Source organism: Zingiber officinale, chromosome 7B (genome assembly GCF_018446385.1).
Source record: "Zingiber officinale cultivar Zhangliang chromosome 7B, Zo_v1.1, whole genome shotgun sequence".
NCBI classification, from domain to species: domain Eukaryota; kingdom Viridiplantae; phylum Streptophyta; class Magnoliopsida; order Zingiberales; family Zingiberaceae; genus Zingiber; species Zingiber officinale.
Genome location: NC_055999.1, coordinates 83,495,002 through 83,639,180, shown reverse-complemented (window position 1 = coordinate 83,639,180; position 144,179 = coordinate 83,495,002). Strand labels below are relative to the sequence as shown.

Here is a 144,179-nt window from a genome sequence, read left to right as displayed (position 1 = left end):
GCCTATTTTCCGGTATTTTACAAAATTTATCTTATTATTATTGTTTCTAGCCAGTATTATAGTTCACATGTTTGATTCATTTTAATATATTATGATTCAAGTTGTAACTACTACAGACAGTAGCAACTACTCGACAGTAACTGTTACACGTTGTAGCAAATACTCGACAATAGCTACTATTATATGTAAATGAAAGTATATTATGTAATGACTCTTTTCCCTTATGGTTCCCAACGTGATGGCAAGTGATAATCCCTAAACCAAGTGAACAAACACTTCGAACCATCCTCCTTGGAAGTAGCTCACCATGACGCCTCGTTTTCTTCACGACATCTATCCTCATCTATCAACCTCTCCGCGATGGTTGGTTTTCTCCTCCGAAGCTTCACCTTTATTGTAAGTATTTTATTAGGGTTTAGTGTTTTGATTCTTCTTCCATTGTTTAGGGTTTTGATTTATTAGGATTTTTTAGAGTTTTGATTCTTCTCCTAGCTTCTATAATGGTGTTAATTGATTATAAGTCTTCACTTTGAAGTTATACTTTCAGGGAATAGAGTTTTAAAAAAAGGTTATAACATTGTAGTAGTACTTGACAATAACTTCTACAACGTGGTTAAATCCTATTGACTACTATAATGTGGTTAAACCCTATTTGTTGTCACGTTGTAGGAGCTACTTGACCGTAACTGCTACAACGCGATCAATAGCCATTTTGTAGTAGCTACTAGACATTTAATGCATCATATTATGGTTGAAAACTAACATTGTAATGTATCATCAAGATTATCACTAAGATCTGATGTATTTGTTTGACAGTATTAAATGGTGAGCCAGAGGACTTTCGCTTCCCGTACACATCATAAGAAAATGTAATGGAAAAGTAATTACCCTTAGTTCAAGCCTTTTATATCATTAGTAGAAATAAACTGTTGGTTGCTACTCGGAATATCGTATCGGTTCCCTTGTACAAAAATTTTGTACAAGTCCCGAACCTTTCCTAACAACCTATTGTGTTATTTAGAAATTAAATTTGCAATCACAAATAGAACATTATTGATTCCAAATTCAACTTATCTGTTCTTAGAGGTTTAAACTTGGATCGCAAACGATGTTTAACATTATTAATCTAAATTCACTCATGTTACAAATTTGATTAAATATTTATTTCATAGATCGGCTTCCAGGTTAAACATGGCGAGGCACTAGGCCTCTTGGGTATGAGATCATCCACCACTTCCTAGACAAAACCTTTCAACGAAATTCAATATTTAATCTCCTTACAATAACCCTAGGTTTAACCATTAATCGAATCACAAGATCGAAAAACAAAAGAAACATAAAATCGAATCATAAATCTGAAACCTAGAATCGTTAGCCTCTTGTGTTTGGTATTTCAAAATTCATACAAAAGATGAACTAGTTATGATGCGGAAATAAAACTAGTTATACCTTTTGTAGCTTATAGACCTTACGATCTTTTATCGTATTCCTCTTCTTATCTCGAACATCGTGTGGGCGACGATCTACCAAGAAGAGAATCCACCCAAGCCTCCTTCGTCTCCTTGCAAGTTTCGGCCACCAACAATCTCCTAGAGATAAAGAACTTTGGCCATCAACCAAGTTCCAAGGGATGCTAAGAAACAATGTCTCCTATCTCTCCTTCTTCCTCTAACAAGATCCGACCACAAACAACTCCTAGAGATGAGATGTCGCCGGCCACCAAGGAAGAAAGGAGAGGAATAATAGATGTGTTTTTTCATGGGGCAACCCCTCCTTCTCTTTTATAATCCTTGGTCATGGTAAATAAGGAAAGTTTTAAACATAATTAAAACTTCCTTATTTTCCTTGCTAATGACTAAAAAGGAAAATTTAATTAAAACTTCATTTTAATCTTTCAATGGCCGACCACATCATGTGCACTAAACAAGGCAAGTTTTAAACATAAAATTAAAACTTCCTTATTTGTTTCCGGAAATTTTTACTGCAGGTTGGTTATAAAATTAAAAAATTTTATTCCGGAAATTTGATTCCGGCATAGAATTATAAATTTAACCATTGTTATTATATTGCAGGTGTGGATGTGTGAACATGTCAAAATAATGGAGCCTTACAGATAACATGTCATCCAAGAATATGCAGATGGAAGTGGTCAACCTCCTGTGTGGAGATAATAAAGTCTAGGTTTGTAGAACTACTTGCAGGCCAAATAATTGTTCATTTAAGTCCATCATATCTAGAGACACATCCACTCTCATATGATTCCTTAGAAGATGTTGTAGAGCATATAAATCAATAAATCATTGAAGGATTTAAAGAACTAGTTTCTGAGGAAATTCTTGAACAAGTTCCTGAGCAATTTTCTAAACAGCAAGCGGAAACTCAGGAATATGTTGCAAAAGGTGTTTAGGAGAAAGAGTCTTGTATATTTTGCCAAGAAAGGGAGTCCAAAAATGTTCATTTGAAGTCTCTAGTTATTAAGGTCCAGTTCCATGCTGTGATGGAGATCCAAATTAGCGACCTAACTGATGTAATTAAAAATAGTGTCATTGATTCGAAAATTACAATTGCTATGAAATACAAAATAATTGAAGAAAAGGACAGAATTTTATCTATAAAAGATAAAATTATAGCAGAACAAGAGAGAAAAATTAAAGATTTTCAAAGTTAGTTGTTTGCCAAGGATAAAGAGACAACAACTACTAATCATAATCAGCCAATGACAAGGGTAAAGAGGACTCTACAAAGAGAATCACACCCTTACCTATTAAAGAAATTGAGGGAGTGCATGTGCCCCAGAGAAAAAAAAAAGTAAATTTCCAAGATAAGAATAAGTCAAAGATGCCCAAAGGAGAGAAAATTATTGAGCAGTCTGTTAAAGTTCAAGAAGCCCCTATCTCATCTATAGAAGTACCTGTCACATCTTCATTATCTAAACTCTTGTATGCGCTTGTCTAATAGAAATATAAAATTATGAAGGTATGGTTTAGGTTGGTTAATTGTTTTGTCTTTTATTCCTATATGACATTTAATTACTTATAGAGAAAACTTTTGTCCATGTATTTATTCAGCAAGCGAAGTCATATTTTAAGAAAAATAAAGATGATGTAATAGCAGAGGCATTATTAAAACGGAGTCAGCTAAATTGAATTAAGTGGTACTTTAGTTACATATTTATTGTAATGCAAAGATATGATTGATAATTTCAATAATTGTATTATGAACATAAGGATAAATTACTTTGAAATTAGATTTTTATTGTATTGTCAAACATACATTTCATAATATTGTATAAATTCAACCATGCATAATTAGAAGTTGTTATAACACACAATTTCCGTAGTTGCTACAATTGTAGCAGTTATAACAATAGTTGCTAATGTCGTAAAATATATTTTATGGATATGTTTTATTTTTTGTTTATGTAGGGTTACAATAAAGCCAATATGGTCCAATGGAATGTTTATATTGAATATGCAATTTTTCATGACTATTTTTTATTGGACTATATTCACAGATGGTGATTGCATAAATGTATATTTTGCAATCATTGTAGAGGAAGGCAAAACATTTAGCATACCATATTGACCATCTATATTTTGTGTTGCTAGTTTTGTTATAAGTATAACACCAACTGCTACTATCGAGTTTTTTTCTCTCCATATATTCCTCTTACAATATTTGTCTCCTTGCATAGGATTTGTTTGGAATAATGTTGTATGAGATATTCAGTCTATCATCAAACACTGACAATGACCCAATCAGATATATATTTTGTCCATTAAATAACTCAGATGATCACCGACACCTACTGATTATAGATATATGTAAAAAGCTCAATATATGCATTATAATTCCCTTGGAGCCTTAGAACAGTATACTTCTAAGTTTCATAATTCTGTAAGTACCTATCATGTTGAAGAATTCTATACATATCGGCTTTTAGTGTGTATTGCTAACAAACTTCATTCATATACAGGTGAACTTTTTTAGGAACATGCATGAATCTTACTACAATATCTGGTATCCAAGGCTACAATTGTTAATGTTGAGAGAATTTGACATATCTATAATCCTGGGTCCAACACAAGTAAAATTGTAAGTATATGTTGCATTATCATTTTCCTGTTTGCAATTAAATTAACAGTCCAAAAAAACTATAAATTTTAGGTTAGATTGTGTATTTTTTGTTATGTAGTATGCCAAGAGTTTAATGTACCAAAAACCTAAATTTTTGAACAAACTAGGATGAGAGAATTTAGTTTTCATATTGGGTTACTGAAAAGCTAGTGTAAATTTATTATAAAACTAATGTCAATTTTGACCAATAAATTTTTATCAAGCTAGTGTAAATGTATTGTAAAACTGTTGTAAATTATCAAGCTGATGTAAATCTATTGTACAACTGATGTAAATGTATTGCATACACCAAAAATTTAGATCAATTGTATAACTATTGTAAATGTATTGTCAAGTTGGTGCACGTTGTAGCAGCTACTCGATAGTAGTTGTTACACAATGTAGCAGCTACTCTTGAGTAGCTGCCATAACATGTAGCATTTAGTGCTGCACGTAGTAGCTACTTCCGAGTAGTTGCTACACATTGTAGCAGTTACTACTAATTATCTGCTACAACTACAACGTGTAGCAGCTAGTGCGCAGTAGCTGCTATACATTGTATCAGTTAATGCCAATGCAGTTAACAAGTCCTAAACTCTAATAATTGAATGACCAATTGATTTTAAATAATGAATTTATGATGACTCATCATTTAATTAATGGTAACCTACCTACTCCTACATTGATCTGTCATGTTCATACAATGACCACTCATACCTATCATAAACTATGACCCATCAACATAGGTAAAATCTGACATTGTCAAATGGACAACTGTGAATGCATGATACACCTTCTATTCCCAGATTAAATAGCACTATGTTTTCCTATAAAATTGATGGTGTCGCAGAGGGAGCCTCCTTATTGTCTTCGTCAATACTTTCATAATATCTAAAGGTAAATGAGTAGCATAACTATGACGCTATCTTCCCGACACCACCTTATCATTCCTTTCATGACATCCACTGTCTTTATCCAAAATTTGGTAGTGTGTCTTCCTTGAAAAGTGAGAATACAATGCGATCATGTTGCCTTTCACGGTGTATTATAAGCTTTCATATGGTTGTACATAGCCAATTTGGGTTCAGAAAGAAATATCTTTACTGCGAACACCATTCTATACAACCAACCTCCAACCAACACCGGAGCTACATAGCCAAGGAAGAAGCCTCCCCTGCTCTACTGGTCACGTGCACAATCTCGTCTTCTAGTAGTGGGAGCTCACATGGAGAGGGAGGGCACAGGCGGCTAGTTGGTAGACGATCCGACATGGCAGACATTGCGAGAAGGGGGGAGGGAGGCTACCGAAAATTGGAGGAAGGAGGGAAATGGGTGTTGCCGCAATATGGGGTTCATGGAGGACACTTCTCCTCACATACCTTTGGAGATTAACCTTTTCTACTTCTTACCATCAAGCCACCCGTCACTAAAGGGCCAGCGGGGTGGCCGGAGCATGGGGCCTTGCTATTGCTTCACTGTGATATATGAACAGAGTAGGAATGGCGGATTTCTGATGGTGCAGTGATATCTCTACCATGCTAGTGGATGACGCGAATGGTTGTTGTTTTGGCGGGCAGCTGATGTTTGGAAGATGCACAACCTCGACTATGACAGGTTCTAGACTAAATCGTTTGTTTTGAGCTTCTCATGGAATCACCCCCAATCAAGATCATCGGCTGTTCTGTTGGAGGAAGGAAGAGCCAGAAGGGAGAAGGCCATGAAGATGTTGCGGTGCTCTCTTGGGCTGTGGAATCACTACCGGTTGTCAACTGGAGCTTTGGAGTGGAGGCTGGAGCTTCCTGTTTTCATGGTCGATGTTGTTTGGACCTGCTCTGGGCTGAGGAAAGCTAGCTTCATTACTGTTGACAGGATGCTATGGGATGTTGGTTTCGGTTGTACCTCCAGCATGGAGTTTAGTCGGGCATAACTTGCAGAGGCAGAGAGCCAAGGAGCACTCATTCGTGGTGACGATGATGACATTTGTTAGTGATAGTGACACATGTTAGTTTGGTTGTGCAATTGAGTGAGTACCCAAGATCATGTGAGATTGTGATGAAAGTTGGTGTTCGCATACACCAACCTAGTGCTTTAAATGTACAAGTGTCAATCCTTGTGTGCAGCACTATATCATTAGGTGGCCCTATGGAGATTCTGCTCCGATCTGGCATTTGTCCGGACATGACAGGTGGTAGCCATGTGCCATAGGTACCTTTGGACAAATTTCTTCCAACTCTCACCAAAGGAGGTCCAAACATCCTTTGGCAAGAACAAAGAGCCTGAGGAATGCTCATGGAGTAGCTAGAGGATGATCACTTCTATGAACTTCTTCTAGCCAAGACCAAAGTACGCAAGGGAGATAAAAATCAACCCAATGTTGTTTGGGGTTTAAAATACTATGTACGTTGATCAAGGCTGATTGCTCATGGAGAACATTGTGGACATTGATTGCCCAAACTTCTCCCAGCCCCGACCAACGTACGCGAGAGAGATAGAAAATAACAAGAGATAAAGACTCTACAGATGATGTAATTATTATGTATTTGTTATGAGGGAGATTAACCTATATGCTACATAGTCCGAGTATGTAAAGATGGTGTGATTATTATCTATTTGTGTTAAACATGATGCTTGCATTATTTTCTCACAGTAGTTGCTACAACATAAAACTAACATTATAGCAGCTACTATCAAGTAACTACTACAACATAAATCAAGTGATATTACAAAAATTATTAGCTTAATAATACATTTACATCAGCTACTATAAGAATATAATTCAAGCACAATGTGTAACATAAATACATGATAATCACACCATTTGTTAAATACAAGCTATAGTAGCCAGAGCCATCGCCTGGAAACCCCTGATTGATTATTGTAATCAACTGATGGATGACAGATTTGTGTGGTCACCTTTGTTATAGCATCTACCCAACAGTAGCTTCTACAATGTGTAAATCATTCTTTTAACATAACGTTGAAATTTCAATAGTCACAAACAACATAACGTTCTATTAACATATCAACATGCTAGCACGACAAAAGAGCAATGTCATAATTTTTATTACATCCTACACAGTTGGGAGGGTATATGATAGTCACTACGATCATGAAATGGAAAAGTAGAATGTGCACATTGTAGCAGCTATTGTAGTAACTATTGGACAATAACTACTACAATGTCAGGTCCATGTTGTAACATGTATTCTTACTTTCTTAATCTTCCTCTTTTATTGCAGTTGTCCCATGGTACAATATTTTCCCCACGTTTTCGAAAAGACATTTCAGCTTTTCCCTATGATCGTCTTTATTTCTTATACTATTCCCCATCAAGAGTGGACAAGACCAAAACATTTTCATTATAAATATGTCATCACCATAATCTCTTCGTCTTCTTCCCTTAACTCTTGCCTCTCATACACTTGTTTCTTCCCTGTTTACTAGAATGACACAAACACCCCCTAAGCCTTGGGTAAAATCTTTGGAAGTCATGGCCCATTGGCGTAATAAAAAATTAAAACCCTCTAAGGGTGGTGTCAAAAGGCTCTCTCCTTCGGAAGAATCATCTAAGAATTTATTGTCTCTGCAAAATCTTCTATCTCTAAAGTTCATTCTATTTCTAGGGAATTTCATTGCCCCCTTTTTTATCACCTAATTAAATTATTTTTGCATATATTATTCCTATTTTATTTCTTAAATTTGTTCTCCAATCTTGATGTGATAAATTAAATAGGGCTCTTGATCAAGCTCACAAACAAAGTGTGACCTCATCCTGTATCAGGATTCTGACAGAATAGCGAGATCAAGCAAGAAATGCCTTAAACGCTACTCTTCAAAGGGAGAGAATAACTAAAGCCAAGCCTACTCTATTAAATCAACAACTATCTGAGATTAATGCAGCATTAAAAGATGTCGTCAACCGCAGGACCCCAACCGAGTACTGAGAGAATGGTAGTGCTAGAAGATGCTATTAACTATGGGATCTGGGATGAGCACTAAGAGAGAAACTTACTGTAGGATCGGTGCGCACATGGGGAGGGGGGTGAATCATGTGTATTTTAAAAATGATTATCTTTTTAAAATACTAGTGTGCACCAGAAAGATAAAAACAATTAAGTAAAGAAAAATAGAATTTGAACACAATGAATTACTTGGTTCGGAGCTTTTGGCGACTTCTACTCCAAGACCCACGATCCCTTGAATCATATCGATGGGTAATCTACTATAAACCTCTTCTGGAATCGTCAGAAGAGGGAATCGAATATAATTATGAAAAATGAAAAAGTGTAACAACCTACACTTTCCTTTTGCAAGTATGAAAGATGTACAAGAATATTAAATCGTTACCAAAACTTTAGAAATGTATAATCTGAATGAGCTCATATGTCGGTGTTAGTCTATTGGTAGTGGTCAAATGTCTCGGAGTAGTAGCGTAGCAATAGAAGAGTCGTTGAAGCTCGTAATTAAGTTATGTTTAAGTTTTGGTCAAATAGCTCTTTTAAAGAGTGTTGGAGGAGCTGCCAAGCTCATCTGAGGAGCTTGGAGGCACCTCCAGTCTCAAAAATGATCCCCCAAAGTCTCAGACTCGATCATTTCTATCAACTTCAATTTCTATCCGCGCCTGGGCACCTCCAAGCTCTTTGAGGTGCTTCGAATGTGCTTTTGAGGTGCCTCCAATGCCTCCAGGGTCCCTCCGTGCCATGAAGTTTTATCCGCCACTCTTATCTCCTTGAGGGTGCCACTAACTAGTCTAGGGAGCCTCCAAGCGTTGATCTAAGGCACCTCAAGCACCTTGGATATTGTTCATCTGAGGCTGATTTTTGCTACTTCAACCCTACAGAATGCATTAATCCAAAAAATAAAGTGTAACATGCAAAATAACGTTGGCACAATATAGAAAAGTATTATTAATTAGATCTTATCTTTCCAAGACCAGAATATAGTCATGGTCTTAGTTTAAGATTCTAAAATGGATGTAAACTAGACTAGCACCTAAAGTTCTAAATTGGGGCTCGCCCTCACTAATCACTCTCCTTTAGTGACTTACCTTACTTACCATGCAGAATCGCTTGACTCACCTTTGACCCACTAGGTCTTCCTGCTAATTGTCATGTCAGCAGACCCAACTAAACTTTGGTTAATTTTCAAGTCTCATGGACCCAACCAAATTTCTCACCAAATATCGGATCACTCCTTGACCAATTTAAACTTTCCACCAACTATTAGGTCCAACAGACCTAGCTAGATTTCAGCCTTATGTCATGTCATCCAAACCCATTAAGTCTTGCATGTTGGAGCAATCTTGAGGTTCGGTGTGACCATAGATTTTGATGTTTAGCCAAAAGGTTTAAGTTAGGTTTACCCTTATATTTGATATATGTATTTGAGTTATGCAGGTTTGCAGAATACACATATGACTCCGCTTAATGGCTTCAGATCTGGTGAAGGATGGAGCATCCGAGGGGTCATGGACAAGGTAGCAAAGATAAGAGCTAAGGGAAGCGTACTTTGAGGCATACACGAAGGATGATATTGAGACAAGTCACGGGCTTGAATGCATCCAAGGGACGAGAGCCAAATAAAGTATCCTTGAAGGCAAGAGGTCAAGGCTGCAAGGAAGAGTCAAGTGAGTCATGAGGGTCTAATTACTGAGAGATTACACTCTGGGTAAAATTCTAAGTTTAGAGTTTACCAGTCGACTAGGCAATCAACTGGGAGAGAACAAAATATCTCTGTTTGCTCAACTAATATGGAGCAGTCAACTGGTAAAGTCACCAGTCGATTGGTATCGAGCCATTGGATTGTAATGGTCTAATTTTCACAGAGAATAGTCAACTGGTAGGTGGGGGTTTTTCAACCCATGACCTATATAACCAAGGCTTTAGAGCTTGGTTGAAGTTGACGAAATAGATGTGGTTAACCCGTATTAGTAGTTTTCCAAGTATCCTAGTATCTCAAGTGTTCTTGTGAGAGTTGTGGTGAAGTTTATCTACCCACAAGGAGCTGTATGAGCTAGCTGGAGGTTTTTTGGAGAGTCATCCACCAGCTGATCGAAATTATCCACCTTATGGACAGCCATGGAGTAGGAGCAAGTTATCTCCAAACTACATAAACGAGCATGTCGAGTTTGGTTTGTTTTCTTGTCTTGTATTTAGTATAGCTTTCATATTTGTATTTGTTTGTATTTTTGTTGCATTAACAAATATGTAGGAAAGCGATAGATTTGGGGCCAACATATATTCAACCCCCTTCTAGTCAACCACCAATCTTTAACAAGTGGTATTAGAGCGAGGTCGCACTTCACTGAACTAACTGCCGAGAAGAGCAACTTTCAAGGATGACCGGCTTGATGAACCTCCAAAGTATGAATGAGAAAGTTTATGGGACATCACATTTTGAATGATGAAGATAAAGAACTTCTTTAAAATAGATTGAGACATCATGGTGGTTGTTGAGGAGTCATTCGAAGTCCCAAGAGACAAGAAAGGAAAGAGACTTTGACCACGTTATTGGATGGAAGAGCAAGCCTCACAATCAAAGATAAATTCAAAGGTAATATCAATTTTAATCTATATTTTGCCTAATGATGTGATGAGTTGTGTAGGTGAATATAAGAATGTTCATGATTTTTAGAGAAAAGTGAAGATGGTTCTAGGCGAAGAGCCTAAGCCTCACAAGAAAAAGAAAAATCTGAAGAAAGGATGAAGTGGCTCAAGTTAAGGAGGATCAACTGGAAGGTGACGCGTTTTCAACTTCCGAGGAGAAGAAAGATGAGGAAGTGTCAACCACATCATCAAAGGTTAAAGAAGAAGTCAAGATGGATAAAGAAGAGGACTTAGAAGTAATCAACCTAGCTAGCACCTCCTGTAACACCCCACCCTCCTCACTACTAGTCTATGAGGACAGAGCGCTACTGGACTACTAACTTATCTTAACTAACATTGCACACATGTGAATATTAATACATAAAACTCTCTAAACATGCAATTAATGACAGCGGAAACATGAATAACTTATCCCTACATTCTACTCCAGCACGTATACATAACTAAAACTATACATCAGTCTAAACATGCTGAAATATATGTATTAATCTGAACATGCATGCAACCATTGTACAACTCAGATAATAGGTCTAATGTGCATGACAATTTCAATAGTCTGAATACAAAATATCTTAATAAAATCTTTAACTAAATCCCAAGGCTTCTATAGTCCAGGCATCACACATCTATCCGCACCTCCTTGTCGCCTTCCTTTACTATAGCTTTTCCTTTCCTTTATCTGCAGTAAGAGGAAAATGCAACTATAAGCAAAATTACTTAGTAAGCACTATCTAACTCACAAAACTCGAATATGCATGTGACTGGAAGAAATTTAGGAACTGAATGCTCAAAAGAAGATACTACTCATGCTCGTCTAACAGCAAAAGAAACATAGCATACTGAAATACTAAACATGTAAGCAAATCTAAACAACATGTCAGCATACAAGAAAACTAAACTTGCTGAATTTTAAACTTATGTGAAGCTTATTTCTTTTGTTTAAAAACTTATACTTTAATACTTCAAAATAATAAGTTTAATTGAACTGATACATAAACTGAGCTAAACTGATGCTAGGCTAATGCTGAATCTGAAATGTATTCACGTAACTGATTTGTGAAGTTTTGAAAACTATTTTCATAATAGATAAAAATAATAATCATGCTGCTGATTGGCCCGACAACTGTATTTGCTATGCGTGCATCCCTAACTAGACCCGAGGTAGCTAGTCCCGAATCTAGTAGGATTTACTAGGTTATCTAAACCTAGGGACGACTATGGGAGCCCAACCCAAGGACAACTAAGAGTCCAGCACAGTGTCACTGATAAAAGGAAAATACTGATTCATAAGCTGATTTATCTTATCTCGCTCTTACTAGGTTATCTGAACCTAGAGCTAGGTTATCTGAACCTAGAGCTAGGTTATCTTTTATTACTTCTAATATATAATGTCTCGGCATTTTAACAAACACCTTGTGTGCCAAAATCCCTAAAGTCTTGACTTTGGGATCTACTTAAGGTCTTGGCCTTTTTCTTTCTTTTCTTTATCTTTCTTATACTTGTTAATACCTCTAATAAAAGAATGCTTCTTTAAAAACTGAAATGTTTAAACAAATTCTAACATTGAAATGCATAAACAAAAATCGATATACTATGCTAATCAAAATTCTATATACTATACTAACAAAATTCTGCACTTGTAAGCTTAATAAAATTCTGCACTTGTAAACTTAATAAAATATGCATTATAAACTTAATAAAATTTGCACTTGTAAGCTTAACAAAATCTGCACTTGTAAACTTAATAAAATCTGCACTTGTAAGCTTAATAAAATCTGCAAATCTAATTAAGCTACTAGAGATCTAATTGGATCTTCCAATGCTAAACCATCAAAACTGCAATGCTAAACAAATCAAAATCTGTAATGCTACACATAGCTATTCCATACTAAAAATCTGTTAAAGCTTGATACCTATGTAAAGCTTATACTTTTATAGAGTAATAGAGATCTTTAAGCATGTTACAACATGATCTAAACTGGAATACTAAGCCAAAATCGCAAACTGAAAACTAAATCTGCATACTATACTAATCAAGATTCTGCATTCTATGCTACACAATTTCTGCATACTATGCAAACATAAATTCTGCACTATAATACTTAACCAAACTGCACTATAATCTTTTTTTAAAAACTGCACTATAAGTTCCACCAAAAATCTGTACTACAAGTTCCACCAAAAATCTGCACTATAAATTTCACCAAAAATCTGCACTATAAGTTCTACCAAAAATCTGCAATATAAACTTAATTAAAATCTGCACTATAAGCTTAATTAAAATCTGCACTATAAGCTTACATAAAAATCTGCACTATAAGCTTAATTAAAATCTGCACTATAGGCTTAATTAAAATCTGCACTATAAGCTTAAATAAAAATCTGCACTATAAGTTTAATTAAAATCTGCATAAAAATCTGAATTTCTAATTACAAGGGAAAAACAAATCTTGGATCTACTCTAAATTCCCAAGCAACCACAATCCTTTACAGCATATTCCGAAAACTAAAAGAAACACTAAATCAAAGCTCGAAACTACCCTTACCGCAGGTGAGTAGCACTTACCTTGGCGTTCTTGGACTCACTACCGAAGAAGAAGGCTCCTAGGGCTTCGGCAAAACTCAAGCTCTCGGCAACTTCTTCGCATCTACTTGTTCTCCTCGCCAAGGTGATCACGATGGTGGAGGAAGCCCTCGGATTTGGTACTTGGCCGGCCGCCAGAAACGATGCCCTAGCTCCGGCTTTGTTTCCCGCCCGAGCACCGCCATCGCGAGCGAGAGGAGAGGAGAGGATGGTTTAGGTCACAGGAAAAACAGAACATCAACTTATCCCTCTTTATAACTTAGTATTTCTGTTATGGCTTAAGACTAGTTTGTTATTAATTTATTCACGAAATACCTGGTGAACGCTTGGTTATCGCGCTTCGCCTAAATCTCTGACCGGGTCAGAGGTCGCGGGTTCGAATCTCGGCTGCATCTCTTTTATACTTAATTATTTTCTGTTATTAACTACTAATTAAATAAATTTCGTTCTTTCTTTAATCAGCACCGCCCGCGCTGGGCACTTGGCTATTGCGCTCCGCTTAAATTGTGGACTGGGTTGGAGGTTGCGGGTTCGAACCTCAGCCGAAACCTTTTTATTCCTAATTATTTTCTGTTTACTACTACTACTTAAAATATTTCCACTCCTTTAATCAGCACCGCCCGCTTGGGCACTTGGTCAGCTGAGACAACTAAAGGCTTTGCTTAATTAGAGGTCTCCGGTTCGAACCTCGGCTCAACTTCTTTATTTTTTTGCAACGTGTTTCTTTTGGTAAAAATACCAAATGAACTCCAAAAATTACATAAAAATACTCTAAAAATCTCTAGAATACTTCTAAAGCATTTCTAATTATTTTTAAGCACTATTAGGACTCGTAATGAGAAAATTTGGGTCGTTACACCTCCACTGAAGTGAAGTCAAAGGACCATATTATTTACTTTGGGTGCAATGAGAAAGGACACTACAAGAGTAAGTGTCCTATGGGTAAGAAGAAGGTAACTCCTAAACTCATTTTAATTCTTTTAGAATCTAATTTGAATTATAGGAAAGGAACCAAGGAGAAGAAGTATATTAGATGCTTCACGTGTGGTGAAATGGGACACTACCACACAAAATGCCCAAGGAAGGAAGAGCTCAAGAAGTTGGAGCATTTGAAGAAATGGGAGAAGAAGAGAAGCTCAAGTCGAGGGGAAGCTTCAAAGCTAAGGGAGGTATATCCTAATTTGAAATGTAATTCAAATTGTTATTTTCCCATGCATGCTAGAATAAATGATTTTGTTAATCATAGTATGCACATGCATAATTTTAGCTTCAAGTATCATGATAGAAGTAGGGTAAATTTTAAAATTAACCCTAAGATACTTATGCATAATAAACCTAAACATGTTAAATTCTCATTACCTAAGGAAAAGAAGGTAATGGAAAACCTAGGCAAAAATCCCAAGAAGGGGAGACATATGCCTAGAAAGGTAGGTAGGTGTAGGAATCTCCATGGTGGATAAGTCAATTCTAGGGTTAGGAATCTAGAAAAGGAGAATCAAGCCTTGAAGGCAAAACTTGATAATTTAGAGACAGCCCTAGAAAGATTCAATGTTGGATCTAAGGAGTTAGGTATGGTATTGGGTAGCCAAAAACCTAACAATGATAGATCGGGTTTAGGATACCAATCAGGTCCCTCCAAGGCCAAAAGGAGATCATATGTTAGGGTGACATATGATAATGACAAGGGAGGAATAACCAAGGGTAAGGGAGAGTTATCCAAGGCCAATGAGAAGAAATATGCTAGGGTTACATATAATTATGGCAAGGATGAGATGTCCAAGGTACACCATTGTGGTTTAGCCATAGTGGAGAAAGCATCTAAGAAGAGTGCTAAGGTTAAGAGCTCTAGAGGGAGCTTAAAGAGTCAATTTGGGACTCATGGCTAATGGATCTCAAGTGGATATTACTTGAGAATTTAGATGAGTCATGAAATGTGCCATAGTGGTTTGGAGATGTACTTGAGTCTCAAATCCAAGAAATTAGCACAATTAGATTATATTTCATGCATGAAAATATGGCATTGGGTTCATATTGCATGAAAATTAGTTTTAAATATTTGGATGTCATATAAACCAATGCTAGGGGTGTGTTGTGGTTTAGTATGAACAAATACATCAAGAGGAAGTCAAAATTAGAACTTTAGGTCAAGATTCAATTAAACCATATAGTTTTAAATTTATGTTAATCTTGTGATCCGAGATATGTACATTTTTAAATATATTTTTTTTCAAGTAGACACGAGTAAAATAGACCTCTCCATAAAATTTGAAGATTTTTGGATATTTGTGAAATTTTTAATATATTTCTGAAATTGAGTCATAAATGTTATTTGGGCTAAAAAAGGGTGTCAGTCAACTGGTAACACTGTTCATCGAATACAGAATGATTCTGTGGGGTTATTTCGATGAGAGCAGTCAACTGCTGTCTATGGCAGTCGACTGATACAGCCTGAAAACTATTTTTCAGCATTAAGTGTGACCGGGACAACTCGTATAGGTGTATGAGATCCTTGGGAGATAAATACACGAGTTTAGGGTTAGTTTGGATGATCAAGTTTCAATAATTGAGATATTATTGGAAGCTTTTTGATATTAGTCAAAGGGGGAGAAGTAAGTTTTAAGTGGAAAACCTTAAATACCTTTGGGATGAGAAATTCCTTACTTAATGGGGAGCTTAGGTGTACGGGGAGCCTTGTGATAGGTTCTTAAATATCCTTATGTTGAAATTCCTAGCTCAATAGGGAGCTTAGGTGTAGGGGAGCCTTGTGATATATTCTTAAATATCCTTGTGTTGCCCCCAGGGCGTAGCACAGATGGTGGGCACATGGCATCTCTGGCATAATGGCCAAGGGTCGATTCTCAGGAACTGATGACCTGCAATTTACCCCACCATGTGTCTGGCACCTGTGTACCTGCATGTACCTCCCTTCATATCCATAGGGCCAACCCTAGGGGGGTTGTTAATATAGCGGATCTATATTTTTTTTAAAATATCCTTGTGTTGAAATTCCTAGCTCAATGGGGAGCTTAGGTGTAGGGGAGCCTTGTGATAGATTCCAATGCATGTTGCATGTTTGATTAGCCTTGTTATTTGCTATTATGTTTTTCCTAACTTAAACATGTTGTCAAACATAAAAAAAGTAGGAGATTGTTGGAGCAATCTTGAGGTATAATGTGATCATGAGTTTTGATATTTGAGCAAAGGGTTTAAGTTAGGTTTATCCTTATATTTGATAAATGTATTTGAGTTATGCAAGTTTACAGGATACACATATGACTCATCTTGATGGCTTCGAGTCTGGTGAAGGATGGAGCATCCGAGGGATTGTGGAAAAGGTTGCAAGGACAAGAGCCGAGGAAAGTGTACTTCTAGGCATATGCAAAGGATGACATTGGCACAAGCCACGAGCTTGAATGCATCCAAGGGACGAGAGCCAAAGGAAGTAAGCTTGAAGGCAAGAGGTCAAGGTTGCGAGGAAGATTCAAGTGAGTCGTAAGGGTCCAAGTGCTGAGAGATTATACACGGGGTAAAATCCTAAGTTTAAGGTTTACCAGTCGACTAGTGACTTTGTCAATCAACTAGTGCAGTTGACTAGCCCAGTTGACTAGTCCAGTCGACTGATCTAGTCGACTGGGCAGTCGACTAAGATAGAACAGAATACATCTATTCGCTCAGCCAATGCGGAGCAGTTGACTGGTAAAGTCATCAGTTGACTGATATCGAGCCGTTGGATTGTAATAGTCAAATTTTCACAAAGGGCAGATGACTGGTATACTTATCAGTCGACTAGTAGGTTTTTAAACCCGTGGTCTATATAATCAAGGCTTTGGAGCTTGGTTAAGGTTGACAAAATAGAGGTAGTTAACCCCTATTAGTAGTCTTCCAAGTGTCCTAGCATCTCAAGTGTTATTGTGAGAGTTATGGTGAGGTTTCTCCACCCACAAGGAGCTACGTGAGCTAACCGGAGGTTTTCAGGAGAGTATCCACCAATGTATCAAGATCTTCCACCTTATAAATAGTCGTAGAGTAGGAGTAAGTTATCTTTGACTCAGATAAATGAGCATGTCGAGTTTGGTTTGCATTCTTGTCTTGTATTTAGTATAGTTTTCGTATTTGTATTTGTTTATATTTCTGCTGTACTAATGAATACATAGAAAAGCGATAGATTTGGGCCCAATGTCTATTCAAACCTCCTTCTAGCCAACCACCGATCTTCAACACTGCCCACTTGGCAAAAACATTAAATCACATCATACCTAACTTTAATCTATTTGTCATTCATCAAAATTTAGATTTAACCATTGGTGCTAACTGCACTAACACTTACTTCCCGTGTAAATCTCTTTAGAGCTTCTCTTAATAATGGTCTAGTGAATCATCAATTTATGGATCTTTATTTTTCTGAGATTGATAATTACCTGGTAATCAAAAGTTTGTATTATTCATTTAATAATAAAACTAGAACTTTTCCTTCCGTTCTTTCTAAAGAATTAATAAAGGAATGTCCGATTTATGGTCTAGTGAATCAATCTTGTTGTCATTATTTTTATCCAGTATTATAGTGTTGGGTGTAACTTTGTTTTAAGTTTTACGATTCAAGTTGTAGCTTCTACACACAGTAGCTGCCGCAATATGAGATCCATGTTGTAGCAACTATTATCGAGTAGTTGCTACAACATGTAGCAGTTATTATCGAATAGTTACTATAACATGAAAACAAAAGTATATTTTGCAATTACCCTTCTACATTCATGGTTCCTAATGTGATGGTAAGTGATAACTCCAAACCTAACCCATAAACATGGACCACAACATTACATATATTAGATCTACAATAATATCTCAGAACTCAACCAATACAAAAACAACTGCAACAAGTTTGTCAACTAATAACTACTCATCGAGAGTTTGGTAAACCTAGCTTCATCACTCAAAGGGCATGTTGTTAGTATCTGAAACAATAAAGACAATTATAAACTAAAATTTATCAATGAACCACTAAATAAAATAAAATGAAACTTTGATAGTACCAGCTATAGTTGTCAAATCTTCTTCATATATGTCATCATCATTGTTATGATGATTCTCTATAGCAGTTGATATGGAAATCAATACATCATTAGATTTACTAGTATTTAATAAAAACAATTAATTTAGAAACAAAATTATAATACAAATACAGAATTAATAGATACATACCCTTGCTACAAAATTGGACAGTTGTGCTTTTCGTGTGAGACACCTCAATGACCACATCCATGACATAGCCTAGACTTTGAGATTAATGTCTCCTTTGATGATTTCAATCTCTTTCCACATCCCTTTGCCCTTACTAAAGAAGGATCAACAATAGAGGGGGGGGGGGGGGGGGCCTATCCATGAATTTCTTTTTTGACTTTCATTATCACATGTTCTATTAATGTCTATCTCATGAATTTTACTATATATACAATTGAATTATTTATCTAAGTAGTTTATCCCCTCATCAGTTAAAAATGCATCATCAATTATTACTAAAGCTTTATAGGATAACCTCGAGTGTCTTAACATCAAAATCTCATTAGGATTATTGATGAAATTTTTGCTCACCTAAAGTATATATTTCTCCAACCTTTGTATTTCTTGTCCATCGTTTGAATATATACTTATTAGGCAGTAGAAACACTTGGTTAATGCGGAAAAAACTAACATATACCTTCATGGAATGTCCTTGAACTCAAATTTCCTAAATCTACCGGATATATACTCAATCTATTTGTCATGCGTAAGCACCATTGGTTTTGAGGAAGAATAATTTTGAAAATTTATGACATGATAAACCACTATTTCAACTCCTATAGATGTTTGGTGCACATAATAATCATGACTCACACTCATTTACTTGAAAATCTAATTATTTTTTTGTGTGTACAACTTAACCATTTGAGTTTTCATTGACCAGTTTGTCTTAATCTTGGGATGCTTATTCATATCAATATGGTTAGCAATTAACTCATTATGTCTTTAGTGTCACAATGCCCTATTGAAACGGATGATAAAATCTATCAATGAGTTCTTATTTGAGATATACTTCTTGAAAAATGAATGTGAGCTTTCAGATCTTTGACTACTTGATATTCTATTACAAAATGCATAACTAAAATATAATGAAACCCACCTTTGTCGTTATTCATATATCAATGACAACCAATCATTTTTCTCCAAACTAAAACGCTTGATAACATCTTCCAATGATTCTCAAATTCATCAGGTGTTGAGGACTTCATAATGATAATTTTTATGCTTTGATAGTAGTTGTAAAAAGTCAAAGGGAGTAATTTATCTAGAAATTTATTGAGTATGTGCCACAAACAATATTGATGCACTATTCGAGGGAAAACTTATGCAATGACCATTGTCAATACTAGATCTTGATCAGTGATGATCATGGTCAGTGGACCTTTAGGCATGACTTCTATGGACTTCTAAAGCAACCAAACAAAAGACTCAGGTTTCTCATTACTTAGAAAGCCACAACCAAACACAATTGTCTGATGATGATTATTAACTCCTATAAAGGGTGTAAAAATTAGCCTATATTTGTTGGTGTTATATGTTGTATCAAATACAACTATATTACCAAAGACACTATATGCACTCCTTGATATATGATCCACCCAAAAATATCTAGCGAATCTGTTAGTTGAATTAGTCTCATAATCAAATAAAAAAACTGAATTCTTATCTTTCTTAGATGTAAATAACTCGACCAATGTTTCGACATCGATACTCTTTTGTTCATCCCTTAGATGTTTCTCAAAGTTTCCAATATCTTTTTCTGTGTAACCTACATGCTTAGATCATCCATATTCTATCTCCAATAATCGAATTTGTTGACAAGTTAACACATAAGCATTTGAAAACTATTGAGTTAATACTTTCTTGACTGCAGAAATATTACAATGTGAGCATAACAAATGCACCTTTGAAGAAGTCGAGAGTGGATGATTATGATTTTTCATAAAGTTTGTAATAACCCAATTTGGTCCGGTTTGTTTTTTAACAAGTGAAATCTTTATCTTACATCTAGTCCTAACTTCACCACATGCTCTTTCCTTTTTTACTTTGATCACCTTGTGCTTCTTTATTTCATTTATCATTTCTATGTCCTTTAAAGTATACAAATTATTTCCATTTACTTCATTTGCCCTTTTATTTTTCTTATAATTACCTATTTTGACTCTAAATCCGGCTTCTTGTACATATTAGTTATAGAATAAAAATGTCTCCTCCACTGATGCAATTTCTATCTCAATTCTTGGTTTTTGATCTTTAGCAACTTGGGGAATGTATAGCTGGTTATTAAAGCATGTTTCTTCCCTTGCTAAAAATGGAAGATCTAGTTCAATTTCAATTAAAAATTTTAATGGTACAAGAAGATAATATGGAGAAAATATAATATAGAAAAAAATAATTAAAATGATCTAAAATATTTTTTTTACCAACTTGGTAAAAATTTTAAAAATATTTTTAGAACTACTAGCTACTACAAAGTGTAGTTATTATAAAAAAAATCATATAACCAAAAAAATTAAAATTTATCAAAAAATATTATTCACATTGTAAGAAAAGATTATTTGTCTGGTATGTTGTAACTATTACACATTATAGCAGGTACCACACATTAGCTGTTACAACGTGTAGCAGTTACTTAGACAGTTAGTTGCTACACATTGCAGCTGCTACAACATGTAGCAGCTACTTAGACAGCTAGCTATTATATGAGCAGCTAGGGCTTGTATGTTGTATCATAAACCCTAATCAAAAATATTATACAGAGAGATAAATAGATACTAGAGTGGAAGGGCTTACAATCCAGAATGGAGAGGTGGAAGCGGCAGTGTCAACTTTGTTTGTGGCGACAGTTGAGGGAGATTCCGGCCCGTTCGAGAAGAAGCTTGTGGAACCTTTGATTAGCTTGCGACAGACGAGCAGAAGGGGAGTTGGCGGCGATGGAAAAGGGTTTAGAGCAAGTGCTTCTGAGAGAGGGAGCGACTGAGAGGGAAAATAGATTTGGAAAAGTGTTTGAGAGGAGGGCAAGCGGAGAGAGAGATTAACTAAAAAAGCTTGTGACTGAGAAGGAAAATAAATGTGGGAAAGTGTTTTAAAGGTTTCCAGCCCATTCAAGAAGAAGCTTGCGGTTGTATTTTGTGCTTAGCTTGCAACATCTTTGCTTCGATTGTGATGAATGAGTCGGAAGGGACGTTGTCGATAGGAACGAGAGTGACAGAAGATGACGGTGAAGGAAGGAGTGAGAGCAAGGGAAATTTAGATTTGGAAAAGTCAAAAGAATAAAAATTGAGTGAAGGTTTTGAATGGAGAGTAGAAGGGGAGAGAGAATAAAAGAAATTTAATAATATAAAAAAATTGAGTTGGCAATGCCATGTGAGTGCATTGCTCATGGTTGCACAGGATACGAATATATATATATATATAATTTTTTACTATAATTTTTATTTTATGATATGCTCTTTTTTTAGCTAACATCAGGTATCCAACCCTTTGAGATGATAAATCTTGGAGATGGTTTCACAGCGGATGGTCCAGTAGTCCAACATCCCAGGTTTATGATCTCACTAGAAGAAAATCCTTGTAGTACAACTCAGTTGGAAATCGAACCGTGGATACTTTGGAGACTACATAGGCCCCCAACCACTACACCATCAGTTGACTGATAAATGCTATAGTCAATTGGTCACAAAAGTTGAATCTCACAATCGAGTCAATTTTCTTCAACTTGCTTCTATTTGATTCAGATTGATATCAATCTACTGATATCAACCATTAGTTGATTGGTGCCATCAGTCGAGTCAAATAATCTAATCAACTTGTATTTGTTCAATTATGATAGAAATCAGTTAACTGGTAATCATAATTAATTGGCTACTATTGAGTAATAAATATAGATCTCTGAACTAACTCTATTTTTCATCGTAGATCGCCTCATTCTGATATCCAAGTTAAAAATTATGGCCTTCGGAAGTTTGCTATGTTATTTCTGCATCACTATCAATCGACTAATATTCCTATTGTTGGTGCAAGTTGCACCAAAATCAAACCTAAGTTTTGATGTTGTCAAAGGTTCAAGTTAAGTCTTGTTGTGATCTAACAAGTTGACTGAGTGTGCAGGATGTTTACTCAATCGGGAAAGACCTAGTTGGAGGCTAGGAAGGAGAAATCTTAGCAGATCGTGGAACCCAGGTGCAAGTCCAAGTGAGTCGAGGGGACCAGATACTTGGCGGTGTGATCGAGAGGTCTGGAGGACCAACGATCAAAGGAAAAGTCCTGGGGAGCCGATCAAGGCTAAGCGAAAAGTCCAAACTAGATCTGGAGGATCTAAGTTTGGCAGGTAGGTTGAGGTAAACAAACTGGAGGAGCGACAGTGAGGTCGGGTTCCCAAAGGGAACAACCTTAGGTCGCTGATCCAACTAAAGAAACCGGGAAGGTTTCCAAGTTGAGATCAAGACAGTTCTACTGTCTCTTATTATTATTCTTGCATTATACTATTACTGCACTAATTTCTGTTTTGCAGGATGTTTTGACTAATACTATTTTGCAGATCTGAGCTGATCGGTCGACCGAATAGTAGGATCGGTCGACCAAACCAAGCAGAATCAGCACAGAAATTAAACCTGATCAAAACTGAGTCCAAGTCAGATCAAAGCATGATCGGTCGACCGAACCATAGTGACTCAGCACAGTACAGATCATCAGCATCGATCAGCAACGAAGGAAATAAGCTGATCGGTCGATCGAACTAGGGGATCGGTCGACCGATTCAATCAGCATTTATTAGCATTAATTGATGATCTCGGCAGAATCACGACGAACAGGGAAGGAGGTTGTTCGGTCGACCGAAAGGCATGATCGGTCGACCGAACCATTAAAGACCAGTAAATGCAAAAGATCGAGTCAGCTTCGAACTTTAGCTAGGAAGGAAGGGAGCGGGTTCGGTCGACCAAAAAATAGGATCGGTCGACCGAACCTCCAGTACATCTATAAAAACAGGCTCGAATACAGAGGTCGGATAGAACTTTCTGATCATCTTCAAGTCTTCTCTGTGCGTACGGATTGTGCTACAAGTCTTCGACTCCACAAAACTACTCCGTCCGAAAGTGTCGACCGAGCTTCAACCTATACATATTTGTCGGTTTATTTTTTATATTGCACTTAATTTCAATAAGATAGTAGGATTGTTACTATCTTATTCTATTTGTACTTGTACGATCTGCTTCTCTCCGAGGATTTCGGAGAGAAGAGTTATAGTGATTTGCCCATCGGTGCGGTCAAGGACTACGGGCCTTCGAGTAGGAGTCAAGCTAGGCTCCGAACGAAGTAAAAAAATGTGTCTCTTTGTTTAATTTCCGCTACTTAACTTTGATTTTTAATATACGAAAAGAAGAGTTTTAAAAAGCGATATGCACCCCCCCCCCCCTCTATCGCAACTACTCGATCTATCAATTGGTATCAGAGCAAGGTTAGCTTTGAAATTTCTTAACCGATTTTCAAAGTATTTTTTTTAAAACTTTTCTCTTTTCTTTTAGAATTTTTTTTATTTTTCTTCTCAAGCACTACTAATCCCAATACGAAAGTCTTGGAAATATTTTTCTCTTAATTCTTATCTTACTAGGATGTCGAATTCTTATCAAGAAGGTTACAGCACCGTAAGGCCTCCACTGTTCAAAGGAGAAAACTTTAGTTATTAGAAAAATAGAATGGAGTGCTACTTAAAGTCCGACATCGAGCTCTGGTTCACAATCCTAAAAGGTTACACTCTACCAACGAAAGACGGAACAACCCTAGAACCAGAAGAATGGACTCCTCAAATGATCAAGAAGACTCAACTGAATTACAAGGCAATCAACACCATTCAGTGCGGGCTCACAATGGAGGAGTTGAACCGAGTCGGTCCCTACGACAACGCCAAGGAATTGTGGGACTCACTAGTCAAACTACACGAAGGAACCGACGACTCGAAGGTAAACAAAAGAGATTTACTTTTAAACAATTTATTTAATATAAAAATGTTTCCTGGAGAGACGGTCTCGCAACTATATGCTCGTCTGAAGGACATACTCAACGGACTCCACCTAATCGGACAAACCTGGAAAACCGCGACACTATAAGTTACGCTCTGAACGCCTTTCCGAGGAATGCTTTGTGGGCATCGATTGTAGATGCCTACAAAGTTTCCAAAGATCTTTCAATTCTTAAGTTAGACGAGTTATTTTGTGAATTGGAATTACACGAACAGTCTAACACAAGCCATGTCGAGAAAGGTGTAGCGTTGTATACAGGTTCAAGCAAGGAAACAAAATCAAAAACGAAGATCGAGTCAGAAAGCGAACCAGACTCGGACTCAACGAACGAAGAAGAATTAGTCAACATGGTCCGAAAACTGTTGACTAAGAAGAAATTTAGAAGAAGCACCAAGAAGATCCCACCGAACCTGATCCAGAACAAATCAGAAGTGACCTGTTATGGATGCAACAAGAAGGGGCATTTCAAAAATGAATACCCAAATCGGAAAGAAGAAAGACCTAAATCAACAAGACGAAAGAAGACTCTTCAAGCAACATGGGACAAAACTTCTTCCGATGAATCCGACGTGGAACAAACAAAGCACTCAAGCTATCTTGCATTTATGGCAAGAAATGAAGATTCCGGGTCCAAGTCCGACGAAGAGTACGAATCCGAGATCGACATCGAGTCCGACGAAAGCAACGGATCAGAAGATCCAAATATGGTAACAATTTATTCCAAGTCTAATTTACTTAAAGTAGTTAAATGTTTATTTAAAAAATTATCGAAATCTGAAAAACAAAATAACTTGTTACTTAAGGAAATAGACTATCTTAAGCAACAAGTTAACTTGAGTGACTCGACTAACCGAGTTCAAGTCGGAACTTCAACTCAAGTTGAAAAACTTGAGGAAGAAAATTCTGATTTGAAAGGTCAAGTCGAGCGACTCAAGAAAACATTGGAAAGGTTTGAAATGGGATCCAAGTGTCTAAATATGGTACTTGGATCGCAACGAGCCGTGTACAACAAATCAGGACTCGGTTACAAACTCAAACAAACAAACAAATCATACTTATCCTTAATCAGTCAAAATACTAGAAGGCAAGTCCAAGCATGGGTTCAAACAAAATTTTTAACCAAACAAATTAAACCAAATCTATACTTGGTCCCTAAGAGTCAAATCCATTACTTAGATAGACATTATCTAAGCTATGACTCAGGGGGAGCAAGTAGAAAAATAATACAACCAACTTAACTAACCAAACTCAATACTTAGGACTAGGTTTATTTTCTGTTTAGAACGGTTAGATGAAAAAGGTTTACCAAACCCTACAACATAACATCGGAATGGATTGGGATGATAGTACGTCAAGAAAACTTTGTCGAAGGCATGTCTAGACTGAATATGGAATTTTACCTGGTGCACTAGACTTAGTGGATCTGACCGAAGCTACCCCAGTCAAATATGGGCTAGTTAGACCAAAATTTAGTATTAAGTTCTTTGGGCAGGAACAGTTTGGAAAGCCTTCAACAAGTGGTCTATTGATATTCAAGTAGGTCGTATGCCTCGCCACTGAACTGAAAGCTTATCCTTAGGACGCCTGCTTGATTAACTCAAAACTAAGTTTGAATCTAACATGGGTTCAATAACCTTTCTCGATTAATTAAATTAAAACTCTAATTCAAACTTTAATTATATTCAAACCTAATTCAAACTTTAATTATATTCAAACCTAATTCAAACTTAATTCAAACTTTAACCTAATTCAAACTTAATTCAAACTTTAATTATCAAACCTAATTCAAACTTTAATTATCAAAAATAATTCAAATCTAATTCAAACTTTAATTATATTCAAACATAATTCAAACCTAATTCAAACTTTAATTATATTCAAACTTAATTCAAACTTTAACCTAATTCAAACTTAATTCAAACTTTGATTATCAAACCTAATTTAAACTTAATTCAAACTTTAATTTAAATTCAAAATTAATTATCAAACTTTGATTTAAATTTAAAATTAATTATCAAACTTTAATTTAAACTTAAATTTAAAATTAATTATCAAACTTATTAAAAATTATTTTAAAACTTTTTAAAAATTATTTTAAAACTTATTAAAAAATTATTTTAAAACTTATTAAAAATTATTTTAAAACTTATTAAAAATTATTTTAAAACTTATTAAAAATTATTTTAAAACTTATTAAAAATTATTTTAAAACTTCTTAAAAATTATTTTAAAACTTATCAAAAATTATTTTAAAACTTATTAAAAATTATTTTAAAACTTATCAAAAATTATTTTAAAACTTATTAAAAATTATTTTAAAACTTATCAAAAATTATTTTAAAAACTATTTTAAAAATTATTTTTTAAAAAAAAACTTATTAAAAATTATTTTAAAACTTATTAAAAAAATTTAAAACTTATTAAAATTATTATTAAAATTATTTTAAACCTTATTAAAATTTATAAAAAAAAATTATTTAAAACCTAATCCCTTTACTTGATTCGAACATTAAACAATAAATTACATGTCAATCAACTAAAGTTCAGAACAACTTACTTACTTAATCCTTTAACCACACTTTGGTTTCATCCTACATTTTATAGGATTCCAAAGCTCTGGATAAATGGATCTTGGATAGCGGGTGCTCCAGACACATGACTGGGGATCAGTACAAATTTACCAACATTGAATTCAAAAATTTAGGGTCAATTGCCTTTGGAAACAATGGCAAGCTAAAGGTAATTGGTACAGGTGAAATTCAATTACAGACCAACATTTCAATTAAAAAGGTCTTACTTGTTGAACATTTTAATTATAATTTGCTTAGTATAAGTCAACTTTGTGATTCAGGATTTAAAGTTAAATTTTTAACTTCTGAATACTTAATAAGTTACAATGACTCAATTGATATATTACTAAAAGGTTTTAGAGATAAAAATATATACTCTATTCATCTACCTAAAACAATTTCCAAATGTCTTCTAACAAATAATGATAAAACTTGGTTATGACATAGAAGATTAGCTCATACTCACTTTAGAAATTTATTAAAATTAAGCAAACATGGGTTAGTAAAAGGTTTGCCAAAATTAGGGAATCCTATAAATAAATTTTGTAATTCTTGTCAACACGGAAAACAAATTAAAACGACTCATAAACTTACAAATCAAAATAGAACAAATAGAATACTTGAATTAATACATTTAGATTTATTTGATTCTCATGGAATAAAATCCTTGAATGGAAATCTTTATTGCTTGGTAATCATTGATGACTACTCTAAATATACTTGGGTAAAGTTCCTATCTAATAAAAGTGAAACCTTTGAAACATTTAAACATTTTTGTAAACAAGTAGAAAATGATAAAGAAATTAAAATTAAAAAATTAAGAAGTGATAATGGAGGAGAATTCAAAAATCAAAACTTTAATAATTTTTGCCTAGAAAATGGCTATCACCATGAGTTTTCTTGCCCTAAAACTCCACAACAAAATGACTTAGTTGAACGTAAGAATAGAATCTTACAAGAAGCTGCCCGAACAATGTTGAATGAATTTAATATACCAAAATATTTTTGGGCTGAAGCGGTTAATACAGCTTGTTATGTCCAAAATAGAGTTATAATTAATAAAACTCACAATAAAACATCTTATGAAATTTATTTTAATAAAATACCTAACATAAAATATTTTAAAGTTTTTGGTTGTAAAGTTCACATTTTAAATCTTAAAGATCACTTAGGCAAATTTACTTCAAAAACTAATCAAGGAATCTTTCTTGGGTATTCATCTACAAGTAGGGCTTATAGAGTTTACAATAAATCTACTTTGAAAATTGAGGAAACAACAAATGTAACCTTTGATGAAAATGATCACATTTCAACTAATGCGCATGGCTCAAATCCTAATCATCCAGTTAATCAGGAGGAAGAAGAGGAATTAACAAATCCCAAACAACCTGATAATTCTAATCCAAGAATAATAAAATCTAACCCTAATCATCCAGTTAACCAAATAATAGGTAATCCTGAATTAAGGGTTCAAACAAGATCTGCTTTTAGAAATCTAAGCCAAATAGCATTAATATCTAAAATTGAACCTAAAAACATAAGTGATGCATTTACTGAACCTGACTGGATAATTGCAATGCAAGAAGAATTAAATCAATTTGAAAGGAACCAAGTTTGGGATCTAGTACCTCCAACAAAAGGAAAAACAATTATAGACACCAAATGGATATTTAGGAATAAATTAAATGATCAAGGTGAAATCATAAGGAATAAAGCTCGTCTAGTAGCCAAGGGGTTTAGTCAAGTCGAAGGACTAGATTACAATGAGACTTATGCCCCGGCACCCAGACTTGAATCAATTAGAATGTTACTCGCTTATGCTGCATTTAAAGGTTTCAAATTATACCAAATGGTTGTTAAATCCGCATTTTTAAATGGATACATTAAGGAAGAAGTCTACGTAAGTCAACCATCCGGTTTTGAGAATATAGTAAACCCAACCTATGTCTTTAAGCTAAAAAAGGCATTATATGACCTAAAACAAGCACCTAGGGCTTGGTATGAAAGACTATCTAGCTTCTTAAAATCTAAAGGGTTTAAAGAAGGACAAATTGATCCTACCCTATTTATAAAAAACTTTTAATTCAGATATTTTCATAGCACAAGTTTATGTTGATGATATTGTATTTGGTTCAACTAACTCACAATTCTTAAATGAATTGGTAACCTTAATGGAAAATGAATTTGAAATGAGTTTAGTTGGTGAATTAAATTACTTTTTAGGTCTTCAAATTATACAAACTAAAGATGGTAACTATGTACATCAAACTAAATATACAAAAGATCTTATTAAAAAATTTTGTATGGAAAATTCAAAAGAAAGCAAAACTCCTATGGCAAGTAACATTAACCTTGATAATGATGAAAATGGTAAACCTATTGACTTAAAGCTTTATAGAAGCATGATAGGAAGTTTACTTTATCTAACTGCAAGTCGACCTGACATTTTATTTGCAGTTAGTATGTGTGCCCGTTACCAAACTTGTGCAAAAGAATCCCATTTGTCCTTGGTTAAACGAATTATTAAATATTTAAAAGGAACTGTCAATGTAGGAATTTGGTACCCTAGAACTTCATATTTTGACCTAGTCGGATATTCTGATTCCGATTATGCCGGTGGAAGTTGGATAGAAAGAGTACAAGTGGAAGATGTCAGTTGCTAGGTTCGTCTTTAGTTAGTTGGTTTAGCCGTAAACAACAATGTGTTGCCTTATCAACCACTGAAGCCGAATACATAACAATGGGCGAATGTGTAGCTCAATTGCTATGGATGTCACATACACTAAAAGATTTTAATCTAGAGTATAAAAATGTATAAACCTATATTGATAATATAAGTTCTATAAATCTAACTAAAAATCCAGTACATCATTCTAGAACTAAACATATAGAAGTTAAACATCACTTTATTAGGGACCATGTGTCAAAAGGAAATATTGAACTAAATTATATAGAATCTAAATCTAACTTGGCAGACATTTTTACTAAACCATTACCTGAAGCAGAATTTAGTAATCTAAGACGACAATTAGGAATGTGCTTTATAGAATAGGTTTGTTTGTTTTGGAAATTATTACTTAGTTTATTTTTCAAAATTATTTTTGTAAAAATTCCCTTTCAAATTTTTAGTTTTCAAAATTTCTTTAAATTTTCTGGAGTAGCTTAGGATCTACCGTACAATTGCATGATCCTATAGTTCTAGGAGCCAGCATCTCACAAGCACAGTAGGATCCCTTGTTTGATAACTTAGAATGGGTGAGATGCTTAGGTCTTAGCCCTAGATTTTAGATGCTTATGTCAGTGCATCGATATAAATCTGGGCTTTAAATAACATACATGAATCAATTTGAGTTAACTAGCTAGTAAATACCTAGTTAGTACTAAATACTCAAATTGACCAACCTGAGTCATCAGCTACTATCTTGTGGTAGTTAGCCTTGACAAAGGTTGGACATTTCATCATAAGGATAAATTTTCCTTAGTTTTCCTACCCATGCTTGGACTTTTAGGAATTTGTCAATTTTAGGGGGAGCTTCAAAACAAGATTTTTAAGTTTATATTATTTTTACTTAGTGATCAAATTATTTTCAATATATATTTTATTTTCAAAATATTATTTTTCAAAATGTTTTTCAAAATTCATTCTTTTCAAAATATAATTTTTCAAAATTTTTTCTTTTCAAAATTTATTATTTTCAAAATATAAATTTTCAAATGTTTTTTTAATTTTCAAAATGTCTTTCAAAATTTATTCTTTTCAACATATAATTTTCAGATATTTTCAAAAATTTTATTGACTTAGTAAATTTTTTTAGTAATGTTTTTCAAAATATTATTCAAACTTAGTATTATGTTTAAATTCTTTGATAATTCTATTCAAAATTTACTTTACTTAGTTAAATATTTTCATACTTTAATCATTTATATTTAGAAAACATTATGGTTAAAATCTTACTTGGTTTTTGGGTCTGCCCCTATTTTTGATGTGTGTCAAAGGGGGAGAGATAGTGAATTCAGGGGGGAGTTGTTTAATTCATGGGGAGAAAAGTTAAATTATTTGTTTATTTACTTTTTGCATATTTTTAACTTAACTTTGAACATTGGTTGCTAAACATCAAAAAGGGGGAGATTGTTGGTGCAAGTTGCACCAGAATCAAACCTAAGTTTTGATGTTGTCAAAGGTTCAAGTTAAGTCTTGTTGTGATCTAACAAGTTGACTGAGTGTGCAGGATGTTTACTCAACCGGGAAAGACCTAGTTGGAGGCTAGGCAGGAGAAATCTTAGCAGATCGTGGAACCCAGGTGCAAGTCCAAGTGAGTCGAGGGGACCAGATACTTGGCGGTGTGATCGAGAGGTCTGGAGGACCAAAGATCAAAGGAAAAGTCTTGGGGAGCCGATCAAGGCTGAGTGAAAAGTCCAAACTAGATCTGGAGGATCTAAGTTTGGTAGGTAGGTTGAGGTAAACAAACTGGAGGAGCGACAGTGAGGTCGGGTTCCCGAAGGGAACAACCTTAGGTCGCTGATCGAACTAAAGAAACTGAGAAGGTTTCCAAGTTGAGATCAAGACAGTTCTACTGTCTCTTATTATTATTCTTACATTATACTATTACTGCACTAATTTCTATTTTGCAGGATGTTTTGCCTAATATTGTTTTGCAGATCTGACCTGATCGGTCGACCGAATAGTAGGATCGGTCGACCGAACCAAGCAGAATCAGCACAGAAATTAGACCAGATCAGAACTGAGTCCAAGTCAGATCAAAGCATGATCGGTCGACCGAACTGACAGATCAGTCGACCGAACCATAGTGACTCAGCACAGTACAGATCATCAGCATCGATCAGCAACAAAGGAAATAAGATGATCGGTCAACCGAACCAGGGGATCGGTCGACCGATTCAATCAGCATTTATCAGCATTAATTGATGATCTCGGCAGAATCACGACGAACAGGGAAGGAGACTGTTCGATCGACCGAAAGGCATGATTGGTCGACCGAACCATTAAAGACCAGTAAATGCAAAAGATCGAGCCAGCTTCGAACTTTAGCTAGGAAGGAAGGAAGCGGGTTCGGTCGATCGAAAAATAGGATCGGTCGACCAAACCTCCAGTACATCTATAAAAACAGGCTCGAATACAGAGGCCAGATAGAACTTTCTGTTCATCTTCAAGTCTTCTCTGTGCGTACGGATTGTGTTACAAGTCTTCGACTCCACAAAACTACTCCGTCCGAAAGTGCCGACCGAGCTTCAACCTATACATATTTGTCGGTATATTTTTTATATTGCACTTAATTTCAATAATATAGTAGGATTGTTACTATCTTATTCTATTTGTACTTGTACGATCTGCTTCTCTCAGAGGATTTCAGAGAGAAGAGTTATAGTGATTTGCCCATCGGTGCGGTCAAGGACCGTGGGCCTTCGAGTAGGAGTCGAGTAGGCTCCGAACGAAGTAAAAGAACGTGTCTCTTTGTTTAATTTCTGCTGCTTAACTTTGATTTTTAATATACGAAAAGAAGAGTTTTAAAAAGCGATATTCACCCCCCCCCCCTATCGCAACTACTCGATCTATCACCTATTTCAACCTTATCAAAGATGAATTCTTATTTTCTGATATCTAGTTGACCTCAGTCTACTAGGACTTTCTTTGCCCGACATCCGGTTAACCTTGACCTGTCAAGACTTCCCGTCATTGCCTAATACATGGTCAACCTTTATCTGTCGAGACTTCTTATTTCCCAACATATGGTTAACATTGATTTGCCAGGACTTCCTTTTGTTTACTATCCGAATAACTTTGACCTACCAGACTTCATCGTTGTCTAGCATCCGGTTAACCTTGACCTACCAGGACTTCATATCTCATATCAACTTCTTGTTGAACTTTCGACCGTCAGGTGTCTAGTAAACCGTGACTCACTTGAATTTTCCTCTTATAAACTACCTATTGGACTTCTGTGCTAGGGCTAAAAGAATTCATATATCTTCACAATGGTATGATATTATCCACTTTAGACCTAAGCCCTCATGGATTTATTTTTGATCTCTTTCCAAAAGGTCTCATACCAATGGAGATATCTTTCATCTTTTAAACTAATGATCTTTTCCATGTATTTCTAATGTGAGACTTTGATTGTATTCTTAACAATCCTCCCCTCAAATGAAGGTTCACCATTACTCTCATGGTTTGAGCCTTTTCTCAAGCATCCAATCACTCTTGACCTGGTTTAGGCCTCCTCTCAATCATCTGGTCACTCTTGACCTGCTCTAAGTCTCGCTGCAAGCATCTGAACACTTTTGACCTGTTTTGGATCTTCCCTCAATCATCTGATCACTCTTGACCCGCTTCGCATCTCCCCACAAGTATCTAGTCATTCTTGACTTACTCCGAGCCTCTCCACAAGCATATGGTCACTCTTGACCTAATCCAGGCCTCTCCCATAAGTATCTTATCACTCTTGACCTATTTCGGATCTCCTAGCAAGCATCTGGTTACTCTTAACCTGCTCCAGACCTACTCTCAACTTTATTCAAGGTCACCCCACATGACATCTGGTCTGGACCATTGCTCTGATACCACTTATTAGGGTCAAAAGAATTCATATATCTTTATAATGATTTGATATTGTTCACTTTAGGTCTAACCCTCATGAATTTATTTTTGGGCTCTTCCCAAAAGGCCGCATACCAACCTACATATCTTTTATCTTTTAAATTCATGATTTTTTTTATAGATTTTCAATATGAGACTTTGATTGAATTCCCAATATTTTGATCACCAAGTGTCCAATCAACCATCATCTACTTAGATTTTTCTCTTGCCAACTACTATCCGATTAACCATGATCCACTTGGACTTTCCGTTGCCTGTCATCTCCATATTCGACTTACAACCGCCAAGTATCTAGTTGATCATGACTCACTTGAACTTTTCATATCTTGTCAAGCATTCGATCAACTTTGACCTACTTAAATTTTCTTGATCTTGGTCAATCTTGACTAGGGATCAATTACACCAACAACTATCTCAAATGCAAGCCTCCATTCTCCAACTCGTTCTTCTGATCTTCTCCTTCATTCATAGGGGCAAATGCATGCATGGGCTATCCAAAGCTATAGTCCAACTTTTTTTTTATTATTATCTATATAAATTTGATTAGGTACAAACTAGATACGAAGTGAAGATACTGAATTAAAATCAGATTGGGATAAAAAAAAAAAATCCATCGAGTAAGCACATTGATAAGGAGTATGTTAGTCTAAATTTGTATTAATTTATAATTGATTTGACTAAGTTATGATCGAACCAAATTTAATTTGGTTAAATATATTTAAAATGAGTTAGGGAATTAAAAAACATATTTTCTCCTCTCTTTTAGCAATCTCTCTCCTACTGTTTCACATGCAAGCCTCCGCTCATGGCCACTGTCACTCCTTCCATGGCTAGGCCCTCTTCCCCGGTGGTGTAATCGTCGACATGACCACCCTCAGCTACGGCTTCCACTACCGGATTGACATGTCCTCTATATCGACATACCCTTACGAGTTATGTCTATGCTGGAGATGAGCACATGTGGATTGACGTTCTACATGAGATGCTCAAGCATGAGCTTGCACTACGCTTGCGGACCGACTACTTCTACCTCACCGTTGGCAGCACGCTCTCTAACACCGCATTAACGACCAAACCTTCTGCGATGGCCCTTTAATTTCCAACATCTACAAATTAGATATCATTGCTGGTAAATTAATTTAACAATTTTAAAATAATAAAAAAATCATTCAATAAAAATTTAAAATTTAGTAAAATATAGGAAAGAGCGAAATAATAATGTGCTCGCACGAAGTGAACTCGGACATCTTGACAGAATCAGTCCATCCGGCCACTTGTTCTTGGATCCACCCCTGAATGTGGTATTGGATTTCATATATCAGCACCACTTTGTTAATTGTTCTTTGAAATCCAATATTATAGTGGTATTGTTCTTTTAATGTAACACCATAATAGTGTTGGATAAAATAATTTGTTAGAGATATTTGGTATTTTGTCGAATTTAAATTACAAGAAATTAAATGCATCCGTTACATAAGCAGCAAAAAGATTTAAGTGGTAAAATGTTAGTTATTTCACTTGGACAAATTTTGACCAAGACTGGTCCAACATTCGACACGCGTAGGTCATGTTAATCAATATGGTTCAGTACAATCCAACCCTAAATTTGCACTCCTCTACGTACTCATGTGTAAGAAAAAAAATTTTTTTATATATTTATTCATATGATCATTAATATATGTGAATCAATATAAATCAATTAATATATCTTAAAATTTTTAATATAAAATTAATGTATCATTCGTAATGAAATTTTATGTGTCTTTCATATCATCGTTCCATCAACCATTGCCCCATCCTCGTACTGATTATATGCAAGTGCGTGCATGTGAGTATTCAAATCATATTCATTTATTACAATGATTGCATATATACAGAACACGACTATTATTGTTTATGTTTTATTTATCATTTATTTATAATTTTTGTACGTTCACTATTAATTATCTGAATGTGATAGATGTGGCATGTGGAGTGTCTTGTGCCTTGCCTCACCTGCAGGGCAGGGTACAGTAGATGACACAAGATGATTAGTGTATCATGTCTGAAGTTTATATTTAACCTTATTATTTTAATATGTTTGATAAACGATTTGAGTTAGATCTGTCTGTCTTTACTGAAAGTATTGAGTTGCGCAAAGACATGATACACACGAAAATTGGTTAACTCGATGACTTGAGAGTTTGATGATAGTCAAAAGAGACGAACTACTTAGGAGAAGTATAGAGGATGACATGAGAATTGTGTCATGAGCTTGGTGCATTTGAGGGATAAGTAACTTAATAGGAGATGACTTTGGTGGCAAATTCAAATGATAAATGGTATGGCTTAAGCAACTTGTGAGAGCCTAGTGGACTTGTACTTTAGGATTCAGGTAAATTCTTACTTAGATATAAGACTCTGACCAAAAAACTAATATATTTCAGGCTTATAATTGAGGTTTCAATCAACTGATTGGTGCTGGTCGACTAGAGAGCCAACTAAGGGTTGATTATTGCAAATACAATATTTTTATTCACTTTCTATTCAATTTCTATTCGGGGTTAGTCGATTGCCAATCAACTCATGGGTTTTAATTAATTGAGTTATTGCTCGAATTTGAAAAAGAAGGTTATTATTTACAAAAAAAAATCTTATCCAAAACAGTCAATTGGATTTCCAAAGAGTTGATTGGATGCCACAGCTAAATATCAATAGCAAGATCAACTCTAATGATTAGTTGATTGGCATTTAATACAAAATAATTATTGATGCTTATCCATGATCATTTGGAGGGCTATAAAAGAAGGTGCAAAGGTAGATCTATCATAATAATAATCATATCTCAGAGAATATTCTTTTAAAATCTTCTTCAGGGATTATTATATTTCTCATCAGCCGACCATATATGACAATATATTCCTTTAATCACCTTGCCAATGGCGTAGTACACATGTGAGTAAGGAAAGATTTCTCGAATAATTATTACACAGGTTGAACCCTTTTTCATTACTAGACAACCTCTGACATTCTTCGCCACCTCCTAATTACGGAGGTTATGAGAGGTGGTATATAAAGGGGAGTCCTCTCCATTGGCAAGGTACGTTTTGTGAACATCTCAAGCTTACTCTCGCGTGCACATTCTCTACTGTTCTTCATTCACCCAATCGAAATTTGTACTGACTTGAACATCAAAGGGTCTTCGCCAGGGACTCCTCCTTGGTTTCTGGGCATTGATATTTTGTTTGCTCGTCTCAGTGTGCGCAGGATGAAAAAGAAGCCTCTCTGTGGAGTAAAAAGTCTTCTCCCAGTCAATAACCAAGTCACTGCTGCCAATGCACTATCTCTTTAGTCTTCAGAGAGGATCATATTTGGCACCGTCTGTGAAAATTTTTTCACCTAAATCTGAAGTTTAGAGATGGAGGAAGTTGGATGATTCGTCATAGTCATATTGACTCAAGACGAGTTGGAAATGCCAATTAATACTCGAGCCTAAGAACTAGTATAGCAGCAGCAACAAGTAGCTATTGGTGGTACTCTGCCACCCAATCCCATCGCGTCGACAACAGCACATTAGAGGGAAAGAGGAGCTCAGGAAGGAGGCACAGTGGACCATCAAGCCATTCCACCGGTGGCCAACACGAACCTTCCTTATGTTCTGCCAGCCCATCTGCCTCCCAAGCCTAGCTCACCAATCCCATGCCATCGAGCGCTCTTCCGTACGCCGCCCGAGTACATAGGCCAAGAAGAACTACCCTAAGAATCTTCTGGAGAAGCACCTGTCTGAGATGAGAGCAAGGGAAAAGCCCCAGTAACTTGTAGCTCTCCTGAGCATATTAGCACCACATTCTCTAAGCGAGTGTTAGAAGATAAGCTACCAAAACATTATCAGCCCCTGACAAGTAACTTGTAGCTCTCCTGAGCATATTAGCACCACATTCTCTAAGCGAGTGTTAGAAGATAAGCTACCAAAACATTATCAGCCCCTGACAATAGAGGAATATGGAGGATCAACTGACCTTGAGGATCTTAAATTTGAAAATGCGGTCCTCTTTCATCAATATATGGATGGTGTAAAGTGTCGAGTGTTCCTCACAACACTCGCTAGCTCAGCGTAAAGATGGTTCAAGCGATTGTCGGTCGATTCGATTGGCAATTTTAAGAATTTCCACAAAGCTTTTCTTCATCATTTAGTTAGCAGTAGTCATTACTAAAAGACCCCCTTGAGTCTTTTTCCACTCAAGCAGGGGCCCAAGGAGACACTCAGAGCCTACATCAAAAAATTCAATCAAGTGGCGATGGATGTCCCTGTGATTTTTGGGGGCTACAAAATCATATTTAATAATTAACAGTAATTTAAAATCTACTTTGTAGAATACCTCCATGTGTTTTTTCCACGTTGCGAAATCCCCCTCGAACTTTGGCGAGTAGATTGTCGGTCCGACCATCATCTCGATGCTTCAATAGGTGGTTAGTCCTTCTGAGACGGTTTGCCCTTGTCCTTCTCCTTTTTCTTTAGTTTAGGGCATTCATCTTTGATGTGTCATTCTTTGTTGCAGTTGTAGCATCGGACCTTCCTTTTGTTTTGATAATCCTTTTTCGACTATGACTTAGATTTATTAGATTTAATAAATTTATTGAACTTTCTTACCAACAGTGCTGCCTCATTTTCGTCGATGGATGTTTTAGAGTCTAAATCTGGTCCACCCTTTTGGTTGGCTTTTAGTGCTATGTTGTGGGCTATCTTTTCTCCTTTGTTTCACAAGTCTACACATCTTGATTCGTGAAATTCAAAAGTGGAAAATAGATTTTCTAATGAACTAACTTCAAGATCTTTAGATATGTAAAATGAGTCAACTATAGATATCTACTAAGGTGCCCTAAGAAATGCATTTAAGGCATACTTTGACGAATCTCAGTTCGTTACCTTTTCTCCAAGATTCGTGAGTCCGGTGATGAGTTCTTTGATCCTCGAGTGCAAATGTGCAACTGTTTCATTTTCTTCCATCCAGAGATTTGTCAGCTGGTTCCAAAGTAGGTCTCGTCTTACGAGTTTTGCTTCAGATGTTCCTTCATGTAGCTCCAGGAACTTTTCCCAAAGTTCCTTTGCTGATTCGTAATCTCTGATCTGATTTACTTCCTAGGGTGAAAGTACGCTAAGTAGGTGGAATTCGGCTCGTCTGTTCGCTATACGAAGTCGGCTTGATCCTTTGACAACGACAATATTTGCCTAGTCGAAGGTGCCTTCCATGGTAGGTTAAAGGCGCCTTCAACCCTGTTGAAGGCACCTTCCCACTGAAAGACGCGGAGGCGCCTTTAACTCCTTTGAGGGCACCTCCAGCAACTCCGCAACTCCCTTTTGGCTCTCTTGCTGTAGCGGGGTACTAGGGCTTCTTGATTATTGGAGCAACAACCACTTTCTAGACAAATCCTATTAAATAAATTAAATATTTAATTTTTTTCTCTGAAATTTCAAAAGAAAATTCAATCCAAATACGATTTTGGAACCCAACATAGGTTCCTTCCTACTTTGTTAATTAAAAATTTAGGGGGTATGTAACTTCTAGGGATTTTTCTAAGTTGACTCATGTGAAATCGTAAATATCAGTTTAGCCTACTGATAGGTCTAATATTTGAATGATATATTATAAGTACTTGTGCATGCAGAATTTTGTTTGAATAATTCTATTTTTTCTTTTAATTTTTTATTTTCTAACTTTAAACTATCAAAAAATTCTAATGGACATGCCTTGACTAATTGTCTTTTCAAATCAGTATTTTTATTTTTCTAATTTGCATAAATTTTTAGAAAGCATTTTGATAAATTGGAAAGATTGTTCGGGTGAAAGAGCACGTACCTCACTTACCTTGTGAACTGATGTTCCCCCTTTATCGGAGCTTTCCTCTGATGATTCTCTCCCTTCATCGATGTTCATTTCTGAGCTACTTTCGTCTTCTTCTTGGTGGTCAGCCAGTAGAGCTAATCCGGAGAAGGCCTCGATCTCGAACTCAAAGGATGATGATTCATCCTATGTGGCCTTCAAATTCTTGTGCTTCGTCTTTTTAGTTGTTAATTTAATTTACTATTATTGTTGCTTTTAATTAGAGTTGAAAGAATGGGAAGGGTGTTGTTTTTGTTGATAGGCAATTCACCCCCCTCTTACCGACCACCAGTAATCCAACAGTCCCTACAACTACCACCAAAATTATGGTAAGTGTCTTTTCCCAAGGTCTTGCCGATAATAATATCTTTCGCTCCTTAATCAGAATATCTTCAAGGAACTTCAACCATCTACTCGACCGGGCGACCGAGTTTATTAATGTAGAAGAGGCGCGATCCGCCCTGAGGAAGAAGGTCACCGCACCTGCTCCAACTCCAGCTCCCAAGCGCTGAGCGTTACCAGCTCCTCCACACAAAGGACCTCGGATGGGTCCTCAACTTCATCATCACGAGCCACAGTCCCAGGCCATATAGCATGTGGAGGTGGAGCTAGAAAGATATCCCGAGCCCTCTCGGGAAGTCCCACGACGGTGGTGCACATACTACCGGTCAACCACCCATGACACCCGAGAGTGTTATAATTTGGTAAATCACCAAAACACCAATCAAAGATTTTGCCGATGCACCCCGTCGCCCTTATCGATGGCCAAATGCCTTGCCCTAAAAGAGACCAACGAGAGGCTGAGTGACGCTAAAGGACACCCCAACCGCCAGCAGATCGGGCATAAGCTTCCACCTGGTTCCACTGAGAGCTCCTAACACGGCGAGATAAAAATCACAATAATGTCGCCTGGGGGGATATTGGCATGATAGTCGGGGACCCAACCAATGGAGACTCCATTCGAGCAAGAAAATTGCATGCTCGTCGATTGGAGATCCACGCAATCGGTTGCAGTATAAAGCAGGTGACCGGGGCCTGAAATTAGCTTCAGGCCTAAAGATTTAGAAGGGGTCGAGGTGCCCCATGATGATGCACTGATAATTAAGGCTGTCATAGCCAATTATAATATCTACTAGACTTTTGTTGGCATGGGTAGTTCAATCAATATCATTTTCTAGCAAGCATTCGAACAGTTGCAGATAGAGACGAGTGAGCTCTAACCCATGATGACATCTCTTTATGGTTTCACGGGTAACGAAGTTCAGCCGTTCGACCAAATCAAGCTGGCCATATTGTTAGGGGAGAAGCCCTTGATGAGGACGCACCGATCAACTTTCATAGTCGTAGACGCACCCTCAGCATACAATATTATTCTGGGTAGACCGACTCTAAATGAGTTTCGGGTAGTTGTATCAACTTTTTGTCAGAAAATAAAATTCTTCATGGATGATCAGGTCGGGGAAGTTAGAGGAGATCAACTAGTAGCATGCAAGTGATATGTCGATATAATCAAGAATGAAGTCAACTCCGCTTGAAAGATACAACGGATGGAGGTTAACGCTATTCAGGAAACACCCCCTACCTTAGTTTATGAAGAAAAAGAAGAAGTGCATATTCAACTCCGTCGTCCAGAGGCCACCACCCAAATAGTTGTCGATCTGGCTCCTGAACTTAAAACTAAGCTGGTTAAGTGCTTGACACGTAATAGTAATATTTTTGCCTAAATGGTCAAAGAAGTGACGGGTATATTATCAATGGGCATGGAGCATGTACTCCAGATTTACCCATATGCTCGTCCAGTAAAGAAAAGAAAGTGAGATTTTGGGGTCGATCGGAATAAGATTATCCGGGAGGAGGTAGACAAATTGCTGGGGGTCAGCTATATTCGTAAAGTTTAATTTCCAAGCTGGCTCTCTAATGTTGCCTTGGTGTCCAAGCCTGAAAATAAGTGGAGGGGCTACATCGACTTCAGATACCTTAATAAGGCCTCTCCCAAAGATTATTATCTCTTTCCTCGCATTGATCAAGTGGACTCCACCTCTGGTTACGAGTTTATCTGTATGTTGGACGCATATTAAGGGTATCATCAAGTCATACTAGCCAAGAACGACCAGGAAAAGGTTAGCTCCATAGCCACTGAAGGCAGTTACTATAATAATATTATGTCATTCGGACTAAAGAATGCAAGAGCTACTTATCAACCACTCATGAACAAAATCTTCCAGAAGTAAATTGGGTAGAATATGGAGGTTTATGTGGATGATATCCTCATCAAGTCCCTCCAAACTATGGATTTGTGCACATATATAGAAGAAACCTACAAAAATTTAAGGTAGTACAAGCTTAAACTCAATCCTAGCAAATGCCTATTTGGAGCTAGGAGTGGACATTTTTTGGGTTACATAGTCATAGAACGAGGAATTGAGGCTAATCCTAGTAAGGTGTAAGCTCTACAAGATATAGCCCCCCCCCCCCCCCCCCCCTAAACATAATTTAAGGGAAGCATAGAGGTTGACCGGCCAAATCAATGTATTATCACATTTTATTTCAAGATCTGTTGACTAGAGCTTGCCTTTCTTCAAGATCCTCCGCCAGGTGACTAAATTTCAATGGGATACTGACTATGACAATGCCTTTGAGGAACTAAAGAATTATTTATCCACCCTACCTCTATTAGCTAAGCCAATAGTAGGTGAATCTTTGTGGGTTTACTTGTCTGCTAATGAGCACACTGTTGGAGCAGTATTGGTGAGGCAAAAGGGGAAAGAGCAGCAACTTGTGTATTTCTTTAACCATTTATTAAAAGGAGTCAAGTGTTGTTACACCACATTCGAGAAATTAGTGTACAGACTTGTTTTAACCGCCTGAAGGTTGCATCCTTATTTTCTATCCCATTCAATCTTCGTGTTGACCAATAGCACATTGGGTCGAGTGCTTGTTAATCTTGAAGCTTTCGAGAGATTGATCAAGTGGATCATGGAGCTCAGTGAGTATGACATACAATATCAACCCCGAGTGACCATTAAAGCTCAAGCCTTTGCTAATTTTATAACAGAAGTGCAAAACACTGAGCTTAAAAAAACTTGGAAGATATATGTGGATGGATCATCCACTCAGCAGAGCAGCGAAATAGGTATTCTTATAATATCACCCAGGGAAGATAGAATGCAATTATCCGTTCATCTCAATTATCAGGCTACCAATAATGAAGCAGAATATGAAGTGTTGATAGCCGGTCTACACGCCGCCAGACATGTGGGAGCTACTCGGGTTTACTTTATTCAGATTCTCAGTTAGCCGCTTAGCAATTATCCAAAAATTTAAAAATTAATAATGAGTGGCTCAAGCTCTATGTAGAGGCATTCGAGAAGCTTAGAGCTAAGTTCCAAGAAGTAATTATACAAAAAATTCCTCAGGTAGAAAATCAAACAGCAAATAACCTAGCCAAATTAGCTTCTTCCATAGTTCCATAGACTTTAGATAAGCAAATAGTATTAGTATCTTACATTGAACGACAGACTAACCTTGAATTACAGAGTAATTGGAGAACATCCATCATTTATTTTTGTAGTAGGGCATCTTACCAGCAGAGGGAGAACAAGGACGCATGATCAAGAAAAGGGTTGATCGATTCACTATGATCGAAGATCATCTTTATAAATGGGCTTTCTCATGTCCTTTGCTCAAATACATCAGACCAGACGACATGTAATACATTTTATAGGAAGTACATCAAGGTTCCTGTGGAAGTCATGCAGGCAGCTGATCTCTCGCTCGAAAAATATTACTAGCCGGATATTTTTGGCCCACTCTGCAAGTTGATGCAGCTTAATTAGTAAAAACATGCTTATCCTATCAAAAGAATCAGAATATCTCACACCACCCCCATGGAGTTATTGAAAACCTCCATTGTCTCCTGCCCATTTGATCAGTGGGGCATGGATATAGTGGGGCTTTTCCCGTATCACCCGCCCAGAAAAGATTTTTGCTAGTGACGGTAGATTATTTTTTAAAAGGGGTGGAGGCAGAGCCATTAGCCAGGATAATTGAACAGATGGTTATTAAATTTATATGACAGCACATTATTTACAGGTTTGGAATTCTACACAAATTGGTGTCATATAATGGAAGACAATTCTAAGGCAGAAAAATCTAAGAGTGGTATTCGACCTATGGTATCACATAAGTCTTCACATCTGTGGCTTACCCACAGAGTAACGGCCAAGCAGAAGTGATGAACAGAGAAATCATCAGAGGACTTAAAATTAAATTAGACCACATTGGAGGAAGTTGGGTTGACGAAATTCCCAGCGTACTATGATCATATCATACAACCCTCCGAGAAGCGACAAATATAACTCCTTTTCATCTAGTCTATGGTGGTGAAACAGTGGTCCCTATCGAGATTGGCGTGGAATACGATCAAAGGTAGTTGTGTGATAAGGATAATGTTGGCCGACGCCTTATGGAGCTCAATTTGATAGAAGAAGTCAGAGACAAAGTAGTAGTTCGGCTAATGGCATACCACCAAAGGATGAGACAAAATTATAACAAAAGGAGTATCCCCAGATTTTTTGTAGGTTGGCAATCTGGTCTGAAAGCGGGTCAAACCAGTCAGCGATGTTAATAAGCTGGAGCCACAATGGGGAGAACCATATAAGTGGTGCAAAATCTCACCTCGGGCTCCTACTATCTCCAAGATGTGGATGGAAAAAATTTAGAGCGACCTTGGAGTGCCAACCATTTAAAGCCTTATAAGACTTAAGAGCATGCTTGTAATGCATTGATGTAGTGCTTTAAATATTTTTTACTCAATGAAAATGTAGGCAATCTTATCTCAAAAAGTCCTGGCCAATTCCAAACTCCTGAGCCATCGGTCGGGTTATAAGCAAGCATACTCTCACGCATTCGAATTCCAGACTCCCGAGCCATCGGCTGGGTTATAAATGAGCATGCTCTCGCATCTTTAAATTCCAGACTCCCAGCATCCAGCCAAGCGAGCATGCTCTCTCACCTTTAAATTTCAGACTCTCGAGCATCCAGCAGGGTTATAAGAGAACATGCCCTCACGCCTTCAAATTTCAGACTCCCGAGCATCCAGCCAGGTTATAAGCGAGCATGCTCTCTCGCCTTTAAATTTCAGACTCTCGAGCATCCGGCGGGGTTATAAGAGAATATGCTCTCATGCCTTCAGATTTCAGACTCTCGAGCATCCGGCCAGGTTATAAGCGAGCATGCTCTCACCCCCTTTAAATTCCAGACTCTTGAGCATCCAGTCGGGTCATAAGTGAGACTCTCAAGCATCAGCCGGGTTATAAGTGTTGGGATCTAGAGCCTTAAACACGCATAAAGCATAGCGGAAAGACTAACTAGATTCTTTCCAGAAAATCCATATACTAAGCTAGTTAAAAGGGAGTTATACCTTTATTGCGTGAACATGAATTACCAACAATAAGGATCTCAGCATGATCATGTGTCTGTGCCTCTTTCAGTATCCACACGAACAGACCTTTTGTCTGTCTCATGAACTCACGAAGTGGAGAAGAAAACTAACTAAGGTTGTGCTAGCAACCAACAAAGAAGGTCTTCGTAAAAGGGAGAAGGAGAGAAGAAGGCAAATGAACACACCTCTAGTCATGGCCAAAAATCAACACACCCTTTGTACTTATCTAAGGAATACCAAAGATCATTTGCCTTTTGATCTTCCTTCATGAAATTACTCTTAGTCATCTTTCATGAAGAGTCTTTTGATCTTCTTCTTCTACATGATCAATTCAAAATTAACCTTTCTTCTTCCATGGTGAATTCGAGTTCACCCAATGAGGCTAACTCATTAACCCTCATAAATCTAAATTGACTCCATGAGTATAATTTGAATTGGACTCAATCCAATAATTGGAGCCAATTGAGTCTAACTCAATGAGTATAATTCGAACTAGACTTAATCCAATGATCCATCATATGAACTCATCTCCAAATCAACTTGTTCTTTGTGTGTGACCCAATAGGTTCTCGTAATGTTGGTAATGTATCTAAAATTATTTTAGATACACAAACAATGAGTGACATCTAGCAAAACATCATTGCTACCCAAGTGACGAGAATGTCGAGATCTGACTTAAAATTTCCATGCCTATTATCTTATATAATTCAATCATTCTATTATTGATATCTAGATTGATCAATGAGTCATAGAATGTGTCATCTTCTTATCAATATTTGTGTTTCTTGATCTCTAAGTAGACACAATTAAATAAATAAACTCAATATCTCATATTGACTCATTTGAGCATGGTCATGTATTCTCATGTCCTACTAATCAAGGGACCCACAGATATCGCTTTTGTCATATGGAATGGATAGATCTCATCTACATCACTCACATTCGTTTGCATAACTTATGACATCCTTAGTGATCGACTTTATAGTCCACATTGTTACAGGTAACATTTGTCGATACCAAAGTACACAACTCCTTATATAAAGAACCGTAGTGACTTTAGGTCTAAGGACTATTCATATCAATAGTCATAGGAGAATGTTTATACACACTCATATAATGATCCATAAAACATTCTCATGGTGCATCAATTCAGTATATATTATCTAATATATACTCATGTGTCAACGTGATATCTCATATTGATGATTCGTGGGATTAAGTCATTAATTAACTTATATGCTAGCCTCAATGCATTAATATTGTCCTTACATATTAAAGCTTGACTAGGAATAGTTAGTAGTACCTATATATATCTACATGCTCCCACTACCAATTCAACTAATTGATATGTTGTAGACTAGAACCTACTACTCTATGACATTATTATACTTATTCATTCGGCACTGAACTGAAATAAATATAATAATTATATTTACCTTTTATTAATTAATGAAATATGATATAAAAAGTACATGTCAATCATTTCATAATTGGTTCTCGTGCTTTTAAAAAACTTTTCTTTTATTCGTTTAAATCAAAGTCGTGCAGCGGAAAGTAAAAAATAGGTTCCGTTACTTGGTTCGAAGCCTAGGTCGACTGATACTCCAAGGCCCACGATCATTGATTGCACCGATGGGTAATTTACTAAGACTCTTCTTTCCGAAAACCTCAAAAAGAAGCAGTGCATACAATATGCAAGAATATAAGATAATAACAACCTACTATCTTATGTGAGTTTAAGTACAATGCAAGCTTTGTAAAATAAAAGTATACGAACAGTAATATGGAAGATGATGCTCGGTCGGTGCTTGAACGTGGTAGTTGCTTGCATGAGTTCTAAAGCAATAGCATGAGAAGTAGCTAGCACAGAGATAAACTTCAAACCAAAATTGATTTTGTTGTATCGTTGCATAGCCTCGAACCTCGAGCTCACTTTTATATGAGTCATCGACGTTCAGTCGACCGATCCCTAGGTTTGGTCGATCGAACCAGCTCCCTTCCATCTTCGCTGAGATCTGATGCTGATTTGATCTTCAGCATTTAATGGCATTAAAGTGTTCAATAGACCGATCCCCTTGTTCGGTCGATCAAACAGAGATCCTTCCCTGTTCGTTGAGATCTGGAATTAATGCGCCATTAAGTGATGATGGTTTGGTCGACCGATCCCCTAGTTCGGTCGACCGATCAATCATTCTTCCTTCTTTACTTCTGCTCGATCTAAACTATGTTGAGTCATCAGGGTTCGGTCGACCGATCATCTAGTTCGATCAACTGATCAAGCTTAGATCAGAACATGCTCTGCTTTGGTCTGAATTGATCTCTGATCTGAGTCAAGCTGGTTCGGTCGATCAATCCCTATGTTCGGTCGATCGATCAGGTCAAACCTACAACACAGAGTTAAACAAAGTATTCCTACAACACAAAGGTTAGTATAGTAATATATATAATGCATGAGTAATATTAGATAGTAGAACTATCTTGATCTCAACTTGGAAACCTTCCTGATTTCTTAAATTGGATCAGCGACCTTATGTTGTTCCTTTCAGGAACATGACCTCACTGTCGCTCCTCCAATTGCATACCTCAACTTACCTGTCAAACATTGATCCTCCAGACCTGTTAGGACTTTGCCTGCTCAGTGTCTAATCGCCTGATCTACTAAGACTTTTCCTGTAATACTATATTAGCCAGTAGCATAATAGTAATACAAAATACTATCGTAAACCTAAACTTAGATTTACCGAGATCTGGTGGTCCGGTTGAAACTATCCGATCAACCTTGCTTGGAATTCACTCCTCTAAGACTTCTCGCTACCTAAGGTTATCTCCCCCTAGGATTTTCACCATCTGGCTTCACTCACCAAAACCTAAGGTTACCTCCCCCTGGGGTTTTCTTCACCTGGCTTCACTCACCAAGACTCAGTATTCGGCTACCCAAGGATTAAGTCCTCCAAACCTATCGAATCTACCTGCCTTCCATGATCTACTGAGATTTCTCTTGCCTCAGTATTCGGCTACCCATGGAGCATGCCCTCCAGACCTATCGAATCTACCTGTCTTCCACGATCTACTGAGATTTCTCTTGCCTAGCCTACAACTAGGGCTTCCCTTACCTAACTACAGTTAGGACTAGTCACTCGGTTGACTTCCCACCCTTGCCTAGCCACAACTAGGACTTCCCATGATCAAGCTCCATTAAACTTACTTAAACATATTTATCAAACATTAAAACCTTGGAGGTCGATTGCACTAATATTTAGTTGAAATAACGATGAGGGTCAGTCGAAGAACTAGGTCTTGAAGGAAGAGCACTGAAAACCCTTGATGATGTCAGATGAATAGATGGGGAATATTCTGATATTGGCCTAATCGGCTCAAGATCCCATGCGACCCTAGAAAGCGCAAGTGTATGACCGGCAGACCTCATATGGACTTCTACCTAGGGCTCCCCGCTATGATAAAAGGGATGTCTAAGACCTACGGTGACGCCGGACGAGTGGATAAAGGCTCCATTATTGTCTTGATCGACTCAAAAGTTTGTACGGCCGTAGAAGGCGCGAGTGTAGTGTTGGTGCAATATCCTTTTGGTCAAGGTTGACCTGGTTGACTAAGCTTGAGTTGGCTCAAGTTTGAATCTTGATGTTTGGATTTCGATGTTTGACAATACATGAAGATTGCAAATGTAATCGTCCGTTTGGGGAGATTGTTGATACAATTCCCCTCTGATCAAGGTTGACCAGTTAGATATGAAGAAGAGTCAAGTAGGTCAAAGGATTGATTGGATACTTGACTAGGAAAGTCCTGGTGAGTGAAGCCAGGCAGGTGAAAGTCCCGGTGAGTGAAGTCGGGCAGTGGAAAAACCTGGTGAGTAAAGCCATACAAGTGAAAGTTCTGGTGAGTGAAGTCGGACAGTGGGAAAATCTTGGTGAGTGAAACCAGGTGAAAACCCTAGTGAGTGAAGTTAGGTGAAAGTCCTGGTGAGTGAAGCCAGACATATGGAAAGTCCTAGTGAGTGAAGCTAGGCAGATGGAAAGACCTGGTGAGTGAAGCAAGACACGTGGAAATCCAGGTGGGTCAAGGTTGACCGGACACCTGGTATTAAGAAGTCCAAGTAGGTTAAAGGATTGACTGGATACTTGGCACAAGAAAATCTAGATGGGTCGGGGGTGACCGGACATCTAGTGGAGGGAAGTCTAAGTGGGTCATGGAGGACCAGACACTTGGCACGAGATGGTAAATCTAAGTGGGTCAAGAAAGACCGCACTTGGTGATTAGAAGTCCAATGAGAAGTTGGCAAAGAGAAAGTCCTAATGGGTCAAAAGTTGACGAACACTTAGCGGTCATAAATCCAATAAGGAGTTAGCAAGGAACTAGGAAGTTCGGGCGTAGTAAACTTCCGAAGGCCATAACTTTTGACTCGAATATCGGAATGAGGCGATCTCAGATGAAACAAAGCTCATTTCAAGCTCTACATAGTTTTCTACTTTCCAATCAATTGTCCAATCAATTGACCAATCGATTAGGGGATTCAATCAAGCAGCCAATCGATTGATTGTCATGATTTTGTGCAGAAACTGTCTTGATCGATTAGGTAATCGATCAAAACTTCCCCAATCGATTGGTCAATCGATTGGGAGAGTTTCTGAGTGAATAGTGAGCTTTTGAATCGATCAATTGATTTATTGAAACTTCCAATCGATCAGTCGATCGATTAGGAAGCTGAAAATCACGTGATAGAGGCTGAATCGATCGGGCAATCGATTCAGACGTTTTCCAGAGAGCACAGAAGTGCTCTGAATCGATCAGCCGATTGATTTAAAGTCTCCTCAATTGATTGAGAGTCATTCAATCGATTGAGATTCGACCATTATGCAGGTTATAGCCGTTGGCGAGCGTCTTCTTCGCGTATTCCTCTCCAGCAACTATAGTGCGATTTTAGCGGCGATCTCAGCGAGCTTCTCCATACTTTCACAGCCAGTTCTTGAAGGCTCTTGGAGACATGTGTAGTCACACTTTCAAGGTTCAAGAGACAACAACAAGCAATAATTAAGCAAGAAGAAAGAGTTTTCATTTGTATCTTTTGTATTTTCTTCTTGTAGGTGTTGTATATTATTGTGTGAATTTGTACGAGGCTTCTCCGCCTCTGGCTGCGACCGAGAAGGAGTGCTTTGATTAGTAGAGTGTGTGTCACGTGTAGATCCTTGGATTAGTCATCTCTTCTTGAGGTGGATACCAAGTAAATCCCTTGTGTTAGCGTTGTAAGTTTATTTTTTTGTTCATTCCACTGTACATCATCACCAAGAAGTAAGAAATGAGACGCGCGATGAGCTATTCACCCCCCTCTAGCACTATTTTGACCCTAACAAGTGGTATCAAAGCGAGGTTGTTCTTTACTGGAATCATCGCCAGAATGGGCAAAAAGGCTAGAGGGTGAAGAAGTTGGAGCAAAATTCATCAAGTCAAAAAATTCAAAAAGCTCAACTTCAAGATGGAATTCCAAGATGGACTTGGATTCGATACAAGGGTGCCTCCACCATTCATATCAGCAAGCTTCAATTCTTGGAAATCAAGAATCGAAAATTTTCTTATGATGGAGATAGAGCAATGGTTTGCTCTAATAGAAGGTTTCTAGGCTCCAACAAATAGCAAAGGCAAAATTCTTAAGAAGAGCAAGTGGAGTCAAGAGCAAGTCCAAAGGTACGAGGTGAATGACAAGGTGACCAAATTATTGGTTAGTTTATTGCCAAGAACAATTCTATGCAAAATTGGAGAATTTGAAGATGTAAAAGAATTGTTGAGCAAATTGGCCAAGCTTCATGAAGAACCCTCCACTATACCAAATCAAGACAAATCCAAAGAGGACAACTCATTGGAGCAAGACCAAGAGGAGGAGGATTCCGAGGTTGAGAGATGCTCAACATCGGAAGAAGAAGTCCTAGAAGCTTCATCCTCAAAGGAGTACAACCAAAAGAGTAAGGAGGGAGCATACTCCTTGTTTCATGTACAAGAGGACGAAGAAGAAGAAGCCTCCATCTCTGGATCAAGAAGGGATGAAGATGAAGAAGCTTCCACCTCCAAAAGTCAAGTCAAATCAATTGGAGGAGCATCATTGTTGGATCAAGAGGAAACCTCTACATCCGGATAAAAAGAAAAAGATGTCACCCCTACAAGCAAAGGTATAACAATTTCAGTTGTTAATAACAAAAATCATATCATTTACTTTGAGTGTAGGGAACATGGGCACTATAAGAGCAAGTGTCCTAAATTGGCCAAGAAGAAGGACCAAGTGGCACAAAAGGGCAAGGAGAAGCTCAAGGATACCACCCCCACAACAAAGAAGAGCAAGGAACACATTGTGTGTTTCTTGTGCAACCAAAAAGGACATTATTGAAGTCAATGTCCTAAGGGGAAGAAGTTGGTCAAGCCTAAGGGAAGAAGCACAAGTCAAGGGGGAGCTTCCAAGGTAAAACCCAAGATATCATTTATTGAGCCTATCCCTTTAAATCATGGAAAAAAGCATGCTAGTTCTAACTTATATCATTTTAATGTCATTTACCATAAAAATAGAAAGCATGATAGTATTAAGGAAAAGCATGTAACTCTTCATGCTAAAACTACCTCACCTAAGGTTAAGAAGGTAGATAACTACTTGGGCAAGAACACTAAGGATAATAGATACAAGCCCAAAAATAGAAATGCTCAAAGATTTAATGAAAAACCAAAATCTAGAGATTTATGGAGAGAAAATCAAGTCTTGAGGTCAAGGCTTGATAAAATGGAAAACCCCCTAAAGAAAATGAAAAATATTCTTAAGGGTCAAAATAAGCATAATCTAGGGTTAGGGAGAGTTAGACAAGAACCATCCAATGGTAGGAGGGGTTTGGGATACAAACCTCAAGCCAAGAAGGATGCTCCTTCTTATCATAGGGTTCCACATAGCTATGGAACCAACCTTAGGTCTAGTGGTCAAGTCAAAAACACAAGGGAAGCTATCCCTAGAAGTGTTTTTGCAAAGATAAAAGTGACTAAGACTTCTAAGAAGGCTAACAAAGTCACTAAGAAGGTCACAAGGGAAGTTATCCCTAGAGTTGACCTAGAGAAAGTGATCAAGGCTTCTAAGAAGCCTAACAAGGTCACTAGGAAGGTATCTAGGGAAGTCATCCCTAGTAAATACCTAGAGCATCCAAGGAGCACAAATAGGTTTTGGGTTCCTAGGAGCATTTCCTCTACCCCCTAGATGGGTTAGAGAGTGTCAACTCTATTTGGAAGGGTGGTTAACCTAACTTTAATAAAGTTGACACTTGGAGGCATTTCCAAGATTTTTGTTAACCTTTAAAAATGTAAAGGATTAATTATTTACTCTTTGAAAGAGTAAAATATATCAAAATTTGAGGAATTATACTTAATTTAAATTGGCACATTTGAGAAAAGGATAAGAAATGTCAAGTTGGGGTTTTGGTATTTTCTTAGGAAGTTAGGAACAAGTTAGGCCTTAATTTAAAATGATTACTCTTTGAAAGAGTAAAGTGTGCCAGACCTTGAGGAATTATGCTTAATTTAAATTAGCAAAAATTAAGAAAAAATAAAAGAAATGTCAAAATTGGGAGTTTGACATTTTCTTGAGAAAAAGTGGGTAATTTAGGATTTAAATTTAAGTTAGCTAAGGTTAAGGATACTTAGATAGATAATATAGATATATTTTATTTATGCTAATTCACCATGATTGTTTGCCCATCATATGTCATGACATCATATTTTACATTCATGCTTATTATGAAAAATACAAAAATATCATGTTATGTCATACATACATCATGTAGTTACAGTAATTTTTTTTTAAAAAAAAATTATTTTGATGTATGTCATAACTCATCATGCATTATTTTTAATTTCTTGCAATTAAGGATAATGGTATTTACTAACAAGTAATATCCTAGGTGGATGTTCATAATCCAAAATACCTAGATAGATATGCATGATCCCTAGTTTAAGGTAAAACCAAAATTTACATCTCATAAAGAACTATAAGGTGACTTGTATATGTTTTAGTACATGATCCGGATGATAGGTGAGGGCATAGAAGGGATTAGGGAGAAAAGAGGGTGCAGAGGCGTCATTTGGAAAGGGGAGGGTTTTAGGAGCCGGTTCGTGAAAAGAGGAAGGGGGATTTTTCTTCAAGGGGCAGGCCCGCCGCCACCACCTGGGGGGAGCAGGATGGCCTCCACCGCCATGGAGAGGAGCAGCCGGTCCTTCATCATCCATGGCTGCCTCCTTCGAGGATGGCTGCCGACGAGCCACTTCCTCCTCCCTCCTCTCTATTCGTCGACGTCGATGCCATGGAGGATTTATCGTCTCTAGCGGGCGTACCCGCTGCCGCCTTCTCTCGCAATCGCTGCCGCCTCCAGCAGGCGCCAGCTGATGGCATTGCCACCGGCGACCCTTGTCGTCGCCCCAGGCCACCTCCAGTGGCTGCGAATGTCACCGCCGTTGCCACCGGCGACCATTGACACCTCTCCTATACTGCCGGCAGTGAGTGCCTCCGCCGGCCCTGACTTCCAGCGGCTGTCAGCGCCTCCCCCTCCGGTGTCGCCTCTTCCAGCAGCAGCCGGCGTCTCCAGCCGCCTCCGGCGATTGCCACAGTCGTCGCCGGCGTCTCCAGCAGCCGCCGACACCTCCGCCATTGCTGCCTGCACTTCCCGTGATGGGTGCCGGCGATCACGGCAAATACCACCTCCAAACCACAGCCATAGCTGCCTTTGGCAGCCCGCCGATGTGGATCCGGCCATCGTGCCGGTGTATTTCATTCTTCGCACCACTATTATGCTTGTTAGTCATTTGTATTATCCGGCCTGCATGCCGTGTGCCGGCCTATGAGCCGCTGTATTGGTCCGGGCCGCTACGACTTGATTAGCGGCACGACCAGCTCATCCATCCATCTATCCGAGGGCGCCCCCCTGGGCCAGGGTACGTTCTCGTACTCGATATCTGTTTATTTTACTACTATTCTGTTATTATCTGGATACTCATACATTTGTCGGATTCGCCTCGAGCACCGAGGTACCAGAGACCGGGGGAACCCGGTCGCTGGATACAGGTACAGTTGACCGGAGGAGGACTTCTGACGATCTGGTCAACGTAGCGGACAGCTCATCGACCGGGTCATGAGGATGCGGTCAACCTTCCAGACACGTCACACCGGCAGATTCGTTTTCTCAGCTTCCAGACAGGATCAAATTGGCGCCGTCTGTGGGAACGCGCCTGATCTGGAACGTGAAGATGGACGACGCCGGAGAGTTCTGCTATTCTCATGACCTAGGTCAGTTTTTCCGTTATCTGTTCTCGGTTAGTTATATGATCTGTATTAGTTCTTCGAGACGAAGGCCCCCGAGCCGTTCGGCCGGGAGGTTTATATCCGAGCCACAGGCTCGAAGACGAAGGCCCCCGAGCCGTTTGGCCGGGAGGTTTATATCCGAGCCACAGGCTCGAAGACGAAAGCCCCCGAGCCGATCGGCCGGGAGGTTTATATCCGAGCCGGGTGCTCAAAGGCGAAGACCCGATCGGCCGGGAGGTTTATATCAGAGCCACGGGCTCGAGCCGAGGCCGTTCGGCCGGAGGTTTATATCCGAGCCACGTGCTCAAGACGCAAACCAGTCGATCGGCCGGGAGGTTTATATCCGAGCCACGGGCTCAAGACGGCCCCCGAGCCGTTCGGCCGGGAGGTTTATATCCGAGCCACGGGCTCGAGGCAGAAGCCCGATCGGCGGGGAGGTTTATATCCGAGCCACGGGCTCGAAGCGGCCCCCTAGCCGCTCGGTAGGGAGGTTTATATCCGAGCCACGGGCTCGAGGCCGAAGGCCCCGGCCGTTCGGCCAGGAGGTTTATATCCGAGCCACGTGCTCGAAGGCGAAGCCCCGTTCGGCCAGGAGGTTTATATCCGAGCCGGGGCTCGAACTCAAGGCCGAGCCGATCGGCCGGAGGTTTATATCCGAGCCGGGGCTCCGAAGGCCCCGAGCCGATCGGCCGGAGGTTTATATTCGAGCCAAGGGCTGGAGAAGGCCCCCGAGCCGATCGGACGGGAGGTTTATATCCGAGCCACGAGCTCGAGGACGAGCCGCTCGGTAGGGAGGTTTATATCCGAGCCACGTGCTCGAAGGCGAAGACAGCCGATCGGTCGGGAGGTTTATATCCGAGCCACGTGCTCGGTCAAGGCCCCGAGCCTATCGGTAGGAGGTTTATATCGAGCCGAGGGCTCGGTCAAGGCCCCGAGCCGATCGGCCGGGAGGTTTATATCCGAGCCAAGGGCTCGAAGCCGAAGGCCCCCGAGCCGATCGGTCGGGAGGTTTATATCCGAGCCAGGGGCTCGAAGCCGAAGGCCCCCGAGCCGATCGGCCGGGAGGTTTATATCCGAGCCAGGGGCTCGAACCCGAAGGCCCCCGAGCCGATCTGCCGGGAGGTTTATATCCGAGCCAAGGGCTCGAAGCCGAAGGCCCCCGAGCCGATCGAACGGGAGGTTTATATCTGAGCCCGAAGACCCCGAGCCGTTTGGCCGGGCTGCGTATGGGATATGAGCGATGCTTGAAATAGAAGATCCCGAGCCGTTCGGTCGGGAAGGATATCCCGAAGACCCCAGGCCGCTCGGCCGGGCTGCGTATAGAATATAAGCAGCGTTCGAAATTGAAGACCCCGAACCACTAGGCAGGGCTGCGTAGGTGATACGGGCTAGACGCTTGAAATCTGAGACCTCAACCATTCGGTTAGGTCGAGATTATCGTAAATATCCCCGAGCCGTTCGGCCGGGAAGAGTATCACGAAGACCCCGAGCTGTTCGGCCGAGCTGCATACTATTATGGCAAGATGGGAAACCAAAACCCTGCGCTGTTCAGGATGATAGAGGGAGGTTATTGCCTTGTATTCTGAAGAGTGTCTTATGTTCTCCTAACTCCACGGGTGTTCGGGAGTAGGGAGCTAATGCAGATCTCCGCTGGTCGCTACGGAGCGAAGGCCTGAGCCGCTCGGCCAGGTACATTTTAGCTGAGTACTACCTCAGGGAGCGAAGGCCTGAGCCGCTCGGCCAGGTACATTTTAGCTGAGTACTACCTCAGGGAGCGAAGGCCTGAGCCGCTCGGCCAGGTACATTTTAGCCGAGACTACCTCGGGGAGGATTATATACGAGCCAAGCGCTCGATGTGAAGGCCCGAGCCGGTCGTCCGGGTGTGTAGTCTCACTTGGAGACCGACGAGCACCGTCGTTAAAAATCGTGAGTCGGGCCGACGACTATAAACCTCCCGGGCGACCTACCAAGAGTCGGGACGCAGTCGGGCCGGCGACTATAAACCTCCCGGGCTGAAGACCTCTGCACGGATCAGCATATCATATATTCTATCTCCCCTGTTCGGGGTCGAGTTATCACCGAAGGCCCCCGAGCTGATCGACCGGGAGGTTTATATCCGAGCCACAGGCTCGAGGACCGAAGGCCCTCGAGCCGTTCGGCCGAAAGGTTATTATCCGAGCCAAGCGCTCGAAGCCGAGGGCCCCCGAGCCGTTCGGCCGGGAGGACCAGTATATCGGACCAGTATATCATACATCTATCTCCCCCGTTTGGGGTCGAGTAGCCGTCGCGAGCATCTATCTCCCCCGTTCGGGGTCGAGCAGTCCTCGCGGCCCGGCATCTATCTGACCGATCGACGTCACCACGGTCGCACGCGCGGCATCGTCCGCCAGGTATCTATCCGACCGATCGACATCATTCCGGTCGCACGCGCGGTATCGTCCGCCCGACATTTATCCGACCGATCGACATCATTTCGATCGCTCGCACGACAGCGTTCGGCTAGCATCTATCCATCCGATCGATAGCACTTCGATCGTCCGGTCGGTATCTTCGTGGCTGCGCACTCGGCATTGGACCGATTACAGACTTGGTCCGCTCTGTATCGTTACCATCTCCTACGACACCATCATTATAGCGACCGCCCGAGCTACATTATATTATTGGTTTAGCGATTTGGCTTTGACATCGATAGTGGTTCAACTCTTTGCAATAGACTGTCCAGTCAGTCGGACTCACGCCTCCTTCGACTAGACTTAAAGGGGAGGCTTGTGATCCGGATGATAGGTGAGGGCATAGAAGGGATTAGGGAGAAAAGAGGGGGCAGAGGCGTCATTTGGAAAGGGGAGGGTTTTAGGAGCCGGTTCGTGAAAAGAGGAAGGGGGATTTTTCTTCAAGGGGCAGGCCCGCCGCCACCACCTGGGGGGAGCAGGATGGCCTCCACCGCCATGGAGAGGAGCAGCCGGTCCTTCATCATCCATGGCCGCCTCCTTCGAGGATGGCTGCCGACGAGCCACTTCCTCCTCCCTCCTCTCTATTCGTCGACGCCGATGCCATGAAGGATCTATCGTCTCTAGCGGGCGTACCCGCTGCCGCCTTCTCTTGCAATCGCTGCCACCTCCAGCAGGCGCCAGCTGATGGCATTGCCACCGGCGACCCTTGTCGTCGCCCCAGGCCACCTCCAGTGGCTGCGGATGTCACCGCCGTTGCCACCGGCGACCATTGACACCTCTCCTATACTACCGGCAGTGAGTGCCTCCGCCGGCCCTGACTTCCAGCGGCTGTCAGCGCCTCCCCCTCCGGTGTCGCCTCTTCCAGCAGCAGTCGGCGTCTCCAGCCGCCACGGCCGCCTCCGGCGATTGCCACAGTCGTCGCCAGCGTCTCCAGCAGCCGCCGACACCTCCGCCATTGCTGCCTGCACTTCCCGTGATGGGTGCCGGCGATCACGGCAAATACCACAGCCATAGCTGCCTTTGGCAGCCCGCCGATGTGGATCCGGCCATCGTGCCGGTGTATTTCATTCTTCGCACCACTATTATGCTTGTTAGTCATTTGTATTATCCGGCCTGCGTGTCGTGTGCCGACCTATGAGCCGCTGTATTGGTCCGGGCCGCTACGACTTGATTAGCGACACGACCAGCTCATCCATCCATCCATCCGAGGGCGCCCCCCTGGGCCAGGGTACGTTCTCGTACTCGATATCTGTTTATTTTACTACTATTCTGTTATTATCTGGATACTCATACATTTGTGGGATTCGCCTCGAGCACCGAGGTACCAGAGACCGGGGGAACCCGGTCGCTGGATACAGGTACAGTTGACCGGAGGAGGACTTCTGACGATCTGGTCAACGTAGCGGACAGCTCATCGACCGGGTCATGAGGATGCGGTCAACCTTCCAGACACGTCACACCGGCAGGTTCGTTTTCTCAGCTTCCAGACAGGATCAGTACACATTGGATACAAGTGAGATGTTAGGATAATGAACAAAACTCAAGATATTGATTTAGTGCAATCTTTTTGAGTTTTAGGTTCATCAAAACATATAGTTATATATTTTTCAATCATTGGAAAAGCTAATATATAAGTCATGTGCATTGAGCCTAAAAGAACATGGTTGAATATTGATTTTGAAAATGATTTTAAATATACTTTGGAAAACCTTCGTGAAGGCTATCTTTTGATAGTAATCATCATTGAAAAGTTAAACACAAACTAGAAGAAAACATTGAAGTTTTTACAAGTTTTCAAGTTTATGTCAATCTTTGAAAATAGGAAGTATTTTCCATGATAGTATATACCCTAAGTAATGTCTACATGAATTTTTATGATTTTTAGAATTTTACAAAATTTCTAGGGCATTTCTGGATTTCGTTGAAATTGGATTTCAGGAAATCAGAAATCCAATCGATCAGCCGATCGATTGAGAATATATTTTTCGCTACCAGAACGTCACAGAATCGATCAACTGATCGATTGACCCAGGCTCGATCGATCAGTTGATCGATTCAAGGGCAATTTCCATGAATAGAAGCACACGGAATCGATCAGTGGATCGATTGAAATGATTTCAATCGATTGAGACCCAACTTCAATCAATTGAAAATGCTGATTTTGGGTGGAAAAGCCTGATTTTAGCATTTTAAATCATTTTTAGTATAGGTAACCATTCATAACTCCTTGACACACATTTGTATACATTTAGGGGGAGTTTTCATAATGAAAACACGAATGGATTGGTTAAGGGAGACTAAGTAGAAGTTTAGGTTGAGTCCTGGTTTCAATATTGAAGTTTTGAACCTCAAAACTTCTAAATTTAGATTTCCTAAAGATTTAGGGATTCCAAATCATTGTTGGTGCAATGAAAGAAGTTACGAGCATGTCTTTAGGAGGAGTCACTCGCTAAGGACATGGAAATTATTTTCCGAAACCATGGAAGGTGGTATATCCTTCTCTTGAAAAATGCTCAAGGATGAACATTGGATACAATGAAGGGTATGAGACCTTCATTGTGTTTGTGAAGATATTTAATACTCAAGGGTGGGCATTGAAGAAATGAAGGGTATGAGACCTTCATTGTTAGATTGGTTAATTCTCAAGGGTGAGCATTGGAGATAATGAAGGGTATGAGACCTTCATTGTGGTGTTGTGAACAACGAGTGAAGTTGTGAACAATAGTGAGTAACTCTTCAGGGGGAGAGTTCTTTTTGATGTGTGCCAATAGGGGGAGAGTTTAAGTTAGGCTTTCATTACCTAAAGAGGGAGTTTGCCCTCTAGGAAAAGGGGAGAATGAAGGAACCTCTCATTCATACTTTGGCATGAAAGGAAGTTGAGGCTATGAGATTAGTCTAACTTAAAAGTATTGTCAAACATCAAAAGGGGGAGATTGTTGGTGCAATATCCTTTTGGTCAAAGTTGACCTGGTTGACTAAGCTTGAGTTGGCTCAAGCTTGAGTCTTGATGTTTGAGTTTCGATATTTGACAATACATGAAGATTGCAGATGTAATCGTCCGTTTGGAGAGATTGTTGATACAATTCCCCTCTGGTCAAAGTTGGAGAGTTAGATATGAAGAAGAGTCAAGTAGGTCAAAGGGTTGACTGGATACTTGACTGGGAAAGTCCTGGTGAGTGAAGCCAGGCAGGTGAAAGACCCGGTAAGTAAAGCCGGACAATGGAAAGACCTGGTGAGTGAAGCCAGGCAGGTGAAAGTTTCAGTGAGTGAAGCCGGGTAGTGGGAGATCTTGGTGAGTGAAACCAGGTGAAAATCTTAGTGAGTGAAGCTAGGTAAAAGCCCTGGTGAGTGAAGCCAAGCATATGGGAAGTCCTAGTGAGTGAAGCTAGGTAGATAGAGAGACTTGGTGAGTGAAGCTAGGCACGTGAAAATCCAGGTGGGTCAAGGTTGACGTAACACCTGTATTAAGAAGTCTAAGTAGGTTAAAGGATTGACCAGATACTTGGCACAAGAAAATCCAGATGGGTCAAGGGTGACTGGACCTCTGGTGGAAGGAAGTCCAAGTGGGTCATTGAGGACCGAACACTTGGCACGAGACGGTAAATCTAAGTGGGTCAAGGAGGACCGCACTTGATGATCAGAAGTCCAACAAGAAGTTGGCAAAGAGAAAGTCCTGATGGGTCAAAAGTTGACCAAACACTTAGCGATCGTAAGTCCAATAGGGAGTTGATATGGAACTAGGAAGTTCGGACGTAGTAAACTTTCGAAGGCCATAACTTTTGACTCGAATATTGGAATAAGGTGATCTCGGATGCAAAACGAAGCTCGTTTCAAGCTCTACATAGTTTTATACTTACCAATCAATTGGCCAATCGATTGGGGGGGGGGGGTTCAATCGATCATCCAATCGATTGGTTGACATGATTTTATGCAGAAACTATCTTGATCGATTGGGTAATCGATCAAAACTTCCCTAATCGATTAGTCAATCGATTGAGAGAGTTTTTGAGTGAACAGTGAGCTTCTGAATCAATCAGTTGATTAATTGAAACCTCCAATCGATCAGCCAATCGATTGGAATGCTAAAAATCGTGCGATAGAAGCTGAATCGATCGGGCAATCAATTCAGACATTTTCTAGAAAGCACATAGGCACTCTGAATAGATCAGACGATCGATTCAAAGTCTCCCCAATCGATTGAGAGTCATTCAATCGATTGGGATCTGACCGTTACGCGGGTTATAGCCGTTGGCGAGCATCTTCTTCGTGCATTCCTCTCCAGCGACTACAATGCGATTTTAGTGGCGATCTCAGCAAGCTTCTCTGCACTTTCATAGCCAGTTCTCGAAGGCTCTTGGAGATAAGTGTAGTCACACTTCCAAGGTTCAAGAGGTAACAACAAGCAACAAGTAAGTAAGAAGAAAGAGTTTTCATTTGTATCTTTTGTATTTTCTTCTTGTGGGTATTGTATATTGTTGTGTGAGTTTGTACGAGACTTCTTTACCTCCAGCTGTGATCGAGAAGAAGTGTTTTGATTAGTGGAATGTGTGTCGCGTGTGAATCCTTAGATTAGTCACCTCTTCTTGAGGTGGATACCAAGTAAATCTCTTGTGTTAGTGTTGTAAGTTTGTTTCTTATTCATTCCGCTGCACATCATCACCAAGAAGCAAGCAACGAGATGCGTGACAAGCTATTCACCCCGCCCCCCTTCTAACACTATTTCGACCCTAACATGTAGGACTGCCCAGCTTCATAACAAGTTTAGATCGACGATGTTTCGCTGGCATGGGCTCTTTTCCTCGAGCGGAAAATACCCCAATCATATCAATTGAAGTCCATCCGGAGGGTGCTTGGATAAATCTAGAGTCTCTAATCGGGGCCTTTTGTGCTTAAACATGAGGGGAGTGTTTGAGTTGGAGGAATCAGAGGAAGAGGTTTCTATAGGGGGAAGGTAGCTGACAGAGGACGAGGCTTGCTCAACTTTACGCTCCTTTAGCAAGGCTTCGCCCAGTTGGTTCAAAATGTAGGATCAAAAAGCGCTGAATAGGGGTGAATAGTGCTCGTGTCTAATTCGTTCATTTTTTAATACGTAACGGAATATGGAAGTAAACTAAAAGCAACTGCTAACACTTTTGGTTACTTGGTTCGGAGCATGTGTTGACTCCTATTCCAAGGTCCATGATTGTTGATCGCTTTCGGTGGACAATCACTATAAGCTCGAGAATCTTTACAAGATTAATTACAAGTACTAAACTTAAAAAGATTATACCGACAATAAAAGATTATGGAAGTAGTCATCGATTGTCGGAACGGTAGCTGAGCGTTGTTGAGTCATTTCGGCATAGAGCGCAGCATCGAAGATTGCTTGTAGAATGTTGTTCGAAGTAGTTGGCCGAGACCCCTTTTTATAGCAGCTTCAAGCCTGATCCAGATCCCTTGATCTTCAAGATCAAGCCTTGACTCAACCTAGATCGGTCGACTGATCCCCTGGCTCGGTCGACCGAACTTGCTGAACTTGCCCGGTCTTCTGTCCAAATGCAGCCTCTCTGGATAGTGCCTGCATTCGGTCGATCGATCCCTCTGTTCGGTCGATCGATCCCTCTATTCGGTCGATCGATCAACCGATGGTCTCTACCTCATCTGATCAGATCATCTCGCTCGACTAGGTCTCTGTCTATCTTCGGTTCAGTCGACCGATCCTGAGGTTTGGTCGACCGATCCCTCTGGTTAACCCTTCACTGAGAGCCGGATTCTGATCCTTTGTGTACTAGGTTTGGTCGGCCGATCAGGTTGTTCGATCGACCGATCAAGGTTATGTCTGACCCTACAAAACTGTTAGTTTCCTACAAAATAGAGTTAAATAATATGAAACAAATAAGTTGACAGCCTTCGGACTGTCCGGTTCTGACTTCGAATTTCCTCCAGAAATTATAGGTCGAACCGACGCCTACTGTTCTCTCACCGAGGAACGTGTCCTCACCTACTCCTCTCTGGAGAGATTACCTGTTGCCAATTTGATCCTCCAGACCAACTGATCTTTTGCTCAGTGTCCAAAGCTTTCGGTCTTCATGCTAGACGTTCACTCAACGACCCGTCCAGACTTCCACCCGGTTCGCGACATCAGGATTTCAACCTAGAGTCCCCGACTCTAGGGTTTTTGCCTTAAGCTCTCAACCCGCCAAGACTTTTCACTCAGGGTTACCACCTCCTAGGACCTAGGATTACCACCCCTTAGGATTTTCCACCTGCCTAACTACAGCTAGGACTTTTCATCACCTAGGGTTACCACCCCCTAGGGTTTTCTACCTGTCTAGAATCTACTAGGACTTTTGCCTAAGAACACTTAGGACTTTCCTGCAATCTCATTCAAACTTGTTAGATAATATGACAACTTAACTTTCGACCCTTTGACATAATCAAAATCCAAGTTCGATCATCGGATGCTTCCTGCACCAACACAAAACGCCCTCCTTTATCTGAGTATTCTTGAAGAGAAATATCGAGATAATAGCCTCTGATACAAAAATAAGTAAATATTATGAAAAAAGTCTTCATAAATAACTGAGGGAGAGAAAAAAATTCCTTACAAAAAGTGGAGCTCAGCCTAAGATCAATAGAACTAAGCCCAAATATATAACAAACCCTTTATAGTCAGCCGGTCAAATTGAACTTTAGAGCTTTCAACCTCTCTAAGGCCTTGCGTAGGGCTAATCCATGCTAATATTGCCCGAAGTTGGAATAGGGGGGAGGTGTTACTGCCATGTCATTGGGCAAGATAAAAAAAGTAGGGAGTAGAATAAAGAAGTATTTGTTTCTCCACTCATCCTGAGGTGGAATCTTATCAAATAAAGTCACCTTAGGGTGGGCACAAAAATGCAATATACCATATGTCACTTACTAAGGGTAAAAATAATGGTGAAATAGGCGAGGAGATAGAGGGATACCAAACAGATGAAAAATAATAGTGGTCCCGCTTAAAATGTGAATGGAGTTTGGAATAAGTTGATGAAGTGGAATATAAAAGTATTGGCTGACGACGACAAAAAAAGGGTGGACAAGGAAGTGAATCTCCACTACAACTTGCTCCTTGAAAATAGCAATACTTTCTTTAGGAGGAAGGTGGGGACGATCTTGGCAGTGGGTATGACTACATAGGTGGGAATCCCATAGTTGAAATGGAGGTCATCGACATCCATAGCGTGAAGATCTAAGGAACAAAGTATACAACACACACTATTTTCAGCCATTTTGAGAAGGAAGATGAAGAGAATGAAGAGTGTGGGAATAACGAAGAAGGAGAATTAGGGGATGCGTTAAGGTTCTCAAAAATTTCTTATGAAACCTCTTAAAAGTTACTCCTTTAGTCTTTTTTAGCAGTCGTCAGCCTATAACAGTAAAAAGGCGAGCTGAATTTTGGGTCATAGGATGATAAGATGTAATGATGGGTATGTAGAAAAGCATACTTTAATAACAACACACATATACACATGTTACCAATAAGAAACGCGCGTTTGTAACTAATGTGGCAGGTAATTATCCCGAAGTGTCGGCATACGTATCAAGGTAAGCTTTATTTTCCACAACTCATATAAAAGCCAGATGGGTTGTTAATCTTGATCGAATTTTTAAGGCTTGTCTAGAGAGACAATAAGCAGGGTGATAATCGAAAAGTTGGCCGGATTCATTCTGGACTAGCTTTGACTCCAAAAAGAACTAATACCGAACGGATTTAATCTCGGAAGGTTCCAAATATTGTCACTCTTAACTAGATAAGCATTATTTGTCATAGCTCGCCCAACCTCAAAGTTTGGGCGAGTTTTATTCCGAACGACCTCACCTCATTATATCTCGTCCGGACTTTGGCCCAAATGGATTTATGTTGTCCTTAATTTATCATACACACTCGGGGAAAATAAAAGCTATTAGACAACCAAGCATTAGGGTGAAAATAGATGAAAAATTCAATAGAAACTTAACTATATATACAGTGGATACAAACATCAAGTTCTTGTTCATTAACTAAAAGGAGAAAGCAAGACAAGACAAATCATCGTAAATTAGGAAACAAGTCGGACAGACGATTCTGGACTAGTTTCTTGCATTCTAGGAAATGAGTTGGAGGTTTGGAAGCCAAATATCCTCCCTCCCTTAGTTGCTCCTGAAGGATCAAAAAGAATTTAGATATCTCCACAATGGTATGATATTATCCACTTTGGACCTAAGCCCTCATGATTTTTCTCTTGGGCTCTACCCAAAAGATCTCATGCCAATGGAGATATCTTTTTCTTATAAACTCATGATCTTTTTCATGTGAGACTATGTTTGTAACCTTGCAACCCCAACAATCTCCCCTCAAATAAAGGACCACAGGGTCTCCCCTCGAGCATCGGGTCACCTTAACCTGCTCATAGTCTCCCCTACTTTGTTCAAGGTTTCACCCACATAGTTTGATCTTGGATCATGGCTCTACCTCATGCTTCTTCCAGCGATTAGTTTGGTGAAGAGTGATCTCTTTCTGATACCAATTGAAGGATCGAAAAGAATTTAGATATCTCCACAATGGTATGATATTTTCACTTTGGACCTAAGCCCTCATGGTTTTGCTCTTGGGCTCTACCCAAAAAGTCTCATGCAAATAGAGATATCTTTTTCTTATAAACTCATGATCTTTTCCATGTGTTTTCAATGTGGAACTATTTTTGCAATCTTGCAACCTCAACAGCTCCATCGCACCATCAGCTCCGAGAAGAAGGGCTTTATTGATAGAGCTAGTGATAGGTACGTTGAAGTCGTGTGATTGAAGGAGAGTTTCTTCCTTACGTTGAATCGCTCATCTTCCCTCGCTTGGTAGGCCTCCAACTCCACCTGAGCAGACGTTAATTCAGCTAAGAGACCTGCCAGCTCAAATTCCTTAATAGATAGCGTGGACTGGGCGATTTCTAAGTCTGAGCGCAGAGAATCCCGCTCAGTATTTTGAGACACCAGCTGGGACTCTCTAGTGGTCAGCTCAGAGACATGTGAAGTTTTTAGTTCCTTCAGCTGAGCAAAAAGATGCTCAACCTCTATGGTTTTTTCATCCAAATATACTCTCATTGTCGCTCGACAAGTTGTTTTCGATCAAATTTGGGCTTCAGAAGCCTCCAGGGTGGTCTTTAGTTGGGTCACTTTCTTGAGCTCAGTTATTTTTTCAACCTTTGGGCTTCTTGAAGCTGAGTCTCTAGCTCACTCAGCCGATCAGGGGCATGTACGGTAACAACCCCAGAAATGCACTACTTCAGAGATGCATTTTCTTGGGTCAGCGGTGACAATTTCTATGTTAGGCCCATTCTTGTCGCCCATCACTAGAAGACAAATAGTGTTAGAAATATCCAACATGAGAAACAATCAACAAAATTGTATTACTTTGGTCAGTTCATATGAATACTTATCAGCTAGCTCCACGAGAGTAAGCTCACTTAGCTGGTTCCCTACTACCTCCTAGGCTTTCGTTAAGTGGTCCCTTAGAAATATTTGACCAATAGTTGAGAGAGCGGTCGCTGAAGAAGTTATGGCTTGGGCGGATGGTAAATCAAGGATGGTTGAGAACTGATAAGGTCTCCTTGGCACAGTAAAGGTGGAGACCAAGAGAGTCCTTGCACGAGAAGACACAAGAAGGGCAGGAACCAGAGAGTTGTCCAACGGGGAAGTGACCTCTTACGCTTGAGCAGTTTCTAACGTTGGACTGGCAAAAGGAAAGACGAACAAAGTCCACTCGGAAGATTACGCTTGTGTCCCCTCCCGAACGAGTTCTTCCCGAGCGGGCGATAAATGCGGGGAGGGCACTTCAATGGAGGTCATTCGCCCTTCAAGGACTTGGGTGTGGGCAAGCTTACGCCTTTTCCATCTCCTCTTTGGGGCAGCCTCATCTTCCTTAAGGGAATTCTCAGACATTGGGAGAGGATCAGGAGATAACTCCCCAGAAGCAGTGGTCGCGCTGGATTCAGTCGTCTGGCTGCCAAAGGCTCCACCGGAAGGGATGGTCGGTTGGGAAGCTCGCTCAGCTAATAGTGCCTGCTCCTAAGCAAGGAGCTCTTCTTCTTCTAGATTAATTTCGTCAGCGACCAATGATTCAAAAATAGCATCCTCTACATACGATCAGAAATACCTTAGTTAGTGACAACATAATGATCAAGTTACCAAGACTTACCAAAAGAGCATGGTAAGTTCGTCCGAATGAGACTCAGACAAAATAAGTAAAGTAGGCCTTGGCGCAGCCACTTGTGGATTTTAAAGCATAGGTCGCTTAGCTTAATAGAATATGAATAAAGGTTGGGTCTTGATTATAACTCTCGAGGTCAAGAAGAGGAGAAAGCGAGGATTGTCATTCGGTTGGGCAGGTTGTAGGCTCAGGCATCTCAATGAAGAAAAAAATGAGATTTTCAGCCCTTATTCGAAGAAGACATATCCTCAAAGAAAACTAACTTTGGGCGACATTGAAAAAGGAAACCCCTCGATTTTGATTTCTTAAGGTATAAGAGAACAAATGAAGATTGTGAGAAGTTGGAGGAATGCCATATAGGCAAAATAGCATGAACATATCACACATAGCGCGGAATGCATTCAAGGCAAACTATTATAAAGGGATATTAAAATATCGACTCACCTCTGATATGAATGGAGGGATGAAGAAATGTAGACCGGCTACTAGCTGATCCTTAAATAAAGTGATGTGGTTAGCAAGAGGATGATGAGGACGAGCGTCCGGGGAAGGAATAACCATATGATAACTTTTCGAGATCCCATACCGAAGGAGGAGGGAAGCCTTATCAGACTTATCAAAATCTAAGCCAGTAAGAGTGTACCAAGAAGCGAAAGATTCTTGAGCCATGAGAGAGCGTAGAGAAAATAAAGAACGAACAACTTACTAGATTACTTAGGGCATAAAAGAGAACAAGTTTGCAAAGGAAGATCGTCGAAGAAAGAGAGCAGGGAAGACGAAGCGCAGAATAAGGGATTTCTTCTTCACTTAGGGTTTTTTAAGAAAAGGAGTGTAACTTAATTACAACCGCTCAATCAAAATAGTAGACACAGAGAATCGTTGATTTACAGGGAGAGAGATGTCGTTGAGCCCTACGAAGCAGCGTACGCCAGAAGTTGTTTTAAAGAATGAGGAGTGGAGCCACGTGGCGCCCACCCATAAATGAATATTTATAATAGATGTGACAACTAAATCATTACATTAGAGAAGCACATGTTCGTGCATCCTCGGTACTCCCCTCTAGATGGCCAACCTCTAACAGGCAGTTTTTGAAAAAATATCACTGTAGCTAAGGTACAAACGAAAACAAGAATCTCCAAACGACCCTAATAAAAGGGGTGAATGGATGAAAATCAGACTTGGGTCCAATCAGTCGGTTACACCTCCTTCAACTACTTGAAGGGGAGGTAGTGATATGAGATGTAACGAGCAGACCCAAGAGATGACATGAAGGTCAAAGTCAAGGTGATGTGACAGACAAAGTCAAGGGAAGAAAGCATTCCCCAACCGACTTTGTTATTCGCCCAACGCTAAGGCTCACAGCGCCAACCCAATCGGATTACAAGTCATTTGAAATAGGGTCAACCATCTCTTAATCCGGTCGGATATAAGTGGTTTAATGCTTTACACTTGAATTGGGAAGCTGGTACGTTATGTCATTCAATAGCCGACAAAGTTTAGGGGATGTCTGACTCACCTTGTAATCAATCGAACATAGGTCTGGTCGAGGGAAAGGTTAAACTCCTTACCTTGTATGAGCCTCTCTATACCGTTCGATCGACTCTATTACAGGTCATCCGTATGGGTTTCCACACAATAATATGCATGTGTATCCGTTCGATGATAAAACTGGACTAGTTTGTATGGCTCCATACTTGTTCTTTATATGCACAAATGTAAGATAGCTTTCTCTATAGATCCGGTCAAAATCCAAGGTTCGCTCTACCTATGAATCATTATATGGACAGTTGACTTAAAGTACAGATCGAACCTCTCAAAACACGGTTTCATTTCTCTAGGCAGCTCATTACATGTCTAGCCGGACAAAAGGATGACTGGGCCTAAGGCACTTAGCTTCATATTGCTTCCAAGATGGATTTCCAGCACGCACAGGTTCTCAAATAGACTTCCAACAAGCCCAAGGTATTATATTATTCTCCGAATGGATTGCTAACACCATGCAACACATGACCAAGCAGCTTAATGTGAGGACAGACATAAAGACGGTCGATCTTATAGGTCAGCCAAGATATACTCAACAGATAACATGAGCAAAGAATCCCAATAATCTATCAGAATAACAACCATATGTTAGAGAATATTCTTCTGAAATCTTCTTTAGGGATTATTATGTTTCTCATCAGCTAACCACATATGACAGTATATTCCTTTAATCGTCTTGTTAATGGCGAAGCTATAAACAACAAAGGAAGTACACAGGTGAGTAAGGCAAGATTCCTCGAACAATTATTGTACAGATTGTACCTTTTTCGTTACCCGACAACCTCTGACATTCTTCGACGCCTAATGATTACGGAGGTTATGAGAGGTGGTATATAAAGGGAGGTTCTCTTCGTTGGTAAGGTATGTTTTCCGAACATCTCAATCTTACTTTCACGCGCACGTTCTCTACTATTCTTCATTCACCTGGCCAGAATTTATACTGACTTGAACGTTAGAGGGCCTTTGTCAAGGACTCCCCCTAGTTTCTGGGCACTGATGTGTTATTTGCTCATCTTAGTGTACACACGATAAAAAAGAAACCTATTTGTGGAGTAAAAAGTCTTTTCCCAGTCAACAATCAAGCCACCATTGCAACGCATCATCTCTTCAGTCTTTAGACATGATCAATAATCAAGTGAAACAATCTACTCATTCTCAACAAATCTAAATTTATTTAGTCATCCAAGTCACGCACCTCACCTTGCTTAATTAACCCTCAGTTTCAATTAACATGATTAAATCATTGGTTGGCGGTGGCGCTGGAGGCGAGCGTATTTACCTTTTGCCATAATGATTAAATCATTGGACCCATTTGACCTTATTAGCTTGTAAGTACTTAATTTCATTAACCAAATTAGCTCATCTAGCTTAACTAATTTGTTTACTCCACCAAAACTCCTACCTCACTAGTTTGATCAACATGACCAACATCATTTGCTTGATTGCCCTAATTAACTTAATTGTTCTTTTAAACCCAATCAATCCATTTAGTTTGACCAATCCAACTGACCAACTCTTATTCTCAATTTGTCTTAATTGACCAATCAACTTCTTTATTTACTCAACTCATTTAGTTTCACTTGCCCACTTAGCCGCGCAATAGACCTACTTAGTATTCTCTACTTGTTTGATTAATCTAATAAGCTAATTTAAGATAGAAATCTGTAATGAGTTCATGGATTCGTCGTCAATTTGTGACGAATCCAAGGATTCATCGCCAATATTTAGAAATAATAATAAACAATGTTAGCAATTGTTTTAGCCAAATCTTATAATCTTGTGATGAATTCATGAATTTGTTGCCAATATATGACAAATCCATAAATTCGTCGCCAATATTAAAAACAATAAAAGAAATTAGTAAATTTTTTAGCAAAATCTTATAATGTTGTGACAAATCCACATAGTCATCGCCAATCTATAACAAATCCACAAATTCGTCGCCAATATTTAAAAATAATAATAAAAAATCATAATTTTTTTTAGCAAAATCTTATAATATTGCGATGAATCCATAAATTCATCGCAAAACATTTGCTATGAATTATAAATTTGTCACAACGTCTGTGACGAATTATAAATTCGTGGCAAATGTTTTACAACGAAACTAAAATTCATTGCAATTTTGGCAACGAATCATGCATGGATTAGTCACAAAATCTATAATGAATCTGAAATTCATTGCAAAAATTATTACAGATGTTTACAATAATTCTAGATTCATTGCAGATGCTTATGTCCCAAATCAACGACGAATATTAAAATTTGCCACTAATTAGCAATGTATTCTGCGACGAAATCATTTTTGTTGTCAATCTACGATGAAAATTTTTCGTTGTTAATTTTGTTGTAGAATTGCAATGATTTCTAGTTTTGTTGTTATCTTTATTGTAAATTTGTGATGAAATTTTTTTATCTCCTAGCTTCTACAATTGTAGAAGCTAGTTGTTAGCTTCTATAATTGTAGAAGCTAGTTGTCATTTTATACCATAGTAATTTTATATCATTTTAATTTTCTAGTGATAACCTAATTAAACAATCATAATTCCTATCAACAAGCCGGCCTCACTGAGTTTTTTTTAAATAATTTGATAAAAAATTAAAGTAAAGATCTTTCTCTCCCTATTTGATAAACATAAAATAAGGAAGTAAAAACAAAAAGATATAATTAATGAAACCCGAGATAATAACAATAAATATATAAATTTTGTATTATTACGATAAAAAAATCCAATTAAGATACTTTATCTAGTGCACTATAGTTTTTCTGATGATGGATCTAGAAATGATTTATTGTAAGTTGGCACTATGAACTCTTAAGATGCGTTATCATAACAAATATTTATGCATAAAAGCTTTCCACTCTCATTAGGATTTTTTCAATATACAAACTAAGCATTTCTATTGTTCTTAGTGCAAAAAATAAATTGCCTAACTCTCGTCTTTATACTAGATCTAAACAAGTTCATTAAGAATATTTTGTAGATTAATATTATCTCTAACCACGATCTCTAATAAAATTAATCTTTAATTGTTGGTCATTAGTTAGGTTCTATTTTATGTTATATATGTAGTAATTTAATATACAATTCATTATATTTAGTATGTTCTTGATATTTTTGTGTTGGTTGTTTATTAGAATATGCAAGCGTGTTAGGATATAGTTTATGGATTTGTCGTTTCTATGGATTCATAAATTATGTTTTCCATTGTGAGAATTAATATATTCCCTATATAGTGTATCATTTGGCAAAATTTTAAATTTTATTTAGACCACACAAAAATCAAAACCTTTTTTCTCTCTGAAAATCTCGGAAATACTAGCTCCACACGCCACATCAGCATGGGCTCAATCGATAATGGGCCAAAAAAAACCCTGAATTATGAAAAAAAAAAAAAATCCCACCAGATATTTTATTAAAAAAAACATACTTTTGTTTATGTTATGATAATCGTTACTGCTATAACATATAAACATTAATACTGCTGTACCTAAAATACTTAATATAATACTATTATAGTAACCATTATTTAGTAGCTTCTATACATTCTAAAACTAGTATTTTTTAAAGTAATTTTAATCAATTAAAAATAAATTTGAGTAAGTTTAAATAATTTTGACTAAATTATTAAAAAAATATTTTGATATAATTGTGTTTAGAGTTTATAATTTAAGATTTAATATTTTAAAATTTAAGATGTAAAATTTAAAATTTAGCTATAACTATAGTAATTTTTAATCAAGTGGGTAAAAAAAAATATTTTAATATAATATTAATTTGTACATAGTAATTTTGATTAAAAAAAAATAATTAATTTTTCATATTATATTATGATAACTATCAAGTAACTCCTAGATATTATAGTAACTGTCGGTAGCTATTAATGGTGTAACTAAGATTTTCAACTAGAAATTAGGAAGAAGAGGAAGGGAAATTAGGAAGGAGATGAAAAAACTATACTGCCGTAGGAGGAAAAAAAGGATTAGAAGAAAATGAGAAAGAAAAAGTAGAGAAAATATCAAAGAGGGAGGGGGAGAAGAGGTGCAGTTACGATGGAGATTGCTTAGGGTACGGAAAGGGAGAAAAAAATAGAGAAAGTTTTTTAAAAAATATTTTATTTCATTTTAAATCGGTTGAATTCATTTAAATTTAAAATTTAATTTAATCATAAGACCAAATCAATTATAAATCAATCTAGTTTTAAATAAATATAATCTTTATATCCACGCTTATAGTAAAATTTAGATGAATCTTATCCAATTTTAGTTTAGTACTCTCATTTCATGTTCTACGATTTAACTTATCCATTTATTATTATATATTTTATTTTTATTATTCAATATTTAACATTTCAAGTTGTAATATTTTATCTTAAAAGTGGTGTCAATGGATAACTTCAGCCGAGGGCTTTTTAAATATATGATCAATTTTAATTTTGTAAAATGATGATGTGATATTTTAAAATCTTAAAATCTAAATTTTAAAATATGAACAGTATTATTTCAAAATACTATTTTATCAACTTTATTAAAATCATTTTAACTTATTTAAATTATTTAAATTTTTAAAAATTATTTTAAACTAATTAACATCATTTAAAAACAGTTATATACGTATACGTATTTAATGGTTTCTGCACCTTAAAGAGCTGCAGAGTAGTTTTTACCAGTCCTACTACAATAGTAGGAGATAACAAGAAATATTAGATAAAAGTATTATGTGGATAAAATATGGGGAGTCCTTTTAATTTTAATTTTTTTTGAAAAAAATGTGTGGTTTTGATGATTTTAGTGACCTTTAATTTTTGTCGGTCGAAATTAAGCTCCCGACCTTCCTTCCATGTTACCGTCACACGGGTCGTCGCACTGCTCACGAACCATCGATCTCTCTCACAGATCGAGCTCTAGAGAAGAAAACAGACTCCATTAATGTCGACATGGTGAATATCACGTAGCATATCACAGGACAAGAATGCCAGCCACGGTCGCTCACAAGCCTCCAAGACATCAACCCTAATCGCTTATCTCCATCCTCCAGCTTGCATGCCTCTGCCAGCTGCTCACGTAGCCCCACTGCTCACATGCAGCGCTACCGCGCTGTACCCTGAACCTCATTCCCCGTTAACCCCTCTTTTGCCCTATAAAAGGCCCCCTAGCTCGTAACCCTAATTGCACCGTCCATCCCACGCTTCGGGCTACAGAGGCTCCCATGGCTCCCTCTGCTTCCTCCTCTGCCGCTCTGCTCCTCTGCCTCAACCTCCTCTTATTCGTCACGGTCGTCACCGCCTGCCCGCCGCCGCCGTCGCCGCCGCCTCCCAAAATCCCGCCCACTCCCAGGGTGACGCCGCCCACGCCCAGGGTAGCTCCGCCGACTCCCAGGGTCGCTCCGCCGACGCCCAGGGTGGCACCGCCGACGCCCAAGGCGCAGCCCACCTGCCCCGTCGACACGCTCAAGCTGGCGGCGTGCGACGACGTGCTCGGCGGCCTCATCAACATCCAGCTCGGGACGCCGCCCAAGGAGCCCTGCTGCTCCCTCGTCGGGGGGCTGGACGACGCCGAGGCGGCCGTCTGCCTCTGCACCGTCATCAAGATCAACGCCCTGGGGTTGACCCTCAACATGCCCGTCGACCTCAGCCTGCTCGTCAACTACTGCGGCAAGGGCGTGCCTTCGGGCTTCGTCTGCGCCTAGTTAATTTATCTTTCAGTTTAATTCCCTGCATGCAGCCTCACTTTCTGGTCGTTGTACGTGTTGCGATTGGGTGAATTTATTAAATGCTCAAGAATTATATTGGTGTATAATCTAGCTAGTAGTTAATTAATTATTTGTGGGTGGGTAGGGAATAAGAGTTTTTATCCATTTGTATTTTGTGATGTGTATTGTGTACTGCGTACTCTGCTGTGCAAAGGTCTTGTACTTCTTTGTGATTCATCTTTATTCAATTCAACTCGAGTTGAAGCAGGGGACTCCTCTTTTACCTTTTGGTCTCATACTTAACTAGAAGAGGATCGTACAACGGAAAAAAGTTTTGTATTTTACTAAAACGTGTGAGCGAGATTGAGTATTAGCTTTTCCATTATACCCTTTTCTTCTTTCTATGTTTAATTTTTTCTTTTCGTATTTAAATTTTATAATAAACTTATGGTTAGTGATCGAGTGTCATTGTCATATAGGTTTTATAATTAACTTATGGTAAATTTTATCAAATATTTACGAGTTTAAAAATTTATTACTCTCAATTTACACAATAGAATTTAAATTTGAGGACATAGATATCTTAAGAAGGTTTGCACGAGTACATTGATTTTAGTTTAAAGTGATTTAAAATTTTCAAGGTTTATCAACTAATTTTATTTGAAATTAACTGATGTACCTACAGAACTCTAAATACTTCAAATCAAAACCAATGTACTTCTATAAATCGTTTTAATGTATTTATGCCTTCAGATATGAATTTGACCTCATAAATTGAGAGTAATGAAATTTTTAAATGGATAGAGCAAAAATTTGAACGTGGAAAGAATAGAGGAGTATAATGGGAAAGTGCAACATGTTTTTGAAATTTTAAAACTTGATTATGTGAAATGAGTAATATTAAGTCTTGCTCACATGCTTCAGTAAAATGTTGAAAGTTCATAAAAATGATATGACTTGTGATGCAAATCTACCATCCGAGTACTAACTTAGCTATGTCGGGAGGGGGGAGGGGGGAGGGGGGAGGGGGGAGCACCGACGGAGGCAGGGGGGCGCGAGGGGGTGCGGAAGCACCCCCTTGCTTTTGGAGAAAAAAACATAAAAAAATTAATTATGATTAAAAAATAAAGGAAATAATTATAATTTTTAAAAATTATTGGACTTTTTCACAAAAATATCATTAAAAACACCTTTTTCTCTTCTTTTTTTTTCAATTTCGATTCTTTTCCTGCCGCAACTTTTTTTTTCTTTTCAGCCACCGAACCTTTTTTCCCCTAAGTTAATCCTTCTTCTTTAAACCAAAAACCTTAATCGCACTAAGAGATTTCATTATTTCTCCTTGATCTCCTCAAACCGTTGCCCTCATCTTTATCACCTCTTCACTTCATCGACGCCTCACGTACGCCAGTGACGCCACTACTGTTCACGGTTCACCTATTTTGTCAACGTCGCTGCCAGCCTGCCACTGTCGACGCCGCTACCACTGTGCTCCGCCGGTGATTCTCCACAACAAGCAGAATCTCTTCAATTTTAGGTGAATCTTGTACCTTATTTCATCTAATTTCTAATTTCATATGGTTCGCCTATTTCGTCAACGCCGCTGCCAACCTGCCACTGTCGACGCCGCTACCACTATGCTCCGCCGGTGATTCTCCACAACAAGCAGAATCTCTTCAATTTTAGGTGAATCTTGTTCCTTATTTCATCTAATTTCTAATTTCATAATTTATACTGGGTAGTACATTAATTTATTATGTTGATTGCATAAATTAATAATTTTGAGAAATTGATATAAGTTATGGAGAAAATTTTAAAACGAAGTATTGAGTCTTCTAAGAATTCTATGAAAGAAAATAGTAAGAAAAAAATATTCTCGTGTTGAATTCAACTCGGATGATGTTGTTAGTGACCCAGGGCTACGCACTTGTAGGATCCAGTTGCCTCCTCTTGTTTGTATGTCTAGATTTGATGCTGGTGGTTCAAGTATTAAAAAATAATTCCTTTATTGGTATGCCCATATTTTTATGTCTGTATCATTATCATTATCAATTTAGTATTCTTTTAATATTTTTTTTGATAGCAAGAAATTTTTTTTAGTCTCTTCTTTGAGCACCCTTCTAAATTTTTATCTGGATCCGCCACTGGGAGGGGGGAGACTGTAAGACACCTAATAAGTCAATAAGTGGTCCTAAATGACAATAAATTGATTTATCATTGATTTATCATGAATTTCAGCAACCATCCAATATTACTTGACAATACGAGCCTGGTTAGTTTGTATATGTCTGTCACGTTCTTCTTGTTCTAACCTTCAACAAGTGCATCTTTCATTTTCAATATTCATCTATCAATAAAGTGGTCGTGAACAAAAATATGTTTGGCCAGTGCAATAGGTCGATCCTTTGCTCGTATTATCATGGGTTTAGCAAACATATATGCTATTCTCCTAAACTCCTAATAGACAGTACAATCTTGACCTAGTTTGAAAAACTAACTAAAGAAGTTATCATTTATGCTCAAATTATAAGTTACATGTAACTTCTCCAGATATTCAAATGTTTTTATTGTTTGAATTGTAGGTCGTATTGGTGAATGCCAAATGATTTGTTTTATATTTTATTTAAATTTATATAATTAATTCAGAATACGTATATGGATTGGATCCATCAAAATTGAGTAAGCCAACTGTTTCGTAGGCTTGGGCCGCATAACCAGGCTGTTGGCCGGATGAAGACAACTCAAAATCCACTTGCACTTCTGAGTTAGTTCAGTGGAAATTGTTCCTTCATGCGCTCCTTTTTGATCTTCAAATTTGAGATTGGAAATTGAAGATTTCTTTTCTTTTCTTTTTTACTCTTTTGGTACAACGTGGAGAATGTCTCTATGACCGTGGATTCTCTCTATAAATTCAGTCGCCAGTTGAAAATGTATCTTCATTAATTGTGGCAATGGCAGTCATCAGCTTCCTCCTGCTGCTGATCTCCTTCATGGCCCTTTTCACGTCAACGACAGCAATGGCGAGCACTGTCTTTGGCTTGGAGCTGGTCCACCGCGACTCCCCCAAGTCAGCACTGTACAACAGCTTGTTGAAACCCTTTGATCGCATGCAGGCCGCTGCCCTCCACTTGGTCAATTGAGCTAGATACTTGGCCATGTGCCTCACCATGAAGATCGACCCCCCTCAACATAGACCTCTCCTTGCGCTATGACTCGGAATTCTTGATGGAGTTCAGCTTGGGCATGCCAAGACCGCGATCTATGTGGGGCATCGTCGACACCGGCAGGGACCTCAACTGGGGCAACTGCATGCCCCTGCCAATGCTACAACATGACCAGCGCCAGCACCAACATCAATGGACGAATCTCCGTGGAAACCTTCTGTTTCTTCTCATTAGATACAAAGCAATGTACCTCCATTCTGAATGTGGTATTCGGTTGCAACTCCCGGTTTGCGTCTAGGAAGTCCAATTTGATGGCCAGCAACATTGTCTTTGATTCCGGCACCACCATGACGGTGCTAGACACTGAAGTGGTGAACGAGTTGGTGAAGAAATTGAAGCGGACTTCCCTGCCTGTAGGCAATTTCTCATTGTGCTTCGATGTGTGCTCGCTGGAGCAAGAGGAGAAGCTGTCGGGGTGGCTGTTCACATTCAGCCGGAAGTTGGGGAACCTCTGGGTGAGCCCTGAAAATTTATTTGGGTACTTGAGTCAGTTTGTGAAATGCATGAAGATAGTGGGAACACATGACAAGGTCCAGATTTTTGGGCATATGATGCAGCAAAATCTTTGAGTTGACATGATCCAGAAAAAGTGGAATTGACCGTTATATTATAGAGAAAGATTGCACCAAGCTCATACCCAAATAAGCTTATTATTGTGATTCATCTTTGTTCAATTTGTAGAAATTAATGAGGAGAGAAATAACATAAAGTTTTTTTTTATGATCTTATTACTAAAGTCAATAGATTTATTCATAGTTTGTAGAATCGCGATTCTACGTAGGATCGATTTAGGGTCAGGATCGGATCGGTCAGGATCGGATCGTAGAATCGTACGATCCTACCAAAAACCCTTAAAATTTTATCATACATGATTAATAATTAGAAAAAATACCTAAAAAACTCATTTACATATAAATAAATAACTAATTTTGTATATATATGCAATTGTTTACACTCAACATATCAAATTACATTACTACACGTACAAATTTAAATTAACTTGTAATTCAACTATCATTCTCGCATAGTAATAATATTTATATTTTCATATCATAAAATGAAAGAATATAAAATATCTATTAACACAATAATAATAACACATACAATGTCAAAAATATTTCCTTGATTTATAAGATAATTCAATTTAAATGTCAATAAAGCATCTAACGTATATAACAGAAGTTATTGAATCCTTTGATTCAAATATGAATGCCGGAAATAATCTTCTAAAGACTGGTTGATGTCACACAATACTAGACAATAGACATCCAAAAACTTATTATTTTGAGAAAAATAAATGACAAAATATTATTGATAAAAAAACTAACTCAAAAATAATTAAACATATATTTAAATAATTTAAAACTCTAATAAGATGAAAAAAAAGATAATGGTTAAGGATAAACTTTGAAATTTATTAAAGATCTCTGAACGAGCTTTAATTTGATATATTATAGGCCCCGTGGTTCAATCCGAGTCAAAAGTTATGACCTCTCAAAGCTTCCACCGATCCTGCTCCGATTCTGCTCCGATCCTGCTCCGATTCTACCGATTCTACTCCGATCCTACCGATCCTGCTGCGATCCTACTGCAAAAACGATTCTGCACGATCCTGGATCGATTTTGGGTTTCCGGATCGTAGGATCGTACGATCCTATGATCCAGATCGCGATTTTGCAAACTATGGGTTTATTTATACAAATTGTCCAATATAATAATGAAAAGATTAAATAAGGTATACAATCATAATAATTATAAACATAGTAATATAATAGACTTGGAAATATTATTTTTCTTATTTAATTCATGTCGATCTTGATTGTGTGCTAAATATAATAAATTTCAATTGAATGAAATCAATTAAAGATTATTTCCATTATTGTCATTACCCCCTGACAAACTCAACGGGAGTGCTGAACGTTAAGTTTGAGTGCTAACTTGGTGAAACATTGTCTAGCTAATGACTTAGTAAATATATCAGCAATTTGATCTTCCGTAGAGATATAAGAAACCGAAAGTTGTCGAGTCGCTACACTCGCGAACAAAATGAAAATCAATCTCTACATGCTTGGTACGAACATGAAAAATCGGATTTGACGCAAAATAAGTTGCTCCAATATTATCACACCATATTTTAGGCGTAGCAGTTGAGAAAAAGTGTAATTCTGAAAGAAGAGATTGTAGCCAAATAATTTCTGATCTTGCGTTAGCGAGAGCTTTATATTCAGTTTCAATACTCGAGCGAAAGACTGTAGGTTGCTTCTTTGAAAGTCAGGAAACAAGATTTCACCCAAGAAATATAGCATATCCACTAATAAAACGTCTATCTCCGGGAGATCCAGCTCAATCTGCATCACTGTAGGCAATAAACTCTCATGAAGACTGACGATATAAAAGAAGATCATGTAGAATAGTGCCTTTGAGATATCGAAGAATTCGCTTAACACCTTCCCAATGATGTTCAGTAAGAGCATGCATAAATTGACAGACATTGTAACACCCGTCCTCCCTGCTTCCTAAGAGTTGGGTTACTTTCTTTCACTTTTACTTCTTCTTTAATTTAAGCGCTACTCTACTTGGCAATAATTAAATGAATTTCTTTTACTCTTTAAAATGAATCCACATACAATGCATCAATTAGCATACCTCACGTGCTAAAAGTATCAATTTGTAAAAACTAATTAAGCATTTCTTCATTTTATTACTTTAGAATCTCATGCATATTTCTTAAAAGACATGAAATCGTAATATCCAACAAACATTAACTAAAACTAATCTATTTCATCACTAACAACAGAAATACTAAACAATATCCAACATATGCAAAATTAACAATTTATAAAATCTTATGAATAAAAAGTAAACTCTATAAATTTTCTAAGTAATTTAAAGAAAAATCTTAATATGTTCTTAGCAAATTCCCAAGGCTTTCCATAGTCCAAGCATCACACACACCATCACGCACCCCCTTGTCGCTTTCCTTCAAATTTGTTTTCCTTTTCCTTTGTCTGCAGTAAGAGGAAATGCAACTAATAAGCAACAAGGCTTAGTAAGTACTACCTAGCTCACAAAAATCTCGAGATGTGCAAGCATGTTTTTTAAAAATACTTTTCATGCCAGAATCTTTACTACTACTTACACTGATGGTACATGTAAACATGCATAAATACTTTCGTACTAATAGAGGAACTAAAACAGGTTTAACTCAAGGAAACATGCATATACAAGCATTTAACTTTCTTAAACATATACAAACATTTAACTTTTTTAAACATATACAAGCACTTAACTTCCTTAAACTCACTTTTTCTGAACTTAACTTGAAACTTGGAAATTCTTTAACTTGAAAACTTTGCTAAAGCATATACTTGAAAATAAATAGCTTCACTTGGGATCTCTAAGGCGTAAGTACCATCTTATGCGCGTTCCCTAATAGGTTGGGGCAGCGAGACACCAATCCTAAAAGAGCAGACCTTGGTCTACCAGGGCCAAGACCTTGGAATTGGACACCTGGATTTATTTACGACAACCTTGGAAGTCGGGTACTGACCTTTCAAAGTAAAATATCTTAATTACTTCTTCTTTAAATGTCTTGGCATTTTAACAAGCACCTTGTGTGCCAGAATCCCTAAAGTCTTGACTTTGGGATCTACTTAAGGCCTTGGCCTTTTTCTTTCTTTTCTTTATCTTTCTTATACTTCTCCTAAGCCCACCATACTGATTGGGTATTCTTCCATATGCATCTACAAGTGAAATCAACTAGGTAACACACAATCATGCATAGAACACAAAAGAAATCTGCACATATAATATTTCTACGACGAGAAATCAATGGAAAACACCTCTTACTGTAAGTGAGCGGTACTTACAGTGTTATCTTGAACTTACTAACGCGAAACCTCTCTAGGATTCCGATGAAACTTGAGATCCTCGCGCTTTGCTTACGTCCACGCGTTCCTCTCGTCGAGACGAGTCGAAAAATATCAAAAGCTCCCTCGAAGCTCGTCCTAGCCGGCCACCACAGGAAGCCCTAAACTTCTTTTGTTTTTTTTTCGCCCAAGCCAAGGAGGAGTCGGCGCACGGGAGGAAGAGGAAAGATTAGGTCGAGGAAATCTCATTATTTCACTTAAGTTCTTCTATTTATGCTTAGGGACGTATTTATTTCTACATAAAATTATTCTGCTCTTTTTTCTTTTAGCATGCCCCTGTTGGGACACTTGGTCATCCTAAATATTCTTAAGACTTTGCTTACTAAGGTCTCGGCTTGACAATTTTTTGCCACAACTTTATTTCTTTTGGTAAAAATATCAAACGACCTTCGAAAATTTTATAAAAATACTCTAAAAATTTATAAAAATCTCTAGAATATTTCTAAAGCATTTCTAAATATTTATAAGCACTTTTAGAACTCAAAACAAGAAAATTTGGGGTGTTACAGACATGATTCACAACGAAAGCAATATCAAGTCATGTAATTGTGACATATTGTAGAGCACAACAATACTACGGTAGATCTGGGGGCAGACATCAAAGAGGAGGATGAAGGTGCAGTGAAACTACCCTCAATGATTGGTGTGAAGATAGGACGTGCACCATCCATTTTAACTCGTTGTAGGGGCCCAGTAATGTATTTGCTTTGAGAGAGAAGACAACCTTCATAATGTGAGAGAAACTCTATGCCAAGGAAAAAACAAGCATTGCCAAGATCCCGAATAAGAAACTCTTGACGGAGAAGATGTAGTAAAGTAGTAATGTCGTTTTGATCACTACCAGTTATTAATATATCATCCACATAAATCAGAACAAATATTGAAATTTTCTCATGGCATTTGTAGAATAGAGAAGAGTCTGTTTTTAAGCTAGAAAATCCTTGTGTATGAAGCCAAGTAGATAAACGATGAAACCATACATGAGGTACTTGTTGAAGACCATATATAGATTTCTGAAGTTGACACACATGTGTTGAAAGTTACGGATGGATGAATCCAGGATGTTGCTTATATAAACAGTTTCTTCAAGATATCCATGAAGGAAAGCATTAGAAACATCTAATTAACGTATTGGCCAATTGAAGCTTACAGGTATAGATAGTAGCAATCTGATAGTTGTAATTTTGATGACTGGACTAAAATTATCATTGAAGTCAATACCTAGTTGTTGATTAAAGCATTTAGCAACAAGGCGAGCTTTGTAACGTTCAATAGAACCATCTGCACGATACTTAATTTGGTAAACCCATTTAGAGCCCACAATATTCATAGATGGGGTACGAGGGACTAAGCGTCAGGTTGCATTACGAAGAAGAGCATCAAATTCTGTAGCCATCGCAGCACACCAATTTGGATCTTTTACTGCCTGTGTAAAACTAAAATGTTCAACAAAATTTGAAGAAACAATAAGAACACGTGGAAGAGGACAACGAGTGGAAATTGGTTGACTTCATGCATAAATATCGCTTAGAGGAAGCATCCGTCGAGGAATATCATCATCAGAGCTACTCGGAGATTAGTGGTCTGACAGATGAGAATCAGAACTAGAGAGTGGATTACCACTAGCCGTCGAGTCTACAGGAACTTATGGAGATGGAGCAGGACCTAAAATATCATCCCCACTTGTACTTTCAATATGTCCCGATGAATCAATATGTGGGGCTTCTAGTATGTTGCTTGGTGATATTAGATAATTACCGTGATTATCCGAAGGAGGATCTGAGGTAGCAACTGCAAACGGAAATAGAGATTCATCAAAAGTAACATGTTGAGAAATATATATCCGACCGGTCGAAATATGGAGGCAACGGTACCCATGATGCAAATTACTATAACCAAGGAAAACACATTATAAAGAGCGAGGGTTTAACTTGTGCTTAGAGTAAGGTCGTAGCCAAGGATAACATGCACAACCAAAGATACGAAAGAAGAAGTAATCTGGAAGACAATTATAAAGTCTTTCCAAGGGGCACTTATTTTGAAGTAGTGGAGTGAGTAAACGATTGATAAAGTAGACCGCGGTTTGGACGACATCATCCCAAAATTTATGAGGAACCGAGGCATGATTAAGAAGAGATAAGGCAGTTTCAACTACATGACGATGTTTTCTCTCGACGAATCCATTTTGTTCAGGAATGTGGGAACAAAAGACTCGATGGATGATGCCAGAGGAAATAAGATGACGATGAAGCGCTTGATACTCTCAACCCCAATCAGAATGAAGGGAGACAATTTTACGATCAAAATAGCGCTCAACCTGTTTTTGAAAATGACAAAAAATATCAAACAGATAAGATTTTCTTTTCATAGGAAAAATTCAAGTAAACTTGCTGAAATTGTCAATAAAAATAACATAATAAAGAAAACCTTGATTAAATAGAATAGGAGCAGGACCCCACACATCAGAGTGAATAATTTCTAAAGGAAAACTAGAAGTGCGAGAAGAAGACACAAAAGGTAATTTATGAGATTTTACTTTCATGCAAGCTTCACATAAATGAGAAGAGGAGGCTAAAGAAAATTGGTAAACTATACTGGTTAATGATATTCTGAACAACATGTAGAGACGGATGACCAAGACGTGCGTGCCAAGAGAATTTATCAGTGCGTTCTCCAACAAACGCATTAGTATAGGTGGGTTGAAGATGATAAAGACCGTCTTTAATATTTTCTTGAAGTAGAATATTTCCTGTTGTGGGATCCTTCACAAGACAATGATGAGAATGAAATTCAAAGAACACATTATTATCAAGAGCAAACTGACAGACGAAAAGTAAATTTTTAATAATAGAAGGAACATGAAGAGTGTTGCGCATGCGAAAAGTACGACCGATGAGTGAAAAGATGTATTTTCAATGTAAGTAATTTACAAACCTGAGTCATTACCTATCTGTACCATGTCGGGTCCATCATAAGGCGAAGCTTCTATGATAATATTATATTCCGGTGTAACATGATGAGTTGCTCCAGAATCCAGATGTCATCCTGGGTTCTCAAGAGTCGATGAAACTATATTAGGAGAGATAGAATATGAGAATGCTCAAGAATGAGACGACTGAGCTGTAGAATGCCAAGAAGGTGGTGATCGATTTGAACATGCATACTCTCCTTGTGATATAGTTGGTTGCCCCAATGCTGCAGGACCACCAGCAAAATTTGAGTCAAATCTTTTAGGACATTGAATTTCAATATGTCCAACTCTGAGGACATCTTCTCCGACTATAAGACCAATCAAATCTTCTAAAGTAATGATGACCAGTATGACCAACGATGTGACAAATTTGATACCGGTCTAAACCTTGGTATCGTTAAACCTTGATATCATTGAGAATTAGACATCGAAAAATAAATAATTGACTTTGATGAAAAGGATGAAAAGTAGCGGTGATGGAATCTCGGATTGTTGGCGTCGAAATTGACAGTAAAGGAAGTTTGCAAAGCTCGGATGTGGCGGTGACGATGCAAGAAAAGGAAATATTTTGTTTTTTTCACTCTTTTTTTTTTCTCTCTGTGCTCTTTCTCTCTCTGTTTGTTTTTTTTCCTTTTTTTCGCTTTTTCCTGTTTTTTTTTGGGGTTTTTTTTTTGTTTTTTTTTTAGTTTTTTTTTTTTTTTTCTCACGTTTTTTTCCCTTTTTTTTTGTTTTTTTTTCACTGTGGATTTAAGAAAAGGAGGTGAAAAAATAAAATAAAAATAAAATAGATAAATACTTATCGAAAGCTTCCGAGGTTGTCGTATTGTAATTGATGATATCAAATCAATATGTAGAAACTTCTTTTGGTGACAGTAAAGAGGACGGGATGTCGAGTCCTCCTTAGATGGAGGTAGCAACAAGGTGGATTTCTTTTCGTGAGCGACAGGAGGAAGAAGAAACAAGGAATGGATTAATAGAGGAAGCAGTGGAAGAGAGTAGAAAAGAAAATAAAAAGAAAAAATAGATGTAAAGAATCATATCTATGATATCATGTAGAAATTAATAAATAGAGGAGAGAAATAACATAAAGCTTTTTGATGATATTATTATTAAAGTTAATAGACTTATTTATATAAATTGTCCAACACAATAATGGAAAGATTAAATAAGACATATAATCATAATAATAATATAATAAATCTCAAAATATTATTTTTTTTATTTAACGTATATCGATCTTTATTGTATGTCAACTATAATAAATTTCAATTGATTAAAATCAATTAAAAATTATTTTCATTATTATCATTACAACTCAACTCAGCTCCAGTTGAGGCAGCTGTTTACTAGTTTACTTTTTGGTGTCACCACTTACTAGAAGCAGGATTATACAAAGGGTAAAGTTTATTTAATATCACAGAGATGCTAAACTCCGTTTTTTTTCTCCTGCCTAGATCTCTTCTGGCATGTGAGAATGTCCTAGTTCTAGAGGAATAGGAAAACACTTGCCCAACTATTTTCACAAATATAGTCTTAACAAATGAGAAAAGTTCTCAACTGTATTGCTCATGATGGGAACAAAGTTTCAAGACCATAAAACATCTAATAGGTCATCAATAAGTTGTCCTAAATGATAACAACTTGATTCATCATGAATTTGAGCAGCCATCCTGCAGTATCTACTAGGTTCGATATGACTTGATGATATGAACAATAGAATAGGCACCATCCTAGGCGGCAATGAGGATTTAATTTTTGTCTTCTCGGATGGATCTAGTGTCTGACGCATGAGGTATTGTTATCATGAGGTTTGAGGTTCGAATCTTGACAAAGTATAGATAAATATCTCCCTTATGTGCTAGTTACTATTCCAAAGGCTAGTAATCGTCCGTGATTTATCTCTTCCGTGTTGATCTTAGAACGAATTGACGGGAACACTGAGGACGAGTATATTCGCCTTTTTGCCAATGAGGATTTAATTTCTATGCAACGCACTCTAATGCGATGCTTGCAGCATTCATGATGTTAGGTCGTCAATTGTGGTTCATATGTGTTTTTTAGATTTATTCTGATGATCGATAAAATTTTTTTATAAGATTGGACGGAGCATTTCAAGAATAGCCGAATTGTACAAATTGAATATTTAAATTTTATATATATAAAAATATATCACTTGATACCAATCTTCTTAGTTTGTATGTTTGTCAGGTTGTTCTTGATCTAACCTTTAATAAGTGAATCTTTCATTTTCTTGATCTAACCTTTAATAAGTGAATCTTTCATTTTTCAATCATCTATTAAATAAAGTGGCAGTGAACAAAAATATGTTTGGCCAAAACCTCGTATTATCATGGGTATAGCAAACATGCTATTCTCTTAAACACCTATTTCAGAGTAGAAACTTGACCTAATTTGGAAAACTAAATAAGTTATAATTTATGCCAAAAATTAGAAAAATTAAGCTAAAATAAGTTGCATATAAAGTAGGTCTTTATTGGTGAATGCTAAATGATTTGAGTTTAATTCTTCATTTGTTTTATATTTCAATTTAAAGTTTATATAATCAATTCAAAATAGTAAAATACGTGTATGGATCCATTAAAATTGAGTAAGCCAACTCTTTCGTAGGCTTGGGCCGCATAACCAGGCCGTTGGCCTAACTGAAGGCAGCTTTTCGATCCATGAAGCGATTTCTATCGATCGCATCGTTAATATGGCCCACAAAAAAAGACCGCTTAGACACAGCACGAACGGTGGATCGTCTATCAGCAGAATGATGAACGGCCCAAACAAAGAACTAATGTCTTGGGAAAGAAGTCGCCCCAACCTCCCGATCCTATATATGTCCCCACTCGGCCTGGGCCGACAACGGCCTGGCTTCTGGGATTCTTCGCTTCCTCCGCCTTTCTCACCTTCGGCTGGTCGCGATCCAATGGCGAATCAAGGCGAGGGTTCCTCTTCCGATCCGTGAGTTTCCTTCCTCGTGGATGTTAGAATGTTTCTTTCGGGTTGGATCTGAATCTGGGGTTCCGATTTGTCGAGTGCTTTCTTATTTTTTTTTTCTTGGAAAATTGGGTGGATGCCTCAGCAGCAAGGGAAAGAAGGATTACAGCACGGCGATTCTCGAGAAGAAGAAGGCACCTAACCGGCTGGTCGTCGATGAGGCTACTAACGATGATAATTCTGTGGTTGCCTTGCACCCTGAAACAATGGAGAAGCTTCAGCTCTTTCGTGGAGATACCATACTGTTGAAGGTGTGTATTGATGTCTTCTTTGATCTATCCTTTATAGAAGTTATGGATCTTTAAGCTTTCGTAAAGACTGTTAAATTTATAAGGCTAGAACTTGTTCGGTTGAGTTTTTTTTTTTTCTGCTGCGGATAAAGTGCTTGTGAGAGTTTAGGTTTTTGCCTTATATTGTTATGGAATTTTTGTTGCTTACTGGGGTAAGAATCCACGTGCACTTTGAGTTAGTTTACTGGAAATTATTCATTCTTGCGCTCCTTTTTAATCTTCAAATTTGAGATTGGAGTTGAAGATTTTCTTTTCTTTTCTTCTTACTTTTTTTTTTGTACAACGTGGAGAATGTCTCTATGATCTTGGTTGTAGTTCTACCTATAATTTGGACAATATTTTTGACCTAGCTTTGTTGCATTTGTATATGTAGGGTAAGAAAAGGAGGGATACTATCTGTATTGCTCTCGCTGATGAGACATGTGATGAGCCAAAAATCCGGATGAACAAAGTTGTCAGATCAAACCTTAGGGTGAGGCTTGGGGATGTTGTCTCAGTTCATCAATGCCAAGATGTCAAGTATGGGAAGCGTGTTCATATACTGCCAATTGATGACACAATTGAAGGAGTGACGGGGAACCTGTTTGATGCATATTTGAAACGTAAGTTATGCTAAATATTTTCATTATTGGATTGAGGTACTTTTTGGTTTTGATTGCTGATAGTGTATAAATTGTCATTGTCATCATCATACCCCAGACCAAACTCATTTCTACATCTGTTGGCCAGTCTTCTAAATTTATTTGACTGCAATGCAACACTCAACTGATACATCCTTTATATAATTTGTCTTCATATGTCAGTTTAATTAGTTACTAAGAACCTCAACTTTGCAGGTAAAATGGATAATTTTCTATTATCAAGGTTATAATGCATCTGGAGTCACTTCTTTCTCTCTATTATGCTTCACTCTGATGATATCCTGTTGGATGGTTTAGAATCTTGCAGTTTCTTTCCTTTTTAACTTATTTTAATCTTCACTTAACAGATAATCATTATTCTCTGCAATTTGAAAAACTTCTTTTGGATAAATAATAATCTAACATTCTTATTGAATATCTATTGCAATATACCTTTGTGGACAGTTTATGTTTAGTGCAATATGTCATGATCAATTTATTCAAGAGTTGCATCTAGTGGATAGTGAAGCTATTTGTAAACTCTAGTAGGAAAATCTTAATCTACTAGTTGAGATTGATAATTTAACTACATCACTAACCTATTCTAGTGTAGCATACTTTTATTTATTGATGTAATCTACCATGGTAATAATTTTTAATGTTGTTTCTTTCTACTTGTTTTATCTCGAGAAATTACCTAATAGGCTACTACTTAGAATGACTCTTTATACCTCCATGCTTTGCCCATTTTAGTTCTGATTTGGTTTTTCGACATGACCAAGTGATGAGATGGGAGGTTGTTAATCATACATACCTGCTTAATTGCATGGTTGTCAAACCATATCCATATTGAGATCATATGGTCAAAATTTCTCAGGGGTAGTTGTATAAGAATGGTAGGATTAGTGAAATGGGAATGTGTTCAAATCTTTAAAAAATAATAATAATAACATTATTTCATATAATAAAAAGTGTTAAAGTTTGACCATATTATACTTCATTAAATACTAGATTATAGATAATGCAGATGGCTGAGTTTTATGGAGGGGATTGAGTCTGCTGTTGATTGTGTTAACTGTAGTCTCTCAATTGAAAATGACCAAAAGAGAGGTGAGGTGTTGGGCGATTACTTGTGAGCAGCGACAAGGTTGAGCAAATGTTACTTGATCTTGTATTAATAAATAGTGACGAGTCTAAGAATTCAAGAAGGGATTCAGTGAGCAGCATTAATTCTCTCTCCTTTCCATCGAGTCCACTGTTGGTTTAGAGTGGTTACTGCACTCTCTTTCAACAGATAGTAACTTTTCTCAATTGAAAATGACCAAAAGAGGGTTGAGGCTGAGTTAATTGAATGATTGCTTGTGAGCAGCAATGAGGTTGAGCAAACGGTACTAGAGCTCGATGAATAAAGAATGGTAAGTCTAAGAAATTCAAGTAGGGATTCTGTGAGCAGCAACAATTCTCTCGTCTTTCCTTGTTGTCCATTTGAATTTAAGATAAGCTTGATGGAATATTGATTTGATCTAGAATGTTAAATGTTAATGATGATCCTCTGGCCCCTCTAAATTCGAATTGATTTGTATTAAATCTAGCTGATTCCATCCAATTGTCAGTGAAATCATTTCAAGCTAATTTCTTTTAACCCATAGTAAACTTCATAATTGATTTTCATAAGATGGTCAATCTGTCAAAAAAAAAACCCTGCTTGACCATTGCTGATATTAATCTCGATCAACCTATCTGTATTAATATAAATCAATTTTGATTACAATGGTTAAATTTTGGCATCAACACTATACATCAGTGATTTCTTATTCTCCTGGTAAAACTCGACCAATTAATTTGAGGAGCCTATAGATGCTGATGAATAAGCCTATTGATATTTTTTATTTGGGTTATTTTTTCAGTATATCATGGCATACTCTCGTCTGGTTACCAGCCTAGATCTTCACAGACTTAATCTACTGGATTAATTGCATTAACATTTGTTGATTTCTCAATTGGAAAATTATCAATTATTTTCTGATATAATTCATTGGACATTGCTAAGCTTCTGTGCCGACTTGCTAATGTATTATTATTATTGGTGAAATCTGGTACATCTTCTGACTGTGTTCAGCTTGCTTTCCTGATTTCCCATTAACAATTTTCTTTGCAGCATACTTTCTGGAGGCATATCGTCCTGTTAGGAAAGGAGATCTCTTCCTTGTCAGGGGAGGGATGAGAAGTGTTGAGTTTAAGGTTATAGAGACTGATCCTGCGGAATACTGTATTGTTGCGCCTGACACAGAGATTTTCTGTGAGGGGGAACCTATAAAGAGGGAGGATGAAGACAGACTTGATGAGGTGGGTTATGATGATGTTGGAGGAGTTAGAAAACAAATGGCTCAAATAAGAGAGTTAGTTGAGCTACCTCTTAGGCACCCTCAATTGTTTAAGTCAATTGGTGTCAAGCCACCAAAAGGCATATTATTGTATGGACCACCTGGTTCTGGAAAGACATTGATAGCTAGAGCAGTTGCAAATGAAACTGGAGCTTTCTTTTTCTGCATTAATGGCCCTGAGATCATGTCAAAACTTGCTGGTGAAAGTGAGAGCAATCTGAGAAAGGCTTTTGAAGAAGCAGAGAAAAATGCACCGTCAATTATTTTTATTGATGAGATTGATTCAATTGCTCCCAAGAGAGACAAAACTGGCGGGGAAGTTGAGAGGCGTATAGTTTCTCAACTTTTGACACTAATGGACGGTTTGAAATCTCGTGCTCATGTGATTGTCATTGGGGCTACAAACAGGCCAAATAGCATTGATCCAGCTCTCAGAAGATTTGGAAGGTTTGACAGGGAAATTGATATTGGTGTCCCAGATGAAGTTGGACGGTTGGAGGTTCTTCGGATTCACACCAAGAATATGAAGCTAGCTGAAGATGTATTAACCTTTGCCTCTTATTTGCTTTATAAATATATTATTTCAATTTAATATGTTATATGTATAATCATATAATGCAGGTTGATTTAGAAAGGATTTCTAAGGATACTCACGGTTATGTTGGAGCTGACCTTGCAGCACTCTGCACTGAAGCTGCTCTACAATGCATTCGTGAAAAGATGGACATAATTGACTTGGAGGATGAATCTATTGATGCTGAGATTCTCAATTCTATGTCTGTTACAAATGAACATTTCAAGACTGCTCTTGGAACAAGCAATCCATCTGCTTTACGTGAGACTGTAAGGATCACCTATCATTTCTCAATTCTTGAAACTGGGATTGTTGTTTCTTTGTTCATCAACTACTTGTTTCCTAGTAGCTTTTGACACTGTTGGAAGGGCTTTAGGGAAAAGGTTTTTTGAGAATGGAATTAAAAATAATTTTTGAAAATGAAAAATTTTAACTCGTGAAATTCTAGTTAGCTTGTAATCTGCAATGTTAAATTCCAGAAACCCCTAATTTTTAATGCATTATGGTTGTGATGATTTCTTATTATTACTTGGTGCTTTGTCAGGTTGTTGAAGTGCCTAATGTCAGCTGGGATGATATTGGTGGTTTGGAGAATGTCAAGAGGGAGCTGCAAGAGGTAATCTTCTGGGGTAATTGTATTAATCATACCTTTAAGAATGTTTGCCAACGATGATTTTTTATTATTTTCTCCATTTCTTACAGACTGTGCAGTACCCAGTTGAGCATCCTGAGAAGTTTGAGAAGTTTGGGATGTCCCCATCCAAGGGTGTTTTGTTTTATGGGCCACCTGGTTGTGGAAAAACTTTGTTAGCTAAGGCCATTGCTAATGAGTGCCAGGCAAATTTTATCAGTGTCAAGGGTCCTGAATTACTGACCATGTGGTTCGGTGAGAGTGAAGCAAATGTACGTGAAATCTTTGACAAAGCACGTCAATCTGCACCTTGTGTTCTCTTTTTTGATGAGCTTGACTCCATTGCAACTCAGGTCATCTGTTATTTCCCCTCATAGCTCTGCCTTTCTTTACCTTAGGAACCATAATGATCATAATCTTTCAATCCATTGCAGAGAGGCAGTAGTGTCGGTGATGCTGGAGGTGCTGCTGATAGGGTTCTCAACCAGCTACTGACAGAAATGGATGGCATGAATGCCAAGAAAACTGTCTTCATTATAGGAGCAACTAACAGACCTGATATAATAGACCCTGCATTGCTTAGACCAGGTCGTTTGGACCAATTGATTTATATTCCTTTGCCAGATGAGGCTTCAAGATACCAAATATTTAAGGCTTGTGTAAGGAAATCTCCTGTGTCAAAAGATGTTGACCTAGCTGTTCTCGCCAAGTACACTCAGGGATTTAGTGGCGCCGATATCACGGAAATTTGCCAACGTGCATGCAAGTATGCTATTAGAGAGAACATTGAGAAGGTATGCTTCTACTTCTGGTTTTTTCTATTTGTCTGTTAACATATGATTGATTATGCTTGAAGCATAATACTTATATTTCCATGTGATGTGACAACTATTTGTCTCCTCCATGGGACTCTCGAAATCTGCAATGATTGATAATGCTAAGTTTGGGATTGTGTTCCCAAAGTTTGCTTTCATGGACCAAAGCAGTTAAAAAGGAGTTTGGTTTACTAGTGCTAACATTGCTTTGAGTTAATTTTTCACATCTCGGTGGGGGATTGGGGGACTGTTTTACAAGGTTGCTTTTGCAAAGCAGTTGTTAAATACTTATAATGGTTAATATAAAAATTAGATAAATGTTCAAACATTAATATCAAATAAATATTTAATATCCAACATTTAAAATTTAGGTAAATACCAGCTTGGACCAACAAATAGTATTTTATTTTGAATATAAAATCATAAAATAGAACTTTTTATATTTAAAATAGGAATACCACAAAATATTGAATTATATTGCATATTAACAAAATTCTAAAACTATTTATTCTCCATAAATTATAAAAGAGATGGAGATAGATGTTATCATTATTGTACTTGACAAGTGTCTTCTAAATATACTTTTATCAAACATTGAAGGTATAAAGTTGCTTTGTGAAGCAATTTTGAGAATCAGGTTACCTAAGAAATTTTTTTAGACAATGCAGCAGATTGTTTTTCCTAATGCATTAGAAATATACTTTTATCGAACATTGTAAGGTATAAAGTTGCTTTGTGAAGCAATTTTGAGACTCAGGTTACCTGAGAAATTTTTTTTAGACAATGCAGCAGATTGTTTTTCCTAATGCATTAGTAATACAAATGCTTGTGACACACCCAGTCTAAATATGTTAAGCAGAAATTCCTCTTAAGAGAAAAGATTGAGCATTATTTATTAGAGACTAATTTGTTTGCAAAATTTTCCAATTTCTTAGTTCTATTTCATCCAATTTCTTTATTTCTGAAGCATCACATATATGTATAATCAAAGTTACATTCCCGTGATCCTGATGCAAGTAATGTATTTATGTGCATTAGATCTTTGGAAGTTTAAATTGCCCGACATCTGGTTACCATGGAGATTCATTTCTTGAAAATCTAGTTTGAGCTGTACAAAAATCTCTAGGCAAAGCAATTTACTTTGATGAATTGGTAGCTCACATATAACACTGAGGCAATATAGTAACTATGCAAATATCACTGTTAATGTGCATTGGATCCTGAATAAATGCTTTGTGCTTCAGTTTTTCTGATCCCAGAGGCTGTTACTAAATCTCGTCGTCATCTATTCATTGCAGGACATTGAAAGGGAGAAGAAGAAGAGTGAGAATCCTGAAGCAATGGAAGAAGATGAGGTTGAAGCAGCAGCAGAGATCAAAGCTGTCCATTTTGAGGAATCTATGAAGTTTGCACGACGCAGCGTTAGTGATGCAGACATTCGGAAGTACCAAGCTTTTGCTCAGACTTTGCAGCAATCAAGGGGGTTCGGCTCAGAGTTCCGCTTCTCAGAACGATCTGAACCGGCATCTGGTAACACAGCATCAGATCCTTTCACAGCAGGTGCTGCTGATGACGACGACGATCTATATAGTTAATCTATGGGAATGCTATTTTTCTCTCTACATTTTATTGTGCTCCATATGGGGATGGAACTTTTAGGATCTCTTGAACGCTAGGAGCACCTGCTGGTGGGATTTTCACCTGTGGCCAAACTAATATATTTTCAGGTCTCTGTTATTATTTGACCCTTAATTACTAAGTTAAAAAAAGAACACAACACCGTTATCTTTAGATGTCCATTATCATTACGTTTTGTGTTGCATATTTCGAGTAAGTCATTCTATCGCTCTAGGATAATGTTGGAATCTTCTGTCAAATAAAACAAAGCGTCGGATGGCGTTGTCTTTTAAGAGTGGCTACACTGTCATCCACCTGTTCGTTCTACTGATCGTGCCGCCCTCTCACGGGCTATGAATGGCATTGTTGTCTTTAGAGTGGCGTAATGAAGCCGCAGTATGCTACACAACTATTATATTGCTACATGATAGTGCTGCATTGTTGTCTTTGAAGAGTGGCGTAATGAAGCTGCAGTATATCTGATAAATTTGAGATATTAGGTTGCTAGAGTCGTCCGTTAGAATATTTCAAGCTTAGTCGGCCCCAAGGACTTTACAAAAACAACCGTTCTACTGATCGCTAGCTGGAAGCTTAGCATCATCGTTGGCTTTTCATTCTTGCACTATCATTCTACAGTGCTATGCAAACCCTAGAGAGAATTGAAACGGATGTTTGTTTCACTTTCTAAAACTGATTAATTGCCATTGCACATCAATTCGATATTTATATGAAATGGATTTTCAGTAACAATTCCAGCGATGCATTCTCGTTGCTTTGCCGGAATGATCGTAACCATCTCGGATACACATCTATATACTTGCATCATTCACCCCATGAAGAAATGTTGATGCAAACAACTTTTGATCAAAGTTAACTAAGTTGTTCTAGCTTAGTTGACCAAGTTCGAGTTGATTTGTTTAAGTTTGAATGTTTGATCAATATATTTATCCCTGTCCGAAAGCGGAGAAGACGGAAAGCTGAGGATGTGGTTGGACACGGCGAAGACTCCACGTAGTCCTATAACACAGAAGTATCAGTGTCGGACCGGGAAGGAGTTCCCGACACTGACTCTCTAACACTCAAGTCAGTTTCCGGTGATGCAGAGAATAGTAGAGAATTGTAGTTAAAACGTGTAGAATAATGAAGTTGCACTACCTCCCTGTAGATGGAAACCTCCCTTTATAGTACCACTGTGGTGCTTGCGCACGCATGTCAAAGCGTGTATATATTTTTCCAAGTATCATATGAAAAGACATGTCAAAAAGTATCCCTAACACCTTTCTTTAAGCGAGCATGCATATCTCTGATGTAACAGTCTGAAAACTTTTACCATACGATTTGTCTGTGGAACATGTTCTGTTATCAGTGGCATAAACCTCCAAAAGAGTACGAGGAGATATACGGGTAGGTTCTATTGTAGGCTGACCATTGGTCACTCGACCGTGACACGCCCGCTCGATAGTGCTGCCCCAAGCACTCTCCCTTTATTTAGCTTTCTCGTTGTCGGAGGGTTGCCTCTCATCTAGACGGACACGCCTCCCACTCGACAAGGACGACGACCACATGATGTACTGCTTATTTGTCTCTTAACCTCGAGTTATCTGTTTGGCCTTACTCATCCGTTCGAACATGCCATCCACTCGGCCATAACTGGCCCGCTTGACCAGCTTTGACTCTTTCCTTGACTTTGACTTGCACGTCAGCCAGTTTTCCTGGCTTTGGCCTATCTTTGGTGGGGCCCCTCTTCATCACCGCATCAATGTTTATTAATTGAGTGAGATGTCAAGTCAAAGTTGATCGGATACTTAACGATAGAAAAGTTTAAGTGGATCATAGTTGATCAAACAGTTGATAATTAGAAATCAATAGGGAATTGATAAGAGGAAAGTCTAAGTGAGCATGGGCGGAACTTACACGAGTCCAGTGTGGGCAGTTGCTCACACTGGACCTAGACCAAAAAATAATAATACTATTAAGATTTATTTTTTTGGCCCTAAGCCAACCCCTAACTAATTGCTCCATGTCTTCTTCCCCTCTTCGCAACAAGTTCATGACAAATGACCATGTTCATGCGTGACGTGTCCATGCCGAAACTATAGAGGAACACGAGTTGGGAGAAAAGCATCGTATACGACCACGCTATCAGCTCTCTGACGCAAGTCGTCGTAGGCTCAGCTCACGTCGAACGGTCGAAATACCTATCCTTAATCCTCCCCCATCCCCCACCGCCTCCTCTTCAATTTTGTCTTCCTCTTCTTCCGCCACACTCTACATCAAGCTAGGAAGATCAAAGTAACCCCTTAACCCTAAATTGTTTTTTTCCTATTCTGTAAAAAAAAAAAGAGGGTGATGCGGCCGATCGACGGTCGCATTGCTGGTGAGCTGGCGAGGCAGCCTCCCGAGCGGTCACCGCCCCACTAAGTAGTGATGCAGCAAGTACCGATTCTTGTTCTTTAGTAATGGCAAGGATCAACATTCAACAATGACCCTCAACCACCTAACCCCTCTAGCGGCGCCGCAACAGCAATCGAGGATGATGTTGTGGCTCCTCCTGTGGGAGGTGATGTACTAGTGTATGAGTGCAACCGATTTGGTTCCTATATTCAATGGTCATTGCTGCCTTGGCGTGACTGCATCCCTACTCGACATAAATCTATTTTTTTAATTCATTTTTGTACATTGATGTTTACTTAATTATGTTTACTTTGTTACTTACACTTCTATAATGCAATTAAGCAATAAGCATGAGTCATATCTTTGATATTAGATGGTTTTAAGATTTTGTTTAAAGTGTGGATTGCTAATTCTTTTTTTTATTTATTTATCTTAGAAAATCACTATGTCTACCATGTATAGATTTTTTTTTTTAAAAAAAAAACTTCAAAATTAGAAGCACAAAATATTGGAGATGCTAGAGTTGAAAATTTTGATTTTTCATAATTACTAGCAGATCCTGGACTAAGGATTCCAATATGTTCATATAATGCTAACATTAGGGATTAAGTTCGAAGGGTATATTTACAAAAAGGTTCATGTCAACCCTCAGGTTATGAATTCCCAAAATGAAAATTTAGAGTAAGTTAATTTATATGATTCAATTCTTCATGATTTAAGAAATTTGTTGATTGATTGAAATATAGTATAGAAAAAGATGTCGTGTATTATTTATATTGCTATATCTTCAAAACAACTAAGGGGAAAACAAGCAGAATGAGAGACTTTTGTTAGCGAAGAATTTACAAATTGGAAGGGTAAAGATATATTAAAAAGGACAAGGACAAGGGCAAAAGACCAACAAGATCGAAGCACAAGAATCTAAAGGCCACATGGGATGAATTGTCATCCTCCGAGTTCGAGATTGAAGCTTACGCCGGATTAGCTCTAATGACATATCAACAAAGAGAAGATGAAAGTAGCTTAGAGATGAACATCGATGAAGGGGGAAGATCATCATAGGAAAGTTACGATGAAAGGGGAGCATCAGAACACGAGATAAGTGAGGTATATGCACTATCTCCCAAGCAATCTTTTGAATTTATCAAAATACTTTCCTAAAATATGTGCAAATTAGAGAAAGAAAGTGTTGATTTAAAAAGAAAATTAGCTAATGCATGTCCACTAAAATTGTTTGATAATTTAAAATTAGAAAACGAAAAATTAAAAACACAAATTGAAAAACTGAAAGATAACCATGCATGTTTTAACTATCTTCAAAAATCAAAGTTTAGAAAGTATGGTAGAATTAACTGGTACATTAGGAATCACCAAGGACAGATCAGGAAAATCCCTAAGAATCATGTGCCACATAAATTTTAGTGAATCCAATCGAAAGAAATTTATATTGGATTCCTAAATCTTATTTAGATAATTAAATAAATTTTTGTTTGCATGCCTTTATCTTATTAGACAAAGTAATGTATGCTAGAAATTTAATTTATCTGATTTATTCTTGACGACAAAATCAATCATTTTTGTTAACTTTCTAGTCAATTTTATTTGAAAATGACATTTTAAAAATATTTTACAAACTTATTTTTAGAAACTTTTATTTTTCTATAATAAAACATAATATTTTCTATCATAATAACACTCTTTGACTTTTTTCAAATTTTATTTGAATTATTACGAAATATTTTCTAAAAAGTTAATTTTTAATATTAAAAATTCAAGAAAATAAAAAGTCTAGAATTTTAAAAATTTTTAGTATTCTACAATATATTTTTCATATTTAGAAAATTTTCAGAGTTGAAAAATATTTTTAAGATTAATTTTCACAAAACTGTTCTAATGAAATAAATCAATTATGTTCGTTAAACCAATTTTTTTGTGAATACTTTTCTACTGATAAAACTTATTTTATTTAAGTTTCACAAACAATTTTAGGATTTTTCAAAATAGATAACAAATTTCTAAATTATTTTTGTCAAAACAAAAGATTCATTAGTAAAGATAGAATTTTTTAAAAATTATATCTAAAACACGTTAGTTTATTGATAATTCTTATTAAGTACCCCTAGAAAAATATTTTAAATTTTCTAAAAGTTTATTTTATTTTGATGTGATCAAAAGGGGAGAAGTAAGTATAAGTACAAGCTAAGGGGAAGTAAGAATTTTATTTCTTAATTCATTACAATATTTGATTCTAATTGCAACATCTTTACATAATTTATGATATTGCATTTTTAACCCTAATTTGAACTTGGGTTGATGCACGTCAAAAATGGAGAGATTGTAAGTACCCCGTGGTAGTTTTGATGCGATCAACCAAGTTAAGTTAGGTCTTGTGTGTGTTTGATCCTCGTGTCTAAGTGTGCAGGAGCTTAGGAACACAAGAAGTCGAGCGGAAGATGCAACTAGCAAGAAGAATGACACTGGTGTTAGGACCGATGATCGCGGCTAGAGAGAGGGGTGTGAATAGCCGACCCCAAATCTTCGCATTTCTTCCTCAAACTCGTCGATGTAACGAGGTTCGGAGATGATACTCCTACTCCTCGGCGTGTCCGTAAGGTGGACGAAGCCTATCAATCCGTCGGTGGATGAGACCCCGGAAAATCGGCTAATAACAACTCCTTCTGGGTGGAGAAACCTCGCCACAATAACTTGCAACAACAAGATAGAAATACAGCAAGAAATACAGACAATATGAATGTAAAACACCTTTCTTGCCTTCGACTGGTTTCCGTTGACGAAGCAGCAACTTCACGGAAGAACAGCAGCAGCTGACCAGCCGGGGAAGCTCACACGAAGCTTCACGAAGCAGAGAGCTCAGCAAAGCTCAAGTGCAGCAAGAAGCAAAAGCAACAAGGAAGAAGTAGTAACCCCAGAACAGTAGCTCCTCAACCCCTTTTATAACCTGCGAAGAAGACACAGAAGAAACTAGCCGTTGCTACGCAACGGCTAGGACGTGGACCGATCAGGCTTCATCCTGATCGGTCCACAAGGGTCCTGATCGGTCACAAGACCGATCAGGTCCTTCCCTGATCGGTCCCGTGACCGATCAGGACCTTTCCCTCCCGAAGATGATCTCCTTCTGATCGTCTCCTGATCGGTCTGCAGACCGATCAGGAACTTCACTGTATGCTACTGATCGATCACTGATCGGTCTGCTAACCGATCAGATAAGCAACAGAATGCTTCTGTTTGGTTACTGATCGGTCACCAGACCGATCAGATAACCCAGCGTATCACTGGATCGGTCACCAGACCGATCCAGGTTTAGAGCTCCCAGCCCTAAACCCTACTTGGTCCTGAGAACGAGCTACCGAGCCCTCTCCGACTTTCCGTGCCAAGTCTCCAACTTGGTCTTCTCCGTGTCAAGTCTCCATACTTGGACTTTTCCCGTGCCAAGCTTCCTGCTTGGACTTTTCACCAGATGTCTGGTCAACCTTGACCCATCTGGATTTCCCTTGCCTGGCTTCACTCACCAGGACTTCCAAACTGCCTAGCTTCACTCACTAGGACTTTCCGAACTGCCTGGCTTCACTCACCAGGACTTTTCCAACTGCCTGACTTCACTCACCAGGACTTTCCCACTACCTGGCTTCACTCACCAGGACTTTCCCTCTGCCTGGCTTCACTCACCAGGACTTCCACTTTCACCTAGCTTCACTCACTAGGATTTTCTGACTGTCTGGCTTCACTCACCAGGACTTTCCGAACTGCCTAACATCCCAGTTAGGACTTCCCAGTCAAGTATCCGGTCAACATTGACCTACTTGACTCTTCTTCATTCAACCTGATCAGACCCTGATCAGTATCTCTCCGCATGGACAACTGCACCTGCATTGTCCATGTCTACATGTCTTTCTGTATTGTCAAACATCGAAACCATGACCAAGGTTTATGCTTGGTCACGGTCAACCTTGACCTACTGGAAATTGCACCAATAATCTCCCCCTTTTTGATGTTTGACAATACCTTTAAGTTAGGCTAATCCAATAGCCTCAACTTTCTTCATGCCACTAGGTAATGAAACATAAGTTACAACCTTACATTCTCCTTCTAAGAAGGCAACCTCCTTCTTAGATAATGAAGGCCTAACTTAAACCCTTCATTCTCCCCCTATTGACACACATCAACAAACTCTCCCCCTGAAGAGCAAGTTATCGTTGTTCACAACTTCACTCGTCGTGATCAACAAACTCTCCCACTAACTCCAATGTTCTTCCTTGAACATTCTCTAGACATTCTTCTCCTTTTTGACACACATCAAAAGGAAAGAATCAAGGTCAAGAGTTTCTTCCTAATGAAAGTCCCATACCTTTCATTGAAACCCTTAATTTCCCCCTTGATACTAAATTCAACAATTAGTGATAATCTCATATCACTCTTAGGAGTAAAAACTCCCCTAAAAGTCAACTCCTCCTTGACTAATAGGTAAAACTCCCCCTAAAGGTCAACTCCCCCTTGACCATTGCACCAACAATGTCTTGGAGAGTTCCAAACCTTTAGAGCTCGAAAACACCACCTCCCGAGCTGCAATTTCAGGCAAACAGTCGAAATTCAGCAGGTTGGCACGCGCTGATCGGTCACCTGACCGATCAGACCTTCTCTGGATCGGTCACAGTGACCGATCCACACAGACCTGGACCGATCAGGGAACCTCCTGATAGGTCCACAACCTTGATTCTGATTTCTGAATTTTTCTTCTCCCGAAATTCAGAAACCTCTAGAAAATCACAGAAAATTTCAAAAATTGTGAAATTTTGAGGATACATTCCTCATAACATATACTATCATGGAAAAATAGTTTTCTATAAAAATAACTTCCATTTTCAAAACTTGATACAAAGTTCGAAAAACTTTGAGATAGTTCAAGTTTAACTCAACTTTGTATCAACTTGCTCAATGATGAATGCTATCACTAGAAAAGCTTCATCAAGGTTTTTCAAATCAATTTTGAAATGATTTTAAACCATTTAATTTAAGACCACAATCTATGGGCTAAATGTACAAGACTTGTACATAAGCTTTCCCTATGATCCCCAATTTTGAATTAGGCTCATCTAGGTACAAGAACTATGCACCTTGTTCCTAACTCACAATCCTAATATCTCACACACATTTAAGGTGTATCAAACACATCCAAGTCAATTTTGATGTGAGATATGGGTTTAGGTTAGCTTAATCTAAGTTCTCATGCATTTTTCTAAATAACAATTTGATCTCCATATCAAATTGTGTTTTAGTCCTTAAAACAATTTCATTGATCATTAATGCACAAGATAATGACATGGTATATAATTGTATCATAAATGAAAACATGTGCCAATGTCATGATGTCATGGCATAAAGTGTGAAACTTAAATAAAGCATGACATTTAAACTAACCTAAGCATTATCATGACATTTCAAATGATCATAGATTAAATATGATGTCATGACATGGCATATGACAAACAATACATGGAAAATAGCATATAAAGGTATAGAAAATACCTAATTCTAGCCTTAATTGTTATTTTTGATAATTTTGATCATTTTGCCATAAAATCCATATTCCTAAGTGTATTAGACCTAAAATCATATCCTCAAGACTTTTAGATCACTATGTGCCATCTAGATTGACTCTAGAAAATTCCTCAAATTTGATTGGCACATCCTAATCACCTTAGGTATAATTCTTAATTTCATTTTCAAGGCTTGATCACACCTTGAAAATTCCTAAAGTGCCACCTTTTGCCATGATTAGGTTAACTACCTATTCAAGTAAGGTTGGCACACCCTAACTCATCTAGCGTGATGGAATCATGCTCTTAGGAACTCAATACCTATTTGAGCTCATTGGGTTCACTAAATATTCACTAGGGATGACTTCCCTAGCAACCCTCCTAATGACCCTCTTAGGCTTTAAAGCCTTGGTCATTTGGGACTCATCAAGATCAACTCTAGGGGTGACTCCCCTTGTGACCTTGGTGATGGTCTTCCTAGCCCTAGATTTTGTTCCATAATCGAATGGAACATCATGGTAAGTGGGCTTGACCACTTGGGACTTAGGTTTGTGACCCAAACCTTTCTTGTCCTTGGACATTGATTTTTGACCCTTAAACCCTAGAGATAACTTCTCCAAGTTCTTAAGAGTCTTTTCCAAAGTATCAAGTCTTGACCTCAAGACTTGATTCTCCTTCTCTAATACCTCAATTTTTAATTTTTCATTGTTCTTTGAGGTACTCCTAGGCATATGTCTAGTAGTTTTGGGATTCCTATCTAGGTTTCCCTTAACCTTAGATGGGTTAATTCTAGGGTTGGCTTTCCTAGTGTTATCCTTATCTAGGCTCACATGTTTGGCACCTAAGCATGTGTATCGATTTCTAATGTTATCATGCTCACCATTATTAACAATAGCAATAAGGCTACTAGCATGTGTCTTATTATTATTGGAATAATGTGTCTTAGAGATTACCTTAGGGTTTGCCTTAGCTCCCCCTATCGATGTGCTCGTCTTCTTGTCCTTGTGAGGTTGCCTCCCCCTCGGACATTGGCTCCGATAATGTCCCCTTCGCTTGCATTGGAAGCACACCACGTGCTCCTTGCTCTTGCGTATCGGGACTTCGGCTTCCTTGACTTTTGGTGCCGGTGGAGTCTTCCTTATCCTCTTTGGACATTTACTCTTGTAATGTCCATATTCCCTACACTCAAAGCACATTATGTGTAATTTATTCGAAATTAAAATGCTTGAGTTACCTAGGGTTGAGGATGGTTGTATGCTTTCTCCTTCATCCCTTCCGGAGATAGAAGCTTCTTCTTCTTGCTCCGATCTTGAAGAAGAACTCTCCTCCTCTTCTTCCTTAGATGTTGAGTAGCCCTCAACTTCTAATTCCTCTCCTCCATGATGTGAGCTACTTGGCTCACTTGACTCCTCTTCATGGCTTGAAGTGGAGCTCCCCTCATGGAACTTGGCCAAGTTGTTCCACAATTCCTTGGCATTGTTGTAACCACCTATCTTACACAATATATCGTTAGGTAATGAGAATTCAAATATTTTCATTACCTCGTCGTTGATTGTGGATTGGTGGATTTGCTCCTTCATCCACTTCTTCTTCTCAAGAGGTTTTCCTTCTTTATCCATCGGAGGAGTGAAACCTAATTGTACACAACTCCAATTTTCAATGTTAGTCATAAGGAAATACTTCATCCTTACCTTCCAATACGCGAAGTCGTCGCGATCGTAGAAGGGTGGAATTGTGATGTCTTCTCCGAGTATATCCATTCTCTAGCTTGTGCTCCCTCGGGTGTTAATCCGGCGAAGAGCGACCTCGCTCTGATACCACTTGTTAGGGCCGATGATCGCGGCTAGAGAGGAGGGTGTGAATAGCCGACCCCAAATCTTCGCGTTTCTTCCTCAAACTTGTCGATGTAACGAGGTTCGGAGATGATACTCCTACTCCTCGGCGTGTCCGTAAGGTGGACGAAGCCTATCAATCCGTCGGTGGATGAGACCCCGGAAAACCGGCTAATAACAACTCATTCTGGGTGGAGAAACCTCGCCACAATAACTTGCAACAACAAGATAGAAATACAGCAAGAAATACAGACAATATGAATGTAAAACACCTTGCTTGCCTTCGACTGGTTTCCGTTGACGAAGCAGCAACTTCACGGAAGAACAGCAGCAGCTGACCAGCCGGGGATGCTCACACGAAGCTTCACGAAGCAGAGAGCTCAGCAAAGATCAAGTGCAGCAAGAAGCAGAAGCAACAAGGAAGAAGTAGTAACCCCAGAACAGTAGCTCCTCAACCCCTTTTATAACCTGCGAAGAAGACACAGAAGAAACTAGCCGTTGCTACGCAACGGCTAGGACGTGGACCGATCAGGCTTCATCCTGATCGGTCCACCGGTCACAAGACCGATCAGGCCCTTCCCTGATCGGTCATGGTGACCGATCAGGCCCTTCCCTGATCGGTCATGGTGACCGATCAGGTCCTTCCCTGATCGGTCCCATGACCGATCAAGACCTTTCCCTCCCGAAGATGATCTCCTTCTGATCGTCTCCTGATCGATCTGCAGACCGATCAGGAACTTCACTGTATGCTACTGATCGATCACTGATCGGTCTGCTAACCGATCAGATAAGCAACAGAATGCTTCTGTTTGGTTACTGATCGGTCACCAGACCGATCAGATAACCCAGCGTATCATTGGATCGGTCACCAGACCGATCCAGGTTTAGAGCTCCCAGCCCTAAACCCTACTTGGTCCTGAGAACGAGCTACCGAACCCTCTCCGACTTTCCGTGCCAAGTCTCCAACTTGGTCTTCTCCGTGCCAAGTCTCCATACTTGGACTTTTCCCGTGCCAAGCTTCCTGCTTGGACTTTTCACCAGATGTCTGGTCAACCTTGACCCATCTGGATTTCCCTTGCCTGGCTTCACTCACCAGGACTTCCAAACTGCCTAGCTTCACTTACTAGGACTTTCCGAACTGTCTGGCTTCACTCAACAGGACTTTTCCAACTGCCTGACTTCACTCACCAGGACTTTCCCACTGTCTGGCTTCACTCACCAGGACTTTCCCTCTGCCTGGTTTCACTCACCAGGACTTCCATTTTCACCTAGCTTCACTCACTAGGATTTTCTGACTGCCTGACTTCACTCACCAGGACTTTCCGAACTGCCTAACATCCCAGTTAGGACTTCCCAGTCAAGTATCCGGTCAACTTTGACCTACTTGACTCTTCTTCATTCAACCTGATCAGACCCTGATCAGTATCTCTCCGCATGGACAACTGCACCTGCATTGTCCATGTCTACATGTCTTTCTGTATTGTCAAACATCGAAACCATGACCAAGGTTTAGGCTTGGTCACGGTCAACCTTGACCTACTGGAAATTGCACCAACAACTGGAAGAGAGTCGATGGGCTCGATACATCCGAAGGACGAGATGATGTAGAAGAGTACACCGGCGGACGAGAAGGACGTGCGTGGCAGTCCGAGGAATGAAAAGCTACGGAGGAAGGCTGCTCGAGGAGAATGCCAGAGTTGAGTCCGGGTGAGCCCAATTCCGGATGGATGAAATCACCTAGGTGATTGGAATAGTGGAAAAGCAAACGGAGAGCTATGGAGTTGCTGGAGGCGCCTCCAATGATGCTGGAGGCGCCCTCGCGCCTTTTTGGTAGAAGGCGCCTTCAATCCGTTGAAGGCACCCTCATACCTTTTTGGAAGGCGCCTTCAACCCCCTTGAAGGCGTCTTAGACTGAGCAATCAGTAATCGTTAGTGAAGATAGAGTTTCATCTTCACACGGATAACGCTTGCCACACTGGAGGCGCCTTCCAGCCTATTAAAGGCGTCTTCAACCCTCGGATAAAATTTTTCAAGAGTTATAAATAGCCCCTGGAGCTAGGAAATTAACAACAAATTCTGTATTAACTTTCCTAGTCATTCTTAAACTGTCAATGTGTGTAAAAAGCTTCTCCGCCTTCAACGAAAGAGATCTTCTAGTATTTTTCAATGCCTTGGATTAACAACCATTTTTGTTGTAACCAAGTAAAACTCCGACCTTTTACCTACTCTTTTTAAGTTGTTATTTCTTTTATTATTGTTATTTTTATTGTGCTACTAATCAAATTAAAAGAACGAGGAGTTATTTTTTTTAGGTAATTCATCCCTCTCTTGTCGGCTCCGCTACACCAACACCCAGTAGGTCAAGGTTGATAAAATATTGGACAAATAAAATCTTAATAAGTTAAAGTCAATCAAATACTAATCAAGGATGAGCCCCTAGCAAGTCAGAATTAACATGTACTAATCATAAGAGAAAGTTTAGGAGACATGAGGGTCCTTTGGTATAAAGGTACTCAGTGTGAATTCTAATGTTCAACATTATGCCCACTATTTAGGGCTTCTACTACTCAGTGTGAATTCTAATGTTCAACATTATGCCCACTATTTAGGGCTTCTACTACAATGTTTAAGATTCTTCTATTATTAGAGTTTTTATGGTTTAGAGTTTTTATTACAGTAACAATCAGCCGATAACAATGACGACCGATAGTTATTGCAGCAAATAAAAAATTACGAAATTAATTAATCAAATTGATTAATATTGATTAGTTGAATTGGGCAATGACTGTTGTTATTGTAGTAACTTGACTGATCCTTATCAAGAGAGTTGATCAATCAACTATTGTCGTTGTTTGAATAAATAAAAAGTCGGTTGATCAATTGACTGTTGTCGATTCGAGCAAATAAAAAGTTCAAAACTTGATTGAGAACTTGATTGGTTGCCCATAAGTCGATTGATGGCTTTGCAATAATAAATAAAAAATTTCCGAGTTGACTATGACATTCGACTGTTTGAGCATCAATCGATTGAGGAACAATAATAATCAATCATAGTCAAACCAAAGTTGATAAGAGTCCTTTTACACAACGATTTCCAAAATCAGCTCCGACTTAAAAGTTATAAAAAAATATTTTGAAAATATTTTCAAAACCGATTCTTGAAGATTTTAAAGGAGAATACTTTTTCATTTCTAGACTTCAAGAGGTAATCCAAAATGACAAACAGTGAATAAAAGCAAAGATTTAATTTGTAAATCATTTCAGTTATATTTGATCATATTCGTATTTCAGTTATTGCATTGCTTGTATAACAACATATTGCCTAGTTTAAATTTAATAATAAAAATATAAATAATTATTTGTCAAATAATTTTAAAAGAGGTAAGACTAATTTTGGTTTTAGTTTGGTTTCTACAACCTCTCCCTTCAAAATACTCACTCAAAGCCTTCGAATAAAATATACTTATTACAATTTAACTTTGTATTACTTCTCAATACTAGTATTGACACGTGAAGTTAGAGATGCACTTAACTTATTATGATTATTTTTAACTCCATTAAGAATTTTATTTATCATTATCTTTTTCAAACTGCTTTCTAGTCCTAAACGAGTCAGAGAAACAATAAAAGAAATGCCACTTTTAATGCTCTTTTTCTTAAGTTAAAACGAGATTACATTGCCACATTATTCACTAAAACTCATCAAAAAATAATCTGACATAGAAAAATTTCTTCGTGAAAAAGAAAATCCTCACCTTTATATGATATCTGACGGTCTCTAAATGGACTCCATTTTAGACTTATTTTTCAGATTCCAAAATATCGCTGATGGGAAATCCACGGCTCGTTTGTGTACCCCAGGAGTTCTAATGCTAAGCAAACAAGTACAGCACAAATTTCACGATAAAGTTCAGTTAAATCCAATCAAACAGACCGCTGTAGCCTAAGTAGAGGATCGGAGCAACTGAACATTTAAACGACAGTTCTTAACTGTTGTAGTATCTCATCGACCCATTTCTTCTTCTCGTCCAGGCCAGCAAGGTGTACCAAAAAGTCCCCATCAGAGTAAACTCCTGCAATAGCATGGCAACCATTTTAATCAATCAGTTTCCTGTATGAGTAAGAACTGAGCGGCGGGACTACCGTTCCAAGTAACCAGAGGCGACGAAATAAAGCGATAAAAAGATTTCCAAGAAGGAACCCAAGGATAGGAGTTGAACAGGCACTGCATCTGCGATGTGACAACATGGCTGTCCAATTCCTCCTCAGGAAGGCTGTCAATTAGGTACTTCAGTGCTGCATTATCACCACTCTTGGTTGAGCCAAACTGAATAAAAGATGTTTGATTCCACCAAGAGTCTAAGAAGTCCTCGCTCCATTTTGATTGTCGAATGAAGAAAACTCCTATACAGCAAAACCACAAGAAAGTGAAAAGCCTGCATTATGGATTAAAAAGTCATATACGAAAGGTGGATATGCTATACAGTGTTTGTTTGCCTGTACCTAAAGCTGAATGGAGTGACTAGGAGTTATTTGGCATTCCACAACTACAATTCATTTTTAACCCCCTCCTCCCATAAAGAAGGGCAGAGAACAGCAGCAAGAATACTTTGCACTCTGCTTCCAGCCTTCAGGGTATAATATTCTCTTGTTCCCTTTCTAAATGTGTCATTTGGAGTAGTGTTAGAGCCTGTCACTTGAAATGAGTGTTGAAAATAAGCTACTTGATTGCATTTGGATTTTATCATGTTTATGAAGAGGTTCACGAATTGTTCGAATTGTTACTTTATAACCTAAACAAAGTTCTCAACTATGTGGTAAATGGATCCAGAAAGGTGTAGTGTTTTCCAGAGAATGACTCCTTGGAAGCTAGAAGTAATGGAAACTAAACTCTTTTAGCTTTCCAGCAAGTTATAAATCATATTCAAATTTCCAAGGAGGTTGAAAAGGGTGCTAGTTAAAGCGTCATCCTCGAAGTTGAATATTGAAACTTGTGTTTTTTGGGTTTATCCATATGCACTCAAAGCCCTCATTTATAATTTCTTAAAGGAGTGAAAAATAAAATGGCATCCCTTATTATCAAAACCAATGAAGGGTTACCCATTTGATTTTTCATCAAAAGGGCACCCCAATGCAATCCTAATCCATAATACCCCCATTGAACAAATTTTATAATAGTATAATAAATCTCATCGGTTTTATTCATTTTCCTTGGTTCCCTCTCGTGAGAACCCTTCTTTCCAGAATCTCCCCTCCAAGCTCTATATCCTTGCTTATCCATCGAAGGCGCCTCTCCCACACTATTAATCTCTTTTGGTCATCGGCTAGAAATCATTTGACACTCCATCTTTATTCTCTCGCAAAACACCCCACAAACCTAATGCTTCCTACCTTGTTTGTTGATAAAGAATTTCAGAAGGCTCTCCTCCCACCTCATCAAACTCACCTAATCATCAAGATCCCCATCTTCAATCATCTGACGGATTAAAGCTGTTCAATTTTCATGAAACTATTAAGTTTTTCATGAACCTGTTTAGTTGTATGGAACTGGTTTGACAAAGGTATTATGGAGAAAATATATTATGGTTGAACTAGGGTTGCCCTTTTGATGAAAATCAAAAGGGAACACACTCCAATGATTTTGATAATAAGAGGCACCCCTTCGATTTTTGTCCTTCAAAAAATATGAAGTGTAAGTTGCTTATATATGATGACGGAGAAGGTAAAATTAATTTCGTAAATAAAAGCCATTTCTTTTACTATATTGGAGGATTGGGTAAACTCATGAGAAAAATATTCATCCGACCCTTGTCAATAGATAGAAAAAAAGGCAGCCCACGAAGCTCCTGCCCGTCCGGGGTTCCGGAGAAGAGTCGAACCACATTGGGTATATTGTTCGCACCATTACCCTTGTCATTAGATAGAGATAAATAAGTATGCAATGATTTTAGGTTACAGGAATAGTGTGTTTCAAGACATTTGTGCCATAGGAGTACATCATAACCAAACAATTGTGAAAGAAATTTCATTTAGGGATTGATATCTTAGGGGATTCCTGAAATATAGCAGAACACATCTTCTCCTTAACACCGCCAATACTCTTCCATAAAGATTGTCCTTAAAGTATGCAATGTAATGAAAGAAAAAAATAATCATACTACAGTTCAAATCTATGGTTTATCTGCTAATTGAAAGAATTACACTTTAATCATGTATGCACAAAACAAATTTCAAATCAAACACAAAAGAAGTTCCTTGACCTACAACCATTTGCACCATTTCCCAATCGAACTTTCAGATATTTTTCACATGGATGGAGCTGAGTTATTGAGGTCACAAAACGTACCTAATTGTGCAATAGAGGGCTTTAACTGGGAGGTTGGCATCCAGACCCTTACATGGAAGAAAAGGTAGATGGACGAAAGAAAAAAAAAAGTGTAGATGTGAATAAAAGGAAGAATATTTCTTTTGTTTAATCCACTCATTTACCAATTATCATCAATCCTCTTCTCCATCATGCATAGGAAGCATGGACAAAACTAATTTTGATGCAAAAATGTATTCCTGACCAATTATTATTAGGGTGAAGCTACACTAACTACCTCTTTCCTCATTAATTGGTTGGCTCTCAAAAGTAAACTTTTGCACAACTTTCAGTATTCTTTTAAGTACCCACTCTCAAGATGGACTCCTAAATTCTCTTCCTAATAGTTTGGACAGATGGTGTATGATATTCAACCCTCCACTCAACATAAACTTGAGTCAAAAGCATAAAAATATGGATATCTTTGTTGGATATCCCCTAAACTTTTTTTTTTTTTGAAAAGAGGATATTGAGTGACCATAGCCACTCCTTTTATAAGGTAACTTAGATCATACATGAGACATAGATAGAGCTGTTCTAGAGGTTTGAACAGATCCATCAAATTGAGACATCTATCAATGTTTGGAACAGAAAACATTCCTTACAATTAAAACTAGGTTCTTGTTCTCTAAGGGCATCTCCAATAGTTAGAGTCGTATAATAGCTTTTTTGTAGTCTCCAATGTCACGTTAATGCCACATCAAAAATATAAAAATCTACCACTCTCTCCACAATCAAATAACCTCCCTACGACTTTTTTGTGGACTCTACATTATCAAATCACACATGTTTATTTATTATTTTTTTCATTTAATATCTCTATGTATAATTTTCATCATTAATTACTGGGCCACCTACATTGTTAATTTTGAGAAGAAAGAGCGGCTTTGAAATTTCACCACCGCTCTTAAACTACAAACCTCAAACCTTTCCTCCATAATGGTCAGAGTTTTTTTCTTCAGTTTTTTCATTTCACAAACCTCTTTAACAACCTCTCATTGGAGACGCCCTAATAGTATCCATAAGACGCATCTACACCCTTTGATTTGATTCATTCTAATATATGGGGTCGAAGCCATTCTTGGTTTAAGTACATTGTACTTTTCATTGATAACTACTCCTAAATGGCATGGTGTTTCCTAATGAAAGAGTAAAATTTTCTTTGTATTTTCTTCTTCTATGTCAAGACTGAGAGCCAAATTGGTGGTCTTCTAATGTTTTTTGCAGTGATAATGCTAGAGTATTTCTCTTATTTCTTTTGAGCCATAATATTCTTCACTAAACTTTCTGTCAACATTTGCCATAACAAATCAATGAAACATGGAAGACAATTCACACTTAGTCAACATTGCTCATACATTACTCCTATACACACCCCTTTTTCTTTATATGGAAATGCACTTTTTGTTGCATGTGATCTTACAAATTGGGTGTCATCCTTCACTCTTCGTGACCAAATTTCTTCTATAATTTCTTTTCCCAAGGATGTTATATATTCTCACCCTTTATAGGTATTCAATTTTGCCTACCTTGAACATCTAGGATCTTCTACACAAGATTAAGTTATCTCCATGCTTTGTCAAATGTGTATTTTTTGATTATTTTCGTCTCAAAAAATCTATTACTCCCACTCTCCAGAGTCACATTGTCTTATGTGACTTTTATTAGAGTTGACTTCGATCTTTATCTCTTCAGCCTCTCCATCTAAGTCAATAAAGGATAATGTTCTTATTCTTTTCTCATTGTCACTTCTCATGACTCTTACTATTAAACCCCCATTTTGGACCAGCCTCCTCTGCAGGTGTACAATTGAAGATCAAGACACAAGCATTCTTTAGCACTTTCTAGTGACTCTCTAGCCTTCGAGTCATCTGCCACAGCTGCAGAACATGCTTCTAATTTATATCTTCTTTGTTTCAATGAAGGTACTAAAAAAATGTTATCCTTTACATCAACTTCTATTTTTTTTATCCAGTGTCATTGTCACCTAAATATTATACCTTTTTCCATCTTTAGCTTCATAGTTAGTTCTTAGAAATGTCCTTTAGTATTTTCTTTACCTTCCATGAAAATCTATGGGGAATGCAATTACTCTCCAATTGGCACTGTAGACTAGTTGAAAGCACACCTAATGGCTAAAGCATGGGCTCATATTTATGGTGCAGATTAACTCAACACATTTTCCAAAATGGCTAAGATCACTTTAGTTTGTCTCTTTCTCTCCATGGCAACGGCTTTTCATTGACATCTTCATCAAATCAGCATCAAGAATGTTTCATGGTGATATTACTGAGAAAGTTCTTATATTACTGAGTAACCTTCAGAGTTTATTGCTCAAGGGAGGCTGACCTAGAGTTCAAGGTGAAAAGAAACCATTATATAAGTTGAAGCAAGCTCTAAGGGATTGGCTTGGAAGTTCAAATCGATCTACTCAGTATGGCATGACTCACTTAATATGTTATTGCATTTATCAGGTAGTGTTTCCCTATTGTTTATATGCACGATATTATCATCACTGGTGATGATTTTATTATGATCATATAATTGAGTCTGTCACTACATCAACGTTTTTCCAACTACAAAGGCTTAGGTTGACTCAGTTAATTCCTTGGTATAAAGGTTGATATTAGTTATATCTGTCAACGAAAGTATGTAGTTGATATGTCTGAAAAGTTTGGCATGTTAAGGACAAAATGTATTGACACACTTGCAGATCTTAACACCACAATCTTAACACCACATTAGCACTAGGATAGGAGGAATAACTGTTAAATCCCAGAAAAATATAAAAGTCTTGTAGTAAAACTGAACAACATTAGAGTTATACAACATACCATTACAATTAATGTGATGAATTTCTATAACCTTCACGTCATGAACATTGAGAAGCAACTTTGAATTCTATGGTACCTCAAGAATGTTCCAATAAAAGGTCTCTTGGGTAGATTCCCCTCAAATAAACGATCCACATTATCATGATCTTGCTAATATGATCCTCAAGGACCTCACAAATTTTGTAGTATTAAATAAGTTGAGTTTCCATTATTGTGGACTTAAATGTACATAAATAATACACTTGTCATATTCCATATTGAATAATAATGGATAGTTGAGGGGACTGACTAAGTAATTGGTTTGATTTTTCCCGTAACAGTTTTATGGAATCTTTTATAGGTCCAATAATGATGCTACTGGCAACATCCTCTTCCCCCTTGCAATCTTTTAGAAGATTTTGTTGGACAAGATATTATGGAAATTGCTGAATTGAAATTAAGATTGAACTTCAACTTATCTGTTGAGTGATCTGAGCTGATAATCTCAACTGCGAAGTAGGGAAGAGCCCAGCCCAACCTAGCTGAGTACTCCTGTCAAAAGAGTTGACGTGATGCAATTTCCTTAACACAGATTTGTCCTTCTTCGGTTGTGTTTCGAGGTTAGATGGACGTCCATTTCCCAGGATACAACGACATAATCACATACACAAGTTGTTCGTGGCGAATTGAGAAAATTCCTGATCGTTATCACGGGTAAACCACTGCGAAAATGTGAGAAGATTTTGGGGAAACGGTAGCAAAAAATTATTCAACGGTCCAACATAGTTCAGTGCAAGCTTGGATTTGCACCCATACATACACACATGAAAGAGGATCTCTCCCCATATATTTGTTCATAATTATAATGCTTGTGAAACAATATAAACCAACAACCTTGCCTTGAAACTTCCAATGTGGGACTAAAGTTTCATTGACAATGAAGTCTCCTTCTTCCTTTCCACCTCTTTTTCATTTATATTTGTAACAGATTTATCCCAAGCAAGTAACAAACTATGAAAAAAAATGTTCTCTTATGATACTTAACATTTTTCAAAGTAAATTTCCTCTGCAAACACTAAAACATTTTAGGTTATCTAAAACATACAAGAACGGTCAGTTTCCAATATTAAATTCGTGGCGGCAGAAACAAAGGATACATATATGTTCCTTCCATACCTAAATTGGGAAATCTTGCAAAGTTAAAACTTGAGAGATGGAAGGAAATTTGAAAAAGAAAAAAAAAAGTACCTGAATTTACTCCATTGAAGTCCTTTGTTACCACCAAATCCGGTGATGAGTGGAAGTCTCTGTGACCAATTGCTGCGAGCAGAACATTCTCCTATATATATCCCATAACTATCAAATTTATTTTACATAGAAGTATATTGAAATAATAATTTTGTACCAAAGATAAATTCAAACAGATCTTACCAATGACATATTCGGGTTCGTCACCAATGTGTCCTGTACAGCAAAAAAAAAAAAAAAAAAAAACAAGAACGAAGTAAACGCGTAGTTCAAGAAATGTCTTTGCAAACATTCGCTACAGTGGCTGGAGGCTACTCACAGCGTCGTTCCAGAAGACCCAATCGTAGTGAGGGAGGTGCGCTCGTACTGCCAGTATCTTGCTCCAGTTCGGCGGACGACTACGATCCACCAGATCCCCTGCATCAATGTACCGATACCCCATCTGCGTCGCGTACGCCTGCTTGTTTCCCTGCGTCGCCGCCCTCAACCCTTGGAATGCCTGACGCCGCCGTTGCGGTCCGCCTGCGCCCTCGTCGGAGAGGCTAACCATAGCGATCCGTCGGGACCGGCTCGCCGCGCCTTCAGTGGGGAATCCCGGAGGAAGCGACATGCACTGGCGGCCGAGGGAATTGGCTAGGCGGAGGAGGGCGGCGGTGGCGTGGAGGGAGAGGAGGACGAGGATGAACGCAGCGGTGGCGCCGAGTAGGATGAGGAACCGCATTGGCCGGGTGCGCGATCGGTGCTTAGCCCACCGCGACGGCGGTTTCGGTGCCATCCACAAGCTCCCGCTCCTCCTCACTCCCGACTAGCTGTCACTGAGCACCGCAAGTAGTTTGCTAAAGACAACGAAGGGCAATGACCGACAGCTCCACGATCAGATCAGCCCAAGACGCTACAAGATCAAATGTATCGGTAGGACAGGGAGCACATTTTGTCCCGCTTCCCCAGAACGAATAGTGCGCCACGTTTACGAAATGGCTGTGGTCCCAGGAATAACCTCCTCTTTTGCTGATGCTGACGTTAAAACCGAGAGCGATAGAGAGAGAGAGAGGGAGGAATTCTTTAGTTGCTTTTTATTCATATCATTCGCATCTCACCGGTTTGCAATGGGCTTACTAAACTCGCCAAAAGAGGAAGCACGAAAGCATTCAAATCGAGAAAGAAATGATCAGTTAATGGCGTCGAGAACAGCCCCGCCGATCTCATTCCCATCACCGCCGTTGCACTCTCCACGCTTAGCTCCGCTGCTGTTCCATGTCTCGGCCGCTGCTGCCTTCTTCTTGAACTTGTGCTCTTTCTTCGCCTTCTTGATCTTCCGGCTGGACGAGGACACTGAGGTGCGCGATCGCAGCAGAGAGAGGTGGTGCTCGCAGTAAGAAAGACCGTCGACCGCCGCATTCCTGCATTGCCACCTCTTCCCGTCGCTCCTCCTGCACGTCGTCGCCACCTCGGTCGAGCCCCTCTTCGCCGCCTGATCCCTCTCATCGCTAACAGAAGCGCCACATTCAGCAAAGCAAAAGAAGACTAACCAAAATAGAAAGCCAATAAGGAAGGAGGCTTTGACAGCCAATGTCAAAAAAGAAGCATATCTGATACTTCATCGCTATCGCCTTCCCCGCGTAATCGGCGCTCCCTTCTTCCTGCTTCGACTCCATCAGCTGCTCAACAGATTGCAACAAACATTGCGAAGCAAAAAAAGATAATGCAGGCGGATACCAGATCAATATGTAGGTTCTCAAGACAACAAAGAACGCAGAGCATAAACAGGGATCCAATACCTCGAGCGATGTCGGAAACTTGAGCAAGGAGGAAGGAGGAGGAGGAGACAGCCCAGTGCCCATCATCATCTTGGCGGCTTGCTTCCGTATCCTCATTGCAGTCGATCTCGCTCTCCCTCGAAGTCTCCGAATCGCAACTCTGAGCAAGGAAGATAGGGGTTCCTTGTCGATCTGCTCAGCTAGTCGCCCTAAACCCATCCATTTATAGCAAACCATCTCCGCGAAACGAACTCTCTGCCATTTGCTACCTCAGTTCTTCAGTCACTTTTGCTCGATTAAGCTGGGCCGGGCCTGATCTGTTGACCCGAAAACCATATCAAGCAGGGCATGGACCCGGTTAGAACATTTAAAAAATATAAAAAAATTAAATATATATTAATTTTTAAATTTTTAATTTTTAATTTGTTTTGCAAAAAAAATCGAAAGGCGCCTCAGATTTTACAAATCATCAAAAGACACCTATTTTTTTTCAAAAAAAAATATCAAATGATGTCCTTCCCTCTCCCATAATTTTATTCCAAAATTACCCCTTAACCTAGTGCTATGTTATAAGTTACCGGATAACTTCTACAAAGTGTAACAATTACCATATAACTTCTATAACATGAAGAAGTTACTAGGTAGGTGCTATAATTTATAAAAGCTACCCAGTAGCTGCTACAATATATTAAGAATGATTTTATGATTTAAGATTTATACCGCGTAGAAGCTATCCAGTAGTTATTAAAATATATAGAAGTTATCAAATAGTTGTTGCAATGTATTTAACGTGAGTTTAAAATTTAGGATTTACGATTTAGGATATCTGAACATTATTATATCAAAATATCTTCCACAACTGTTTTAAAATTATTTGGATGAAGTTTAAATAATTTAATAAAATTGATAAATAATATTTTAATATAATAGTATTCATATATCCTAAATTTTAAACTTACACTAAACACGTTATAGCAGTTACTCGGTAGCTTCTATACGTTGTAGCAACTACTGAGTAGTTTTTACATATTGTAACAGCTACTAGGTAATTTCTACACAGTGTAAATCTTAAATCCTAAATACCTCGTGATCCGGTGATAAGGACGGGGGACCCTCGTCGGCGGGGGGTCAACGGCACGTGGAGGTCAAAGGTTAAGATAATCAACCCGGAGACCGGCCGACCGGACGACGCAGGCCTACCGACAGGGCCCCGCGGGCCGATCGGCCGTGAATCCTCCGAACCGAATGAAAGACAACCCGACTAGGGGTCGGGTTTCCGATGCTCAAGGTAAAAAAAGTTTCAAGGGTCGAGCGGGCTGTCCGTTCGGCCGGTACACAAGGCAACACAAGTAGGAGCAGTCTCATCCGAGCATATGACCGATGCAGAAGTGATATGTCTGTCGAGCGGCCGATCCGCTCAGCCCCGGAACAGACAAGGAACGCAAGAGGACAAAAGAGACAGGGGATAACATCATCCTCGAGACATCTACCGCCGACAAGCAGCAGAGTTGGCGGCCGAGCCGTACACAGAATCATACGGTGGAAGCTTCCACCATCACATCCGGGATATGCTCGGACGATTGCGGAATGGCGCCAGAGGTACTTTTCTGACACAGGCTTGTTAAGGTATGTTTGGGGAAGCATGCACATATCGAGAAACGTGCACGCGCTCCCCCGAGGTCCTATATAAAGACCCTAGACGTTGACGAAGGTATGCACACATCTCTACTGTAGCCTCGTTACTTTGCCTCTCTCGTTGCCTGACTTGAGCGTCAGAGGGCCGTCGCCGGGAAACCCCTCCCGGCTCGGTTTCCTTGCAGGTTCGTCGGAGGGCTACACCACCAGTCGGAGACAGCGGAGCATGCCACGTCCCCAGCGTCCGTCGACTCAGCGCTCGGACAGGATCAAATTGGCGTCGTCTGTGGGAACGCACCTGAATCCAAGTCAAGAAGATGGAAGAGGCTGGACGTCAACTTCTGGTAACGCTCTCTCCTGAAGGGCTCGAAGCACTCGTCCAAGTGCGTGCAGCAAAAATCGTGGAGCAGCAGCAGAAAACTCAGGCCGAGCGGGCAGCACAACAAGCGACTTCAGCCTCGGGGGGTCGAGCCCCACCCGAGGACAGGCAAGAGCAGCTCTCAATATGGGGGCAAAATAAGGGGTCGGCCGGCACACAGATGGGAGCGTCGTCCGCCCCGATACCTTTCCATCGGGCTCTGTTCCAGACGCCCTCAGAGATAGCGCAAGCCAATCAAGACAAAGGGTTTTTATCGGACGAAGCACCTGTCCGGGACATCAGAAAAGGAAAGGCGCCCCGATCAGACTCGTCCCCCGAGCGGATCAACCGGGAGTTTTCAGATGTCATTCTTCGCGATCCATTGCCGAAGTACTATGCACCACCAGCGATCGGGGAGTACAACGGGACAACCGACCCAGACGACCACTTGGGTAAGTTCGACAGCACCGCCACTCTGCATCAATACACAGATGGCGTGAAGTGCCGAGTGTTCCTCACCACGCTCTCCGGATCGGCGCATCGATGGTTTCGGAGATTGTCGGACAAATCCATCACAAGTTTCAAGGAATTCCGAACGACGTTCCTCCATCATTTTGCAAGCAGCAGGCGCCACCAGAAGACAAGCGTCAGCCTGTTTGCCATCAAGCAAGGCGCGAGGGAGCCGCTCCGAGCGTACATCCAGCGCTTCAACCAGGTGGTCATGGACATTCCAACGGTCACCTCGGAGACAATGATGAACGCGTTCACGCAAGGACTCGTGGATGGTGACTTCTTCCGATCGCTCATCCGGAAGCCGCCCCGGGACTATGACCACATGTTGCATAAAGCCAACGAATACATCAATGTGGAGGAAGCTCAAGCGACGAGAAGAAAAGAAGCCCAGAGCGACCATCCAGCTCCCGCCGAGCGGAAGCAGCCCATCAGTCACCAACCACCCAGAGGACCACGAGTCGAAGCCACCCGTCCTCATCAGAATACTCGGTCGCACGTCGTCCAGCAAGTCGTGGCTGATCGGCCCAAGCACAAGGGTAAGGTATGGACCCCGATGTTTTGTTCACTCCATCAGTCGGCCACTCACAATACCCGCGACTGTCGGAGCCTGCCCCCCCCATCGTTCATCCTGCGCCGAGGAGTTACCGCCGTCGATCGCCTTCACCAGACCGGCAACATCGACAGCGGAGCCCCGTTCAAAGGACAGAACGGAGATCCCCCGAGCAGCATCATCGTCAGCAGCACGGAACCCACCACCGAGCGTCAAATGAACGGTCTCGACCTTCCGTTCGGGAGGAGGAGAATAGGGACAACGCATCTCGGGAAGAGATCAACATCATCGCCGGGGGCCCGACCGACGGAGATTCTAATAGAGCCAGAAAGGCACACGCAAGGCAGTTGAGGATCCACGCGGTCGGCTGCAGCCAGGAAAGGGCGAGCGGACCCGAGATCAGCTTCGGGCCCAGGGATCTTCAGGGAGTTGAAGTCCCTCACGATGACGCCCTGATCATCCGAGCGGTAATAGCCAATTATACTATTCACCGCATTTTCATTGACACAAGCAGCTCGGTCAACATAATCTTCAAAAAGGCCTTCGACCAACTGCAAATTGACCGAGCTGAACTACTACCGATGACGACCCCCCTCTACGGATTCACGGGGAACGAAGTCTTGCCGGTCGGCCAAGTCCGACTAGCTATCTCGTTGGGCGAGGAGCCGCTCAGAAGGACGAGGACCACCACCTTCATCGTGGTTGATGCTCCCTCTGCCTACAACGTCATCTTGGGGCGACCGGCTCTCAACGAGTTCCAGGCGGTCGTCTCTACCTTCTGCCAGAAGATCAAATTCCCGTGGAAGATCAAGTAGGGAAGGTACGAGGAGACCAGCTAGCCGCTCGAAGATGCTACGTGGAGATGGTCCGAGCCGAAGCCAAGTCCGCTCGGAAAGTGCCGCGGGTCGAGGTACATGCTATTACTGAAAAGTCACCTTCTTTAATTTATGAAGAAAAGGAGGAGGTGCAAATTGACCCTTCCCGACCGGAGGCCACCACCTTCATAGCATCTGATCTGGAGGAGAAGCAGAAGGAGAGGTTTATCAAATGCTTGCGGCAAAACTGCGACGTCTTCGCCTGGTCAACCCATGAGCTGCCTGGGGTCTCGCCGAGCGTAGCGCAACATGAACTTCATGTCCGGCCGGACGCTCGTCCGGTGAAGCAAAGGAAGAGGGACTTCAGCGCGGAGCAAAATGTAATCATCCGGGCGGAGGTAGAGAAGCTCCCGGAGGCCGGCCACATAAGGGAAGTACAATTCCCGAGTTGGCTTGCAAATGTGGTCCTGGTTTCCAAGCCATGCAACAAGTGGAGAGTCTGCATCGACTTCCGAGACATGAACAAGGCGTGCCCGAAGGACTTCTACCCCCTTCCCCGGATCGATCAGCTGGTGGACTCCACGCCCGGATGCGAGCTGTATGCATGCTGGATGCATACCAAGGCTACCATCAAGTGTCGCTCGCCCAAGAAGACCAAGAGAATGTCAGCTTTATCATGGCGGACGGCACCTACTGCAACAATGTAATGTCATTCGGGCTGAAGAACGCGGGAGCCACCCACTAGCGTCTGATGAACAAGGTCTTCAGGGAGCAGATCGGATGCAACTTGGAAGTGTACGTGGACGATATACTTATCAAGTCCTTCCAGGCAGCCGATCTCTACGCGAACATGGAGGAGACCTTCCAAACGTTGAGAAGGTATGACGTCAAACTTAACCCTCAGAAGTGTCTGTTCGGGGTAAAAGGCGGGCGCTTCCTGGGCTACATTGTGACCGAGCGGGGTATAGAGGCGAACCCCAGCAAGATAAAGGCATTGCAGGACATGCCGCCTCCCAGAAATCTCCGTGAAGTACAGCGACTCACCGGTCGGATAACGGCGTTGTCAAGGTTCATTTCTAAGACCGCCGACCGGAGCCTGCCATTTTTTAAGATTCTCCGTAAAGCCACTAAGTTCCAATGGGATGAGGAGTGCGATCGGGCATTTGAGGAATTGAAGACTTATCTGAATTCCGTACCCGTGTTGGCGAAACCAGCCGAAGGTGAGCCGCTCCGCATTTATTTATCTTCAACTGAGCATGCTGTGGGCTCAGCATTAGTAAGGCCGAGCGGGGAGAAACAGTCAGTGTACTTTTTAAGCCATATCTTAAAAGATGCTGAGTTTCGCTACACCGGTTTTGAGAAGTTGGCTTTCGCCTTGGTACTCGCCGCTCGTAGGTTGCGCCCTTACTTTTTGGCGCACACCATTGTTGTGATGGCAAATAGCCCGCTCGCAAGGGTACTCCTGAACCCTGAAGCATCCGGACGGCTCATCAAGTGGACAACGGAGCTTAGCGAATTCGACATCCAATATCAACCCCGCTCGGCGATCAAAGCGCAGTCCTTGGCAGATTTCGTGACCAAAGTACAAAAGCCCGAGCCCGAAGCTACATGGAAAATATATGTGGACGGATTGTCCACACGGCTCGGAAGCAGAATTGGGATCATGCTACTGTCGCCTCAGGGAGAGCGGATGCATTTATCCGCCCGGCTAGATTATCGGGCAACCAATAATGAGGCAGAATACGAAGCCCTCATAGCCGGATTGCAAACTGCACGGCATGTTGGAGCCAGTCGGGTCGTGATCCACTCGGATTCCCAGCTTGCCGCTCAGCAACTCATGGGTGTTTTTGAGATAAACAACGCAAGACTCAAATTGTACGCAGAGGCCTTTGAGAAACTCAAGACCGACTTCACCGAGGTAGTGGTCCAGAAGATACCTCGAGCGGAGAACCAGGCGACAGATGAATTAGCCAAGCTAGCAAGCTCAATATCGTCGATCGTCATCCAGCAACCAATCGAGCAAGTATCCTTGATAGTACATGTAGATCGGATGGAAGGCCTCACGTTCCAGAGCGATTGGAGAACGACCATCATGGAGTTTCTAAGTTCAGGGGCCACGCCATCCGATCGGGATGAAGCTCAGTTACTAAGAAGGAGAGTCGGCCGGTTCACGCTCATTGGACAACAACTTTACAAAAAGGCGTTCTCCCGACCTCTGCTGAAGTGCGTCAGCTCGGAAGACGCCGAGTACATTCTCCAGGAGGTACATCAAGGATCGTACGGAGGTCATCCGGGCGGCCGGTCTTTGGCTTGGAAGATCCTATTGGCCGGATACTTCTGGCCAACGCTACACAAGGACGCCGCTCGGACCGTCGCAACGTGTCTTTCCTGTCAGAAGTACCACAGTTTCTCGCATAAGCCGGCGGAAGAAATGAAAGTGTCCATAGTGTCTTGCCCATTCGACCAGTGGGGCATGGACATCGTAGGGCCCTTCCCTATGGCGACCGGGCAATGAAAGTTTCTATTGGTGGCAGTAGATTACTTCTCCAAGTGGGTGGAGGCTGAGCCATTGGCCAAGATAACCGAGCACATGGTCAAGAAATTCATCTGGCAAAACATCATCTGTCGGTTCGGCATTCCGCGTCGGCTCGTGTCGGACAACGGGCGACAGTTCGTCAGAAATCAGCTCGAGGAATGGTGCAAGGGGTATGACATTGAGCAGCACTTCACGTCAGTGGCGTATCCCCAAAGCAATGGTCAAGCCGAAGTAGCCAACCGGGAGATACTCCGAATTCTTCGGGCTCGGCTCGACCACATGGGAGGAAGCTGAGTGGACGAGCTGCCAGGAGTCTTATGGGCCATCCGCACAACCCCTAAAGAGGTAATGGGAGTAACACCTTTCCTTCTGGTGTATGGAGGCGAGGCGGTCGTCCCAGTCGAAGTCAGCGTAGAGTCCGCCCGGATCCAGAGCTACGACGAAGATAATGCCGAGCGGAGGCAGCTAGAATTGGACTTGATCGACGAGGAGCGAGCCAAGGCGTCTGTCCGGCTGATGGCCTACAAGCAGAGAATGAAGCAGAACTACAACCGTCGCGTGGTTCCTCGAGCATTCTAGGTGGGCGACTTGGTCTGGAAGAAAGTCAAGCCGGTCCGGGACGTAGGCAAGTTGGAGGCTCCTTGGGCGGGACCGTTCAAAGTCATCGAGAAACTCCGATCAAGAGCTTATTACTTGGAAGATGAGGATGGACGAAGGCTAGAGAGGTCGTGGAGTGCAAACCACCTCCAGCCCTATCGGGCTGGATGACAGGTGCGCTGATGTAACATATTTTGAATATTTTGTTCAGATGTATTATTTGGTTGCAGGAATGAAAGCTATGAGAACAAAACAAAGGCATGATTCAGGCGCACAAAGCGGGTAGCAGAATGATGCCTTAAAGAGACCCTGTGTCGTTCGGCCGGAGGTATATTATCCGAGCTCAGTGCTCGATGGTGAAGACCCCGTGCCGTTCGGCCGGAGGTATATTATCCGAGTCATAGGCTCGACGACGAAGACCCCGTGTCGTTCGGCCGGGAGTATATTATCCGAGTCATAGGCTCGATGACGAAGACCCCGTGTCGTTCGGTCGGGCGTATATCATCTGAACTAAAAGCTCATTCCTGAAGATCGTTGAGCGGCGACGTTAAACTCTAGAGTCGGACCGGCTACTATAAATCTCCCGGCTTGAAGACCGTCGAGCGGCGACGTTAAACTCTAGAGTCGGACCGGCGACTATAAACCTCCCGGCTTGAAGACCGTCGAGCGGCGACGTTAAACTCTAGAGTCGGACCGGCGACTATAAACCTCCCGGCTTGAAGACCGTCGAGCGGCGACGTTAAACTCTAGAGTCGGACCAGCGACTATAAACCTCCCGGCTTGAAGACCGTCGAGCGGCGACGTTAAATTCTAGAGTCAGACCGGCGAATAAACCTTCCGGCTTGAAGACCGTCGAGTGGCGACGTTAAACTCTAGAGTCGGACCGGCGACTATAAATCTCCCGGCTTGAAGACCGTCGAGCGGCGACATTAAACTCTAGAGTCGGACCAGCGACTATAAACCCCCCGGCTTGAAGACCGTCGAGCGGCGACGTTAAACTCTAGAGTCGGACCGGCGACTATAAACCCCCCGGCTTGAAGACCGTCGAGCGGCGACGTTAAACTCTAGAGTCGGACCGACGACTATAAACCCCCTGGCCTGAAATACTATCGAGCTCCGACGTTAAACCCCATATAAGGCAGTGTTGCGTCGAATTACTTTAACGACGCATTGGCAGAGAGTCCATGAAAGAATGGAAATTCGTTGACCGATCGACGCGGTAAAGGAAAACATCGAAAAACTCATGGAAATCCACGGTAGGGTGGATGGTCGTTTTGCCGATCGGTGAGGCAAACAAAAACACTTAGAGCGAAAAGCTCATAGAAATCCCAGACAAGATGAATGGGCGTTTGATCGATCGGTAAAGCAAAGAGGTTAAGAAATTCCCTGCAGGTAAAAGGTCTAGTAACCGGTCGGCATAATAAAAAAGAACACGAAATAAGAAGATAACACAGCAAAAGTGGGCATTCATTTAATATTAGCGTTTAAGGGTTACAGATGCCACGCCGATCGGAATCATTCCTGAAAACACATTCACTCAAAATAATTAAAGATATGCTTGGGAATGGTTGTAAGTAGCGCCGCATGTTCCCGGGCGGGAATTTCTGCTGAAGTTGGGAGGAGACCCTTGGCCTTCAAGTAGTCCGACGTGGCGGTAATGGCCAGCTCAAAGGCCTCGGCCATCCGATTGCAAACCTTCTCAGCGAACTCGTCTGAGCGGATGTAGTTTTGCCTCAGCACGATGAACCAGCTCGGCTCAGCTTCTTGATATTCCTTGAAGGCAGCTTGGGAGGCTTCGAGAGACTCCTGCAAAGTCTTCAGTTCATCCTTATGTTTAATCGCCTCGGCCGAGCGGCTCGCCTTCTCGCCGGCTAGCTGCTCCATCAGCTCTTTGACCCGTTGCTCCAGGCCCCAAGCCTCGACGTTCTTCTTCTCCAGATCGGTGATAGCCGTCTTTTTCCGATCGGTGGCTAGGCTTATTTTCCGGTCCAGGGTCTTGACCTGTCGTTCGAGCTCGGCCAAAGTATGGGCCTGATCGGCCGTCTTCGTTCGCTCAGCCTCCAACGAGTCTTAGGTGTTCTTGAGCTCTTTCTGCAGCTCGGCATACGATGGACCCTGGGAGGGTGCGCCGCCCGAACTCCTTAGCCTCTTTAGCTCTTCGTCCACCATGGCCAGACGATTGGAGACAGCGATCTCCTCCACCCATCTCTGACATAAGCAAAATTATTAATAGCCGATCGGAAAGAATGCGTAAAGGACTTCAAAGAAAACACGCTTACCCCAGTGGCTTGCTGCATATGACTGTTGGCCAAGTTGCCGAGCGGGATCATCGCGACCCGAGTCCGAACATCGGCCCACATCTCGGCGAGGGGCTCCTTCATGGTGATCATATGCTCGGGCGCGGTCGGCCGAGCAGACTCCGGCAAAAGCTCCTCGGTTGGAAGGTGCAGAGTGGCCCTGATGGTGCGGCTTGGACCGGGAGAGGTATGAGCAGAGGCAGAAGGAGCAGAAGCCGGAGCGGAAAACTTGGATAGAATAGTTGAGCGCTGGACCCGATGGGGGGCAGGCGGGAGAGCGCTGACCGACATAGCCTCAATAGGGTTGACAGGCAGGTTTAGTTGTGACTGAGTCCGATCGGAGGATAATGCCTCCACCATCGGAGTTTTCCCCCGAGAATCGGATCCAGTCCGCTCGGATACGCGAACAGCCGAATTGGCCGAGCGAAGCGGTGTCTCCGTCCGACGCCTTTTTTGTCTGAGCGGGTGCTCATCTTCCTGGTCGGAGCCTTCTTCTTGCACGACTGGATCCCTGCGTGCGGTATCGCCTCCCGTCACCTCCACGGGAGAAGTCCGAGCGGCCGACTCCTCCGCATTCGTCTCGCTCACACCCTCGTGAGAGCCGACCGGAGTAATGCCTAATTGTTCCATCTCTTTGGCGGCTGCCGCCTCAAGCGCCTTAGCTTTTCTCTTCAAGATCCCTTGCATCACAGACTCCATGACGATATTTGCTGCAAAGGAAAAGGAAGAAAATCAGTTAGCACTCAAAGTACATGTACAAGTGAAATTCTTACCGAAGCTGCTCGGAAGTGGAGTGCGACTCGGACTCAGGCCGAATATGTACAGCACGCCTTCGGGCAGAAGCTTGTTGATATCTAACTTCAGACCGGCCAGCAGGTTCGCGGCCTCGAGATAGTCCGGTCGGGTCTTAAATCTTTTCAGCTCGGGAGAAGTAGGTGGTCCGACCTGCCACTTGGTTTGGAAGGGAGGCTGCTCGGGGAAACCAAGATAAAAGTAATACTTCTTCCAGTGTTTATTGGAGGAGGGGAGTTTATCAAAAAAGACAAGGCCGGGCTGAGCCTGGAATAGATAGGTGCCCATCTCGGACTGCTTGGGATAATAAAAAAAGTAAAAAATCTTCGGTCGGAGAGGGATGCGGTGTATCTTGAACAGTACCACCACTCCACACAAAAGTCGAAAAGTATTGAGAACTAATTGGTCGAGCGGAAGATCAAAGAAGTTGCAAACGTCGGTGAAGAAGGGATGAAGAGGAAATCGCAGACCGGCTGTGAATTGGTCGCAGAAAAAACAAACGGCTCCTCTCGGCGGCTTGTGTGGCCGAGCGATTGGAGAGGGTAGAAGAAGTTCGAAGTCAGATGGAATGTCAAAACCGTCAAGCAGGGCTTCGGCATCACGCCGATCAAAGCGAGATTTCATGGTAGTATACCAGGGACCTAAAGTGGGTTCTACGGGTCGGGATGAACTGGCCATTATCCGATCAGGCAAAAAGCAAAAGCTAAGGGAATAGAAAAGGACACAAGGCAGGGAGAAGATGGGAGAAACAATGACCAGAAGACGGGAACTCGACAAAGAAGACGAGGAAAATAGAGAGGAGAAGAGGAGGAACCTTACGAAGAAGCTGGGGATCGAAGAAAGGCGGCGGAGAATCGTCGGAAAACAGAGAAGTGGGGCCGCCGGAACACCGAAGCACCGAAGAGAGACGGAGGAACACGAAGGCAGAAATGCGGCGGAGGAAGGAGGCGACGACTTTATAAGGTCGGGCCCGATCAGCCTCGACCGTCCGATGCAGGTCACAGGAACTGAGGCCCCCATCGGGCCGTTCATTTCAAACCGCCGATGTCTAATCAGACACACCGTCGAGCCGTACGATGACGCCAACAGAGGCGCCACGTGGCATCATGTCATAAGGACGCATTTAATGAGCGCCATTACGGCATGCAGCGCGCGTGCTCGGTCTTAATGGAGAAGATTTGCACGAATCTCGAAGAGATCCGAAGGCATCAGCGAGGACCGTCGACGCGGCAGCAAAGCCAGCGCTCGGAATGGACCGAGCGGCCGCTTGAGGAACATTCCAAAGTGGGAGGGCGATGTCATTCAAGCCGACCGGCAGTCCAGTCAGTCGGACTTGCCGCCTCCTTCGACTAGACTTGAAGGGGAGGCATGTGATCCGGTGATAAGGACGGGAGACCCTCGTCGGCGGGGGGTCAACGGCACGTGGAGGTCAAAGGTCAAGATAGTCAACCCGGAAATCGGCCGATCGGACAACGCAGGCCTACCGACAGGGCCCCGCGAGCCGACCGACCGTGAATCCTCCGAACCGAATGAAAGACAACCCGACTAGGGGTCGGGTTTCCGATGCTCAAGGTAAAAAAGGTTTCAAGGGTCGAGCGGGCTGTCCGTTCGGCCGGTACACAAGGCAACACAGGCAGGAGCAGTCTCATTCGAGCATATGACCGATGAAGAAGTGATATGTCTGCCGAGTGGCAGATCCGCTCAGCCCCGGAACAGACAAGGAACGCAAGAGGACAAAGGAGACAGGGTATAACATCATCCTCGAGACACCTGCCGCCGACAAGCAGCAGAGTTGGCGGCCGAGCCGTACACAGAATCATACAGTGGAAGCTTCCACCGTCACATCCGGGATATGCTCGGACGATTGCGGAATGACGCCAGAGGTACTTTTCTGACACAGACTTGTTATGGTATGTTTGGGGAAGCATGCACACATCGAGAAACGTGCACGCGCTCCCCCGGGGTCCTATATAAAGACCCCAGACGTCGACGAAGGTATGCACATATCTCTACTGTAGCCTCGTTACTCTGCCTCTCTCGTTGCCTGACTTGAGCGTCGGAGGGCCGTCGCCGGGAAACCCCTCCCGGCTCGGTTTCCTTGCAGGTTCGTCGGAGGGCTACACCACCAGTCGGAGACAGCGGAGCGTGTCACGTCCCCAGCGTCAATCGACTCAGCACTCGGATAGGATCACCTCGAATACATTATAGCAACTACTAAGTAGCTTCTATACCATATAAATTTTAAATCTTAAACTCATCCTAAACATGTTGTAGCAATTATTAGTAGTTTCTATATGTTATAGAAGTTACCGGATAGCTACTACACTTTGTAGAAGTTACTCAATAGCTTTTGGGTCAAAGGATAATTTCTAGATAAAATTATGAGAGGACACCCATTTGATCCTTTTAGAAAAGGGATGCTCAACTAATGTTTCTCTTAATTTGGGGTATCCTTTTAATTTTTACCTAATTTTATTTTACCTTTGCATAGCACTTTTAAGAGAGAACTCGTTGATGGGAAGTAGAAATTCACTCATTGGTTCCTATATATTTAAGCAAGGCTTATTTATCTTACCTCGGCATGGTGAAACGGCAAAGTGCTTAACATGATACTCAAACTCATGTATTCACGATTTGAATTTTAATTATGATGTACTACAGAGAATTCTTCTTTAATGAAATGAAAAATCTAAGGCATTGACTGCTCGTACTTTCAAATTTACTCGATGGATAAATCAATTTTCAAATTTACTTAATGGACAAAACAAGAGGAAGACCGTCCACCTCCGGGACTAATTGTATGTGAACTTAAATACCTGGATTAATAAAAAAAAATATACTTATTTATCATGCTTAGACACCATAATATCATTCACTAGCATCTAAAGCATATTTTAGGTTGAATTTATCACCTTCTTAGATTGGGAATATGAGATATTTTTGACAATTTTTGAAACCACAACCTTAAAGTTTCATATTTGCCAAAACATATGCCAAATTTTTCATATTTATCAAAGGACATATTTTGCCAAAGGCGGTCAACCTGTCAAAAAGAGTCCAACTTTATGTTATTCAAATTTATTTAATAAAATAATTAAGTCAATCTAATATGAATTTAAAATCAATTAAATTATTGAAATGATTGTTAAAATTTAATTTGATTTTTTTTATTAGCTTGAACTTAGTTCAAATTTGATTTAAGCTTAATTCATATCAAAATTTCAATTTGAATTTGTTTAATTGTTAAAAATTTGTATATCTTTAAATTTATTTAGTTGGTCGTTTAAAGAACTTATTTGTCTATTTGTAAGTTTGATAAGAATATTATTAATAAATATAGTTCATTCATAAATATTATTCACTAATAATTTATAATTTTTTATTCATGAATATTAACGAATGCATGCATTTAAACTCGCTCATTTAATTAATGATGTGTATATTAAATAAATATAAATAAATTCTTATGAAGTAAAACATCAAATTTGATAATGAATATTTGATTTATTTACCATTCTATTTTCCCCCAAATGTAACGAGGAAAATACCTTTTTGTTCGAATCTGGTCTCCCAAATTGCAGACACACTAAATACTCTGTCGCCCAAATCATTAAAAAAAAAAAGTCAAATCTATTAAGGCATTTTAGCTAAAATATTTAATAGCTTAACGACTCAAAGTTACATAACATAATAAAATAGCATGAGAAGGCAAGCATGAATCCAATGGTAATAATTTAAGCTAATTGATGTATTTGATAATTCAGTTCAAGTTTCATTCTTTTTATTTGTTTATCGAGTAAATTTAAAGCATAGTTTATACATATTTAGAGACCCATCTTTAAAATATTCATGCCCCTAATGGGGTCCATTCAAGTATTTTAGTGATAATATATTGATGCCCAGATTATGGTTAAAGAGAGTTAATAGCATGGTTGAATAATAGAAAAATTACTGCCCCGTGACTTTTTCAGTTTATGGCTTCAAGTATTTTTTATTTTATTTTGATGATTAATGAAAAACTTGCTTAAGATCATACGAGTTACTGTTAAGATTAATCAACATAAATTAAATATCTAATACCAAACATGAAAAAAACAAAACTATTAGGAGACTAATCAATGGCGTAGCCAGCTTGAACAACTGCCCTGGGCTAAAAATGCTAAGCCCAGTAAAACTTAACCCAGCATAGCAAGGTTGAAGCTTAAAATTACTGGACATTGCTAGGCTGAACAACTGGCCTGGGCTAAAACTGCTGAGCCCAGTAAAACTTAGCCCAGCATAGCAAGGTTGAAGCCTAAAATTACTGGGCATTACTTGCTGGGTGAGGCCTAAAATTGCTAGGCATTGCTAGGCTTCACTGGGCTAGAACCCAGCAAAGCCCAGCCCTGACTACGCCTTTGAGACTAATAGAGATAAAATGGTGTCCATGTGTGATGCAATTTTGAACCGTTTTTAGCCATCATGGTGTTTTCGAAAAAGTAGCCCCAACGGCCTTAAAAAGCTCAAAATCATGGTTAAAGAATAAAAATATCATTAAAAAGGTAAAAGAATTAGTGCATATATTCTGTGCAGATGAACAAAGGACGACTTGTTTATAACACATCGAAGCTATCTCAACTCAAGTTTACTTCAACCCTAGAATTAGCACCACTTATCTGATTTTACCCCCTTTCGAGCCACCTGAAGTGCTTCCTTCAACCTCCTTAGCTTATAAATCACACTTAGTTGTAAATACACAAGTAGCCGAAGAGAATTTGCAGTTTGTACTAACCCATCATCGTTATTATGTCTTCGTAAAATATGCGAAACAGGAGTTATAAGAGAGACCTCAAACTAAGTGTACCGTGTAGATCAAGTTTGATTCCTTTGTTCAATCTTCCAAGAATTCTTAGCAGCTTCAGCAGATGAACTACCAGAATCGGCATTCCCATCTTTGGGCTCAGAGAAGAAAGGATCCCATTCATGTTCCCCGACTGCCCTCTGTTCTCCTTCCAACAAAGCATACTTCCAGCTGTTCTTCTCGACAAAATCTTTATCTTCTCTTCGGTCCGTTACATCCCTCTTTAACTTCATTACTTTGTCGATCATCGCCTGCACTGCCACATCGAATGCATCCTTCAATGTCTTCAGTTTAGACTGAGGATCTGCGTAGACAACTCTGGGTATGAGACTTATGACCTGCTCCCTCATTGCCTTGACATCATCAGGATGAACTTGCTTTAGCCTTTCTTCAATACTAGCATTCCTCTTTCTAATATCATCCTCAGGAATGAACACGGAGTAGGCCGAGAAGTTTCGCGGGAGATGCCAAGTGTATTGGACATATGCCGATCCGGGATGAAAGAAAACCGGTATGCAACCCGCCACGATCGAATCGAAAGCCGATCTCCTTGTATACGAATCGCCCTGCGGTTGCAAGCAGAACAGAGAGGTCTGGAACATCTGCATTATGCTGCTGGGGGAACGGCACTTGCTCTCCCCTAAGCCACACTCTAGCAATTTGCAAGCTTTGGAAGACCTACATTGCTCTATGATCTGCCCTCTGATTGAATTGGGGCTGCCGGGCCGAGGAGCTCCGGCGAAAGAGAATAGATGCTTCCTCTCCAGCTTCCTCATTCGGTCCTGCCAAGCAAACACATCGGCATCATTTGCAGGGTGGAAATATGTGGGATAAGGGATAGCGAAATCGTTGGCGTTCCAGGGGCTGGACTCCACCACCAGCATAGACATGTTCTTGGCCGCCGGCAAGAGCAGGAGCTTACTTCCCCAATCGGAGTCGGAATCCGTCTGCCTCCGGAAGTCCCAGGTGATCCTCCCCGCCACCAAGAAATGATCTCGACCGCCCATCACGCTCCACTCCGGCCGTTTCATCAGCCACTCGACCAAATCCAGCGACGAGGCATCCCTCGCCGAGGTGTTGTGCCCCCAGAGATAGCGCGAGATGTCGAAGCCGGCGTAGAACGGAACGAATATGGCGGCCGCGAGGGATGAGTCGTTGGTCAGGCACTCGTACTGCTTCATCCGGTTGTTGAAGATGACGTCCACGGCGAACTGGCTGGTCGCGTACCATCCGGTGTCGGAGAAGACGCCCTCGGCGTTCTCCAGCGGCGGCCCGAGGCCGGCGTTGGTGGTGAACTTGCACATGTCCATCCAAAGGCTCAGCTTCCTGCAGTCCCTGACCATGTCGTCGTTGAACCGCGGAGGGAGGTCGTGGACGTAGACGTACCGCCCGCCGCAGGGGTCGCTCTTGGTTGGTGGCGCTGAAGCAGCGCCGCTTGACGGCTCGGATTCAGGCGGCGGCGGAGGAGGTTCCGATCGAGATGAATGCGGCGCGAGCAGCTGACTGTCTTTCGAAACACCTTGTCGCTCTCGGGGATTGATCGAAATCGAGAAGAAGGAAAGGGATTGCTGGGGCGGATTGGACGTCCTCCGGCTGCTGAGCACATTGAAGTGGAAGCAAAAGATGAAAACCCAGAAGAAGACGCAGAGACCGGCGAGGAAGCACACCCGCGGTCGGTGGGGTTTGCCGCTCCCCTTCTCCATCTGCTTGTGATTCTCGACGCCGCCCGGTGGCCGCTAAAGCTTCTTGGGGCTATGAACCCTAATTTCTTCAGCACCACTGAAACAGCGAGCCACTACGAAATGAGACGCAGAACAAGATCATGAAATTCCCAAAATTCCATCTTTATGCCTCAAAATACAAAGTCTGAGCTGCAGACGCGGAAAAAAAAACAAATTTTCACAAGATTCGAGCAAGAGAGAGAGGACAGACGGATCTGGACGCCTCGAAACTAGCGGCCGAGGCCGAGGAGTCGACAAATCGGTAAGAAAATTATCAGAATATAGTCGGAGAAACCCACGCCGGAGAAGGCGGAAGAAGTTTCTCTTCGCCAACGACGTGGAGCAGAACCGAAATGAAGCAGGCCCGCCATTTAGGGGCGGCGCCCACCTTCTCCACCGGTCGTCTAGTTGGCCGGCTGCGTGCGACACCCACACGTGGAATAAACCTCACCGCGTGTCGGTGCCGTCGAGGGTAATGCTCGAAACCATTAATCCGCGTAGTGGAAAGCCGGTTGATTTTCACCATTATTCGGCCGTGCGACGAGGTGCATAGCCACGTGGCGCTAAGCGGGTAGGCGAGATCGAATCTAGCAGACAGCGCCGCGTTTCCCGCAGGATCCGGCGCATTTTTAAAAAAAAATTAATTCAAATGTGAGATCCGTAGTATCGTTTTCATTGAAATAATATTTTAATTTTAAAATTTTAAAACGACATCACATTCTATATTGTTATTATAGAAAAAAAATTATTCCATATTATTATAAAAAAATTAGTCAAAATTACTAGTTCGGACGGATGGTATCGGAGGTTACTTGAGCGGCCCGTTCTACCCTACTCGATTCGTTAAAACATCCATATTAATTATCCTAAATTAAATTTTTATTTTAAATTTTATATTTTATATTAAAAAAATATCCACATCAGTTATCTTACCCATTGCCTAAATATACATTTCATAAATAATAATTTTTTAAATTTAATAAATATATTCCATTCCCTAAATATTTAAATATTATTTCTCTCTCATCCTCTAATAATAAAAAAATTCCCTCTCCTCCGTCTCTCTCCTCCATCTAATAATATGGAGGAAAGATAAAAAAATAATAAAAAAATAAATATATGACAAATTATAGGGAAGCTGATGTATTATGTAGTGAAAAATGGATAGCTAAATTTAATAAAGTAGATTTATCTTAAATTTTAGATTTTGGATGAGGATTTTGATGTGGATACTCTAAGTTCTTTTTCTTGTACTCTTACTCTAATTCAGGTCACTCTCCAACATTTAAGTGGCGTTTGATTCTCTTTTAGAAATCGGAATGGGAATGAGTATAATAGTATTGTGGAATGAGAATGGATATAAGCTTGAGTAACATTCTAAAAAATAATGTTTGGTTAGTTGAATATTTTCAATTAGAATGAACATAAATTTTCTTTTCTACCCTTAAAGGAAAATAAGAGAAAAAATTAGATGAGAGAGAAAGTTGAATATAAGAGAAACATATGATGAGAGATAATGATAAGAGAGAAAGTGTGATAGAGAAAATGAGGAAAGAGAGCGTGATAGAATAGATTGAGAAGAGAAAAGTATGATGAGAGAGAAAGTGTGATGAAAGAGAAAGAGTGATGTGAAAAAAAATTAAGAGAGAAAGTGTGATTAGAAAAATGGAGCGAGGGAAAGTGTGATAAGAGAAAATAAAGGGAAGGAGTGTGATGGGGAGAATAAAGAGAGAAAAAGTGTGATGAGAGAAAATGAGGAGATAGAGTATAGTAAATGATCCGGTGGTAAGGTCGGGGACCCTCGTTGGCAGGAGGTCAATAACACGTAGAGGTTAATGGTCAAGAGGGTTAACCCCAAGGTCGTGCCGAGCGGACATAGGTCATGTCGAGCGGACTGGCTGGCCGACCGAGCATCCGGCCAGGGGTCTCCCGGACCGGACGAAAGACAGTCCGACCAGGGGTCAGGTTTCCGATGCTCAAGGTAAAAGAGTCTATAGGCCGGGCGAACAGGCCGCTCGCCCGAGCCGCAGGACAATAAGGCACAATTCCATCCGAGCACATGAGCAGGGCTTCCCCGCCCTGGCCGAGGTATGCGCATTCCCGGAAGCCATGAGCGCCGAGCGGCTGGTCCGCTCGGCCCGAGAACAGGCAAGAGCACAAAGGGACAAAAAGGACAACTGGTAACATCATCTTCGAGACACCTGCCGCCGACAAATAGCATAGTCGGCGGCCGGAGCGGACAGAATATCGTACGGTGGAAGTTTCCACCGTTACATCCGGGATATGCTCGGACGATTGCGGAATGGCGTCAGACATGCTTTTCTGACACAACCCTATTGAGGTATGTTTGGGGAAGCGTTCACCCATCGAGAAACGTGTCCGCGCCTCCCCGGGGTCCTATATAAGGACCCCCAGACTTCGACGGAGGTATGCAATTCTGATCACTGTAGCCACAGTAACGTTGTCTTGTTCTTCTTCTTCTCCACTGCCTGACTTGAGCGTCGGAGTGTCGTCACCGGGAAACCCCTCCCGGCTCGGCTTCTTTGCAGGTTCACCGGAGATCCACATCACCAGTCGAAGACAGCGGAGAGTGTCATGTCCCCAGTGTCCATCGACTCAGCGCTCGGACAGGATCAGTAAAAAAAATTGAGAAGAGAAAGTATAATGAGAGAGAAAGTATGATGGAAAAATTGAGGAAATGATGAAGAGAGATAAAATGAGGAGAAAGAGTGTGTGTGTGATGGAAGAGAATATAGAGAGAAAATTGAAGAGAATGTGTAATGAAAGATAATGATGAAAGAAAAAGTATGTTAAGAGAAAAAGTGTGATGGTAGAATGAAAAGAGAGAAATTATGATGAGAGAGAACAAAGAGAAAGAGAGTGAAATGAAAGGAAAATTGAATAAATATACTAAAGATATTTTCACCCAAAACTTAATTTTCATTCCATCAAAATTCAAAAGAGGGGTGAGTTTTATTCGTACCTAAATTTTTATATTTTATTTTAAAATCTTAATTTCATTCTCATTAATCAAACATAAATTTAAAAATAAATCCATTCTCTTATTCTCAAACCCTACTTGAAATTTCTTCCAGACCAATCTGCTTGCATTCTCAAACACTCGGCATTCATACCTCAACAACTCATTCAAACTCGATTGGGATAATCATTTAAAATCCGCATTTCCGAGCACTCAATATTTATCCTTCACCGATGAAGGCGAGGAGGTTATCCTAGAGTAATTTTTATTAAGTAAAAAATAATATTTTAATAGGATAATATTCTATATATATATATATAAAATTAAAAGTATGGGTTGAAAGTATGTATATTCCATCTGTGGGGGGAATATTATATAAAAGTATGGGTTGAAATTAAAATTTGACATGATCAGGGAGGAAGTTGAAAATAATACAGTAAAATTAAAAGGATATTTTTAATTTGTATTATTATCAAAAGAATATTTCTAAGTTGAAAAAATATTTACAAAATTTTGTATTTTAATTTTCATTACAAAAATACTTCTCATTATTATAACAATTTTATAAAAAAACTAATTCAACGTTGTAAAAAATTATTGAATCTGGGTTTAATAATAGTTAAAAATTGTCTAAAAACTATTTTAATACCATCAAAGCTACTGAATAATTTTAACCAAGTTTTAAGACTATTATATATAATGGGATTAGACCAATCTATAAAAATGATAATTTAAGATTGAAATACTCTTCTTTATATAAGGTGTTTTTTTAAAAGATAAAAACTAAAAATAGCGTTTTGATATATTTTTTTCCCTACCTTAAACAGAGATAAATATTTGGTGAAATTTGAAAAAAAAAACATTAATTATAGTACGATTGGATAGAAATGCATTCATTGAAAAGTTGGAGAGTGAGTGGTCCCAAAGGCCAATCATCATCACCACAACGAAACAGGGGAGACAAAGCAGGGTGGTTCAAGCAAGCAGAGGTTGCATCAAGCAGAAGAGAATAAACTTTCGCTTTCGTCCACCGAAACCGAAGGGCAACGCGGAGGAAGAAGGACTCTTGGATGATGCGAGCGTATTCCTTTTCCAAAGATCTGGAAAATTGCAGCTCAATCATGGCAGAATGATCGGACAGAGGGGCCGCAGGATAGGAGATGAGATTTTCTGTCCAGAAAATGATGTGTCCTTATGTCTCCTCGTCGATCGGACAGTTATGATGTTTTCATGATGTACACTGCATCTTGGAGATGTGAGTTAATTCGTCCGATCGACGAGGGGACATGAGGACATATTATTTTTGAGACAGAGGATCTCATCTCACAAAAAAGGACAAGCAAGCAAATGAAGAAGATACACATATTATTTATTTATTTATTTATTTATTTATTGAGTGAAATTTTAAAGGGTCTATTTTTATTTATTATTAAAAAAACATCTTATTTCACGTCAATATATTTTAGTTTTTAAAAGTATCTTATTTTTAATGTTATTGTAGGTTCATAACTGTTAAATATAAACACTACAATTTTAATCCACACAGGTAAATTATGTTGTAGAAATTATGCACCATAACTGCTGCTACGATATAGATACTACCAATACTAATAAATTATGTTGTCACAATTATAGTTATAACTGTTATAATATATTATCTAAAGAGTAGGATGTGGTAGATGGGGGTTAATAAATACACAGATAATTCCAAAATTAGATGAGTGCTTGGGTACTCAGGTATTCCGGCTCCATAACTATTCCGACCTCTTAGTCCTTTGCCTCTCAACCTCCCAACTCCATGACTACTCAGACCTCCCAACTCCATAACTACTAGGACCCCTGTCTCCATTGCCTTTCAGATCTCCTGATTCCATAGTTATTTGAATCTAACTTTATAACTACTCGAACCTCTCGACTTCATAACTATTCAAGTTTGTCGATCTCTCAAAATAATAATTGCATAAATCAATGGCATAAATAAATCTTATATTATTTAAGAAATTAATTAATAACAAAGTGGGTATGGAACGACAGATTTTTTTTTTTTTTTTTTTTTGTCAATTTCGGTTATTTTAGACCAAAAAAAAATCATAGTCACAAATAAACCTCACATTAACAATATGAGGATAAGCACCAAAGAAAAAAAAAATCTATCCATCTCATTTAATAGGAAAAAGAAAACAGCACAAATAAATTGTCACGTCCCGAAGAAGTCCCTGTCCGAAGAAATTTCGGTAAAACCTCCCATGTACGGGTGACAATCTGAAGCATTTCTATAGACACAATATACATCAGCCACATGCGGCTGGAATATATACACAACCACGCAGTTAATAATCTCAGCCTACACGGCTGGACAAGTATAACAACAACCACGCAGTTATATATATTTTAAACAGAACAATAATACTCTGACATAAAAACAATCCTAGTCAAACTACTAGCCGGCTAAGCTTACACCACACAACAACACAACACAACAATATAACAATTCCAGAAATAAAATCGGAACACAAAGCTAAATACACCAATTATAAATACCGAAGTAAAAGTACACAAACACGTAGACATGTCTTCTGATGTGATGTGGGGACCGGCAGCCAGGATACTCCAAGCGTCTCCATAAACAACCTAGTATCTGAAAAAGATAGTGTCCACGGGGGTGAGTTCAACAACTCAGCAGATACCTAGTTGACATGTATAGTAAACTATAACAAATAGTAATAACTATGCATATCTCCTGAACAAAAGAATGTAATGCATAATAGAAAAGGTGAGAAATGCTCACCAGGGCCACCTATCGAATAATCAGTCGTCGAAGAAAGTGTCATAAATTGTATCAAATATGCATCCGTCCAAATGCGATATAAGTGCATGAACACAAGCAATAAATCGATAAATGCGTATGATGCAATGATGCGTCTGGTCACCCCCGGCGACCCATCTCAATGGTGAGGCCAGAAATTTGTGACAATGCACCGACATCATCGCTCCGATGAGTGGCCAAGTGGACGGGATCTAGTACTCTATCCTCTTACCCCAAATCATAAATGGGGAGCTCAATGCTCTCATCTCCCGGTACACGATGACGGGGAGGTATCTCTGGCCATACACTGAGTCACCGACCAGCGGGCAAACGAGTCCACTGTCTCTGCGGCTACCGCTACACTAAATGCAGTGAGCCAAACAGTGGAACTGTCTGCGGCTACCCGAGTCACCGACCAGCGGGCAACACCGCCACACACGCACGATATACCACTAATCCGAGTGGTGGAAGATATGTAATCGGCGATGTGCTCAACCATAGTGGAGCCAATAATCGGCATGCAATCATGATGCATGACACTAAGCATAGCAATAAACCGATCAACATAACCAAATCCGTATATATAAAATGAGTACCGTAATATCGACGATCAAATACGAAGATCTAAAGTACACAGGTCGGATAGATATCAAAAACCTAGGTCCTGAACATATCAAGTATGGTGGGTACTAGCATAAAATGCATAACAGGTGAGCAAACAAGCATGTAACAGGTATCCGGTAGTGACGTACCGAAACAATGACGAACATAATTATTACTAAAGGTTATAACCTACTAAGCATATCAACAAGACATTATCTAAAAGATAAGTCAAGGTACCCGCCTCCAATCGCAGGTTCAATCCAGTCCAATCCAACGCCAAGATGCTCGTCTCGTATTAGAGTCTTGTATCACTAATATAGATATACATTTTTATTTAGCTACAACTCAAATGAACAGCTAAATAAAAATCCTCAAGAACAACAAAATAAATTGGGTTCTTCATATGGTATGGTACATCATGTCAAACCCCCAAGACAATAGGTTTTGGATAACTATCCATAATAGTCCTCTTCACTACATCCACAAGCCAACTCAAACCTTGTAGTTTCCTGTCACGCCCCCAGAAGAGTCACTGTCCGAGAAAATTTTGACAACATCTCCCCTGTACGGCGGACAATCAAAAATTTTCTACAAGCACTAAATACTCACACGGGAATCATAACAATAATAAAATCAATCACCATGCATATATATATTCACCGACTGGTACAACCATGTGAATAATACTCGACTCAAAACCACCCTACTCGACTACACTCGTAAAGTTCAACCGGCGAACTCACCTCTTACGCCATCCAGTGTAGTAGAATAAAACCAAATCCAAATCCATCGATATAATAAAATCTATATCATGTCCGCATGAATAAATCCGAATATAACGAGTCGATGCAGACGAGAAGAAACCAAAGCATATCACGGAGGTGCGGACCGACTACGTCAGTGAGGACTAGCGTGGAACTCCCTCTGACAGATCAACGAAAATATCAACAATAGAGAGGGTGAGTCCAACACTGATTGGTAAAGAAACAATTGAAGTCACAGTCTCACGATAAAAGATAAGAAAATACGAAATAAGCAGGAGAATATGTCTAACCAGTCCGAGTATAAGGTCAAACGGTCAGGGATAAGGAAATCGTACATAGTATCAACAATACGCGTATAAATCGCAGAAACCAACCAAGCAATAAACGTCATGACGTATGATGCGATGATCGTCACCCCCCACGATCATCTCATACAAAAGGTGGGCCGAGTGGGTGGGTAGACAACCGTCGTCACTACTCTTGATGGTGGCGGACGGATCGTCGAGTACACCTATCCTCCTACCCCAAATCATGATGGGGGCCTGATGCTCTCGACTCCGGTACTCGACGGGGAGGAATCCTGTAGGATAACACGTGTCACACTACCCACGAGCGGACCAACGGTGCTATGAGTCCCCGCCGCAACACACTCATTGAATCGACCCTAACCCACGAGTGCGAGATCCATGTGGCGATGTGCTCAACAATAATGGGCGGACTATCGCTCAGGATGTAATTATGCAAGATGAGAATATCGACCTAATCCATATATATAAAAATGCATGGTCAACGAAAAAACAATCCAAAGGTATACGGAAGGTATAAAACCTAGGTCCCGAACATGGTGAAACATGGTATATCACTACCCCTATAAGCAGTAAAATATACGAGATGCAAACCAATCAATCGATCGCGTTAAGATTTGGGTAGTGATTAACCGAAACAGATAAAAAACACAATTAATACAACATGTTAATTTAATTACTAAGCATATCAAATGACACAAGTCAAAAGTACCCGCCTCCAAAAGAAGATCCAATCCGAAATAGATCCCTCGTCGAGACACTGCCTCGAATCAAAGTCCTGCAGACAACGTGATATACAATTTAGCTAATTTTATAAACAACAACTAGCTAAATCCAACCCAACTTAATTAGGAAAACCCTAATCGATCCATCATTAATTAATCCTAATTAATGATTAACTTGAATTAATCTCTTAAATCAATAATCCTCAATCAACACAATCATTTCCTATCGCTGATCAACTTATGATTAGCAATGTGATCATCTTTAATAAATCCAAGGATTAAATCTAATCCAACATAAATCAACTGTACTTAATTCATCACAACTACAATAGACTAAGCCTTCCATAATCACATTAGGTTAAATTAAACATGAATCCATCATAACTTACCTAATTCATCAATAATACAAACCAATTTCCCTACTTCTTACCTTAATCCACAGCCCAACAAATCCATAGCAAAGACAACTTGTTGTCGGAACAGAGGTAGCTGTTGGAAATCAAGAAACAGAGATAACAATTTCCAGAAATGACCCAAATTTTCCAACTCACCTTACCTTCTTCCTCTCCACTGGTCGGAGGTGATCCAAGACTCCAGCGAAGGAAAACTCCAACCCACAGTGTCGTGGTGGCTGTAATCTAGCTAAACTTTTATCTTCGGACACAAAAGCTTCCAAATCAATACCACACAGAACTCAAATGCCCATAGTCCACAATTAGGGCACGGTAGAAAGAAAGGATACCTGAGCCAGACCGGAAAGACAAGTTGCTGCCGGTGGTTTCTCTGTGGCGATCAGCGTCGAGGACAACTAAGGTTCGACTGACCGGCGCTAGGGCTGAGGTGCGGTTCTACTCAATGATCGGAGGAAGGGTCCTGCCAGCGGCACTGCAGGTGGTGACGCCGTCGGGTGGAGAAGACGCGGGACCAAGAAGATAGCTAGGGCTCGCGGTGGCCAGCGCTCAAGTGTCGACGAGGTCGGCGGGGCGGGGCGGCGTAGCAAGGTGGTCCGGCGTCGCAGGAAGGGAAAGAGTAGGAAATGAAGTGGCTTCGAAGGAAATAGGCATGAGGAAGGAACCGCTCGTGCGATTTTTGGGGAGAAACGACATCGGTGGAAGGAGTTTAGGGCACGCGGGAAGGAAGATAAAGAAAAAATTTAAAAGGAAAAGGAAAATCAACTTTTCCTCAGGGTAACTAAGCTTTTCCTAAGATTTATCGTCGTCCATACGAGCTCAGAAAATTCCAAAATTTCCAAAATTGAAAAAATCCCTTATTAATATCGCTATTTTGGATTTTACATTCTCCCCACTAATAAAATTTGGTCCCCAATTATATACCGTTAGCAAGTACTAACAATGTGTGAAGTATAAATGATCACATACCTCAGTGAAAAGATGGGGACATCGAGCTCGGATCGTATCCTCGAGCTCCCAGTAGCCTCCTCGTCAGAATGATGCAGCCATCCGACTGTTCCGCAACTGACGCTCTTCCTGGTCTAGAATCCATACCGGAACCTCCTTGTCAGGCTGAAAGGAGAACCGAGATTATCTATCAACACATGTATCGGATCGGCGTATCTCCTCGATTCGTGGAATACTAACGCACAAGGCGATAGTGCCAGGTAACGATAAGCTCCAATCCTTTAGAGATCCGAAAGGTCCAATGTATCGCGAGCTAGCTTACCTCGAGGTTAATCTCTTCACCCTTTCGTGAGTGAAACTCGCAAAAAAATACATGGTCGTAAATGGAGAACTCTAAGAGTCTCCGACTCGGCCAATATAACACTTCCAGCTCTTATGCCTCGACGTCCTCCGTCAGGTAATGTAAGGACCACTGCCTCGGTGAGCTCTGAGGTCCCAACAATCTCTTGGTTCTCGTCTAATCGGCGGACGAGCAACTATGGTAACAAGAATACTCGCTCTGTATGTCCTGCTCCTCGAATGTAGAAATCGAATCAAATCTATGACCCTGACTCGCGAGCTAAAGTCCCTCCGGACCTCTAGCTAAGTCATGGTAACCATTAGCTTTTCCGTGATAGCTAATGGTACATAATCCTTAGAACTCCATCTATCTCCTCGGTAAGATTAAGTTCCTTCGAGGATATTTGAGACTCACGGTCGTGAGAATCTCGATGTAACATCGTGTCCGCCAAATCTTGAGGCAAAATAATAATGGCCTGATCATCGACGAGTATTTTCTTCTCGATTCCCTCAACTATCGAGAAACATATAAGAATACTCTCCTTTGCACTACCTAGAACGTGGAGGACAAACCGTCCTCTCCGAAGGTAAAATCAAAATCGGCCGACACTGTCTCAGTCTCCGCTCACTCCTGGCGATCTTGCAATCCTCAATCAAGTAAACTTCACGATTTCACGATCAGCATGCATCCGTGAGAAACCCTCAACGTAGCTCGGCGGCCCGAACAAAGGAGGTTGCAAGCCTCTTCTATTGACTCCGTCTACTCCCGACGGTAACAATCTCGATCTCATGTGGAACCACGGTATACCTCTATTGGTGATGTGTGGCTCAAACATCTCACAAAAGACAACCAAAATACACACTACTGATCTTCACATCTAGACATTTCCATCGAAACATCTCTAGGACTATGCAAAGATGATGTGCGTGACTCACCGTGGATCCAAAATAAATCACAACATCGTCAACAAAGATAATGTAAACCGATCCAAACATCCTGGGAATACCAAAATCATCCAGTCTCTGAAAACATCTAAGGTTCTGCAAGCCTTAATGATAAAACCAAGATACATAATGTCTGTATCACAAACCTTCTTAACCATAACATCCCTGACAATAAATCTGTAATATAATCATCAACGATATAAATCCTCTAAGCATAGATCCTCCAGTGTGAGAGCAACGCTCCATCACAGAAAACACCACATATGTGGGAGCAACGCTCTACCACAAGAAATCCTCAATATGTGGGAGCAACACTCCACCACAAATAATCTGAAATATGTATCGCAATGATATGTAGGAGCAACGCTCCACCACAAAACAATACCTAAGTACCCCAAGGCACCTAACTATCAAGCTAGAGACTGACAAGATCTCTCTACCACAATTCGCTGTGGTTAGCCTAGGATATAACAACCTAGTAACTAATCAAATCCATCATCAATTCTATCAGCATCCTAGTGGGTCATCCACCGATAGGAAAATTAGTTGATGGGTTAATTCAACAAATGACATAATGCGGTCACTCCATATTCTG

General features: G+C 39.9%; 4 protein-coding genes across 7 annotated transcripts; 2 read left to right on the top strand and 2 right to left on the bottom strand.

Moving 5' to 3' along the window:
- Positions 1-73,544: 73,544 nt before the first annotated feature.
- LOC122003881 (lipid transfer protein EARLI 1-like) lies at positions 73,545-74,354 on the top strand. Its single transcript, XM_042558863.1, has one exon. The coding sequence runs from the start codon at positions 73,605-73,607 to the stop codon at positions 74,082-74,084; it is 480 nt and encodes a 159-aa protein (XP_042414797.1). The 5' UTR covers positions 73,545-73,604; the 3' UTR covers positions 74,085-74,354.
- Positions 74,355-87,060: 12,706 nt separating this feature from the next.
- LOC122006161 (cell division cycle protein 48 homolog) lies at positions 87,061-94,316 on the top strand. Of its 2 annotated transcripts, none has more exons than XM_042561544.1 (9): positions 87,061-87,175; positions 87,297-87,462; positions 87,875-88,103; positions 90,280-91,046; positions 91,127-91,348; positions 91,624-91,695; positions 91,782-92,063; positions 92,145-92,504; positions 93,824-94,316. In XM_042561544.1, exons 1-9 carry the CDS (start codon positions 87,141-87,143, stop codon positions 94,118-94,120), a joined length of 2,430 nt encoding a protein of 809 aa, XP_042417478.1. In that variant the 5' UTR covers positions 87,061-87,140; the 3' UTR covers positions 94,121-94,316. The 2 variants fall into 2 exon arrangements, with proteins under 2 accessions (XP_042417478.1, XP_042417479.1); XM_042561545.1 differs by having other exon boundaries at positions 87,062-87,175; positions 87,300-87,462.
- A 13,231-nt stretch (positions 94,317-107,547) lies between these two features.
- On the bottom strand, positions 107,548-115,241 carry LOC122006160 (probable alpha-1,6-mannosyltransferase MNN10). Its single transcript, XM_042561543.1, has 6 exons — positions 114,668-115,241; positions 114,532-114,564; positions 114,349-114,439; positions 108,067-108,327; positions 107,915-107,996; positions 107,548-107,795 (listed from the first exon to the last, which is right to left on the bottom strand). The coding sequence occupies exons 1-6, from the start codon at positions 115,121-115,123 to the stop codon at positions 107,702-107,704; spliced, it is 1,017 nt and encodes a 338-aa protein (XP_042417477.1). The 5' UTR covers positions 115,124-115,241; the 3' UTR covers positions 107,548-107,701.
- A 15,468-nt stretch (positions 115,242-130,709) lies between these two features.
- LOC122006159 (xyloglucan galactosyltransferase KATAMARI1 homolog) lies at positions 130,710-133,246 on the bottom strand. 3 transcript variants are annotated; one of them, XM_042561540.1, is made up of 2 exons: positions 132,971-133,246; positions 130,710-132,833 (listed from the first exon to the last, which is right to left on the bottom strand). In XM_042561540.1, exon 2 carries the CDS (start codon positions 132,739-132,741, stop codon positions 131,050-131,052), a length of 1,692 nt encoding a protein of 563 aa, XP_042417474.1. In that variant the 5' UTR covers positions 132,742-132,833; positions 132,971-133,246; the 3' UTR covers positions 130,710-131,049. The 3 variants fall into 3 exon arrangements, with proteins under 3 accessions (XP_042417474.1, XP_042417475.1, XP_042417476.1); XM_042561541.1 differs by having other exon boundaries at positions 130,710-132,817; XM_042561542.1 differs by having other exon boundaries at positions 130,710-132,817; positions 133,059-133,246.
- Positions 133,247-144,179: the final 10,933 nt, after the last annotated feature.

Bases quoted from the DNA above. Each gene is read 5' to 3' on its own strand.
- LOC122006159 (XM_042561540.1), bottom strand. From the start codon at position 132,741: ATGGAGAAGGGGAGCGGCAAACCCCACCGACCGCGGGTGTGCTTCCTC.
- LOC122003881 (XM_042558863.1), top strand. From the start codon at position 73,605: ATGGCTCCCTCTGCTTCCTCCTCTGCCGCTCTGCTCCTCTGCCTCAAC.
- LOC122006160 (XM_042561543.1), bottom strand. From the start codon at position 115,123: ATGGCACCGAAACCGCCGTCGCGGTGGGCTAAGCACCGATCGCGCACC. The intron at 108,328-114,348 runs GTACTTTTTTTT...TTTGCTGTATAG, and splicing joins CTTCAATGGAGTAAATTCAG to GAGTTTTCTTCATTCGACAA. The intron at 107,997-108,066 runs GTAGTCCCGCCG...ATGCTATTGCAG, and splicing joins GCCTCTGGTTACTTGGAACG to GAGTTTACTCTGATGGGGAC.
- LOC122006161 (XM_042561544.1), top strand. From the start codon at position 87,141: ATGGCGAATCAAGGCGAGGGTTCCTCTTCCGATCC. The intron at 87,463-87,874 runs GTGTGTATTGAT...TTGTATATGTAG, and splicing joins GAGATACCATACTGTTGAAG to GGTAAGAAAAGGAGGGATAC. The intron at 92,505-93,823 runs GTATGCTTCTAC...TATTCATTGCAG, and splicing joins TTAGAGAGAACATTGAGAAG to GACATTGAAAGGGAGAAGAA.